A 120,246-nucleotide genomic window follows, 5' to 3' on the forward strand; every position below is an offset into this window, starting at 1 on the left:
ACGCTGTCCTCCCCGTGCGGACCACGCCGGGGTCATCGCTTTCCCCTCATCTGCTAGCGCGGAGTCACGCCCCAGATATTTCTTCTTCCTCCTGCGGGAGAGAAGCCCCCTGTTCCCCCAGCCCCCATCCGCCCGCCTCTCCCCTTCCCGCCCCAGGCAAGCACTCACACCAACCGAATGACCCAGGCCCAGGCTTGAAAGGAACCTGGGCCCCACGCCCCTCGGGCCTTCACCTCTCGAGGCCCTAGAGATCCCCCGGGATCTTAGCGCCCCAGCTCGGGATAGGTTCCTATTCTGTTGCCACCATCAGTACCCATAGCGCCCCCAGATTTTTTGGGTAATCTGTCCTTGAGGGGACCCCTTACAAGCCAGATCTCCAGAGAATCTCTCCAACTTCAGGCCCAGCCCCGGGCTGATTTATGTTTGTGCCCCCTCTGAGGAGGGCAAGGACCAGACTCCCAGGGTTGAGGGACACTTGGGCGGCAAGTGGAGTAAAAGGCCAGGGAAAAGGGTTCCTCTTGGAGAGATTCAGCCTCCATATAAAAAGGTGTTAGGGGTCCAGGTGCGGACAGATTTATTCACAGGTGGGGCAGTGGAGGGATGGGCTTGCAGGTTCATGGGTGGGGAAGAATGGCTAGTTATTTGCAAAGCTGTTGGAAGGCAGGGGGATGGTTGGGGCACCCGGATGGCGCAGGGAGTTAAGCATGGGACTCTCTTGGTTTGGGCTCAGGTTATGATCTCAGGATTGTGAGACTGAGCCCTGCCTTGAGTAAGACTCTCTCCCCCTCTCCCTCTGCCCCTACCCCCACTCTCTAAATTAAATAAGTAAAATTTAAGGCAGGGTGATGGAGAGGATTGGTTATCAAAAACCTTCTGTGAATCAGCTCCAACAACCTGTGATTTCTTTGAATTCCCACCACCACCTAGTTTACAAATCATAAAACAGCCTCACAAGGACAAGATGATTTACCCAAGGTCACACAGCTGGTCAAGAACAGATTAGGACTTTTAAGAACTCAAAGTTTATGAATATTTCTCCTAAATCCAGATACATCCCTTATTCCACGACTTTCCTAGGGTAGCAAGTGAATTGAGTTTTTAGTGGAAAAGACTGAAACCCAAGAAAAATTTTTTTACAGATTTATTTATTTTGGGGTGCCTGGGTGGCTCAGTCTTTGAGTGTCCGCCTTCCACTAGGGTCATGATCCCAGGGTCCTGGGATTGAGCCCCACATCCAGCTCCCTGCTGATTTATTAATTTTTTATGGGGGAGGTGACCAGAGGGAGAGAGACTCAAGCAGATTCCGCTTAGCTCAGAGCCCTACTCGGGGCTCAATCCCACAACCTTGAGATCATGACCTGAGCCAGATCAAGATTAACCAATTAAGCCAAATTAACCCACTGAGACACCCGGGAACACCCCCCCCCAACAAATTTTTTTTGAAGCAGGCTCTATGCACAGCATGGGGCTCAAACTCACAACCCTGAAATCAAGACTTGTATGTTCTGTGGACTGAGCCAGCCAGGTGCTCCAGAACCCAACAAATCTTGATTTGAATCCTAACTCTTTTACCTCCTTAACATGAGAAAACTAACTCACTTTATATCGCTAAACCACAGTTTCCCTAACTGTGAAAGAATTATAATCCAAATCTTTCAGGTATGTACTGAGCACAACAGTTACTTTATTTTATTTTTTGTTTTTTTCTTAAGATTTTATTTATTTATTCGACAGAGAGAGACACAGGGAGAGAGGAAACACAAGCACGGGGAGTGGAAGAGGGAGAAGCAGGCTTCCCACTGAGCAGGGAGCCCAATGTGGGACTTGATCCCGGGGCCCTGGGATCATGACCCAAGCCAAAGGCAGATACTTAACAACTGAGCCACCCATGTCCCCCTATTTTATTTTTTTAAAAAGATTTATTTATTTATTTGAGAGAGAGTGTGTGAGCTGGGGGAAGGGGCAGAGGGAGAGGGCGAGAATCCCCAAGCAGACTCCCTGCCAACTGTGGACCCCAACTCAGTGTTCAATCCCAGGACCTGGAGGACCACGACCAGAGCCGAAATCAAGAATCAGCTGTCCAACCAACTGAGCCACCCGGGCGTGCCTACATTCGTGTTAATCAGTAAACTTTTATGCCTACATATGACATGCCAGGCCCTCTTCCAAAGCATGTATAGTATCCCAGGACTGCTTCTAGATGTGGAGGATAGAGCGATGAACAAAACCAAGCCCCAGCTCTCCCAGAGTTGACGTTCAGTCTGGTGTGATTACAGAAATAATTACAGCCAACACACACCCAGCACTTACTCTGGACCAGGCACTGTTCTAAGTACTTCGCCTGTATAAACTCATTTAATCCTCACAGCATTATGAGGTGGGAGCTGTTACTCTCTCCAGTGAACAGAGGAGGAAACTGAGGACAGAGAAATTAGGAATCCCATTCTCTGGGTCTCTCCGAGGTTACACAGCTTGGAAAATGGTAGAGCTGAGACCACTCTGGCAGTGTGGGCCCAGATTTTGGTCTCTTGTTCACTCACTCTCCACGTCCCTGATGCGAAAGGGCGGGGGCTTGGACCAGAGGCAGTGGACATTATTAACCTCGGTGTTAGTGTCTTCCAGTTCAGTTGCCTGGAACCATTTGCAGCGTCCCGACCCCTGCTGCTCAGGGCTAGCTTTGTAATATGTAGACTGACTTACCCTAAAAAAAACTGTTGCTGTCTATCTGAAATTCAAATTTAACTGGGCATCCTGTGTTTTGATTTGCTAAATCTAGTGATCCTACTTGGGGTACAGAAGAGATGGCACGCAGGGGCCAAACATCTGATGGCAAGCCGGACGGAAGTGAGACAGGAAGAGGTCCCAGAGCATCAGGGCAAAAGACCAGGTGAGGAAGATGGGATAGACGGGCAGGAGTAGAGGAAGTGAGGGGAAAGCAGGAGCAATTTTGTCTTTAGTCTGCCCCTTTCCTGGGGCCCCTGGCCCTCTTCCTTTCGCTTCTTACAGGAAATGATTCCCTATCAAGTGCATCGTTTCCGCTTAAGGACTGAGTGGTGACTATGCTTTCCCACGAATAAGTTTCACTTCCTATGTCCCCTCTCCCAAAGGTACTGGAAAGGCCATGGTGGGTCATGCTGGAAAAAGGAAGCCCAGAGGACAGCCAGGCCTGGCCTGGGCAGTTTGGGCAGGTCAGCTTGCCTACCTATGGTGTAGTGACAGCAGTCACTCAACAGAGAGACATGGAGACCAAACCATCGCCTACAGGGCAGTGATCCTGCTATGGCCTCAGCTCACAATTTCCCCCGTTGCCCTCTAGTCTCCAGCCCCAACTCCTTCAGTTGCCTTGCTACAGGGCCTTTGAACACACTGCTCCTTGTACTTGAAACTATCTTCTCTCTTCCTCAAACCAGCGTATCTCCACAAATACTTCCTCCAGGACATATTCCTTTGCCTCCCTGTTATACACACTCGTAGCAATGGATACTTCTCACGGTTGTGCCTTTCCATGTGTTTATGTGATTATTTGATTAACACCTGGCTCTTCAATTAGGCAGTAAGCTCTGAGAGGGCAGGGGTCGCATCTTGGTTCTTCATGGTCTTCCTGGCACCTGACACACTGCCTGGCACATAGTAGGTGCTCAAAGAGGCTAAGTGATATTCCAGCGTCATCTAGGTATGAAATGGTAGTAAATCCAGGACTCAGACCCAGGCAGTCTAACCCCACACTCTGAGTAGTGGATAAATGCTAGCTATTATTATTAACAATAATAATAACGGTGTTAGAACAGGCTGTTCTGGGCGGTCACTTGAGGTGTTTGTTAAATGAATGACTCATAAAAGGGCTTTGCTGGACACAAATGAGGTTATTATTTTGTATCCTGTTCGAGAGATTTTTCTGGCATGGAGCAAGGGGACTGAACTGAGAGGGGCTGGGGGCTGGGTTTTGGGTCTCTCTAATGCAGCCTGGCCTTGTGCTTGCTATAATCAAGAGCAGAAGGCATTGCCTCAGGGAGACGGTCTGTCATTATTCTTTTTTAGCCTTTCGGTAGAGGAGGGTCTTGGCACTCGTGTCTCCTGGCAGCAGGTGGAGCACAATGAGAGGGATAATCATAACGGCAGTCCTCTTTGACAAGTGATTACAAGAGGCCCGAGCTTGGCTAAGTATTTAAATAATAATCACCAACTATGAGGGTTTATTGGGAGAGTACAATAGGGCCTGCTTGAAGCTGTTTAAAGCAAGAGCTCATCCAATTGTCCCAACACCACTATGAGATTGAAATCATTATCCCCATTTTTCAGATGAGAAAACTGAGGCACATAAAGGGACAGGACTGCCCATGGTCAGACAGCTGGTAAGTATTGCAGCTGGACTGAGCACCCAATTCTCTCAGACTCAAAGCCTCACTTCACTACATGGTCAGCCCAGAACGGGAGCGCAGGGGTCCCAGGGTGCAGACCACGGGTAGCAGTGAACAGGGGAGGGGGTAGAGTCTCTGGTCTGCTCCATCCAGGTCTAGGGGCTGGAGGTGCCATCACTCCCCTGCTTGAAACCCTCATGTGGCTCCTCCATCACATTTCAAACAAAATCCACAGATTTTGCTGGGCCTGCAAAGCCCCACAGGACCTGGCTCCCTGCTGCCTGGGGCATCTCCTCTCCTACAGCTTGCTCACTGCCTTCCTGCCACCAGGCTTCCTTCCTGCTCATTGACATGCAAGGTAGCTCCCACCTTGGGCTTTCTCTCCTGCTGTCCACTCCATGTGGAAGGTTCTCTCCCTTCATTTATACCTCTGCTCAAATGTCACCTCTTCAGAGAGAACTAGCCCAGTCTAAACCAGCTCCCCTGCAACGGCGTCACCTACGTTATCTTGTTTTCACGTCACGCCTCTCCACCAGCAGTAATCGCGCTGCCCATTTACCTGTTTGCTATTGTTCATTGCGCCCAGTAGAATAAAGTTCCACGAAGCAGGGCTTATCTGTTTTGTTTACCGTTGTATCCCAGGATACATCTGGCATATGGCAAACCCTCAAACACACTTATGAATGGAGCCGCACCAACCTGGGCTGTCATCCAGGCTCTGCCCCCTCCTAGCTCTGTGACTCGGAACATTTAGTTAAACTTGATTTCTGCATCTCTAAGCCCAGGGTGTCTTCATTAAGTTGGATGGGGCGATGAAATATCTGTGTGGTGCCTGGCACATGGTAGGTGCTCAAGAGAAACCATATAAACAACCATAGCCTTTCTCCCTTCCCCTCTAATTCTTCCCCCTGGAAAGGAAGGGAACGCAAGAGGCTGGCACTTGGAGAGTTCACTGGATGTGTTCTCCACTGGTGTGAGATGAAGATGTGAGAAGAGGCTTCGGTTTAAAGGCACTCCCATGACCGTGGTCACGAGGCAGGGAAAGAACGAGGCCAGAGATGGAGTCGTCAGAAAGGAAGAGGAGGAACAGGAGCGCGCAGGTGAGACGGTCTGCTGGAGAACTGGCTGGGCGCTCCCCCGCTGCCCTGGAGCCTGGGGGTGAGGCCGAAGCTTGCTGCTATTAGTTGGAAAGGATGAAAAAGGGATTGTAGTTCGAGGGACAAAAGAGGAAGCAGTGGGTCGTCTGTAGATACTCATCAGAAACCAACTATGTGCCGGGCACTGCTGTGGCCGCTGGGGATACAGCAGAGGAGGAGACGGAGAGGGTTCTCTGCCCTCTAGGATAGGATAGGGGTGAGCGAATTATGGCCCATGAGCCAAACCTGACCTACTATTTTTGCAAACCTGTGAGCTAAGAATGGTCTTTACCTTTTTAACTGATTGAAAAAAAAATCAAAAGAAGACTATTTCCTGACCCGTGAAATTTATATGAAATTCCAATTTCTGTATCCACAAATAAAGTTTTATTGGCACACAGCCAGGCTGCGTTTATGTGTGGTCTAGAGCTGCTTGGCACTACAACAACAGAGTCGAGTAGTTGCAACACAGACCATATGGCCTGGAAAGCCTGAAATGGCTTTTTTGTGTTTTTGGAGGGGAGGGGGGTAGTTTGTCAACCTCTGTTTTGGGACCTTTCATTCTCTCTGGAGAGACAGTTGAGGAAACAGTAAGTGGGTTTCAGGGGGTGTCTGGAGAGGGAGCCAGCTCCTGCCTCAGCCACCTACCCCTGGAAGGGAAGTGCTCCGTCCAGCTGGACTACATTACAGCCCAGAGGCGCTGGGGTCATTGTCATCAGCTCTCTGCCTCTGGGCCAAGAGGAGCGAGCCTTTTCCTGAAAAAAAAAAAAAAAAAAAAAAAAAAAGAGTCATACTCAGTCATCTGCAAAGTCCAGCACCCACTGGATCCCCTTCTCTCCCAGATCTTCAATGCAAGAACAGCTTACATATACGACCTCAAACGAACGTCCGCTTTGTCACCAAGGCCTGCCACCTACGAGTCTCCTCCCACACTACCTCATGGAGCCCTGACAAGGATTAGGCATGGGTTGGGATTATTGTTCCCATTTCACAGACGAGGAAACTGAGACTTAGAGAAATTACCTGAGTTACCCAGGGCCACACAGCTTGAAACAACTTGCAGATCCAGAATTAAAAAGTAGTGGAATGTCAGCTTTGAAAGGGCCTTCAGGATTGTCTTAGCGAGCCATGGAGAACTGGTGGCCTGGGGCTGAGGTGAATCAGGTAAGGGTGGTGGCAGGTCCTCCGTGTGCAAGACATAAGGCTTGCATTGTCTGTGGAGAACTTAAAAACATGAATGAAACTGGGTAGGTCTGCTTTTTATTATCACCCTGCCCTGGCACCTCCAGACAATGTTGGGGATAAAAATCCTCCCTCCTGAAGAGATCTTTCTGTTGGTCTAAGTTCTAAATCATGGCTGTGATTATGAAGAGTTTTAAGAATATAATATATATTAAAAAAAGAATATAATATATATGGAGGCTTCAAATTAGTACATTTATGGTACCTAACCTTTGATAAATAATATATGATACAATGGGAGCTAATTTGGAGAGCTCCCCCACCCCTACACAGTTGACCCCCAGCATGTGCCTTCAATTTGAGACTTCCTAGCAGCTCAGAAGCACTGGAGTCACTTCGAGAATGTTTAGGTCCCCCTGTCTCTGTATATAAGCAGATCTGAAATCAACAGTGATGGTACAGTGACTGTAAAAAATGAAGGAACAAAACTCGAGCTACTGCAATTCTTTCATTCTCTGTGCTGCTCATTCTCTGAACCCTGCCCTGTTGCCCCTTTTGGAGGCCCTTTTTCTTGTGTATATGTACATGTTCCTTTTTATAAAAAAATAATAATAATGTAACTAAAAAAATATTGGTCCATTACTTTTTTCTCTTTTGTGTTGTCTTTTTTATTTTTTTAATTTTGGTTGTCTGGGTGTGTATATGAAGTCAATAAAAGGAAATTTTTTTTAAAGATTTTATTTATTTATTTGACATACAGAGATCACAAGTAGGCAGAGAGGCAGGCAGAGAGAGAGAGAGGGGGAAGCAGTCTCCCCGTGGAGCAGAGAGCCCGATGCGGGGCTCCATCCCAGGACTCTGAGATCATGACCTGAACCGAAGGCAGAGGCCTTAACCCACTGAGCCACCCAGGTGCCCCTTGTTTCACAATTATTATTGGAGAAAATTCTGTCAGTTGTGGTTATGGTTGTGGTTAAATGATCCAATCTGGGGGTCAGATACACACTAGTTTTACTGTGGACCTGAAGACAGAAAAAGACCCACAGACAATGGCATTATCTTTTCAATCATGATCATCATTATTATTTTATTGAGTACCTACTTGGTACCAGGCCCTGTTCTAAGGTTTGACATCATCTCTCTCTCTATTTCTCTCTTTTTTTTTTTTTTTGGATATTCAGCAAATATTTATTAATATCCTACCCTGTGTGAGCACCATTGTAGGTGCTGGAAATATGGCAGTGAACAAAGTCAAGTGCTTTTTCTCTATTACCCTTGAACCACTGGACCTGGAGGTGTTTCCTTGTGTGTCATCTCACTTTAAAAGTGAAGACAGACTCCCACAGGGCTGGGATTAGGGTAAAGTGAGTGAGGCCAAGTCATGCAGTGCAAGTTCAGATCCTGTCTTTATTTAAAATATTGATAGTTTGTTCATCATAAATATTTATTGCAATATTTTTTACTTTTTAAAAAATTAACATATAATGTATTATTAGCCCAAGGGGTACAGGTCTGTGAATCACCAGGTTTACACACTTCACAGCACTCACCATAGCATATACTCTCCCCAATGTATTTTTGACTTTTTTAAAGCATTTATTTATTTGAGAGAAAGAAAGAGAGTGGGAGGAGGGGCAGAGGGAAAGAATCCCCAAGTGGACTCCCCACTGAATACAGAGTCTGACTTAGAGCTGTCCTATGACCCATGAGATCACGACCTGAGCTGAAACCAAGAGTTGGGCATTGAATCAACTGAACCACCCAGGCACCCCTACTTTTGACTTTTTTTTTATTTTTTAAAATTTATTTATTTATTTATTTTATTATTATTATTTTTTTAAAGATTTTATTTGTTTGAGAGAGAGAGGGAGCACAGGCGGGGCAGGGGGAGGGGCAGAGGGAGAGAGACAAGCAGACTCCCCTCTGAGCGTGGAGCCCAACATGGGACTTGATCCCAGGACCCTGTGATCATGACCTGAGCTGAAGTCAGATCCTTAACCCACCGATCCATCCAGGTGTCCCTACTTTTTAAAATATTACATTAATACATTAGTTATCTTGATTGTTGAGTTTTCTGGTGCCCCCTTAAATCTTACACCCAAGATGATTCCTCATTAACCTCATCTTTGCTCATCTAACCCTCGCAGCAACCTTGTGAAGCAAGTGCAGTAATTATCCCCATTTTACAGAAAAGAAAGTGAGGCACAGAGCGGCTAAATGATTTGTACGAGGACACACAGTCATTAAGTAGTAGAACTGGCACGTGAACATCTCTTACCTTAGAGCCCATGCTCTTAATAATACTTAACATTTGTTTGGTCCACACGGGCTGCTAAATAACCCAAATAACTTGCCATTGCTTTAATTTAAGTTAAAAATTAAATTTAAAATTTAAATTAAAAAATATAAAAACAATTTAAATAAAAATTAAATAATAAATCAAAATAAAAATAAATAATTAAATAATTACAATAAAAATTTTAAATTAAAAATATAAAAATAATTTAAATTAAAAATGCTTTCTTTCTTCCTTTCTTTCTTTTGTAGGCTCCATGTCCAGCTCGTGACCCTGAGATCAAGACCCTGAGATCAAGACCTGAGCTGAGATCAAGAGTAGGATGCCTAACCAACTTAGCCACTCAGGAACCCCTCTAGCTTCTTTAAAAGTCTGTCAACCTGGGCTCACATTCCTGTTTTGGAAGTATCAGCAGGATGAGTGGTAGCCCTTCTTAAATCAGGCAAGCTTGGGGTGCCTGGGTGGCTCAGTGGGCTTAGCCTCTGTCTTCGGCTCAGGTCATGATCTCAGGGTCCTGGGATAGAGCCTCGCATAGGCTCTCTGCTCGGCGGGGAGCCTGCTTCCTCCTCTCTCTCTGCCTGCCTCTCTACCTACTTGTGATCTCTCTCTCTGTCAAATAAGTAAATAAAATCTTAAAAAAAAAAAAAAAACTCAGGCAAGTTGATTAGGCAGCCACACCCCCCACCACCCCCTATTGTCTCAACTGTTTCACTATCTTGTTGCCTGACTGCTCCTGGGGGGCATCTGGATTTGGATCCCTAATCTGGCCATTTCACAAATGGAGAAATCCAGGCTCCATCCAGAAAAGAAGAGGCTTACCCAATGTACCTAGCACTTCTATGACAAAGCTGGGCTCCAAGCCAGGTCCCACACAGTCCCTCAGTCACAGGAGACAATTGTGAGTGACTTCACTTTTAAAGGAAGCTCAGAGAGGGAGCTCCTAGACGCAGAACCAGCTACCACTCGTTCCATGAGCACCTCCCAATGGCTGGCGCTGAGACGGGCATAACCCCTGTCCACACAAACAGCTCCCAGCAAGTCTGACAGGTCGACCTTGACAACCTCCATCTTACAGGTGAGAAGGTATGGCTTGGGAGGTCAAGTGACTTTCCTGGGATCTCACCGCAAGTTTGCGGCAAATCTGCCTAACTTTAGTTCACTAGCTCTTGACGTAAGACTGGAGGAAGCTACCTCCTGCTTCATTCCTGCAACCCCCTCTCTCACTCTTGCTTGGGTTTTCTGGGGCTGAGGCTGTAGTCGCCCCAGACTAAATTTACTCTCTTCCAGGAGGATATTGACACCGAGCAGCCTAAGAAGCGAGACTGAATTGTCAAAAATACCTGCTAGGGGGGCGCCTGGGTGGCTCAGTGGGTTAAAGCCTCTGCCTTCGGCTCAGGTCATGATCCCAGGGTCCTGGGATTGAGCCCCACATCGGGCTCTCTGCTCAGCAAGGAGCCTACTTTTGGGTAGTTAAATCACACTTAAATCACTTTTGGGGCACCTGGCTGACTTGGTAGGTAGAGCATATAACTCTTGATCTGCTTCCCCCCTGCTAGGGACACCTGGATGACACAGTCAGTTAAGTGTCCAACTCTCAGTTCTGGCTCATGTGATCTCAGGGTCCTGAGACGAAACCCATGTGGGGCTCCACACTCAGCAGGGGGCTGCTTGAGATTCTCTCCCTCCATTCCTGCCACTCAGGCACGTTCTCTCTCTCTCTCTCATTCTCTATAATAAATAAATCAATCTTGGGGCACCTGTGTGGCTCAGTGGGTTAAGTGTCTACCTTCAGCTCAGGTCGTGATCTCTAGGTCCTGGGATCGGGCCCCACTTTGGGTTCCGTGCTTACCCAGAGTCTGCTTGTCCCTCTCCTTCCCCCACAACTCCTCTCCTCCACTCCCATTCTCTCTCTCAAATAAATAAATAAAATCTTTTTAAAAATAATAAACAAACAAATAAATAAATCTATCTTAAGGAGAAATAGACCCTGCTCTATGGGGAAGCCTGGCTGGCTCAGTGGGTAGAGCGTGCAACTCTTGATCTAGGAGTCATGGCTTCAAGCCTCACCTTGGGCATAGGGTTTACTTAAAAAACATTTAAAAATAAAATCTTTAAAAACAAAATAGCTTCTTCTTTTTTTTTTTTTAAAGACTTTATTTATTTATTTGACAGAGAGAGAGATCACAAGTAGCTAGAGAGGCAGGCAGAGAGGGGGAGGCAGGCTCCCTGCTAAGCAGAGAGCCTGATGCGGGGCTTGATCCCAGGACTGTGGGATCATGACCTGAGCCGAAGGCAGAGGTTTAACCCACTGAGCCACCCAGGCGCCCCAAAAAATACCTTCTTTATGCCAGGTGTGTGTTAGATGCTTTTCACAAGGCTTATATTCCCTTCTTTGTGTTTACCTGGATCCTCTAAATTTTCCACAATGAATACGTTTTACTTCTGGTACAAGGAATTGCCTGATCACAGCCTGGAAATGAGTCTACTAAAGATTTGGGGAAGTTGGGGATCAGTATCCACAATTGGCAATCAAGGAAGCTGAGACTCAGAGGATTGCCCAAGGTCACACAGATGATAAGTGACGGAGTCAGGATGCTGCCTGCGTCCAAGGCCTGTGCTCCTTCCACTCCACGGCTCTGCCTGCCTTTTCTTTACATCTTGTTGCACAAAGGAGTTCAGGCAAATTCTAAACATACATAAGAGAAAGCAAGCATTTATCCTACTATAGTTCGGGAAGATCAAATAATGAATGAGGAATAGATCTTTACGTAAGAATTTCAACTAATGAATGCAAGAAAGAATGACAGAATTAGAAAATTACCTTTTGGGTTGCCTGACTGAGTCAGTCGATAGAGTATGTGACTCTAGATCTCTGGGTCATGAGTTCAAGCCCCATGTTGGGTGTAGAGATTACTTAAAAATAAATAAAAATTTGAGGCTCCTGGGTGTCTCAGTGGGTTAAGCCTCTGCCTTCAGCTCAGGTCATGATCCCAGGGTCCTGGGATGGAGCCCTGCATCGGGCTCTCTGCTCAGCAGGGAGCCTGCTTCCCCTCCCCCTCTCTCTGCCTGCCTCTCTGCCTACTTGTGATCTCTCTCTCTCTGTCAAATAAATAAATAAATAAAATCTTCAAAATAAATAAATAAATAGGTAGATAGATAAAAACTTGGGGTGCCTGGGTGGTACAGTCGGTTGGGTGTCTCATTCTTTGTTTGGGCTCTGGTTGTGATCTCCAGAAATGAGATTCACCCCACATCATGGGCAGTGGGGAGTCTGGTTAAGATTCTATCTCCTCTCCTTTTGCCCCTCTACTCATCTCTCTCAGGTGAATAAAAGAAAAAAAAAACTTTTAAAATAAATAAATAAAATATTTTTAAAAAAGAAAAAATTTTTGTAACATCTTTTTTTTTAAGATTTTATTTATTTATTTATTTGACAGAGATCACAAGTAGGCGGAGAGGAAGGCAGAGAGAGAGAGAGGAGGAAGCAGCCTCTCGGCTGAGCAGAGAGCCCGATGTGGGGCTTGATCCCAGGACCCCAGGATCATGACCTGAGCCAAAGGCAGAGGCTTTAACCCACTGAGCCACCCAGGTACCCCAATTTTTTGTAACATCTAATGAAATGATGGCTCATAGGTGGATGCTAAAATGAATAGATAAAACATTGATGGGGATTTCAATGAAGACAGCAGGCCAAGAGCCCTGACCAGCAGATCCATCAATAAAAATGTTTCAACTAAATATCATGTGCCTCCAGATGACCTAATAATAAGTATACAACACCATTGCCAAGAAGTTACTCTTGCCAAAATCGTTAAACCAAAACGAATCAAGCCACTAGATCTAACTTTCAGTTTACTGAAATGTAAATAACAGAAGAACAAGTTAAACTACACCATTAGGAAGCAATCAGCCAAAACTTCTGCGACTTGGGAAACTTCTCAGGACAATGCTCTGGTTTCTTTTACAAATAAATAGCATGATGGAAAAAAAAAAAGGAAGAAAGAAAGATGAAACTATTACACATTAAGTTACTTAAGAGGGGCATCTGGGTAGCTCAGTGGGTTAAGCCTCTGCCTTTGGCTCAGGTCATGGTCCTGGGGTCCTGGGATCGAGTCCCACATCGGGCTCTCTGCTCAGCGGGGAGCCTGCTTACCCCTCTTTCTCTCTGCCTACTTGTGATCTCTGTCTGTCAAAAAAAAAAAAAAAGTTACTTAAGAGACATAGCAACAAATGACATGTGTGAAACTTCTGAATCCTGATTGGAACAAGCCAACTATTAAAGAAATTTGAATATGAACCAGGCATTCAGTGATTTTAGGAAATTTTTAAAAAAGATTTTATTTATTTATTTGACAGGGAGAGAGGAAGTGAGAGAGCACAAGAAGGGGGAACAGCAGAGGGAGAGGGGTAAGCAGGCTCTCCGCCAAGCAGGAAGCCCGATGTGGGGCTTGAGCCCAGGACCTCAGGATGGTGACCTGAGCAGAAGGCAGACATTTAACTGACTGAGCCACCCAGGTGCCCCAGATTTTAAGGAATTTTTATTAATTTTGTTAGGTATGATAGTTATGTTTGAAACAGCCTTATCTGTTAAAGATATATGCTGAAATAATTTGGGTGAAATGATATGATGCCTGGGATTTGCTTTATAGGACTCCAGAGAGAGGCAAAAGTGGAGAGGTAATTAAAACAAGATTGGCAAAACACTGATAATTATTAAAGATAGGTGATAGGTACATGACAATTTATTCTATTGTCTCTACTTTCATGTATGTTTGAAGTGTTCCATAATAGAGAGGTTTGGGGGTTTCTTAAAAAAAAATCTTATTTATTTGAGAGAGAGAGAGAGAGAGGGAGCACAAGTGGGGGAGGGGAAAGAGCAGAGGGAGGGAGAGAAGCAGACTCCCTGATGAGCAGGGAGCCCAATGTGGGGCTTGATCCCAGGACCCTGAGATCATAACCTGAGCCTGAGGCAGATACTTAAGGGACTGAACAACCCAGATGCCCCAGTAGAGAGTTGTTTTTTTTTTTTTTAAGGATTAAAGTAAATAATTAAGAAAATTGGGACAAGCAGAAAATACAGATGAAGAAATAGAAATGTTCTGAGCCTCTTAGCAGCCAAAGCAAAAAGGGAAATAAGAATCATGGTAGCCAAATGTTATGAAAGGCAATCTCATGCTTGTAGTCTTTTGATCCCCACTCAGCTGCATAAGAATGTGTCCCAGGCCTGGGACACTTCCTGACCAAGAGACAAAGAGCCCACACAGCTTGTGCTGGGTTATCACCTTGTGTGGTATTATCTTTCCTTGTCTCAAGTGCAATGAGTATTCTTTTGTTTCTTCTTAGAGCATATGCATCATATGGCATCTGGCCAACCCCACTGCTCTATCTGTTCTCTAGAAGGGGACAAGGTCCTTCCACCACGGAATGAGAAGTGTGAGCATATAGGCAAATTGCCCCATGTCCACTACTGGGGGAGATCCACTGGCCATGGGGACCAGTGCCCAAGACTGAAGGTGATCTCACTCCGTTTCTTCTCTATGTGAGTAAAGCATCGTTCCACCCAATGCTTGACTGCATGTGTTTTCTTTGGCGACTCAAATACCAAGACAAGATGGGTTAGAAGGGTTTAGAGTTCTCCCCCGGGATTTGTAACAGGTGCACAGTACTCTGCTCTCTTGGGATTGATAACTGGTGCACGGTACTTCACTTGACACCAAGAGATATAGAAAGCCACCAAACCCACACAGTCTCTTATTTATTTTGTTTAAATGTTGTTAGTTAACATATAGTTCACATAAACCAACCAAAAAATTGGTTTCTGGAGTAGAATTCAGTGATTCATTACTTACATACAAAACCCAGTGCTCATCATAACAAGTGCCCATCTTAATATCCAACACCAATCTAGCCCATCTCCTACCCACCTCCCCCCCAACAACCCTCAGTTTGTTCTCTATCGTTAAGAGTCTCTTATGGTGGGGCACCTGGGTGGCTCAGTGGGTTAAAGCCTCTGCCTTTGGCCCAGATCATGATCCCAGGGTCCTGGGATCGAGCCCCACATCAGGCTCTCTGCTCAGCAGGGAGCCTGCTTCCTCCCCTCTCTCTCTCTCTGCCTGCCTCTCTGCCTACCTGTGATCTCTCTGTCAAATAAATAAACAAAATCTTAAAAAAAAAAAAGATTATTTATTTATTTATTTGCCAGAGAGAGAGAGAAGCAAGAGAGCACAAACAGGGGGAGCAGAAGAGGGAGAGGGATAAGCAGACTCCCCACTGACCAGGGAGCCCGGTGTGGGGCTTGATTCCAGGACCCTGGGATCATGACCTGAGCCGAAGGCTCTTTAACCAGCTGAGCCATCCAGGCACCCCCCAAAGCCCTTTTTTTAGAAAAGATTTTATTTATTTATTTGAGAAAGAGAGCACGCCTGTGCAGGAGAGCAGGGGGAGGGGCAGAGAGAGAGAGAGAGAGAATCTCAGGCAGACTCCCCACTGAGCAGGGAGCCTGAAGTGGGGCTCAATCCCAAGACCCTGAGATCATGACCTGGCCTGAACTATGAGTCATCTGCTTAACCGACTGAGCCCGAGACAGCTGCCCCAGAAAACAAAGTTCTGTGGAGGACACTGCACACTTCAAAATCTCCAAAAATTTTCTTCCTCAAAGTTCCACGCTATCAGAGTAGCTCCCCAAACCTCTTCTTTCTTTTTGTTTTTTCCAAATTCCTAGCCACCCAAATTCTGCCAGCTCACTCCCCTCGATCTCTCCATAGCAGCTTTTCCTGAGTGGGACTGGGAGCAAATTTCTCAGGTCGTTCCTCTCCTTTGCTCAGGTCTGTTTCTCTCTCTCTCTGCCCTCCTTACAAAGACTCCTTGGAACTAAATCTGGGAAGGAGGAAAAGCCATGAATATTTACATGTGAGTGTTTTTGTCCTGTTGCAAAAAAAAAAAAAAAAAAATCAGAAGGAAATACATCTGAATGTTAACAGTAAGAGACCAGCAAGCTTTGGAATCAGGTAAAGTTGGGCCCAGGTCCTGGCTCTGGCACTTTCTAGTTGTGTAACCTTGGGCAAGCCTCACAGGAGATACTTCTCTAACGCTCAGGCTGATGTTCCATAAATTACTTAGCATGTATCTGGCATACAATAATTTTTCTGTAAGGCGTAGCTTACAAAATAAAGGAGTTATCTCTACCTGGTAGGAATATGATGAACTTCATTTTGTCTTTATCACTATTTTTTGCCTTTATCGGTATTTTATTTGAAATTTTTTACATCAAGGCCTGCCAGGGAGTTTAGGTCAGTGGAGCCGGCAGATTCTTAGTTTCCGTTCAGGTCAAGATCTCAGGGTCTAGAGATCAAGCCCTACCTCCAGCTCTCCCACTCAGCAGGGAGTCTGCTTGAGATTCTCTCTCCCTCTCCCCCTGCTTACACACACTCTTACCCTGTCTCTCCAAAATAAATAAAATCTTTAAAAAATTAAAAAAAAATTTTCAATGAGCACATTTGCAATTTAAAGCAAAACACCGTAAGGATTCTTATAAACATAGGCATAAAGTGTTTATCAGTAGAGGGCTAAATGAATTATGGGGCACCCATATTCTGAAATACTACAAACTCATTAAAAAATGTCAGTAAGATGACATGGAACAAATGCCCACGGAATAATAAGTTGCAAAGCGGTATGTGTAGCATGACGCCTTTATGTATATTTTTACACACGTTAAGGATGTAAATACACCGAAAAGGTATAAGGCCGCTCAACACCATAGCTATCTCAGCAGTGAAGATGAGGGATTTCCTTTTTTTTAAATCTATGTTTTTGTAAGGTTTAATTTTTTAATAAAACTCATGAATTGCTTTTATATAAAAGAAAACATTTAAGGTGGGGGGGCGGGGCGTGGACAGGGTTTCCCTTGGTGTTTCTCAGGCCCAACAACAGAGCATGGCACAAAGCCAAGGACTCCAAGGGGATCCGCTCCGCAATCCTGTTACTGTGCACTCCGCTCCAGCCAGGTCCTCGGTGGGGAGGGAGGGGTTAACAGCCGCACCCTCGTCTTCAGCCCTCAAAGTCCACCTGAGCCAAAGTCCTCTTTTGCAAAGGCTGCAACAGAAAGGAGCTAGTTCAGGTTGCTCCCTTCTGGAGCCCCCCCACCAGGGACCCAAAGGCAGGGGGAAGAAAAGGCCCTGGGGGCTGGAGATCTTTCGAGGTGTGGCTTGTGGCCCCGAAGACTTCCGTCCTCCCCCAAGAAGAGGAAGGACCCTGGAGGGACTGCAGGGCCTCCCCAGGTTCTCAGGGTAGGGTCCGCCCCTCAAAGGTGTGCAGGGAGGGAGCCGCTAAGTCCTCGAACACTTGGGGGACAAGCCTGAGCAGTTCCTGGAATGCAGGGGAAATAAGTGTGATGACACACCGGAGGGCCCCTATCAGCGGTCTCTATAAAACCGTCGCCTCCAGATCTAGCCCCTAGATTGAGTCCCAGGATATCCTGGATGGTTCCGAGAACCCGGCCCGGAAGGTGGGCGGGGTTCCTGCCCCCTCCACGCCCCGCTCCGGCCCTTCTGGCCTGTGGGTCCCAAATCCCAGGCCAGCCCCGCGGCAGCCCATGCAGCTCCCAGGTTTACTCGTCCCCGAGCTCCCTCAAATCCCCCGCCCCACCCCCACCCCGTGCCCGCCCGGCCCTGGGCGGACCTCTGCCCCGCCCCCCAGCCCTGCGCCCTCCCCTCAACCCCGCGCCTCATTTCCGCATAGTTCCCGCTCCCGGCACCCCGCGCGCGCCTCGCGGACTCTGTGGCCCGCGGGAACCCGAGCCCGCGGACCCCGCCCCGGGCCCCGCCCCCTCCGAAGCCCCGCCCCTGCACGTGCCCGCGCGCGGTCCGTCCGGTTTTCTGGGCCTGCAAGGGTGTCCCTGTCTCTGTGAGTCCCCGGGGCCCCCGATTGGAGGGCTGGCAAGGAGGCTGTTCTGAGAAGCTCGGAGAAGATGCAGGCCCGGAGGCGGAAGCAGAGGATGGGAAGGTCCGGGGTCGGGGCAGTGAGGGCCGCAGAGCTCGAGTCCACGCCCACCTCCTTTCCTCCAGCCGGCGCAGTTGGGTCTCTCGGGCTCGGAGCCCGAGTTTGAGCCACGGTTCCCTCGGTACCCGCCAGGTGCGCTGCGCAGGATGGCAGCGAGGCGGGGCGGCCCCCGGAGCCCTGGTCCGGCTGGAGGGCGAGTCACGTGAGCTAGGGATGTCCGACCCAGGATCTGGAATCCAGGGGCCAACGGGAGGTATTGCGGTGAGCTCAGGCTCAGGGACTCCCTCACCATGGATGCCATGATCTGTGCTGGCAGCGGTGGGGAGCAGGGCCCAGGAGGCCCAACTGATGAGGCGCTGCCTCTCCAGCGCCGCCCACAGAAGAGGAGCTCGGCTCTGCGTCGCCACCGTGCGGCCGCAGGGAGCAGCGCCTACCTAGCACCCGGAGACCCCTCAGGGCTGGGGAAACAGACCTTAGCGACCAAGGGGCGGGCCGCGGTCGGGGAGATCGGCTTTTGAGATCCCGCTCCTCCCGAACCGGGTTCTGGAAATGGGGTCGAGGTTGTCGAGGGCAGTCGTTCTTTCACCGGCCACTATGAATCCTGCTCAGGACTGCGTGGGGCTTGGGTGCGGACGGTCCGCCTCCGCCCCCATGGTGCTCACCTAGTAGCTCCTGTGGATGAGAACGATCCCTCCCGAAGGCAGCAATCCCACCAACAACCAACCAGCTTGTCCTAAACGCCTGCTATGTGAAAAGACACAAAAATGAATAAAATAAGGAGAGAACGCGTTTCAATTCGTGGCTCCCCATTTTCATAAAAATAACAAGTAACATTTAAGGAAGGCTTACTGTATGCTATGCACTTACTAAGTACTTTTATCTGCATGACGATATTAAATTCTCAGCAGAGCCCTCTAAGGGCAGGCTATTTTACAGACGTTCCTATTTAACAGATGAGGAATTTGAGGTTCAGAGAGGTCAAGTAACTTGTCCAAAGTCACACAGCTAGCTAAGGATTGAATTTCTGAGCTTTTTAATTTTTTTTAAAAGAACAGTTTTTAGTTCACAGAAAATTGAGCAAAAGATGCAGAGCGTCTGTATAAGCACCCCACATACATTCATGCCCACTATCAACATCCAAATCAAGAGTAGGTGGCTTTACAGACTGAGCCACCCAGGTGCCTGGCAAGTTCCCAAAATTTAGTCAATGGAGTATCAACCTCATGAAGTTAGTCCTAAGCAATAATGGCCATGGAGTCATGGGTTTAATATGCAGGTTTTATTTTTTTGAATGCCAGCTGAAATAAATATGTCAGGCTAAAGAAAACTTCTTTATTTTTTAAGTGATCTCTACCCTCAAACATGGGCTCAAACTCAACCCCAAGAGTCGATGCTCTATGCACTGAGCCAGTCAGGCACCCCTAAAAATGTAACTATTTAAAAAATATTTGATCCTGGGGAGGCCAGTGGTTCCCACAAGTGTGGGAACCAAGGGACTCCCGTAGGACTGAGGCACATGTGATCACTTACAGCTTGTCGCCCTCTGAGGACTCAGTTAACGGCGTTCTTTCAGCCAGGGCCTCCCCACTGCCCTGCTCCGCTTGCGGGCCTGCATTTTTAACGTTGCGCCATTTGTAGCATTTTTTTTTTTTTTTAAGATTTTATTTATTTATTTGACAGAGAGAGCGATCACAAGTAGGTAGCAAGGCAGGCAGAGGCAGAGCGGGAAGCAGGCTCCCTGCCGAACAGAGAGCCCGATGCGGACCAGGACCCTGACACCATGACCCGAGCCGAAGGCAGAGGCTTAACCTACTGAGCCCAGGACCCTGACACCATGACCCGAGCCGAAGGCAGGGGCTTAACCTACTCAGGCACCCTCATTTGTAGCGTTTTATCTGGTCTGCACGTGGGGGACCCAGGAGTTTGAGAAATCCAACAGGAAGAATCCAGCTGCCTATAAAAAGGATAAATGAGCCGCCCTCATCTGGATAATGGTTTCCTGTATATGAAAGACCATTTTCTGGGAGAAAAGTCTACCTGGTGGTATCTTTTTTTTTTTTTTTAAGCTTTTATTTATTTGAAAGAGAGAGAGCACACCAGGTGGGGTGAGGGGCAGAGGCAGAGGCAGAAGCAGGCAGGAAGCCTGATGATGAAGGGCTCCATCCCAGGACTCTGGGATCATGACCTGAGCTAAAGGCAGACACTTAACTTACTGAGCCACCCAGGTGCCCCTACATTATAGTATCTTGAAGGCATTATAAACTTCTTATGGACCCAAAAATTTTTTTGCTCACACATCATTAAAATATTCCCTAGGACCCTTAGTGCTAGTCACACTCGGTTCTGTAAAACTACCGTAAGAAATTACTGGAGAAACCGTGGGGAGGTAGGATGAGGTCACTTTTTGTCAAGCAAGGGTCAACATGTCCCAAGGGGCTTGCTGCTTTTCATAATTCTGAATCTCAGACCTACCAGCATATCTGATCTTATCTTTCTCAGTTGGCTCTTCATTCTCTTCTGCCTAAGGAATAAATGCCTGGAAGGGCCTGGGTGGCTCAGTCAGTTGAGCATCTGACTCTTGATTTCTGCTCGGGTCATGATCTCAGAGTCATGAGATCGAGCCCCACGCCAGGCTCCATGCTCAGCAGGCAGTCTGCTTGAGATTCCCCCACTCCTTCTGCCCCTGCCCTTGCATGGCCTCTCTCTCTCTCTAAAGTAAATATACATACGTGATTTTTTTTTTTTAAGCAAATGGCTTAATAGGTCTACAAGGTCCTTTGGGATCCTGGTATAGTCAAACTGTGGCCCCATTAGGCTGATGAAGACAGGGATGGCAGGAGATGGGGAAGATCTCCTGGAGGAAATGACATTTGAACTGAAATCTAACCAATTTGTGGGAGAGAACTAGGTGATGGTGGTGAAGAGCTTTTCAGGTAGGAGGAACAGCATGTGCAAAGTTCCTGAGGCTGGAGGGACTCCTGTGCATGTGAGTACCTGAAGGACTCACGAGGAAGAGTCAGGGAGAGGAGTCTATAGGTGCCAGATCCTGCCTGTCGTTCCTGGAGGCATCACGAGCACTGTGATTTTTTTTTTTTAAGGTTTTATTTATTTATTTGAGAGAGAGAACATGAGCAGGAGGAGGGGCAGAGGGAGAAGCAGACTCCCTGCTGAGTGCAAAGCCCGACGTGGGCCTCCATGTGGGGCTCAATCCCAGGACCTCAAGATCATGATCTGAGCCAAAGACAGATGCCCAACTGACTGAGCCACCCAGGTGTCCCAACAAGCTCTGTGATCTCAATGCTGTGCCCTAAGGGGAGCCATTTTGAGTTTCAAGTAGGGTGAAGACTTCTATCTAATCATTAAATAACAAATATTTTTTGAGCTCGGGATTTTATAGTAACAAGATTCTCATGGTCCCATACCATCCAGAAACTTATATACTTTTTTATTTTATTTTTTTAAAATGCATTTTTAAAGTTTATTTAAGTAATCTCTATACTCAATGTGGGGCTCGAACTCACAACCCTGAGATCAAGAGTTGCACATTCAACAGACCGAGCCAGCAAGGTGCCCCTAAGATTCTTTCTTTCTTTTTACAGAATGGGAAGCTTCTTTTTTTTTTTTATTTTTTTTTAAGATTTTGTTTATTTATTTGACAGACAAAGATCACAAGTAGGCGGAGAGGCAGGCAGAGAGGGAGAGGAGGAAACAGGCTCCCTGCTGAGCAGAGAGCCCGATGCGGGACTCGATACCAGGACCTTTGGATCATTACCTGAGCCGAAGGCAGAGGCTTTCACCCACTGAGCCATCCAGGCGCCCCTGGGAAGCTTCTTTTTATTTTCGTTTTTTTATAAAGATTTTATTTATCTGTGTCAGACATAGAGATTGAGAGAGCGAGCACAGGAGCAGTGGGGAGGGGCAGGGGGAGAAACAGACTCCCCACTGAGCAGGGAGCCCAACTTAATCCCAGGACTCTGGGATCATGACCAGAGCCAAAAGCAGACACTTAACCAACTGAGCCATTCAGATGCCCCTAAGATTTTTTTTTAAGTGAAAGTTACACATACACATGGTTTAAAGAACTAACAAGTATTATAGGGTTTTCTATGGAAACCGAAGGCAGTCTGTCACCCTTTCCCCCCATTTCCAGTTTCCCAGAGGCACCTATTTTCAATTCTTTAAGCTGACTGTTTTTTGCGTTTATCTCTGTCATCTCTAAGTAGCCTGCTTGTTTGGCCATTTCTTGATGTTTCAGTTTTAAGCACAATCTCTTGATTTTCTACTGAGAAAGATAAAGTTTTAACTCTTTCCCCATCACCTGCCCCACTGTACACATAATCTTGCTTCCCCCAACCACCAACACAATTTTGGTTGGTTCAGTAGTCATTGCGCACATTATTACATGTAACCTATGTTTCCTTTCTCTCTCTCTCTCTTTTTTTTTTAGATTCATTTATTTATTTGAGAGAGGGTGCAAGTGGGAGGCGGAAGGGCAGAGGAAAAGGGAGAGAAACAGAAAGGAGCAGTCTCCCTGCTGAGGACAGAGCCGGAAGGAGGCAGGGAGGCTCAACCCCACAACCCCGAGATCATGACCTGGGTCGAAACCAAGAGTCAGATGCCCCACCGACTGAGCCACCCAGGGGCCCCTCTTTTTCCTTGTACAGCTATCTGTTTTCCCCAGACTTAATAATTGTCCTGTTTTGTCACTTGCTTAGTTTTTGTGAATTTCACTTTTTTTTTTTTTTTTTTTTAGATAACTCCAGCAGTTATCTAAATGTCTTCCCAAAACGTTCACACCCATCAGCTGGGTGAGGAAATGGGTGAAAGCAGGTTTGGGCAGAGGGAAAGGAACTTTGATGAGGGATTCATGTGCATGTGCAAAGCAGGGAGCTTTGGAGCAAGGATTGCCCATCAGTGTCCTGAGCCCAGCAGAAATCTCAGGTCCTTAGATCCTGCCTGGCTCAGTCACAGTGTGGGGGCTGCCCCAGGCAACAACGCTCTCTTGCGCAGTAGCTCTCCACCTGGGGCCGACCCAGAAGGAGCAGGAGTTTACACCTGGTGAACCGTTAGCATTCTGGGCAGGAAAGATCTGGATTTTGTAGGGTTTCAAGTGTTAAAGTGTATACAGTCTGGAGACCCTTTAAAAAAAAGAATACAAAATTAGGTATAATTTATAGATCAATAAGATAAACCAATAAATTCCTGGAGCTTCGAATCCCGTGGAGACTCAGGACCTTTTTTTCTGAGATCTCATCAGGCAGTCTAGCAGAAGTGCTTTCTGATTACAACTTGGCCTCTCCTGCCCACCTAGAGCCCTCTATAGCTCCCAGCGCTCACAGGGTCCCGTGGACGTGCAGGACCCCAGAGCTTAGGCTGTAGGAGCTTCTCGGGAAGTTTGCCACTGATCCCGGGATCTTCTTCAGTCTTCCTAGGGATTCCTCTGCGATCACACTTTTCTGGATTTACTCCATCCTTTCTGTGGAGCCCCTATTTCAAAAATTTCTTGGGGAAGAGAGTGTGGGAAGTGACATTTTGAGACTTTGCATGTCTGCAAATATCTTCATTCTGCTTTCACTCTTAATAATTTGGCTGGGTACAGAATATATTTTAAAAACTCCTAGAACAGTGCCTGGCATAGAGGGGCACCTGGGTGGTTCAGTTGGTTAAACATCTGCCTTTGGGTTAGGTCATGATCCTGGGGTCCTGGGATAGAGCCCCGCATCAGGCTTCTTGTTCAGCGGGAGCCTGCTTTTCCCTCTCCCTCTGCTGCTCCCCCTGCTTTTGCATGCGGTCTCTCTCTCTCTCTTTCTCTGTCAAATGAATAAAGTCTTTAAAATAAACAAATAAATAAAAATTAAAAAGAACAGTGCCTGGCATATTTTAAATACCACTGGAGTTTTGGTATCACTATTATAAAAAATTCTAGTTGGAAATTCTTTTCTTTTTTTTAACTTTCTATTTATTTTTTTATTTTCTTTTTTCTTTTTTTTTATTATGTTCAGTTAGCCAGCATATAAGTACATCATAAGTTTTTTTATTAACATATGATGTATTATTTGTTTCAGGGGTACAGGTCTATGAATCATCAGTCTTACACAATTCACACCACTCACCATAGCACATACCCTCCCCTATGTCCATCACCCAGCCCCCATATCCTTCCCACCCCATCCCCGCCCCCAGCAACCCTCAGTTTGTTTCCTGAGATTAAGAGTTTCTTATGGTTTGTCTCCCTCTCTGGTTTCACCTTGTGTCATTTTTCCCTCCCTTCCCTGATGATCCTCTGCGTTGTTTCTCAAATTCCTCCTATCAGTGAGATCATATGATAATTGTCTATCTCTGATTGACTTATTTTGCTTAACATAATACCCTCTAGTTCCATCCACATCATTGCAAATGGCAAGATTTCAGTTTTTGATGGCTGCACAGTATTTCATTGTATGTATATACCACATCTTTTTTTTTTAAAGATTTTATTTATTTGGGGCGCCTGGGTGGCTCAGTGGGTTAAAGCCTCTGCCTTCGGCTCAGGTCGTGATCCCAGAGTCCTGGGATCGAGCCCCACATCGGGCTCTCTGCTCAGCGGGGAGCCTGCTTCCCTCTCTCTCTGCCTGCCTCTCTGCCTACTTGTGATCTCTGTCTGTCAAATTTAAAAAAAAAAAATCTTAAAAAAATTTTATTTATTTATTTGACAAAGAGAAAGACTGCGAGAGAGAGAGAGAGAGAGACAGAGAGACAAAGACAGAGACAGAGACAGAGCACACAAGCAGGGGGAGTGGCAGAGGGAGAAGCAGGCTTCCTGCCAAGCAGCTAGCCTGACGTGGGGCTCTATCCCAGGACCCTGGGATCATGACCCAAGCCTAAGGCAGTTGCTTAACAACTGAGCCACCCAGGCGCCCCTATACCACATCTTTATCCATTCATCTGTTGATGGACATCTAGGCTCTTTCCATAGTTTGGCTATTATGAACTTGGAAATTATTTTCTTTTAGTGCTGTTACTGAGAAGTCCAAAGGCATCGTGATTCCTGGTGCTTTGTATGGGATGTCTTTTCCACTCTGGAAGGTGGAGAATCTTCTCTTTTTCTCTGGGGTTCTGACATTTCACGACAGCACCCTGATACTGGTCCATTTTCATCCATGCACTGAGCACTTTGGAGATAACTTTGAATACGGAAGCATCCATCCTTCAGACCTGGGAATTGTCTTCAATCTTTGACTGATATCTCCGCTCTTTTTTGTGTTTTCTCTTTCTGTAATTTTCTGTTATCCACGTGTCGAGAGTCCTGGACCAGCCCTCTAATTTTCTTTTTTTACTTTTCTCTTTCCATGTCTTTTTCTTTCTGTTTTAGTTTCTGGAAGGTTTCCTCAAATTTATTCCAACGCTTCCATTGAATTTTTGATTTGCAGGGGCTCGTTGTTGTTGATGTTGTTTGTTGCTCTTCTTCTTCTTTGGTGTTTGTTCTTTTTATTCTTATTTTATTTTATTTTAAAAATAAAAATTGTACTTTAAAGATTGCATTTATTTATTTGACAGAGAGAGACACAGCGAGAGAGGAAACACAGGCAGGGGCAGTAGGAGAGGGAAAAGCAGGCTTCCTGCCGAACAGGGAGCCCGATGCAGGGCTTGATCCCACGACCCCGGGATCATGACCTGAGCTGAAGGTAGACGCTAAATGACTGAGCCATCCAGGCGCCCCAGATGTTTGTTCTTTTTAAAATAACATCCTGCGGGCGCCTGGGTGGCTCAGTGGTTTGAGCCTCTGCCTTCGGCTCGGGTCATGGTCTCGGGGTCCTGGGATCGAGCCCCGCGTCCGGCTCTCTGCTCGGCGGGGAGCCTGCTTCCCCCTCTCTCTGCCTGCTTCTCTGCCTACTTGTGATCTCTCTCTCTGTGAAATAAATAAATAAAATCTTTAAAAGATAAAATAAAATAAAATAAAATAAAATAACATCCTGGGGGTGCCTATGTGGCTCAGTCGTTAAGCGTCTGCCTTCAGCTCAGGTCATGATCCCAGGGCTCTGGACTTGAGCCCCGCATGGGGCTCCCTGCTCAGTGAGAAGCCTGCTTCTCCCTCTCCCACTCCCCCTGCTTGTGTTCCCTCTCTCGCTGTGTCTCTCTCTGTCAAATAAATAAACAAAATCTTTTAAAAAATAATAAAATAAAATAACATCCCGCTCTTGCCTCATGGATGCAGGATGTTCTCTTACCTTTGTGACGATATCAACAGTAGGTCTTCTTGGGGCGCCTGGGTGGCTCAGTGGGTTAAGCCTCTGCCTTCGGTTCAGGTCATGGTCTCAGGGTCCTGGGATCGAGCCCCGCATTGGGCTCTCTGTTCAGCAGGGAGCCTGCTTCCTCCTCTCTCCCTGCCTGCCTCTCTGACTACTTGTAATTTCTGTCTATCAAATAAATAAATAAAATCTTAAAACAAAACACAACAAAAACAGTAGGTCTTCTTGGCCTGGTCAGATTACCTTTTGAGAAAACTTTTCTGATCCCCTGCCTGGAGCACAAAGCCCCAGCTGCCACCTTCCTGGGGGGCCAGCTGGGAAACAAGAGCAGTTGTGGGGGGTGGGGGTGGTCTCAGCATTCCCAGCGTGTATGTTCCAGCCACTGCCTGACTTGGGGAGGTTGCCCCTGCCCTCCCCTGCACCTGTGATTTTCCTGTTTCCCTGAACTCGGGTTATCCTTTCTAGAGAACAAACTTCCATCCAGTCTTCTGCTGAGATTGAGGAAGAAACCCTGATGTCAGGTCCCCAGGGAACCTGACAATTCTGATTTGAAACAGCTTCCAAACTCATCTTATTTCAGATGCCCCCATGTTTAAACAGATACCTGGACCTTTTGGGGGAGTCTGTGACCCTGGAACCCTTCTTCCCCACATGCAGCTTAGCCTTGGTTTTCTTTTTCTTTTTTTTTTTTAATATTTTATTTATGTATTTGACAGACAGAGATCACAAGTAGGCAGAGAGGCAGGCAGAGAAAGAGAGGGGGAAGCAGGCTCCCTACCGAGCAGAGAGCCCAATGCCGGGCTCGATCCCAGGACCCTGATGCGGGGCTCGATCCCAGGACTCTGGGATCAAGACCTGAGCTGAAGGCAGAGGCTTTAACCCACTGAGCCACCCAGGCGCCCCACAGCCTAGGTTTTCTTGTACTTACCACCCAACCGTCTGTGTTCCACCTTCCCGATGCTATGCTCTGATGTCTGCCCTCATTCTCCTCGTCTCAGTGGGTTTGTGCCTTAAACAAAATCTCTTTACTGTAGTTTTCTCGGGGTTGTAGGAGAAATGTGGAATTAGATACGTATGTTCAATCTGCCACAATTTTCAGAACTTCCATTCTTCCAAAATCAGTAAGCAGGTGAGTAATTAATTACAGGCTGTGAGAGTTATGGAGGGAAACAAACCCGGGGCCAAGATGAGCACAGCAGGCAGGACAGCTCAGACCTAAGAAACTCAGATTTCGTCTTTTTCTTTTTTAATGATTTATGTATTTACTTAAGAGAGAGAGAGTCCGCATGTACCAGTGTGAGTAGGGGGAGGGGTTGTCTTCCCAAGCAGACTACCCCACTGAGCCCAGAGCCTGAGGTGGGGCTCAATCCCACCACCCCGAGATCATGACCTGAGCCAAAGCCAAGAATTGGATGCTCAACCGACTGAGCTCCCCCAGGCACTCTATCAGATTTCTGTCTTTAACCGACACACGTCACTGCTGGGAAGAGAAGAGACCATCCAGGACCAGGTGTGGAGTCAGAGCTGCTAGGGAAGCCACCAGGAAGATCAAGGTCGGGGGAGGGGCGGTTTGCAAAGGTGACAGGCTCTAGAGCTGGAAGGAGCGGTTTAGGACAGGGGCCATGAAGGCAGGAGCCTCCCAGAGGGCATTGCACTCACCAAGTCTGTTTTGTCCCCTGCTGTATGCATATCCAGGGCTTACCAATGTCCCTCGCTACCAAAGACACTTTTTAAAATGTTTGTGAATGGACACAGTGAGGGTTGGGTGTGAGAAAGGGGGGAGGTGAAGACCATCTAGAGGCTTCTCCTGCTAGTGTGGACTTTGGAGGCCAACTAAGGGCTGTGGAGTGAGCAACCAAAGGGAGACACAGAAGGTGTGGGAGTTGGGGACTGACCAGGTGAAAGGGGGGGTCTCCCTGCACACAGGCCCAGCATCACCATGTCCTTCCTCTTCCAACCTGTCTTCTGTCACACCCTGTCCCCTCTGGCCACTCCTGCTGCAGCCTGACTCCTGCTGACACTTTGGCCCATGCCTGATGCCTCCTCCTCCCGGCCTCACCTCTCTCCCTCACCTCTCCTCACTCCTGTCCTGGCCAGGAGGCCACAGTCTGATTCTTCAACCATTTTCTTATTCTGCTGACACTGACCTCAATCTGCGATTGGATTCTTGTGTTTAACGTCAGATTCCCCCACAGAGGTGAGTTCCCAAGAGAGGGAGTCAGCCTGTTTCACTTGCCATTGCGTCCCTAGCAGCTAGGACTGGGCCTGGTGTGCAAAAGAGGGCTCAGTTAAAAAAAAAAAATTGTGATTTATTTATTTGAGAGAGAGAGAGCACAAGTGGGAGAGGCAGAGGGAGAGGGAGGTGAACGCCGAGCTGGTCACAGGGCTCAGTATCAGGACCCCGAGATCACGACCCAAGCCGAAACCAAGAGTGTGACACTTAAGCGACTGAGCCACCCAGGTGCCCATGGCTCAGTAAATTAAAAAAAAAACAAACACTGAATTTAGGTTTTATTGAGATATGATTGACATGTAACATCATATTCATTTTAAGTGTACAACATAATGATTTAATACTTACATATATTACGAAATGATCAGCACAATAAGTCTAGTTCACACACATCACCACTCATTGTTATAGTTTCGTTTTCTTTTTTTTTTCTCACGGTGATAACTTTTCATCTACTCTCTTGGCAACTTTCAAATATACGATATGGTGTTGGTAGCTCTCGTCACTTGCCAGACCAGTAATTGTTGCAAGAACCAGACGAAAGTAGGCGTCGTCTTGTGCAGACGGTGGATTGGAGAAGACGTTGAAGGGGAGACCGTGGACAAGGTATGTGATGTGGGAAGGAGAGGGGACAGCCTGAGCATAGGCGAGGGGCAGAAGTCCTGAGAGAGGAAGGGATAGGTCTCAGGACCTGGTGGATTTCAGTGGAGTGAAGCCGTCCCCAAGCCTTTGCTCAGTGCTCGGCCCTGGGCCCTGGGCCATGGGAACGTCTGTAACACAGGACTGGGTGAAATCAACAACGGACCAACTGTGCTATGGGCAGATCACACCTGGTGAGGGTGTCAGGAGGAGGAGGTTGCCCTGGAGATGGATTTTAAAGACTTTTTTTTTTTTTAATTTGATAGAGATCGCAAATAGGCAGAGAGGCAGGCAGAGAGAGAGAGGAAGGGAAGCAGGCTCCCTGCCGAGCAGAGAGCCCTATGTGGGGCTCAATCCCAGAACACTGGGATCATGACCTGAGCCGAAGGCAGAGGCTTTAACCCACTGAGCCACCCAGGCGCCCTGGAGATGGATTTTAAAAGCTGAGGGAGACACGGCCAGGATGGGGGGAGTGATTCCAAGGCCTCCAAGTTTCTAAGCCTGGCGAGCAGTTGACTAGTGGGGCCGCAGGCAGGGGCGGGGGACGTGGGTTTCAGAAACACCGACCAGTCCGGGACCTTGGAGGATGTGTAAGGAACTATGAGGGGCCAAGGTAAGAGGCGGGGGAGGGCACACACCTCAGGCTCAGCCCACCCTCTGCATGGCCTTGCTTTCTTCCTGGGTTTGACCTGACCCAGCCCTACTGCACCCCCATCCCTGTTGCGTACCCCAGCGTAGGTTCTAGGCCACTGACACTGGGTTGTGATGGCCCCATTCCCCACCTCACTCCCAGCCTCTCCCAGTTGGCCTGCCCTCTCTTCCACCCAGGAGCCTCTTCCCCTCCCTTCAGCTCCCCTGGAAGTCATCTAGGGAGTTTTGTGCTGGGAACTTTGGGAGATCTCTCTTTTACCCCCTTGCATTTGGTCATATACCCCACATTTTAAAGCTAGGAAAATTGGGACACCTGGCTGGCTCAGTCAGGAGAGCATGCGACTCTTGATCTTGGGGTTGTGGGTTCAAGCCCCATGTTGGGCCTTCAAGCCCCCAGTTGGATCAGTAGAACAGATCAGGGGGTTAAATTTGGGTCTGCTGACTCTGATGCTTAATCTCCTCACAGCACTCCAAAGGACAGGCAGACAAGAACCTGGGGATCAAGGCTACTTCTCACAGCCAAAGCTCTGGGTGCCCTGGGGGTGGGGGGTTCCTATTGTACTAAACAGGAGAGGTAGAAGCTTGAGGGACAATGCAGTGTTTAGAAGCATAGACCTAAAGGCCCTAAGGGCCGGAGTGCTCAGGTCCAAGCCAGCTCTGCTGCCTCCTATACCTCAATTTTCCCTTCTGCAAAATGGGATGAAAATAGTACTTGCCTTACTATGGGTATTGTAGGGATGAACTGAGATGCATAGAAAACACTGTGTGGGGGCACCTGGGTGGCTCAGTGGGTTAAAGCCTCTGCCTTCGGCTCGGGTCATGATCCCAGAGTCCTGGGATCGAGCCACGTCGAGCTCTCTGCTCGGCAGGGAGCCTGCCTCCTCCTCTCTCTCTGCCTTCCTCTCTGCCTACCTGTGATCTCTCTCTGTCAAATAAATAAATAAAATCTTTAAAAAAAAAAAAAAAAAGAAAACACTGTGTGTCATTATCTTTTTTCCTGGAGCCCCTCTGCCCGGTCAGGGACTCCCATTCCCCACTCTGGCCAGGGGTGTGCACCAGGGAGTTCGGGGTTCCTACCTGCTCTGGCCTGGGGACCAAGGACAGGAGGAGGTACCATTTCTTATCTCCGTTTTATTAACGAGGAAGCCAGGCCTCCGGGAAGAGAGATCACTTGCTGAAGATCACGGTCAGGGACAGAGTCGGAATGAGAAACCCCATGCCTGGGATCTGGCCATTGCACCACCTGCTCCCCCCGTGTGGTGTTGACCCTCTGTGGGCAGGATGGAAAGACCCAGAATCCCCTTTTTCCAGGTCTAAGTTAGGCAGAAAACCCCTTAGCTTCGGGAATGAGTCTCATCCCTTCTGCCATCGCCTGTCCTGGGCCAGACCCTAGCCCCACACTGTCGCTCAGGAGCCTGTGACCGAGCCGCCCTCTCCCCCGCCGGTGACCCCCGGGGATGTCCAGAGGTGGGCAGTCAGGGTGCAGAAGGCAGGCTGACACTGGTAAGGAGAGTGGACCATGGGTTCTGGAACCCAGTGGCCCTGGGTTCTTCAACCATGGCCAGCTGTGTCACTAGTTTACTAGATCACTCCATCTCCCTGAGCTGCATGTCATCCAGCCGTAAAATGACAGATGGAATAAAACGTCTCATTAGGACTCTTGCAAGGTGGTATCTTGAGGGTGGTGCCAGTTGGCAGCCGGTACCTGTCTGTCGAGGGGCCGCCCGACTGAGCAGCTACAGAGAAAAGGTTGGTTAGCCTGGGGCCTGGCGGGGCACCGGCGGCTTCTGGGGCACAGCTTCTCGGGGCCGGGCCCCACCGCTTACCAGATCTGACCTGCAGCCTCCTCTCCAGCCCTTCTGTGCTCTCTTTCCTGGGCCCTCAGGCTGCCACCCCGGGAGCTGCTGTGCTCCCCACCCGTGTTCGTGGGCAGCCAAGCCCACCCCCAGCTTCTGAACATGACCCTCACTGTCCCAGCTCCGGCCCTGCTTATGACCTCAGACCTAAGGCTTGTCTCTCGTCAACATTTCATATTCGCCCCCAACCTCAGTTCACCTATTCTCAGAACATGTACTGTTGGGTTCCTGCATAGGCCGCAGCCGGAGGGGCCGGGATGGACACGTTATAACACAGTCCCACGGTCCAGTCGTGGGAGACCCACGGTCGTACACAATGGTGGCACCTGCGGGTGGGCTCAGAGTGCTTGAGTTCAAATCCCAACTTGACCACTTACTTGCTCTGTGACTTTGGGGAAATTATCTAACTTTCCTCTCTCTCAGTTTCCTCATCTATAAAATGGGGTCATAATAGTATCTACCTTATCAGGTTATAAGAAGATAGCAACCTAGAATGGACGTTTGATAAAAGTGGGATTCTGGTCTGTTTTGTTCGGCGCGGTATCACTGGTGCCTGACACACAGAAGCTATTCAACAAATATTTGTTAAACGCGTCTGTGCCCTAGTGAGGTGATACATAGGAAATGGCGAAGAAGCACTAATAGAAATACATCACGAGCCACTTACAATTTTAAGATTTGTAGAAGCCATGTTTAGAAAAAGTAAAAAGAGAAAGGTAAGACTAGTTTTAATAATATATGTTTTAACATAATGGATCCAAAATATCATTGCAACATGATATCAATGTAAGAATTATTACTGAGGATTTTTTTATCTCTATGCCCAACGTGGGGCTCAAACTCACAACCCTGAGATCAAGAGTCACATGCTCTACTGACTGAGCCAGCCCAATGCCCCTGAGATATTTTCTGTTCTTTTTTTCCTACAAAGTCTTTGAAATCTGGTATGTATTTTACCCCATGACATCTTTCAGCTCTACAACAATAATACCGTAAGCGATGTCCTGCCAAAAACTAAAGTATATTTAACAAATATTTTTGTTTCAAAATTTAAAGTAATTAAAATTAAATTAAATTAAAAATTTGGTTCCTTTCTGGTACCAGCCACATCTCAAGGGCTCTGGAGTCTTGTGTGGCTCATGGTCACCAGGCTGGGATGGCACAGGTACAAAGTGCCCAGGGCTCGAGTTAGGTTCCCTGGGGAAGTTCAGCTGTGATTATTAGTGATCTGGAAGATGTCTGTGCTTTCGGTTGAGTGGAACAAGAAAGCCATTGCGCACCGTGCACAACATGATTTCACTTGTGCAAACAAAGAAAAACCGCACCCCCACACTATTTCTATTTGTTAAATATGTAACCCAGATGTAAACAGAAGCCTCCTCGCCTTGTAAGAGCTCCAGGCCCAATCCGTGAGAGCAGCAGGAGAACATGAAATGTGCCACAGATGTCTGCTCTGGAGAGTGGGCCCAGAACAATGGAGGGCTTTTGTGTTAGCGCCAAGAGGGGTTGACAGAGGCGCTGGGGGGCTGAATTGCTTGGGTTAGGAAGGGAGGAGAGTGTGAATTTCCCAAGGGTCAAGGTGGTGGAATGAATGGGGCAAAGAGCCAGGGAGCACCCCTCCCTGGGAATGGGGAGACCTGAGAGGGCATGAACCCATCACAGAGATGATACAATGGTTTGCCATGTGGGGTACAATGTGAACATTTCTGGGACGCCCGAAACCCTCTGGGAAGTCTGTTCGACTGACCGATGTCTGTGTGCGTGAGTTTTAGGGTAGAGTCCAGAAAGAAGCTGACCTTTCGTCTGGGTCAGGGAAAGGAGATGGCCAGGGCAGAAGTAAGAGCCAGAGACTGAGGAGACCAGACACATAAGGGTCTCCTTCTTTCTCCCAACACCATTCTTGGGACTCAAAGAGGTGACTGTCAACCTCTCATGATTCACGGGGGTGCGGGTAGGAGCCCCTCTCAGCATGTCCTCTATATCTCAGAGGCAAAGGGGGCCTCAGAACACATCTGGACTCGTCCATGTTTGTAAATAAATGCCCAGGAAAAACCCAGAAGTGTCCGTATCCACATGACGGGGGCTGCCTCTGGGAGGAGAGTGGGTTTGTAAAGGTGAAGATTTTCACGTTTGCCTTCGGTATGTCTGTATTGAGGTGTTTCAAAAAACGTTTTTATACTGAGCCAGCAATACTGTTATGTTCAGAAGGAAAAGAACACTGCCCTGCTCCTTCCTCCGGGCCCACCCAAGGAGCACATACATGGACAGTGTGGAAAACTCAGGATGTATGGGTAGGTAAGTAGGAGTAAGAAGCATGAGTCATTATAACTCACTGCCTAGCAGGCAGTGCTAACTCTCCCAACTGCTGCTGAAACTCTGGGGAAATGTCTGGCCTCTGGGCTGGCGCTCTGTAGCGCAGGCCTGAATACGCCTTGCCATTTTGCCCCAACCTCAGACAAGCCAAAGGTCAGAGTAGCCAAAAATGTTGCCTTAGGGCCCAGGGCTGTGAGGGGTCTCGGTCCTGTGCCTGGAGTGCCCTGGTGGAAAATGGGACCTTTGCTTTGGCATGGGGACTGCTGTGGGCCTTGGACATGTCTCTGTTCAATTTGGGAACTATGCAGGGAACTCGAGAGCCCCCCTGTAGCACTGAGGATACCGCCTTCTCATGACATAGAGGTCAGGAGTTTGGTCAACTTACTGGGACCAAGTTACTTAACCATTCCAGGCTTCAGTGTTCTTTTTTGTAAAACGTTGTGAAGGTTAAATGAGATAATGCCTGCCATACGATTGGCATAAGGTAACCTTAGAAAGAATAAGGATATTCTAAGAACAGTCTTTGCTCAGCTAAGCTCTCTAGCCCTCATGAAGGAGGTGAGAGGGGATGAATTTTTTTCTCCTAAGGGAGAAAAAAAGTGTTCTGTCCGGTTGGAGGGGGAAGAGTTGTGACTCCCTGTTTGGCACAGCGGCACCAGCAAGGAAGCTGGACACTTCCAAAGGTTCAGTGGTAGAACATGGTGGGTAGTGGGGTGGCAGTTCGCTGCTTTAAAGGGTGGCACCGATCCGGGGACTAGACCAGTGTGGAGGCAGGTATGGATTCTAGTCTCCACTCCGCCATCAGTGTGGCCCAGGAGGTGCCACTAGGCCTCAGAATAGTGTGGAGGTTTCTTATTTTTTTCTAAAGATTTATTTATTTTGGGGGCGCCGGGGTGGCTCAGTCGGTTAAGTGTGGAACTTTGGCTCAGGTCCTGGGTCTTGGGATCGAGTTCCGCATTGGGCTCCGGGCTCAGCTGGGAGCCTGCTTCTCCCTCTCCCTCTGCTGCTCCCCGTTTGTACTCTTCCTCTCTGTCAAATAAATAAATAAAAATCTTTAAATTAAAAAAATTGTTTATTTTAAAGAGAGAGAGAGAGAGCACTATGAGTGGGGGTAGGGGGCGGAGGGAGAGAATCCCAAGCAGACTCCCTGCAGAGCCCGACAGGGGTCTGGATCTCACCTCCCTGAGATCATCTGACCTGAGCCAAAATGAAGAGTCGGATGCTCAACTGATGGAGCCACCCAGGCGCCCCGTGTGGAAGCTTCTAGAGCCGCCTTCCTTCAGGCTCATTCCATCCAAGTCAGATCAGGTTTAGTCCCTCACCAGCTATGTAATTTGGGGCAAGTTACTTAACACTCCTAGTGCTTCAGTTGTCCCATCCGTAAAATGGGAAGCATGATGTTACTAGCTTGTTGTGAGAATTAAATGTGGCAAGTCCGGCACGTTCCGCAGAGGCTGGCAGGCTTCCGGCGAGGGCTCGCTAACCATGCGGACTCGTTGGCGTTGGCTGGCTGCAGCAGGATGTGCCGGGTGATCCTTGGGGTTCTTTCTGGTTTGGGAAGTCATCACCTTTCATGTCTGACCCAGCTTCTCCGAGGGCAATTTAAGAGCCGTCTCCTCCGGTTCCATCTTACCTGCAGCCCGGAAGAATGACAAAGCTCTCAGATAACTGAGAAAACCTTCTCTGCCCCCTGCATTGCTGTGGGAGGAGGAAGGGAATGTTTCTGCTCTGGCCAATCGTTAACGCTCCAACTTCTCGGTCCAGAGCCCAGTGCAGGCTCTGATCGTTTACGTTCCCATCTTCAAAGCCAGCTCACTCATTCCCATAGCAAATGCCCTTTAAGCATCTGCAGAACTGAGTCACGGGTCACAGAGTGGGTCCTGGAGCCAGATGGGCCTGAACTGGACTCACTGGCTGGATCCCACCAGGTCTCCCAGACACTGTTTCCTCACCTGTAAAATGGAGAAATTGTTTCCCACTTCTCACGTGAATGTGAGGATAAAATCAAACAATCTCTTGAATCCTTTGGGGCTGTTTTTAGCTGCAAGTGATGGGTTACCTGACAAACGAATCAAGGCATTTCATTCTCTCCCAGAAGGATCTGGATTTGGTAGCTCTGAAGCTGGTTGGGCAGCTGTCTCAGGCTCGCTCTTTTTGCTCTGCCATCCTTAGGGTAGGGTCTTGAATTTATGATCGCAGAGTGGTTGCTGCAACCCCACACTCCGTATCCTCATTCAACACATTCAAGCAAAAGGGCGCCTGGGTGGCTCAGCTGGTGAAGCATCTGCTTTTGGCTCAGGTCACGATCCCAGGGCTCTGGGATCGAGCCCTGGTCAGCAAGGAGCCTGCTTCGCCCTTTCCCTCAGCGGCTCCCCCTGCTTGTGCTCTCCTGCTCTCTCTCTCTCAAATAAATAAATAAAATCTTAAAAAAAAAAAAAAGAAAAAGAAGCTACACTCAAGCAGGAAGCCAGCGGGAGTAGGGGAGAGCAACAGCCCTTCTCCTCTAGAAACTCCTTTCTTTCCTTGAACAATCTTTCTCCAACTTTAGTAGGCACAAGACTCAGCCGAGCAGCTTGTCGAATCCCGGAGTCCCAGGCTCCTTCTCCAGAGATTCGGACTCCAGGGGTCTGGGGCAGGACTCAAGAACCATGTGCTAAGCTCCCAGGGATGCGGAGGCCCCAGAGTTCACCAGGGCTTGCATTGGGGAATGCATCTCTCCCTAGTACTAACTTTGGTCCTTAAGAAGGAAGAGGCTGGGCCATCTGGGTGGCTCAGTAGGTTGAGCGTCTGGCTCTTGATTTCGGCTCAGGTCATGATCTCGGGGTCCTGGGATTGAGCCTCATGTCTGGCTACCTTCTCAGCAGGGGGTCTGCTTCTCCCTCTCCCTCTGCCCCTTCCCCCTGCTCATGCTCTCTCTCAAATAAACAAAATCTTGAAGGAAGGAAGGAAAGAAAAAAAGAAAGAAAGGAAGAAAAAGAAAGAAAGAAGAGGCTGAGGAATGGGTCCAAGCACTGGTCCTTTATCAGGAAGGTGCAGACCCCGGGTGGGGGGGGGGGGGTGGGCCGGGTGGGGAGGAAGGAAGAGGCGAAGCAAGGAGTGGTCCAGGCTACTGCTTCCCAGCAAGCGCAGAGAGGCACTGCTGAGCACTGAGCAAATGTAATAATGAGGGGCACCTGGGTGGCTCAGTGGGTTAAAGCCTCTGCCTTCGGCCCAGGTCATGATCCCAGGGTCCTGGGATCAAGCCCCACATTGGGCTCTCTGCTCAGCAGGGAGCCTGCTTCCTTTCCTCTCTCTGCCTGCCTCTCTGCCTGCTTGTGATCTCTGTGTCAAATAAATAAATAAATAAATAAATTTTTAAAAACTGTAATAATGAGCACAGACCCTTTTCTGGAAAAGCTGAAGGGGGGAGTTTTGGAGAAAAGGAGGCAGTTAGCCCAGTTCCCTCCCTTTCCACCTACCATTTCCTCCTTTTCGACATTTGCCGCTGGGGAGCTAATGTCTCCACAGTTCTGGACTGAGTCACCTAGGCATTGGTGGCCTCTGAGGAAGTCGGATCTCATGGTCCCTTGGAGCGGTTTTTCATCCAAAACCAAAAATGGACGGGGGACTTGGTGCAGGGGGGGATCCAACAGGGAGCACTAACGAGGCAGCTGAGAAATCTGTGGGAAGCCACAGGCCTCGTGTCCACTGCAGGCGGGATCATGCAGACCGTGGCAACAAGTTGGGTCCAAAGCAGATTTAAGAAAATGGAGCCAATAGGATTTATTGATGGATTGATAATGGAGTGTGGGGGAGAGGGGAAACTTAAGGTTTTGGTGGATGATGGTGCTGTTTACTTAGATGGTGCTGTTTACCCAGTGCAGGGGGGCGGGGGGGGGAGTTACTTTGTGAGGAAAATGAATTTTCTGCCCGTGTTCAATGCGTGAAGCCTACTAAGTGATCTAAGCCTGGATCTGAGCGGGGAGGTTCTATTTGAGGATCAGAGTTTGCGTCCCTGTCACATCCATGGTATCTGAAGTCAGACTACTGGTCGTGGTCACTTAAGAAAAGGGGTTGTTTGAACAGAGGAGGGAGAGACGAGGCGGAAACTGTGACTTGGGCGAGCTGCATACACAGTGGCCTCTTTAACGGGTGGTGGGAGCAAAGGCCTCATCTGGGTGGGCTGAGGAGAGAATGGAGGGTTGGGAGTGGTGATAGGGATTATACTTCTTTGGGGAGCTCTGCCATAAAGGGGAGAAGAGAAATGGGGCAGGGGCTCAAGCGGGCCAAGGTAGGATGCTTTTGGTGTCTGCGGGTGGGAATGAGCCCGCAGGGAGAAGATGGATGATGCAAGAGGAAAAGGGGGATGACCGCCCGGATTGAGTCTCAGAGCTAAGAGGGATGGAACCAGACCACAAGTCAAGGGCTCGGCTGTAGAGAAGAGAGGGGATCCCCCCACAGTGGGGGATGAGAGGTGCGGGCACACCGCACTGCAGGCAGGGAGCAGAGGAAGGGGACGAAGAAGTCACTCCGTTCTGATTCCATCTCTTGTGACTGAAGTTTGAGTCACTGAAGTCATTGAAGAGGGTGCTGGAGATGGGAGAGGAGACACAGGTGAGAAGCAGGCTTTCCGGGCGAGAAAAGGTGACTATTTCAGGGAAATGTGGCAGGAGAGCTCGGCAGTGTCAGGGCCCGCTTGAAGTGCGGCCCTAATTATGAGGGGCATCGGGTGAGCGCGGTTGTCGGTTTGGCTGCTTGGGTGGAGGGAGCTGCCAGCGTGCAAGGGAGAGCCGGGCCGGAGTGGATGGAGTGTGCTTAGAGCTGGGAAGTGCACTCTGAGCCCAGGAAGGGAAGTGGAGGCAGGAGAGAAGAGGTGACGGGTGCAGAAAAGGTACAAAGAGGTCGGCTCAGTGGGCTGGAAATCTCAGTGAGGCTGGAAGAGGGGAAGGTTCTTCTAAAAGGCAGTAATAAAAAGTTAACCACGGGACAAAAACACACCTTTCAGAATACCAAAAACAAACGGCTAAAAGAAAAATGAAAAGAGGGGGCGCCTGGGTGGCTCCTTTGGTTAAGTGTCTGCTTTCGGCTCAGGTCATGATCCCAGGGTCCTGGGATGGAGCCTGGCGTTGGGCTCCCTGCTCAGCCTGCTTCTCCCTCTCCCTCTGCCACTACTCCCTGCTTGTGCTCTGTCAAATAAAGAAAAAATATATATATATTCTTCTTTACTTGAATATATTATATATGAAAATATGTATATATATATGAAATATATATATTATATATGAAAAATATATGTGTGTATATATTTTTTTAAATAAAAACGGGGGCACCTGGGTGGCTCAGTTGGTTAGACATCTGCCTTTGGCTCAGGCCATGATCTCGGGGTTCTGGGATTGAGCCCCGCATCCGGATCCCTGCTCAGTGGGGAGTCTGCTTCTCTCTCTCCCCTGACCCTCTCCCCTGCTTGTGCTCTTGCTCTCTCCCAAGTGAAAAAAAAAAAGTTAAAAAAAAGAAAAATGAAAGGAGGAAAAAATAGACAACAGAAGGACTATATATAAAAGACTTGGGATACATGTAAATATAACACAACACAGTATGATGGATCGAGGCCAAACATATTTACCATTTTGTGCTGCTGTAGGAGAATTGAGGAGCCTCTACAATGGATCTCTAGAATATATTGGCTTGTTTTTGTTTTTTTCTAAGATTTTATTTGAGGGAAAGAGAGAGCATGTGCAAACTGGGGGTGGGGCAGAGGGAGAGCAGCTCAAGCAGACTGTTGTGGAGCTCAGTCTCACACCCCAAGACAGTGACCTGAGCTGAAGTCAAGAGTCAGATGCTTAACTGACTGAGCCACCCAGGTGCCCCCGGGATATACTGTTAAGTGAACATGCAAGACGGAGAAATGTATGCTTTTTTTTTTTTTTAAGATTTATTTATTTGAGAGAGAGGGTGAGTGAATGTGGGGTGGGGTGGGGCGGAGGGGAGGAACAGAGGGAGGGAGAGTCTTTTATTTCTTTTTTTTAAAGATTTTATTTATTTACTTGACAGAGATCACAAGCAGGCAGAGAGGCAGGCAGAGAGAGAGGGGGAAGCAGGCTCCCCTCCGAGCAGAGAGCCCGATGCGGGGCTCGATGCGGGGCTCGATCCCAGGACCCTGAGATCATGACCCAGCCCGAAGGCAGAAGCTTAAACCACTGAGCCACCCAGGCACCCCTGGAGGGAGAGTCTTAAGTAGACGCCACAGGTGAGCCCCGTGGGGGGCTTGATCCCACCTCCCTCAGATCACAAGGTGGAATCCAAGAGTTGGGTGCCCAACTGACCACGCCCCCCAGGCACCCCTAGATGCTCACTTTATATAAGAAAGGGGAACAATAGGGGCGCCTGGGTGGCTCAGTGGGTTAAAGCCTCTGCCTTCAGCTCAGGTCATGATCCTAGGGTCCTGGGATCGAGCCCCGCATCGGGCTCTCTGCTCAGCAGGGAGCCTGCTTCCCTTCCTCTCTCTCTGCCCACCTCTCTGCCTACTTGTGATCTCTGCCTGTCAAATAAATAAATAAAATCTTTATAAAAAAAAAAAAGAAAGGGGAACAATAACATATTCATCTGTTTAAAAAAGATTGGAATAATTAAATCAAATAAAAAAGGTCACTAAATGGGAAGGGAGGGAATAAGGTGGAGGACATAGCAACAGAAATTAGACTTTGAAGAGATCTTGTTTTGTAGACTAAGACTTGGAACTATAAATATTTTATGTATTAAACTAGGAGAATTTTTTTTTAATTCTATAAGGAAATGCCAGTTGACATTTTCTCATGTCCGAGACACATAGAAAGGATGGATCTGCACGTACATTTCCACGTGTAACTCCACTTTGCTCACATGTCACAGACGGCTTTACAGAAATATTTTTATCGTGACATTTCATCATTTCCTTATTCAATACCGCACATTGTGCTTTGGTTCATCGTTCCCTCTGCGGTAACCCACTGAGCGCCGCACGGGGCACGAGCCCCTCCCGCATCTGCGTGGCATCCTCCCACGGCGCCTGTGCTAATCTTCTCTGGGTTGTTCCAATTCTAGTCTGTGTGCTGCCGAGGGCAGCCCGAGATTTTTTTTTTTTTTTAATTTTATTTATCCATTTGAGAGAGAGAGAGTGAGAGAGAGCACAAGAGGGGAGAAGGTCAGAGGGAGAAGCAGACTTCCTGTGGAGCTGGGAGCGCGATGCGGGACTCGATCCAGGGACTCATGACCTGAGCCGAAGGCAGTGGTTTAACCAACTGAGCCACCCAGGCGCCCCAACCCCAGAAATTCTTAAGAAATGGAAAAATACATAACACAGGTTAATGTAAATGCGCATCCAGTGAGTAGCAAGCCACACAGAGGAGCCACAGTAAACTGGAAACGCTGTGAACCCACTAGCTGTGTTGCAGGAAATATCCCCAAAACAAAGAACTACAAACAAAACCTTAAACTCCCTTTTGTTATTCTGATACTGTTGTGTGATATGGAATATAACAACTGAGTAATTGTGATTATCTATTTCATAATTCAGGGTACAAATGGGAATCGGGATTCTCAATGTTGGGGGAAAGTTCACAGATGGAAAATACAAGAGTTAAGAAAAGTCTCTTAAATCATGAACTTGAATGGAAAGTACGGATGTGTTTTATCTTAAGAAGAAATCATGTCAAAAAAAAAAAAAAGAAACGTGTCCTAACTTTGTCTACCAGAGGCCATAAATAATGACCAATAAAGCAGCAGACCTTCTAGAACCTTGATTTTGGTGTTGCAATGCCATTCACCACTAAATGGAACTAGGATTTTGGCTTTTTCCCGGAAATAGATGACCCCAGGTCTGGAGCAGGAAATGTTCAACCTAAATCTGGAATCGCCTATCATACTAGTTCGGAGGGGAGTTACCACACGCTACCATCAAGAGGGCTGTTACCAAAAGCACTCGGCAGTCACTTCAGGCCCCCCACTGGACAGAAAGAACAGTTTGAGCATCATTAAATGTAATTAAACTACAATGAGCTGAAACATATAAAATGTTTAATTCAGTGACCACGAAACTAACAACATTAAAAAACCACCCACTGGTCACTTTCGTTAGGAGGATGCTAGTAAACCCAACTCGTTATTTTGGAAACTGGCCAAAGATTTGGGCATTTATCCTTTTTCCGATACGAACTCTAATTCCAGCTAACCAAAGAGCAGATGAGTCCAAGTTTCTCTTCACACTGATATTTTGGGCATTATGTGACGAAGGGATGGTAGAATTAGAGGGTCCTCATTTTGCAACCCTTGATGAATTAATCAATCTAGGAACTGAGATTCAAGGGCCACAGTATCTGGAGACAACCAGGCGTGATGCATCTCCAGCACACGCCGCTGTGCGGTTTTCTTACCACTAAATCTGAATCCAATCACACATCCGGATTTACTCCTATTTAGCAGGAAATACAAAGGATAAAGAAACCTGTGAAATGACACCATGGAGACAGAAGAGCAAAATCCAGACTGGGAGAGAGATGGAGGGAACTTACAGGTGCCAAGAGATAAGAAATACGCCAGCCATTTGCAATACAGAGATGCTCAATTCAAACAAATAAATTACTAAGAAAAAAAGCAAAAAGACACCCAATTAGAAATTTGAGAATTTGAGGACTTCATAATATTAAGGAATTAATGTTATTTGGGTATGCTAATGGTATTATGTTTTCTACGAAGTCCCTATTTGTGGGTGGAATGGTGTGTCACATTATGGTAAGGGAGAGGAGCCAGTGGTACAAATTAATCAAACTTAGCTACGAGTTGATAATTGCTGAAACTATGTGATAGGTACATGGGGTCTTGCACATATTTGAGGGTTGGTTTTTTTTTCTTGGAAGATTTATTTTATTTTTTAAAGATTTTATTTATTTATTTACATCCCAAGTAGGCAGAGAAGCAGGCAGAGAGAGAGGAGGAAGCAGGCTCCCTGCTGAGCAGAGAGCCCAATACGGGGCTCGATCCCAGGACCCTGGGATCATGACCTGAGCTGAAGGCAGAAGCTTTAACCCCCTGAGCCACCCAGGCGCCCCTGGAAGATTTATTTTAAAGAGAGCGAGAGTGCACGTGGTGGGGATGGCAGAGGGAGAGAAGCAGACTCCCCACTGAGTGAGGAGCCTGACGCAGGGCTCCATCTCACCACCCTGAGATCATGACCTGAGCCGAAGAGTCAGACGCTTAAGTGACTGAGCCGCCCACAAGCCCCTAACTGAAATTTTCCATAACGCGAAAAACAAGAACTTCCAAAGTCAAGTCATCCTGATTTGGGCTGTCCCTGGAAACTTGTGATGATGGGGCGGAACGAAGGTATCTAGGCTATCTTTCAGGTTTCTTGCTTGAGGAATAGAACGGGTGCTGGTTTACTAAGTTCAGGAAAAGTAGGGAGGTCGGGTTGTGAAGCACAAGAGGAGTTCCACCCCGTCATGCTGCCTTGGGGTGCCTGTGGCCCATCAGGGTGGGACCGCACAGGAGCTTGGTGGAAATACTGAACTCGAGAGAGATGTGGGCAGGGGTGAAAACTGTGAGTCACTGGATGACGTCACAGGGACAAACTGCAGAGGAGGGACTTGAGACGAGGTCTACCAGACAAATAGTATCTTAGGAACTGGCGGGCCCCAGACAGGTCTAGAACAGTTTTTAAAAAGAGGGGAATACCAGGGGCGCCTGGGTGGCTCAGTGGGTTAAAGCCTCTGCCTTCGGCTCAGGTCATGATCTCAGGGTCCTGGGATCGAACCCCACATTGGGCTCTCTGCTCCGCGGGGAGCCTGCTTCCTCCTCTCTCTCTGCCTGCTTTTGCTCTCTGTCAAATAAATAAATAAAATCTTAAAAAAAAAAAAAGAGGGGAATACTTGAGCCTTACCTCACACTGTATATGAAAATTAACTTAAAATGTTTTAAAGACCTCAATTTAAGAGTTAAAATTATTCAGAACTCTTAGGAGACACCAGTATAAACCTTTATGACCCTGGACTGGGCAATGGATTTAGACAGGACACATAAAAAATAAGCAATAAAAAATTGAGTAAACTGGACTTCACCAAAACAAAAAACTGTTGTGTTTCACTTACTCTCAAGTAAGTGAAAAAAACCCAGAGAATGGGAGAAAACATCTGCCAATCATAAATCTGGTAAGAATCTACTATCTAGAATATATAAAGAATTCCCACACTGTACCAATAACAAGATAAATAACCCAATTAAAACATGAGCAAAAGGGGCGCCTGGCTGGCTCAGTCTCTGGTCTTCTCCAAGCTCAGAGTGTGGGCCTCTTGATCTTGGGGTTGGGAGTTCAAGCCCCATGTTAGGCGTAGTTTTCTTATCAAAAAAATAGGCAAAGGATTTGAATACTTAAAAAAAAAAAAAAGATATACAAAGGTTCATTAAACATGGGAAGATGCTCAACTAGGCGTCCTAGGACGAAGAAAATACAAATCAATACCACACTGAAAGATCACTGCATACCCACCCAGATGCCTGTAATAAAAAAAGAAACGGGAAAATGCGTGCTGATGAGATGTAGAGAAATCGAAACCCCCGTGCACGGGGGCTGCCGGGAGTGGAACCCGGTGCAGCTGCTGTCCCAACACGGCCCCGCAGCTCCTCGGGGAGTGGCGGAGCCTCAAGACCCCGCAATCCCACTCCAAGGTATAGGCCTGCAAGAGCTGAAAACGTCGCTCCATGCCAAGAGTGTGTTCAAAACAGCCCTGAAGTGGAAACAACCCAAATGCTCTCAACTGATCAATGAACAAACTCTGGTACAGGTCTGCCCCACTATCCGGAAGCAGAGCTCCCCCGTGAACTCACAGACCAAACAAATCCATATAAATGGACACATTTGAGTTTTCCTGGACCTCAGAAACAACACCTCTCAGGCTGGTCTGAGACCTGAGGACATGTTTGCTAACGTATATACAAAATAAATCAAGATACAGGATGGATGCTCACGCAGTTCAGATTATGAGACTGACGCGCTGCCTACTGCGCTAAGGCGGCACTATGCTCACACAGTTCAAGGGTGTTCTGGTGGTTTGGTCTGGAGTGTAGACTGTGGGGAGGGAACCTGGTGGGGCCACCCCCGCAGCTCAGGGGAGCACTGCCTGGAGAAGGACTCAGGAATGGCTCCGTGCTGCTCTTTTTTCACATTTTTTTTTTTAGGTCTTTTGTAAAAGCAAGGTGGCATAATGTGAACTTTCAAGAAGCGAAGAGTTTATCTGTAAAAGGGAGTATTTGACAAAAGGGATCGAGCACGCGCTAGAACACCGTGAACCTCCAGAACCTCGTGCTACGAAGCCAGTCACAAGCCTACACTTTATAGAATTGTCCAGAATAGGCCAATCTAGAGAGACAAAATAGATTCGCAGTTGCCTAGGCCAGAAGAGGGAATGGGGAATGACTGCTAAGTCTGGGGTTTCTTTTTTGAGTGATGGAACATTCTTCAATTATATAGTGTTGTTGCACAACCTTGTGAGTGTTCTAAAAACCACCGAATTGCATGCTTTAAAATGGTGAATTTCTAATGTAAATTCTAGTTCAACTTCGGGCTTCTGCTCAGCAAATGCTGCAGTGAGGCCAGTCCCAGGGAAGCCTGGAGACAGCGTGGGCCCTGAGCCCGGGCGGCGGCTGGCCACTCGTGGCACCTGTCCTCTTCTGTCATCTCTCCCCCGCCCCCCCCCCCCAGTTAATTCCAGCAGCTCTGGCCAATCCAAAGCAGAATCTGTGGTTTCATCCCTCTGGCCAGGATTGGTTTAGGGGCAGGCAGGTGGTCCAGGTCTGCCCAAAGAAACCCCGGTTGCTGAGAGGCTTCTGGGAAATCTTCAGGAGAAACCAGTCTTCTGCCTCTGGACACCAGAGTGTCGAGCTGAGGCCTGGAGCAGCTGACTTGGGGGAGGTGGGGTGGCTGGACAACATGCCAAGGCCAACAGGGCACAAAAATTGGAAAGAACCAGCTGGGTACTTAGAACTACCCGAGCTCAGGACTTCATTTAGGGAGATCGGTCTTCCTCCTTGTAAGCCGTTTTCTTTTACTTAGAGCCCAAAGCACCCATTCTATCTAGTCCAGGTTCTGGTGACTGCTCCCCAGAGATGGGATAAAATGGGCTTGGAGACAGGGACACGGCTGGCATGGAGCCTGATTACAGCTGGTTCAAACGGCCTCACCAGGTGTTCTCAAGATTGGGTTCCTGGTCTGTAAGCCCAGGTACTCTCATGGTCCAGGGCTAGTCCACTCAGCAAGTATTTCCCATGAAGGAAAAACGAAGTTCAAGCTCACCCTACTCATCCTAATTCCTAAGGAACAGGAATAGAGGGTTACTACTGGGTTTAATGTCAGCCAGTCACTTTGCATTTTAACTGGAAAATGGGGCTAAATACTGAATTTTTGACACAAAAATTAAGAGGCTTGGGCTGAGGTCCTAGCATGGTCCACAGCTGAACACATCTGACTGAATCTGGAGTCCCACAAACACTGATTAAAGTAACTCCAGCTGTGGCTTCCTCCAACTCTGCAACTTCTGCTCCAACACCAAGCTGCTGTCTCCCTGACAGCAGTAACGTCCCCTCCACAGAGGACACCTCCCTCGGAGTAAAAACTAAGTGTACAACCTAGAACGATTTCAGCAACAGAGAAAGCAAGTGGCTGCAAGTTGCCTAAGAGATTATTTTTGAATAAAGCTGGGAGTCTGAACCCTGACTTTACTACTCACTCTTGTACACAGGACCCTGAACCAGTTTCTTCATCTGAGCTCATTTCCTCACTCATAAAAAGGGCGTTAACACTTGTGTTACACAACTGTCCCAAAACCGAAGACTAGAGATAATGCACCAGAAAAAGATCAAGAAAGTGCTTCATAGAATAGTGCTACCTTTCCAAGGGGATAAACAAAGCAATGTAAGGTTTTTTTTTTTTTTCATTTCCACTTTGCTTTATTTCTCCCGAACGATAGAGATGACTTGTGAAAGCACATTCCAATTGCGAGCATCGATTTATTACAAGTTCTATTTCCCAAGAGCTAACTTTTTGCGCCTTCCTCTGGAGGAAAGGGGGGTTCACTGCAGGGTCTCTAAACGGAAGCAATCAGAGTCCCCATCAACAGCTCTGGTTTGCAGTTAGAGCAGTTCACAAGCAAGGACAAGAATGTAATCAATTCACAGAAGACTTGCACGTCTGTTTTAAGAACAGAGTGCCTGTCGGTCTTACATGTCTACGGCCGATTGTATAGACACAGAAGCACTTTTTCCTGACACAAGGACTATAGTTGGACCTACTAATTTTCTAGTTTTAGGGAGATTTTAAATGTGAATGAAGTGGAAAGGCTCTTCTGCTGTCCACTACCAGGCCAAAACCTCAGACCTACCCAAACTCTGCCTTGAGAAATACACTTCAGGTAACGCTGCCCAACCAAGTACAGAAATCGCTCCTCTGCTCCCGGCCTCCACCAGCAGTCCACTCCAGGGATCTTTCCTAGCTGCACCTAGCACTGTGTTCTACAGACGGACTTGAGACCAGAACGGCTGGACCGGAAAACTGCTACACCTCACACCAGAATGCGTCCTGTCCCAAGAGACCTGGAGAAACCAGGCTCCCCCACTCCTGGGAAAAGATTAGAGGCAGCATTCCAAGCCAAACTGTATCCAGCTTTATTAAAGATACTTTTCATAAACAATCATGGTATTTCAGGCAGGACATGGGCAGACAATCGTTAACAGTATACAACAACTTTCAAACTCCCTTCTTCAATGGACTACCAAAATCAGAAAGCCACTATAAAACCCAATGCAGTCTTCATGTGATGCTCGGAGCAGGGAAGTTTAGAGTGAGGGCGGACAGTTCACATTTAGCATGTTGTTTAACAACTTTTCACAAGCCGACCCTGACTTTCAGGAAATGAAATGAAAATGGCAGGATTATCCATCTGAAGATCCACGAGCTAAAAAAGGAACTCTTTTGAGGGACGCCATCTCAGTGGTGACACTTTGTCAAGTCCAGATTGCCTGACATACTGGGAACCATGTCTTGGGGGTCAGGTTCCAACAGGTCTCTGGGTTTAAGGGAGTCAAGTCTATGTTGAAGGCAGAGAGGGAGAAGAGGACATAAAAACTGAATTTTAGTTTTTTCCACACCACCAAGGGATTTGTGCCCAGGCGGCTCATGTGTGTCAACGTCAAGGAACCCCTCCTCCTGGGAGCCAAGAGGAAGTTTCTCAAAACTAGGAGGGAAAGGTGTTTTTTCCCCTTGTGTCAATCTAGCTTCAGAGATATTCTATTAGTGACATATGCCCTTCCTCCAAAACAACAATGAAGTGTTCTGTGTGCTAACAACATAGCTTAAAAAAAAAAAAAAAAGGTAAAACAAAATTCTGCATTTTTATAAAACTTGATAAAAAATAGTATTTCAAACTGTACAGTCACCAGAAGTACACAGTTATCAAAAATGCACACCCTTCACTTGGCATCTCCAGCACCTTCAGCTTTCTGTGCCTAGAAGAAGAAGAAGATCAATACAATGTCACCACCTACAGATTTGACACGATTTTCATTCACATCCCATCCCTAGCACTACAGCTGCGCCCACACCCAAGTTCAGATTTTAGATCATTCCAGACTCAGTCCTTGTTTTGAGGAGAGCTTGGTAACCTTCCCTCTGGACCTCACTGGACAATTGGGGAAGGGGGCACATTTGCATCAGAAGAGGAGTTTATCCTTAGCTTGAAAACACTATGGTGTATCGTGAGCTCAGAACACGGAGCTCACACTGCAGTGCCCATTACTGGACAGCAGAGATTTTAGGAATCCAGAATGTAAGCTAACGGAAAAACCATAAACAAATTCTGGGCTGAAAATCACACTTGGGGTGATACAGGTGCAGGAGAAAGATAATAGAAGCTTCTGGGATTGGTAACTGACTCAGAGCCGGCTTCACAAAAAGTCGGACAGCAGTTGTACCTGGTCTGTTTTGGCATCTCCGTTTTCTGCAGGGTTATTCCCATCCTTGCTGGCATCAGCTTTCCCCTTTTTCCCTTTGGGTACCTTCTCTCCCTTCTAAAAAGGAGAAGGGAGAAAGAAAAAAAAAAAAAAAAAAGAGCAGTTTCCTCAAATTTCGCCCGAGCAGGGTATGGTCTGCAAAGTTCTGTACGACACAGGTTTATCAAAGATAACACACCCACAGACTATAAACCCTCCCCCATTGATAAGAAGGGATCAAAACAAGACCAAATTATCATTTGCTGTGGTCTTCAGTATACAAGTTTTTATTTGAGTGTAAAAAATAGAAGAAACAGTGCCTTGAGTACTCGGGTTTAAGATGTACAATCTCTTGTAAACTGTGGACTCCCCCGCCCAGAACCCTGTTGCCCAATTATTTTTATCCTGATAGAGTTCTTGATTAGAAAACCAGTACTACAAAATGTAAGGAATAAACAAGGCAAGCTATCAAAACAAGTTAGAATGTCCATTAACGGGGTCATCAGTCTGCTGAATTAGGACACTGAAGGACAGGCCTCATCCTGCGAAAATGACTAATTCCAACATAATTTTTAAGGCCCAGTTCAAATAACTTTCTCATATCAAGTCTGTGTCAATGGATGAAACTGTCAGACAGCAGAACTGCCAGCAATGTGGGAAGCCGCAGCAACTCCGAGGAGCATCCTGGTCTCTCAGTTCCACTCACCTTTGCTGGGGCCTTTTTAGGCTTGGGCTCTGGCTTTGGAGGAGCAGGTTTCTTTTATTTCAGGAAAAGAAGAAGAGAACATTAGTATGATGGGCCAAAGAAACAATCTACCACCAAACCACAGTACCACCGGCACAAAAGTTTCTCTTATTTCCTAAAGCCTCTGGGGTTGGCTTTCCGTTAGGAGTTTCCAATCTCCAGGAACCCATTTAAGTAACATGCCAAGGTGTCCCACTTTGGCCACAAGCCACCTGAATTTCAGAACCAGCAAATATCAATCGGGTGAGAGCCCACAAGAGAATAGATCATTCAAAAGCTGCCGCTAACCATAACCCACGGGAAACAAAGGGAATTTTTAATTTTTTTTAGTTTCAGGGATAAACATAATTTAACAGCAGATACTTACAGCAGATAACCTTGCAGATCTTCTCTGTGGCTATTAAAAGAAAAATGATAATTAGGAACAGGACAGTTAAGAAAAACCAAAAGGTAAAAAATTTTGTTATCAGTTTGGTCTAGACTACAGGAAGTGCAGAGAACATAGGGAAATTCCGGACTAGAGGTGTGATTAATTACCAGCAAAGGAGTCCCAAAGCTGTTTAAGACTCACCTCGTCCTTCACCTTGGCTTTATCTCCTTTAGCATCCCCCTCAGCCTGTAAAAGACAGACAAAACCTAAGAAAGTTGTAGCTTCGAAGGCAATTCTTATGGACTCACTAAGCGTAACAGTCCTAAGGAAAAAAACTGAAGGGTGAAGTCTTGCACACAACTTTTCCAAGACATACAAATCTTCCGGTTTTAGCATCCCCAGCTCCTATGAAAATGCCCTGAATGCTCAACAATCTGACTGCTCCTCTGTGCAAGCATCACGCCCGAGATGGCCCAAAGCGCGCAGGAAAAACGGGTGTCCGAGCCCCAGCCGGCCTGGAGCCACCGCCAAGCCGCCCCCGGCAGCGCGCGCTAAACTGGAGTCGGAGGAGCGCAGTCCGCGCCGCGGCGCCAAGCAGAAGCAACAGCTGCAGATGGTGCAAACAAACCCCTCCGGAGGCGGGGCCCGGGCGCCGTTACCATGGCAGCCGTCGAGGGCGGGAGACTGGAGGCGCGCGCAGCCGGGGGAACTCGTGGGCGGCAGCAGCGCGCACCGGCGCGAGTCTCGTGCGCCGGGGCCGTGGGCGGAGGCGGGGCCACACAGCGAAGCCCCGCCCCAAGGGACACGGGCCCCGCCCCCTCACGGCGGCGGTTTTTTGGCGGCAGCGCGCTCCCCCGCCCGCCAAGCCAGAGCGCCGCCTTCCCGCCCTTTCGGGTTTGAATTGCCCGCCCGCGGGGAGGGGAGGGGGCATGGCGATGGGGGAGGGGGCGCGGGGCGGGCACGGCGAACCCGAGGGGAGCGGGATAAACAGCCGCCAACATGGCTCCTCCCGCCGCGGCCGCCGCTCCTCCAATATGGCCTCTGGCGCCCGCGGGCAGCCGAGCCGCGCAGGGTTACCCCGGGGCAGCCTGACACCGTCTCGAGCTCCTGTGCAGGGCGTCCGAGCCTGCTCCAGCCCGGCGCCGATTCTCGCGCCCCGAAGCCGGGGAAGCGGCGGCGGCGGCGGCAGCAGCGGCGGCCCAGCGCCTGGGGCCCTCGCGCCACGTACCTTTCTCTTGGGCATGGTGGCGACGGCGGCGGGACGTAAGCGCTGGACGCGGGGATGCAGCGGCGCGCGGGCTTTGGCCGGTCCGGGGGTCGTTCTCGCCTCTTCTTCTTCACACTGCTCGGGCTCCGGGGGGTTTATAAAGTTTTTATAGCGCTGGGAGCCCCGGACCGGTTAGAACCGGATTTCACCTCCCGCCGCCGCTCATTGGCCCAGCTGGGGTCACGTGGGCGGGGTTTAAACTCACCTCCTCTGGAGGGAGTGAGGAGGGGGGTACAGGGGGGAGGCGCGCGAGACGGCGGCGCGCCTAGGGGGTGGGGGCGCAGTGGGGGAGGCGCGCGTCGATGGCAGTAAACGAGGAGGGGGTGTGCGATTCGGCGGGCTCTGCGTTACAGCTCCCGCCAAGCGCTGGCTTTTGCAAACTACCAAGTTCCTTCCACCTTATGCAACCCAGCTACCCACTTCTCCAAGCCATGCGACACTTAGGGCGCATCTCGGCCGCTTTCCTTCCTGTTCCCGCTGGGGGCCCCAGAAGAAGGGTTTGCGAGGCCTGGCCGCACCGCCCTTCTCCGCCGGAGGCGGGAGGGAGCGCGCGGCTAGGAGGCACAGGCTCCAATTCCCAGGGCCAAGGCTGACGCTGAAGTGGGGAAAGAGCGGGGAAGCCAGCTTGGCGCAGCCGGACGTGCATCCTTCCAAGCTGCCACTCCGAGGAATCCTTTCGTGCTCTTCACCTGGAAGGCGGTCCGCTCGAGGTGGGGTGGGGGCTCGAGGGGGGAGACTTTACACGCAGAGGTCCCCTTCGGGTAATGTGGGGCAGGTAGGAGCTGTCCTTTCAGCACCCGTTTCCCAGCCGCCTCCCCAAATGCCAACGAAGCCCCCCCCACCCCAAAGCCTGTCGAGTGGTTCCCTTAGGTCCCCGTATTCCCGGACCTCGGAACCCCGCCACAGAATGATGGAGAGCAGCCGCCTAGGCCTACTAGCACTCCCCTCCCCCTACGCTCCACCCGCTCTGGAGACATCAAGCTCAGCTGCCCCCACCCGACGCGGCCACCAAGCCTGGGCGCTGCAAACGCAGCTGGCGAAATCCCTCCTTTCCACACTGGCAGGCTGGCTTCCTCTCACTTGCGGGAGGGCAAGGAGGGTGGACGACAGCGACCGGGGATTAGGAAACAAGTAAAGGAACAGGTGTTGCAATGGCAAAAGGGCTCTTCCACTGGCTCCCCCACCTCGCACGCCCCCCAAAGCTGGGGATCCTGGAGGTAGCCAAGCGCACCTGAGGGCGGGCAGACAATTGCAGCGGCAAAACCAGGTGTTCTTCTGTTGTACTGTCTGTAGACAAGTTTTACATCTAAGAAAGAATTTTTAAAATTCTATTTGAAACCCAGGAGAACACAAGAACACAATAAATATCCTCAAGTGGGGGACTAGCTCACAGGTGAGAGGACATTTACATAGGTCCCACCTACTTTCTTGAGGCAAGGGTTGAGCTGGTTTGTACAATTCCTGCGGGTAGGAAGCAATCACAATGAGTTCCTATCTACAGCTTCTGCACCTCGGCAGTAGTGGTCCCTCAGCCTGTGCCCGTCCCACTCTGTGTACCTTATCCCCAGAATACAGGACCTAAACCCAGAGACATCAGCTTCATTCATCATTTCTGCTGTACCCCAGTCATATTAGGGAAAGTCAGACACAGAACGGAGACAGGACTCAATAGTCAGGCTCACTGGGCAGATTCCGTTTGTTGCCTCTAGCCCCTCATTCCCGCCTTAATTGTAGGGCTCTGCATTATAGCCGCATAATTCATGCCTCCCTAATTAAGGCTGTCAACAGCCCCATTGTAAAGCTGGAAAATGTACAGCACCTGCTCTCTGGGAGCCCTGTGCCAGGGATTGGTTGTGGGGAATGCCAGGTGTGTGTAGGGGGCTTGCCAAAGGGTGCATTGATTGGCTTCTCAGTCGCAGTGTCTAGCATTTCTGCCTGCTTCTGGGAGCAGGGATGATGGCCAAGGGTCTCTTGTGCCAGGTATCCTGGCACAGGAAGGGGAAGAGAAGACTGGAATATAGGGAAGTTAGGTGTTTCAAGACTGCTAGGAGCACTGCTTGCAAGACCCCACCGCTCCCCTAGAGGGAGGTGCTGGGGAAACAGTCTGCAGAAAGTAAAACGGGGAAACTGAACAGAGCGGTGGTGTTTGGCTGGTGTGAAAGGCTGGTGCTTGCTGCTCCGGGCACCTGAAACAGAGCTGCTCAGGCAGACAGCTCTTCAAAGGCACTAATCCTCTCAGCAGCTCTGCAGCAAGGCCTGGCCGGGAGACGTAAGGGACAGGACACAGCCCTCGACTTGGCCCTCCTCTCCCTGCTGGACAGCGTTGGCCCTGACAAGGTGAGACTCCGCCACGCTGAGAATAAATCTTCTCAGGGACTACTTAGGGGGCCGGGTCAACAACAGAGAAGCCTCAGAGACTGAGGCGGCAGGAGGCAGAGTCTGGGATGGTGAGGACAGCAGTCAGTTGGGAGAAGTGCTTGTTTCTATGCTCTGGGTCCCGTGACGTGTTCCAGGGAAGGAGGCCTGTGGTGGATCAGACTCACCAGGGCCTATGGGCCCTTCTGTTACCCTGTAGTCATGGATGGGGCGGTCTCTCAGGGGCGTGGAGCCTGGCCCCATGCCCCGCAAGAGGAGGAGAAAAGCTTGTGTGGGCTGAGTCGACAATAGGTAATTGGATTGTAATCACCCGCCTGGCTTCCGCGCGCCATTGGGGGCGCTGAGCCTTTCAGTGAGCAATCAGCACTGTGCGGTGGGAGGGGGGTAGAGATTCAATAGCAAATCCCAGGTGGAGAGCCCAGGGGGAGGAGCAGCAGATGGGCAAATTTTCTTTCTGTCTCTCCCTCCCCTTCCTTGCCCAAATAACGCTGGCTGCCTATTAGCTATTTACCAGCGGATCCAAGGTGGAGCCAAATCTTTTGTGAAAGTCGGGTAGAAGATTAAGATGGATTGGTAAAGGGCTAGGGTTTTGGGGAGACCTCTGCCCTGAAATTCTGTGTGTTGAAGGATGTGCTGGTGAAAAAAATAAAGTGCATTTGGAGCACACGTAGAGGTGGCAGAAGCAGCAGAGGCGGAAGGATCAGGCAGTGAAGACCTGGGGCTCCCTGCTCTCCATACCTACTGGTGACCGGAGCTGGCTTTAGTGTACTTGTGGAGACTCTCACCTCAACCCTCCCCAGGGGCCACTGGGCCAGGCGGTCCAAAAGGTGTATCTATGGCCAGCAGACTGGGCCTCTGGGGCTCCCTTGCCAAGCAAAGGAAACACAATTCATCATTAGGAGGGAGGGGCCTTTCACCAAGAAAAGAAAGGGGAGTGGGGCCCTGGAGGCAGAGGGCAGGGCAAAGTGGCAGGAGGCCAGCCTCACTCAGGCTGATGCAGTGCCCAGACGTGCCAGCCAGTCAGCCCGCTTGAGTTCCAAGGCCTGCAGGAAGCCCTGGACCCGCTCTTCCCGTCTGGCTGTGAGTTTGTGCAAGCGCGTCCGTCGGAGCTGGGCGTCCCCACTGGCCTGGAGCCCCTCGCGCAGCAGCTGCTCTGTCACTGCAGCCTGGTCCCTCTCCAGCTGCTGCCTCTTCCGCTCTTCCGCATACATGTCTCGGGCCTTCTGCTAGAGAAAAGTGGGGATTGGGTGGGGAGATCATTTTTAGGTGTGAGTGCAACTGGGATGGAGGCGGTAGAGGGGTGGGGCACCCAGTGGGCCAAGCTAAGTGGAACAATGATGAGTTTGTACCAGATCAGGAAGAGCTGGGGAGTCGGTGTGCACGGGTGGCACCCAGGAGGCAAGGGCCCCAGCCCTGGCAGCTCTGGGTCCATCGTGGTTTGTTTGGGGTGGGAGCCCCTGTCTTTCATGAAATTCTTCTCAGGCCCACACTTGGAAGGGAACCAGGCGAACGTGGGTCTGACTTCTGGTTCCCCCACCAGCTAGCTTTGTGGCTTTGGGCAAATCCTCTCCTAACCTCATTTCTTCATCTGTAAAGTGGGGGTTGTGTCTACCTTGAAGAGTGGTTTTAAGGATTAGAGATAATATATGCAAAACCCTCTCCCGCATATTAGCAGGCTCTCACACGGAAACAGCAATTTCACAAGTTACTGTCTATTCTCTGCCGCAGGGAAGGTCCTATTCCTGCCTGGGGCACAGCCACTGGGTCATCTCCTTTGGCTTCCAGGGTCACTCTACGGGTGCCATTGTCCCAACCCCCTCAACTGTTTTTTCAGGTTTGGCTCCAGACTTGCCTCCTCTAGGGAGACCAACCTGACTCTTCCAGCAAAGGATCCTCATAGCAACATGGTAAGAAAGAGCTTCGGCTCTCTTAAGCCACTTACTGCATTCTACCGAGTAGAACAGGTGTTAGTGTCCACAGTCCACTTTTCTGTTAGAAAATAAAGCACATGAAGGCTTGCCCAAGCGCCCAGGGCTCCTGGAACCAGCTCTGACACCAGGGAAGGGATCGTGCTCGCTGGCCACACTTCTCATTTGCCTGTGTATCTTCAGACAAACCATCAACTCCAGGAGGCAGAGACCATGTGGCTTTTCCTCTCTGGCACTTGGGCACCCGGTACATGTGAAATACTCAACTGACCAGGTGACCTTAGGAAGGCGGGGAGGAAGCTCCTGGAGAGGGGAAAATCCCCCTGGACCGGGACCAAGGCCTTGCTGTGCCTCCCTGACGTGCTGCCACCCTGACTGGCCATGGAGCCTTGGCACCAGAGCTCCTCCTCCAAACCCATTCCACGTGTAAGAAACCACACTCTGCCGATAACTTGGCATTCTACACCGATGACCCTTACCACATGCTACCTTCTAGTACAGTACTTGTGTACCTGTCTTTGTCCTGCTCAGTCTGTAAACCTGGATTGTTCTGTCCTCCCCCTTTAAAGACTATCTTACATATGCACAAGCACTTGACCCTCTCAGTGGAGCTACTTTTTATCTGTTGGAGACAGACATAGAAGGTCAGAGTAGGGAAGTGATTTGCTAGGGTCTCAGCAATAAAGGTTTACTGCAAGGAAAGATGACAAATGGAAATTCTGGAAAATCCCTCCCTAGGCTCCTGTACAAACCCAGGCATTCAAGGGCACTCTTCTGCTAGGGTGATGAGCTTACACATGGAGCTACGAAGACCAGAAGGGTTTGAGAAGTTGCTGTGAAGGCCCTCCATCTTGCTGGAAGGGCTTCTTCCTGGCCTCGGTTGCGAGGAACCCTGGGTTTTGCGTATAGGACCTTACTAGGCTATGATGTACAGGATACCGTCTCAGCAATCCATGTGTTTGTGGGCCAATTAGGACACGGATCTAAACACAAAGTCCCATAATACAAGGCAGAGAGGCAAGAGAAAAGGTCAAGTAGCTCAGAGAAGAGACCCTGTTGCTAATGAAGGTCAAGGAACAGTGACGCCTCATGGACAGGCAGAATATGAGCTGGGCTTTAACCAACGGGGAGGATTTGGATAAAGGTGGGGTGTATGGGGGGAGGAGAGTATCAGGTAGTGGGAATAATGGTAAAGACACACGGAACTGACTGAAGAGCTTGACCAGGCCAGAGTTGAGTCCTCTGCACAATGGGTGGCTTAAGGAAAAATGAGAAAATGGGAGCCAACGTGGCGGCTGGCTAGTCATGGTCAGCTGCTCTTCTCTCACCGCTGCTTGTGGCCAGAGCTAAGTAGGTAAGTTCTGGTAGGACAGAAAGGAGGGGAGCACCAAGCCACAGAGGGAGGAAACATGGAGCTGCTTAGTCACTGTGTGAGGCTCAGGCTTCTGATGGCATCCCCAGACTGAGTGCCGGACAGGAAGGCTGCAGTCAAGGAAGAGCGCGGCCCCTGATTGCCAGGAATCAGATTCACTGTTAGGATGACAGAGCCAGGGGAGCTCCTCGAGACCCTCTGCCCAGCTCCCCATTGTACAGACAAGGATGCTGAGGCTGGGGTGGGGAGGGACATGGCCTAGGTCACAGCAGGCTGAAGTTCCACTGGTTTCTCCACTAAGGCAGCTTCTTGAGAGATCGTTGGGCAATGTGTCTCTGGAGAAGCTGCACTGGGTAGGGGCGGTGTGGGGCATCAGTGCATATAAATGCTGTCTGTCTGGCCTCCACATAGTCTGGATCTACTGCCACGTTTCAGACGTGTTCAAAGTCTTCTCAGGCACTCCGCCTCAGACAATCCAGGCTCAAGGAAGTCCTAGCAGTCAATCTCTCTCTCCCTGACCATACTGTCTACTGTCCCTGTGTAACACCCAATCAGGTGTGGGGGTATTAATAATTTCCTTAGAGACTTTTTGTACAGACCTTACGCCATCCTGGTGCAAGGGCTCCATGGAGCTTGCTTGCTTGGAGAAATGGGGCTCTGACCTATTCATCCAGACCTCTCCTGAGCATTAAGGCTCTCTGCTCTTTTTTTTTTTAAATTGTATTCTTTTTTTTTTTAAAGATCTTTATTTATTTATTTGACAGACAGAGATCACAAGTAGGCAGAGAGGAAGGCAGAGAGAGAGGAGGAAGCAGGCTCCCCGTGGAGCAGAGAGCCCAATGCGAGGCTCGATCCCAGGACCCCGGGATCACGACCCGAGCTGAAGGCAGAGGCTTCAACCCACTGAGCCACTCAGGCGCCCCAAGGCTCTCTGCTCTTATTCTCTCCTCAGCAGAATTAGGGAGGAAGATGTAACAGCCCCTCCAGAACATAAATCCTCCAGTCCTCCGCTACACTGTCTGGGCCTGCAGAGAGGCTGTGGGCACTTGGTCACAAAACATTCATGAGCCAGGGACAAGTCCTCCCAGAAGTCCCCATTTGCCGCAGCCAGCGTGCCAGGGATAGGGGATGCATTTTGGAGGGCTGCCTAGACAGCTACCCCTGCCAGAAACACCATGTACTGAAGCACCCAGGGTCTCCCTACCTAAGGAACTGTACCGGGACAGGACGAGAAGGGTGCTCTGAGCCTACGGCTTTTCTGGAGCCAGGAGAACTCTGATGAAGAGCTCAGAGACACAGATGGGAAACGCTACTGGTCACCATTCTCTTAAGACAGACTCTGTTCCAGCAGGGCTCTCGGAACTTTTGCTATATCAGCTTACCGCATCCTAGCACAAACCTGAGGCAGGCCTTCTTTTTTTTTAAAGTAGGCTCCATGCCCAGCGCAGAGCCCAGTGCGGGGCTTGAACTCACGACCCTGAGGTCAAGACCTGGGCCGAAATCAAGAGTCGAACCCTGAACCCATGGAGCCACCCAGACGCCCCAAACAGGCATTCTTACTGACACCACTCCTCTCATTTTACAGATGAGGAAAATGATACTGTGCCAGGTGAAGTCATTGCCAGTCAGCCCCAGAATGAGCAGGATTAGCAGGCAGCGCCATGATGCAAAGTCAGGGATGTCTGAGACAACAGTTCAAGCTTTTAACTTTTCCTAAGGAGAAGACAGCAACTACCTGAAGAAATAAAGTAGAAATAAAACAGTCGACTGATCCAGCCCCATGTTTAATCTCTGACAAATGCATCAAAGGAAATGTGGTGGGAACACTTATTTTCTGTAACACCACTCTTACAGATGAGGTGGACCAAACACTTCCTATTCACATCTGTCTGTGACCCCTCAAGGACCTTCCAACCCCGCAGCTTGTAACCAAGGCTCAGTGGCTCTGCACTGCCACCCATCCCTCCCCTGCCGATGTTCCCTCTGTCCTACTGCATCTGAGTCAAGACTTCCTCCTTTTACCAGCCCCCATTTTCCACAGCTGATGGGTGATCACCTGAAGACTGTCAAGGTCCCTTCAGATACCAAGGTCCAGGCCCAAACAACTTGTGGCTGAGTCCCTGCTTCGCTTAGCCTGCACCAGGGATGATCATCCCAATGAGCTACTCTAGGTCTAATAGTCACCTCCCTGGCCTCTGCCCTGGCTTCCTGTAGGAACAGAGACACACTGTGCAGGGCTTAGAGATAGAGCAGCTCAGATTTTAACAACGGGAAGTTGGGAAGTGGGTTGGGAACACAGATGTGGAGGTTGGAAACTGAAAAGCAGGATCCCAAACAAGGAACCACAAAGAGTCTAGTTTGGTCATGAGACAGGGTACATAAAAGGGAGACCCTGGAAAGACCAGCTCTCTGGTCTGAGGCCAGACTGGTGAGGATGTTGTTAGTCTGGAATCTACCTTAATGCTTCTGCTGAGGTGCTGAGATTTCTAGAAACAGAGCTTTGAGGACTCCTGGGTAGATAGAGCCTGGCCAGGATCCCCAAGGGGCCCCCTGAGAAAGCGTTCAGGATGGTCAACATCTCTGTTTTAACTTTGGTTTCCTCACTTTAAAAATGGTGGCAATAACCATGGTATTGACCTTCTAGCACTATAAAGAATCTATGTAAAGGATGCCTGACATGTGGTAAGAACTCAGTAAATGTCTGCAATTAGGGTTCCCACGTACAGGATGGGACTCAACACTTGTCCTCAAACATGTCCCCCCTCACCCCAGGAAATAGCAGAACCATCCTCCCAGCCATCTAGGCCAAAACCTACATGTCTGGATTCCTAGTAACATTAATATTTGTACTCACTTTGTTTTATCCTCCAAGATCCATGAGTTTCAAAATTACATCATCAACATTACCACTAACAAAAACCTCTTAAAAGTAATGGTTAAGTTTCCTTTCAGTTTGTATTCTAGTCTATCTCACTAAAGATATATAGTCCGAGAACTATGTTCAGATAACCTGAATTAACTCTTTTCTCTAGGGGTTATATTATTAACTTTCATTTGTTTCTGTTTTAACAACTGTTTTTCCCCATCTCGGTCCACTCAGCCTTCCCCCTCCCTACAACCCTCCCCTCGACCTCGAGGCACATCCTTTCACCTGGACCACTGTAGGAGTTTGGTCCCACTGACTGCTGCCCCCTGCGCAAAAATCCTGAATGACTGTTGCAAAATAAATCAGATCTGTCATTCCTCTGATCAAAATTCTTCAGCTGTGTCACCATGGCTCATAAGGTCCTATACTACCAGAGGCCTAACTCACACCCAGCCTCATCTACACCCTTCTTCGTACACGAAGGCCTCTTTGCATGTTCTTCCAAGATCCAGACTTGATAACCTCAGTGTCCTTGCACTGCTGCTCCTCTTGTAGAGAATAATTCTTTATTGCCAGATTTTCACACATCTGGCTGCTTCTCATCTTTTGTATCATGGCTTAAAAACCACCTCCGAGGAAAGGCCTTCCGTGACTGCTCTGTTTAGTACCTCTTGGTTCCTTCATTACTTCCTAGCATATCATTCTGTTTCCTTCACTGCCTTATTACAGTCTGAAATTATCTTATATACTTGTTTATTATCTATACCAAGGAAGACAATAAGCTCCACGAAGGTAGGAATCTTACGCTTAATATAGTCCTTGACTCATAGTTGGTATTGTTCGTGCAACGAATGAAAGTAAGTCCTCTGACAGCCATGTAGGAAAGCATCAGAGAAACCTGAAATGAGGGGCGCCTGGGTGGCTCAGTGGGTTAAAGCCTCTGTCTTCGGCTCAGCTCATGATCCCAGGGTCCTGGGATCGAACCCCACATCGGGCTCTCGGCTCAGCAGGGCCTGCTTCCCTCTCTCTCTGCTTGCCTCTCCGCCTACTTGAGATCTGTCTGTCAAATAAATAAATAAAATCTTAAAAAGAAAAAAAAAGAAAAAAAGATACCTGAAATGACTATAAAGGCCTTCTGAGCAGCCAAATCCGAGATAAGAGTATCCATGCACCAAAGCTCACACACCAACATCCTCTGGGCTTCAGAGCCAGTTTATTCTCACTTTACAGACCTCTTTCTAGCAAGCCCGACTGACTGGTTTCCTTGCCTATAGCCGATTTAAAACAATAAATAGGAAGAGGAGGAGGGATGCTGTCAAAATTAGCCATTGACGGTGGTAGAAAATGCGACAGAGGATGTACGGAAATATACACGAAATCCCAAAGCCAAGTATTTGGGGGCCATCTAGCTTTGGGCAAATAGTCCCACCCTCCACGGGCATCACTGTCCAGTGAAGAGCTTTAAGATGGCAGTTGCCATCGTCATTATTGGCAAGTGCCTGGTATATACCAGGTGTCGATGATTATGTACAAGATACATTTCAGAAAGTTTTCCAGCAAAAAGGGAAAGAAGAAAAGCTCTGGTTCTTAAAGGAGCTTTGGTCATGTGGAAAAATAAATTCATTCCTCACTGATGGTGGATAATTGAGACTCTGCTGTTTTTCCTTTCACTTGAACAAAACTCCCTCTTTCATTTCTTCATATTCTACTGACCAAGCACAGGACCAAAGCTTCATGATTTGACTGACTTATTCCAGGAGTTCTGGACTTGGGATTAATGGACAGATTCCAGGGGTTACGTAAACCCCTGACATCTGTTTCGGTGATGAGTACAATTCTATGCAAAATGCCGTGTGTTAGAATGATCTGTGTAATTTTTCTAGGGAGATGGTCTATGGTTTCCACCAGATTCGCCAAGGGGATTAAGAAGCCCTGAGTTAAATCATTATTTCCTCCTGGTCATTGTCTTTCTAGACTCAAGAAACAGCAGCAGCAGCATTGGGTTTAAAAGCCTGTGGCATTGAGACAGTGATTCCGCCCCTCTGTTTCCAGATTTGGAAAATGCAGATACCAAACCTGTGAGATTGCTGGAAGGGTTAAGTACGGAAATATACCGGAATACATCTAACGCACTAACGACCACGCACACTACCCTTATTATCAAGAATTCTAATCAGATGCAGGTGACTCTGCCTCCTATTAAAACCTGTTTCCAGATGTGGTGATCAAAACTGAAAGAACTTCAAATGTTGGCAGAACATATTTATATAATAGAAAGACAGTGCTACTTTGTTCTTAATCCCTTCTGGAAGAGGCTTGAATTTTGCACACTTTCACTTCTACAATCTTTTACTAGCTTAATACCGTGAGGGAATAGCCAGTCTCTGAGAAGTCTCCTGTGTTTCTGTGCAAAGAGATTAGAGACATATAACTTGAATCCCAGTTCTGTCTCTTATTGGTTATACATCCTTAACGAAAGAATTTTGCTGTACTCACTGAAACAAGTGGGGCGGATGATACCTAGCCCATTTGGGATCCTGGGAGCATTAAATGAGATAGTACCTATAAAATGTTCACAGTGTCTGACATATAGTAGACAAGGAGTAGCTACTATATTCATTTACATGCCTATTGGCAAGTGCCTCGTGTAAGCAGTAGGTGGTCAGTCGATGCTAACCTCTTCTTCCATCACAGCCAGTCAGACCAGCCCTGAACTCTTTCTTACCTGGAGCTTGCTGTGGTTCATCTGGTACTGCAGGATGGCCTCACAGAGGTTCCAGAATGTATATTCTGGCCACAGAACGGGTTGGAACACCAAGCAGGAGTGGGAAGTCTGGGAAAGCAGGGGGAAGGAAGACAAGATAGTTTAGTAGCATGTTGCTGGAACATACTCCTGGTTCAGGCTTCCAAAGAAGGAGCAGGCTGAGCATGACCCAGGGGCCCAGAGCTGAAAGGGCCCATGCTCCCTGAGCTGCAGCTACCGCTGTTGCCAGCCCCAAAGTGCCTTGCTCATGGGGAGGGGTCATCTGAGGCACCTGTGTGCAGCAAGGCAGAACTACAACAAGACTAGATCAACATTCCCACCAGGATTTTTCTAAGAGCCAATTTTAGGACTATGAAATAACATCTGGATTATGTTATTGGCTCTTGGCCCTTAGAGGTCATCTGGGAGACATGTTGTCTGATAAAAGTCAGCAATGAACAAATGGTAGCCAGGGCTGTTATTTTTAAGGAGCAGAGCAGGGCACAGTGGTGAAGAGCTTGGGCTCTGGGGCCAGACTACCTGCCTTGGATCCTGGCTCCACCATTTATCATCCATGTGACCTGAGGCAAGTTACTTAACCTCTCTGGGTCTCGGTCTCCTCAACTGTAAAACTGGCTGACAGGAGTACCTGGTTTTTAAGGTATGATGAAAATTACACAAGATAATGTACACAAAGCAGTCAGACTACAGAGCTGGGTGAACCCTAATAATAATCACTAATGTAAGAGTTCCTTCTGGAACATTCTTGACAGCCACCGCTTGATACCTTCAGTAGTGAGGAATTCAGTGCCTCAAGAGGGCTGACTTTAGTTGTCTGATAGTTTGTTCTGCTAAACCAATGACACCTTCCCTGAACTTCTTCCAAAGTCTCAGGCCTTTTCTCTGGAACAGGTCTGTTTCTTCTTCAAAGTGACATTCTTTCAAATATTTGAAGGCAAGATTAGAGCTGCCTATTATTTGTCCCCAAGGTTGTCATGACTTGTTCAGTTTGCCTTTGGCTACAAATGATACATTTTAAGGCAGTAGGGATTATCTCTGACTTGGTCATTGCCATATGCCCAACACACAAAGGAGGAACTCAGTATTTCTTTCTCAGAGAATGAACTGTCACCATGCCTCCCTTTTTCAGACCATTATCCTTCACTCATTCCTTACATGGCATGAGTTCCAGATTCCTTGCTATCCAGGTTGGCAACTTCTGCTAAGTCCTCCAGTTTGCCAATGCAGTCTTTTAAAACTCAGTGCCCGGGGGTACCTGGGTGGCTCAGGGGGTTAAAGCCTCTACCTTCGGCTCAGGTCATGGTCCCGGGGTCCTGGGATCGAGCCCCACATCGGGCTCTCTGCTCAGCGGGGAGCCTGCTTCCTCCTCTCTCTCTGCCTGCCTCTCTGCCTACTTGAGATCTCTGTCAAATAAATAAATAAAATCTTTAAAAAAAAAAAAATAAAACTCAGTGCCCGGAAGTAAACTTTCCGGACATGATCTGACCCACAGAACAGGCCACCGAACCATAACCTGCACATTATTTCTTTCAATATAGCCAAATACCAAAAGTATCTTCAGTAGCTAAATCTTTTAAGACTATGGTCCACCAAAATTTCTGGAACTTGCTACAAAGTGGAGTCTCTCCAACCTCTCCTTGAATGGTCATTTGCTTCTTAGGGGCCAAGTTAACAGATGATGGGAGATTTTCAAGCAAAAGCAAACTGATCTGGCTATGAGCTTTCGGGGGACCACAGGGGTAACTGAGCTAAAAGGCAGCAGCAGGCCCCTAAGAAAGAGTCTACTTACAGTTTCTATCCCTTGTGGACTGTGCTTGCATAGACACGGCTGCTTTCTCTAAAGGAAACAGACCTATGACTGCAAGGCCAGGTTCTAGCCCAGAGGGGCTGGAGTAGCAGCTGGCAGATTACCAGGGCAGCAGCTTAGGCTCAGGAACACAAGACAGAAGTCCAGTGCTTTGAACAGGGGCCCAAGTGAAGTTTTCACCATAGCTCGATAGCCTTGATTTTCCTCTAGGCACGTCGGAGAGCAAGAACACCCAGGCTGGCAGAGCCAGGGACAGAAGAGGAAGGGACAGCAAATGTGACCAGGCACAGCCAGATTTCTCCAGATTCCCGCCCCCCCCCACCCCCACCCGTCCCAGTTCTCTGGAGCCAGCGTGGCTGTGAGTGGGGAGGAGCCCTGCTACATCCATCCTGCAGGTGTGATCACAGTTTTCACACAAACATCACAAACACAACCGTGGTTGCAAACTGCTTACCTGCCAGAGCAAGAAGTCGCTGAGCCTCACTTCCCCAGAAGTCCGTATCAAGATGTCAGGGTGCGGAGAGTGGTTGGTATAGAGGCACTTATCAAGCAGAGACTCAGAGACATCACTAAGGCGAGTGGGGAAGAGACAAGGGTAAGCACACATCTCTTTTCGGATTATTCTCATGGTGAACGCCTACGTCAGGCTTCCCAGTTCTTAGAACACCATTAGCCAATATAGGCGGAGACCCTAAACATTCAAATGAATGTATGATTTTAGTCCTCACAACTACATAAAGTATTTCGAGCCTCATTTTATACATAAGGAAACAGGCTCAGAGGAGATAAATAACTTGCCCAAAGTCATTTCACTGCAGGCCTAAAACCAGATGCACCCACTAGAACGTGTCCTCCACTTAAAACACCTTATTTTCTAAGATGCATACATCCGGGGCATGTGGGAGGCTCAGTCAGTTAAGAGTCTAACTTCAGCTCAGGCCACGATTTCAGGGTTCTCCGATGGAGCCCCAAGTTGGGCTCTGCGCTCAGTAAGGAGTCTGCTTCCCCCACTCCCTTTCCCTCTGCCCCTCCCCTGCTCATCTGCATATATACACATCTTTCTCAAATAAATAAAATCTTAAAATAAGTAGAATAAAATGCACACATCTGACCCTGCAATTTGATATAATACTAATGCAACTATTTCAATAAAGATAAATCTAAATGCAATAAAGATAAATCTAAATGCACTGAATGAGGAAGATCAGAGCTAATACTAAATGAAAAAACAAGCTTCAAAAAATATACAGAGGCGCCTGGGTGGCTCAGTCAGTTAAGCATCCAACTCTTGATTTTGGCTCAGGTCATGATCTCAGGGTCATGAAATCAAGTCCCATTTGGGGCTCCACAATGGGCATGGTTAAGCCTGCTTAAGATTCTCTCTCACCTTCTTCCTCTGCCCAACAACTCCCTCTTCTTTAAAAAAAAAAAAAGGAAAAAGAAGAGACAGAGTACCGGGGCATCTGGGTGGCTCAGTTGGTTAAACACTTGCCTTTGGCTCAGGTAATGATCCCAGGGTCCTGGGATGGAGCCCTACATTGGGCTCGCTGCTCAGTGGGGAGTCGCTTCTCCCTCTGCCCTTCCCCTCATGTGCATGCTCCCTCTCTCTCTTCCAAAAATAAGTAAATAAATAGAAATTTTAAAAATAAAATGAAAAATAAAGAAAGAGCAAAGTTTAGAAAGACATAAACACCACACTCTCAATGGTGATTACTTTTGGAAGGCTAAATAAAGGAAAGACTATCACATTTTTACTTTACGTACTTCTGTTATTGTTTAAATGTATTATAAAGAACATTTTTTAGGAGCACCTGGGTGGCTCAGTTGAATAAGCATCTGCCTTCAACTCAGGTCATGATCCCAGTGTCCCGGACTCAAGTTCTGCATCAGGCTCCCTGCTCTGCAGGAAGCCTGCTTCTCCCTCTGCCTCTCTCTCTCTCTCTCTGTTTCTCATGAATAAATAAATAAAATAATTTTTTAAAAATAACATTTTAAAAAAAGATTTATTATTTGAGAGACAGAGGGAGTGAGAGTGTGTGTATGCGCAGGGTGGGGGGGGTAGCAGGAAAGGGGGAGAGAGAATCTCAAGCCGACTCCCTGGTGAGCGCAGAGCTTGACCCAGGGCTCCATCCCAGGACCCCAAGATCATGACCTGAGCGAAATCAAGAGTCAGCTTCTTTTTTTTTTTTTTTAAAGATTTTATTTATTTATTTGACAGACAGAGATCACAGGTAGGCAGAGAGGCAGCCAGAGAGAGAGGAAGGGAAGCAGGCTCCCTGCTGAGCAGAGAGCCCGATGTGGGGCTCGATCCCAGGACCCCGGGATCATGACCTGAGCTGAAGGCAGAGGCTTTAACCCACTGAGCCACCCAGGCGCCCAAGAGTCAGCTTCTTAACTGACTGAGCCATCCAGGTGCCCCTGAACAGCACTTTTAAAAACTTCTGAGTCATATGGATCTTGAAACACTGCCAAAAATCCATGTCACTTAGGATTTTAAAAAAGAGCAAAATGATCAGCCCTCCCCTGTCTGCTAAGAGCTACTTTCCCAAATAGATGGACATTTAGAAAGGAGATGGAATGGAGGAAGAATGGGGACTGCTACCGTTTATTGGAACTAAAACACTCCTGTCCGTGGAAAGAAGGTGTCTGCAAGGCTGGTTGTCTGCTGGTTCTAAGAACACTGTTTACCTGTCCTACCAAGCACCAAGAGGCAGAATTTGGAATCTGTAAGGGTAAGACTTATATCTTGGGAGAGATCTAGAAGATAAAATTTCTTGGTGGAAACATTCTTAAAGGAGCACAGTTTAAAAAGCAGAGATCTGGGCTGTCTTTTTCCCACCCCCCCCAACCCCCCACCCCGGTAAGATTTATTTATTATTTGAGAGACAGAAGAGAGAGAGGGAGCAGAAGCTGGGGGAGGGGCACAGAGAGAGGGAGAGAATCTCAAGCAGACTCCCTGCTGAGCACAGAGCCCAGCTTGGGGCTCGATCTCACAACCCTGAGATCACGATCTGAGCTGAAATCAAGAGTTGGACACTCAACTGGCTGAGCCACCCAGGCAGCCCTGGGCTGAGTGTTTAAGATGAGACTACATTTACCATCTGTGTGCCTTTGGGTCCTCTTTCTGCAAATGACAGAGGGAGTTTTATTTTTTGTACCATCACAAGGGAAACAGTTTTCACTTATGAACTGCAAGAAGAATTTCCCTGAAAATCAGATTTCCCTGAAAATCTGATAGTCTCGTCTTAGCAGCATGGTCTTAATTCTCTAAGAAATCTGAGGCCCTGTATAATACATCTAATTTCTCAGTTCTCTTTTCTTTGAAATGGGAACATTTGTCCTATCTACTTAGAGGTTATTGTGAGGGTCAAATCAAATAACAGGGGCACCTGGGTGGCTCAGCTGATTAAGTATCCAACTCTTGGGGCACCTGGGTGGCTCAGTTGGTTAAGCATCTGCCTTCAGCTCAGGTCATGATCCTAGGGTCCTAGGATCGAGTCCCGCATTGGGTTCCCTGCTCAGTGGAGAGCCTGCTTCTCCCTCTCCCTCTGCCTGCTACTCTGCTTATTTGTACACTCTTTCTCTGTGTCAAATAAATAAAACCTTAAAAAAAAAAGTATCCAACTCTTGATTTCAGCTCAGGTCATAATCTCAGGGTTGTGAACTTGGCCCTGTGTTAGGCTCCCTGCTGGCGTGGAGATCTCTCTCTCCCTCTGCCCCCAACCCTAAAAAACAAAAACAAAAACAAGTGAAATAACAGATCTGAGTGTACTTCAGGAAGTAACTATAAACTATTATGTAAATAAAGAAGAAATGTTATTTCCAGTCCCACTTTACTGTGTGACTTCAGATCCCCACTTAATCTCTCTGAGTTTCAAATGTGTCTGCAAAAGGTTTGCTCCATCTACTTTAAGCAGTGGGCAGAATTCTTACCGAAAATGAGGTAACTCTAAGGGGGTAGGAGGAGATAAAATCAACAAAATGAAAATAGAACATCTGTGCTATGGCCAACAAAAACTCATCATTACATGGCATTAGCTGTCTACATGAAGACTTTAAAGAAATAATGTTCTTCTTCTTTTTTTTTTTTTTTTTTTAAAGTAATCTCTACACCCAATCTGGGGCTGAAACCCACAACCCCAAGATCAAGAGTTTCATGCTCTACCGACTCAGCCAGTCAGGTGCCCCAAGAAGTAATTTCTATTAAATAAAGTAAAATACCAGCTTTCACCTACAAAACTAGAGTAGTTTACAATTCTGTTTGGCAAGAATAAGATGAAATGGACACATCCAGATCCTGAGGTAACAAAGCAAAATGCTGATAAGAGTTAAGTTTATAGGGCGCCTGGGTGGCTCAGTGGGTTAAGCCTCTGCCTTCGGCTCGGGTCATGATCTCAGGGTTCTGGGATCGAGGCCCACATGGGGCCTCTGCTCAGCAGGGAGCCTGCTTCCCTTCCTCCTTCTCTCTGCCTACTTGTGATCTCTGTCTGTCAAATAAGTAAATAAAATCTTTTTTAAAAAAAGTTAAGTTTATAGACTTCCTTGTAGCATTATTTGTAATAATGACAAATGAGAAACAGCCTAAATAACCAACAACTTGAATGATTAAGTCAATTAAAGTAAGATACATTCTGCAGCCATTAGAAATAATGATAAGACAAATGATTAAAAACATGAGGCATAGAAAAGTGCTCATATTACAACATCGAGTGAATAAAAGCATGATGCAGGTCGTAATGTGTTCACAGTGTGATTTCTTTTGTTATAAATACTTATGTCATCATTGGGATTTGTGTTTAAAAAGATGACTCTGGGGGCGCCTGGGTGGCTCAGTCGATTAAGTGGCTGCCTTTGGCTCAGGTCATGATCCCAAGTGTCCTGGGATCGAGCCCCACATCAGGCTCCTTGCTCAGCAGGGAGCCTGCTTCTCCCTTGCCTGCCGTTCCCCCTGCTTGTGCTTGCTCTCTCTGTGTCAAAAATAAATAAAATCTTAAAAAATAAATAAAACAAAACAAAATAAAATAAAAAGATGACTGGCTGAACTTTGAACCACAACTGATCACACACATTAGTGTGACGCAGCAGCACGGGTGACTTATGTGTGTACATGAACCAGACTGGGAGCTGTCCGAGGGCAAACCCCATGAAACATTCAGCTCTGTGTTCCTGCCCTTCTAGCATGGCAACTTCTTGGGACAGAGAAAGACTTGATACATGTTTGAATAAATGAGTGAATGAATCACTGAAAACTGATCTTAGAAATAAATACGTATTGGTTTTCTGAATGTGAGGAGCTTACAGGCTAAAAAAGTTTCTGACAATGTACTTGCAAACAACCTAGAACGTAAACACAGGTAACAGACATTGTCATAACTTGATGGGAAAAATCAACTCAGTTGATTAAACTCACACACACATATCTAAGCAAAAAGTAAGACCTACAAAGACATCCTAAAAATCAAAGTGTTACCAGGAGTGTTGCTGATCCTGGAAGACCTAAATTTTTCATCTTTCTATATCCAGTAGTTTGTAAATCCTCTCTGATGAACATGTATGACCTTTATAAAAGTATGTCCATATTGGGGCTCCGATTAGCCCAGTCCAAGTAGAACACTAACCTTTCTAAGCTTGCAGCCTCCTTCCCTGGCAACCCTGACCCACCCACACCATATCTGTCTGCTTGATTAATCCCACGTAGGCAGGTTCCTAAGCCACGCAAGACAAAGAAAATTAATATGGGAAAACTTCCTGGGCAAGAAAGACGAGATCAAGGTCAGTGGTTGTCGCTGTGGTATGAGTATCAAGAACACAGAACTAAGAGGCATGATCAGAGTTCTAGTCCCAGGCAAGAATACACACAAATCTACTAGCCAAAACCTTTCTTTCTTTCCAGCATAAACATGTGTCTCTTTAAATGAAACATTAACCAGAAAGCACAATAATACTGTGAACAACTATGAAATCAGCCCACGGGTCAAGAATCAGAAAATCACAGTAACCTGCATCTACTCATACAACCCTGTTCTTCGTCTCTCGTCTTCCTGCCCGCCCCCCACTGACTTAACCAGCATCTTAATTTCTTCCCCAACAGTTCACTTTCAATCCATAGCTTAATTGACCTCTCTACAGCATTCGACACTGTTGCTCCCACCAATGCCCCCTTCCTCCCAACCTGCACCAGCAAAGTCCCTCTTCTCTTGGCTTCTGTAATACCGACTGCCTGGTTTTCTTCCTGCCTTTCTGGTTGTTCATCCTCTTTTCCCCCTAAGGCTCCTTCTCCTCCACCCAGCCAGCACAACTCAGAGTTTCTCAAAACTCCATCCTTGGCCCTCTCCCCCTCTCATTCTAGACTCTCCTTGATGTCCTCATGCTCTCTTTGCTTTGGTTACCAACGACTCACAGGTGACCTCCATGCCGTTACGTCCAGTCCCCACCTCTCCTTGCAAACTGTAGACCTGACATCTACGTTCAACATCTACAGTTTATCCCAAATCAAACTGCTGACCTTCTTTCTCAAACTGGATCCTCCTTCAGAGATCCCTAGACAGGGAAGGGCACCGCTATGTACTGTTTCGGAAGTCAAAAACCCTGGAGTCTCACATAACACATCTTTTTCCCAGACCTGGCCCACGAAGGCCTCTCAATTTCATCTACTTCATAACACTCGATGCAGTCTACTTGACTTCCTCCTCCACTACCACCATGCAAGCTCCATTCCAGGTAATCCCTACCTGAATTATCCCAACAGCCTTTCTGTAACTGACAACCTCCTCACACTACTACTGCCTCTTCCCTGGGTTACTGCTTTTCCTTCCTTCTCTGGCCACTTATCGTTTCCCTGGCAAAGCCTTCCCTACCAGGTCTATTCCTCTTACTCTAAATTCTTGTTGTACCATGCACTGATGCTTTTATAGCATTGGTCACCATTATAATTGTATGTCAATGTGTATATATTGATTATGGTCTGTTTCCTTTACCAGAGCTCCCTGAGCACAGGAAATACATACTTTTATTTTTGCCACTGTACCCGCTCTGTACAACAACGTGCTTGGCCTATATTTCTGTGGCATTTCGTTGAGTGAATAAATGACTGATTGAATGAATGAGCTATGTGGCACAGAAAACCACCCAGCTGTTGGAGGGGAAAAGGATTTACAGAATAGCCTTAAAAACAGTCTCCTTTTCTGTTTCTGTGGCATTTCGTTGAGTGAATAAATGACTGATTGAATGAATGAGCTATGTGGCACAGAAAACCACCCAGCTGTTGGAGGGGAAAAGGATTTACAGAATAGCCTTAAAAACAGTCTCCTTTTCTGCTTATCTAATTCCATTCTCACTGAGCAACTTTCTGATCGTTAATTTAGTTTTGCAGATAAATCTAATTATACCCAAGAAAGGAATCAGACAAATTCCTGAGTCCCAAGGTCCAGGTGACAGAGGAAAAGGACAGGCACTCTGGAATCGGACAGCTCTAGAGATGAGTCAGCTCTGGCGCTCACTAGTAGAATGGCCTGGGGAAAGCCATTCAATGCTCAGCTCAGTTTTCTCATCTATAAAATGGAGAAAACACCTGAACCTCTCACACATGAGATCAAGGACTAAGTAAAATACAGAACATAACACATCGCCTGTATTATTTTTGCTGTTATTTTACTCTTGCTATTATTAGCTGATTAAAATATTACTAAATGTTACACTAACAATAACATGAAGGGACTGAGAGGCTAGATGGCTTCCAAAATCTCTCAAGCTCTAATAGTTAGGATTCCACAAGCTGCTTGGAATGAATAATTGTCTTTTTGGAAAATACCTGAATTTTGCATGAAACTGTACAATGAGAGACCTAAAGGACTATACCCGGCACGAGCTGCATTCCTGAAAAATCATTCGAGGGTAAACACTGCCAAAGGCAGAAAAAAAAAGAAAGACATCTTTTTTTTTTTTCTTTTAAGATTTTATTTAGTTTTTAAAAGATTTTGCTTTTAAAGTAATCCCTACACCCAATGTGGGGCTTAAACTCACGACCTCTGAGATCAAGAGCCCCATGCCCCATGGAGGACTTTTTTTTTTTTTTTTTTAAAGATTTTATTTGAGAGAGGCAGAGATAGTACACATGAGCAAGAGGGAGAGAGGGAGAAGCAGACTCCCTGCTGAGCAGGGAGCCCGATATGGGGCTTCATCCCAGGACCCCAAGATCATGACCTAAGACAAAGTCAGACACTCAACCTACTGAGCCACCCAAGTGCCCTGGAGGCCACCTTTTTAAAAAAATTTGTGAAGGCATCTGGGTGGCTCAGTTGGTGAGGCATCTGCCTTCGGCTTAGGTCGTGATCTGGCGGTCCTGGGAAGAGGCCCGGCGTTGGGCTCCTTCCTCAGTTGGGGGGTCTGCCTCTCCTTCTCCCTCTGCCCCTCCCTCCTGCTCATTCTCTATCTCAAATGAATAATTTTTAAAAATCTTTAAAAAAAAAAAATTAATTCCAGAGGCACCTGGCTGGCTCGGTCAGTGGAGCATGAGACTCTTGATCTCGGGGTCATGACTCCAAGCCCCACGTTAAGTGCAGACTTACTTAAAAATAAAATCTTAAAAAAAAAAATTAATTCCAATATAGTTAACATGAGTGTTATATCAGTTTCAGGTGTAAGGACATCATTTTTTAGTGAATGCCACAGCTTTGCTCCCTGCTATGCCGTTTTTCTGGCGCTTCCTGGGTTATGGTGAACACAGAAATTCTGAAGTAGGCTACGGTAAGCCTATCCTAAGCTCTGTGTGGGGAGGATCATGCCCCTCACTCTGTCTACATGCATCCCTCATTTGACTTCCAGCCCAAGGACATGGCTTAGGGGGGGCAAGCCTGGCTTCCCTGTCGGTTACCGTGTTAAACGAGTAGGGATACCTGGGATCCAGCAGGCCTTGCTCCACTCCCCAGGCCATCTCTCTCACAGCATTACTGATCTCGTGACGGGATGTGTAAGCAAAGCAGACATTCAGGAAACACCTGAGAAGGGAAGAAGAGAATAATTTACCAGAGGAAGGGACGAAGTCACTGTCTGTAGAGTACTGCTTCCCCAGAAGAACACACACACACACCCCAAAGGTGAATCGTGGATATCTCTGAAAGGTGAGATCATGAATTCTTTGCGTTTTCCAACTTTTCTTAGAATAGACATGTTATTAATTTTGTAATAAGATGAACACTAAATGACCCTTTTACCCCTAACCCTCTCTCCTACTGCCAACCAGCTTTCAGAGGACGTGAATTCACTGTGATACTAGTACAAGCGAAGTAGAACAGGAAGGAAACTTGATGCAATCCAGTCCACTGCCAAATACGTATTATATTCCAAAGGCACACCTCATGAAATACATGTATTATATTCCAAAGGCACACCTCATGATATTTGATTACTGAACTCTGGTCACCTCTGCATCTGCATGACCTCCCAATGTCAGCCTCACCATGGGTTAAAGGAGTGGGACAGAGAAAGATTTTCTTGAAGGATCTGCCTTCAGAGACAGAGATATACTGTAGACGGAAACAGAATATATTATAATGTGGGGTATCAGACAGGTCCTAGAGAACTCTGATCCAGAGCTCAAGGCCACATCCATAGCTTATCCACCCTATAATGCTCATTTCCACCCTAGCCCGTCAAATAAAATACTAATAATAATGATTATTACACATATGTGCATATGCAACCTATGTATATGTATGTATCATGGAGGGTAGGCGCACAGTGGAGGAAGAGGATGAAACACTGTCTGTGTATATTCGCACACATTTGATGAGGTAGTAAGAACCATCTCTGGCCTGCCCTGCAGACAGAAGAGGTCTCTAAGCAGCCCCAACCCCTCCTGGCCTCTTGTACCAAATGCGTACCGAGAAAAAGCTAGCAGGGAGTCAGAGACCACTCTGGGATGCTCCAGGGAAATGGGAACACTTACTTGTTATAGTTCTTGGTGGCCTGCACCGCCTGTGCAATCAGCTCCTGGAGATCCAAGGGCAACAAATGCAGATCGCCCAGGACCCGGATACACACCCCGTGCTTCTGCAGTTTCTCCCTGATCGGGAAAAGGAGGCAGGGTTGGGACAGAGAGCCCGAGGACCTGGAGAACTGCTTACACTCAACTCCCAGTTCCTAAGTGCTGCCCTGTGTGTCGGGCACTGTCCCGGGTGCACTGTGTCACCGCATCCCCTCAGTGACTCTGATCCGAGTCTGCCACATTCCCCATTCTCCTGCAGGAGATGGACACTCAGACAGGCAGGCAGACACGGCCCAAGGTCAGCTGGCCATTAAGGGACAGTATCAGAACCGAAAGCCAGGTCTGCCTGATTTAAGAACCCGAACCCCGAATTCTTTACCACACGTCACACTGCTTCATGTGTCCTTCTCGGCAAGTTACGTTTTATATATCCTGTCCCGTTCTGACAAGGGAATAAACTCAAGGGCTAGAGCTATACTGTTCGTTGCTTCTGTACCTTCTGGTAAAATATGTTAATAACAGCAACATCTCAGATTAATTTTATTTTATTTTATTATTTTTTTAAGATTTTATTTATCCACCCAACAGAGAGAGAGAGAGATCACAAGTAGGCAGAGCAGCAGAGAGAGAGAGGGAAGCAGGCTCCCCGCTGAGCAGAGAGAGGGCCCGATCCCAGGACGCTGAGACCACAGCAGGACCAGGACCCTGAGCCAAAGGCAGAGGCCCAATGCACTGAGCCACCCAGGCGCCCCCTCAGATTAATTTTATGTTTACTAAGTGCCAGACACTGGTCTAAGTGCTTTACACACATCAGTACGTTCTATCCTTACACCAACCTTTAAGGCAGACAACATTATCATTCCTCTTTTACAGACGAGGAAACTGAGGCACAGGGAGGCTAGGTAATTTACTCAACATCAGACAGGTGGTGAGTGGAAAGCTGAACGTGAACCTAGGGAGCCTGGTTCCAGGGCCTGTCCTCTTAGATCATGGCATCTTGCTGCCTCCACACAGTCATTCCCCAACTCTGCACAGTGGGCATGAATTATTACCCAACCAGGTACCCTCACCTGGGAACACTATGGAAAAACTGAATGACAAGTGTTTGTTAAATGGGAACTTAATAACAAGAAGATTCCGTAGGGCGGGCAGGTCCCTGAGATCCCTGGTCCAGAGTGCAAGGCCGCATCCACAGCGGGTCCACTCCATAACCTGCATCACTCTGTTTCCAGAGTGAAGCAAGATCTAGCCACCTGTTTTCGAGAATCCACCAAAGCTGCTACAGTAGACAAACGAATACTCGGATCAAGGCAAAACCAGAATGAAAAGAGCTAGATTCAAATCCCAGAGGCAGTACTTACTGGATGACCTTCTATAACACTTAACCTCTCTCAGCCTCAGTTTCCCATACCCTGTGAACTGGGGGTAATAACCATCCCTGTCATATTCTCCACACTGGCCTGTGTTGAGGGAGAGAAAGTACCTCAAAGTGCTTTTTCTCAGACAACAACTTAAGTGAGGTCTACAGGGAAGGAGAGGCAAAAGCCCTGGCAAGGAGCCAGGAGATCTGGGTTCCCAACCTGGTTCTACCATGAGCTCGATGTGTGTCCATGGGCATGACTTGTGCTTCTGTCTACTAGGGTTGTCTCCAAACTGATGAAACTGAACTAGTACCGTGGTTTTCCAACCTTCCTTTAGCCAAGAACTCATTCTTTAAGTCACACATTAAACAGAAGCCCAGGGGCGCCTGGGTGGCTCAGCTGGTTAAGTGTCTGCCTTCAGCTCAGGTCATGATCCCAGTGCCCTGGGATTGAGCCCCGCACAGGGCTCCCTGCTCAGCCGAGAGCCTGCTTCTCCCTCTTCCTCTGCCTGCCACTCCCCCTGCTTGTGTTCTTTCTTGTTCTGTCAAATAAATAAAGGAAATCTTAAAAAAAAAACAAAAAACAAAAAACCAGAAGCCTAATATATAAAATAGGTAAACGCCAACCAGCACCCCGTGCCCCCTTCCCTCTGGCTTCTTTCCACACCCACTCCCCAGAACTCTGAGGTTCTACTGCACATTGTTGGAAAACCACTGATAACATTTCTTCTTGTTCTGTCCAGGACTTTAGAACTTAAGACCAATTGACTGATTAGAGCAATCTCAGAGGCACCTCTAAGGCCATGCATTTGGATCTCTCAGGAACTGTAGGATTACCTCCTGTCTTTCTTACCAGTGTAGCAGACAACAGCTCCGCTCTAGAGTTAGAAAGGTCTTGTCTGTCTTGCCTCTGCCTGATAGCTGTGTGACCCAGGAGACACATCTAAACTTCTCTGGTTTTCACTTCCCTCCTCTCTACAACTGGGGTAGTAATAATCTCTTTCTCACAGGATAATGTGAATATTAAATGAAAATACATGCCAGGCTTAGGGCCTGGCACACAGTATAAGCACTTTAAAAAGGTCAGATCAGAATTTCTGTACATGTGACGTATAGAAGAATTTGAATACCTGGGAAGTGCCCCCAATGCCTCCAAACCCAGTCCTTGGGTGGGAACTCTGAGCCACACGGGCTCTGTTGGGGACCAGGAAGCTAGGTCTGTGGCCAAGTCTTGTTATCCTATTATGGACAGAGAAAACCCTGGTTACCCTCCCCAACCCAAAACCCACCCTGGAACAGAAATGACAAAATTGGGCCACCTGGGTGGCTCAGTGGGTTAAGCCTCTGCCTTCGGCTCAGGTCATGATCTCAGGATCCTGGGATCGAGCCCCACATCTGGCTCTCTACTCAGCAGGGAGCCTGCCTCCCCCTCTCCCTCTGTCTCTCTGCCTACTTGTGATCTCTCTCTCTCTGTCTCTGTCAAATAAATAAATAAAATAAAAATCTTAAAAAAAAAAAAAAGAAAAGAAAAGAAATGACAAAATTGTCCTAGGCCCAGCTCCACGGATGCCCTAGGCTCTCTCTTCCCTCATCCCCCTGGGTCCTGGTACAGGGAAGAGCTGGGCAGAAAAGGGTTGTAATGAAATTTGGAGCAGTCCTGGCTGGGGAGGTTTCCACGCTTTGAAGCAAATCATCTCCATCAAACTTCCTCTTTGTCCCTTTCCAGCCTTGCTCCCTAAGTTAGTTTAAGTTAGTGACAGCTAAGAACAGTACTGAGTCTTCCTCATAAAGGCCTCAGACACATCATCCTGTCCCTTCCAAGAGAATATATAGGGCAGCATAGTAATGTTTTAGGATGATTACATGGCAGAAAAGGACTTTTCCAACATTTCTCTGATGCTACTCCCCTGATCATAGTTTATTGGTTGCGGGATAGAAATCTAAAGTGGGTTATTAAGGGCTTTAGTTCATTCTGGGCTGTTCTCTTGAAGCAGTGAAAGGTGGAGTACAGGGAGTAGGAAGAGGCCCTATCTAATGGATTTCAATTCCTGGTTTCAGTTTTGCTTGAGGCTGGTTATACTTGTCCTTGAATTCTGTGAAATACCTCTATATCATCAGATAAATGCCTACTTTAAAAAAAAAAAAGAGGAAGGAAAAACTAGCTTGCATTGATGCCATCAGAGATCTGACTAACATTAAAAGGGTTTAGAGTTCCTTAAATAAGCCTGCGATAAGAGGGGTGAGGGTTATGGTATCTGAGCACACTCCCCACTCGGATAAAATCTTACTGTTCTTCCATCAAGCGGCCGAACTTCTGCCGGGCCAGATCCATTAGCCCGTCTACCTCACTCTTGGAGCGTTTGAAGTTCTCAATGCTGAATGCGTAGACCGTCACCTCTAGGATGCCCAGGTTCAAACACCAGCGCAGGGTCTGAGAGGGAGAAGGCAAGGAGCTAGGGTACGAGCAAGAGCAGGGAGACAAATAAGGGATGCCTCCGCTCCCACTCGGTCCGCGCTGGAGGCGAGAGGCAGACTTTTCTCCTCCCCAAACCAGGTAAAGCTAGGATAACCCCAGTGTTTCTGTCAGAATAACAAACCAAGTAAGCAGAAAGCCACCACTTGAGAAACTGAAAAATGTGAACTTAATGAGTAAATTGTGGTTTACTAGAAAGAACTCTTTACCGACAGAGTCAAGATCTGGGTTCCAGTCCCCAACTCCAACGTGCACTTCTATGTGACGGTAGGCAAATCATTTAACCTCTATGGGCCTAACTCTCCTTATCTGTAAAACAGGAGCACCATCCATCACTCGCAAGGTGGCTGAAGGACAATATAAAACACAAGGTATTAGGGGCACCTGGGTGGCTCAGTCAGTTAAGCATCTGACCTCAGCTCAGGTCATGATTTTAGAGTCCTGGGAATGAGCCCCACGTCAGGCACCACCCTCAGTGAGGAGTCTGCTTGTCCCTCTCCCTCTGCTCCCTGCCCCCCGATCATTCTCCCCCTCTCTCTAATAAATAAATAAAATCTCAAAAAAAAAAAAAAAACCCAACCCACACACAAGGCATAAGTTCTCTCGGCATAAGTTCATTTCTCCTGTTAGATTGAGAGGCTGATGAGTTATAAGAATCAAGGCATCGAGTACACAGCTGTGAGGCATTAAATCTAGAAAGGGTTTTTTTTGTTGTTTTTTTTTTTTAGAAAGGGTTTTCACATATATTATTTCATTCGATTCTCTGAAAAACCTCTTGAGAATGGCGCTGCTGACTTCATGTCTACTTTACAGAGGAGAAAAACTGAGGCTCAGACAGTGGAAGAAACGTGTCAGATGGCTACAACTCCACTGTATGAATCCATTATATAAGGTTCTAGAACAGCAAAAACTAACCTCTAGTGATAGAAATCAGAATAGTGGTTGCCTCAAGAGGGGAAGAGGAGGTGGGACAGGGTTTGACTGGGAGAGGAAGGGCACAAGGGAACTTTCTGGAGAGATGGAAATGTTCTATATCTTGACAGGGGTATGGATTAGACAGGTAAATGCAATGGTCAAAACAAAATGCACAAAAATGTGCATTTCACCATATGAAATTATACCTCATTGAAAAGAAAAGTGAAACTCATATTTAAACCCAGTCCTTGGGGCACCTGGGTGGCTCAGTGGGTTACAGCCTCTGTCTTCGGCTCGGGTCATGATCCCAGGTGGCTCAGTGGGTTACAGCCTCTGTCTTCGGCTTGGGTCATGATCCCAGGGTCCTGGAATCAAGCCCTGCATCGGGCTCTCTGCCCAGCAGGGAGCCTGCTTTCCTCCTCTCTCTCTGCCTGCCTCTCTGCCTACTTGTGATCTCTGTCTGTCAAATAAATAAATAAAATCTTTTCAATAAATAAATAAACAAACAAACCCAGTCCTTTGGGGGTGCTCTAACCCAGAACCACTAAAGGCAGAGAACTAACTACAGCTGAGACTAACAGTGTTGAGACAGGGAGCCTGGAGGTTAAGGGTAAGGAACAGAAGACATTCAATCAGAACTGAACCTAAAGAAACAAGGCTGAAGCGAGCTGCCTTTCTAATCCCTTAACAGACATACACACAACCCAGTTCATTGCCACCTGGGGAAAACTACCAGTGAGAACCTGACTCTTGAACAGACTCAGGCTCCACAGAGGATGGGGAAGTCACCTTTTGGCTGGCACAGCTGGGGCGGAACCTACCACCGACCAGTCATTATAGCGGCGAATGGTAACAACGCCAACTTTTTGAGCACTTTATGCCAAAACCGTTCCACACACTCTTCATCGTGCCATCTTTTTTTTTCTTTTTATTTTTCCTTTTTTTTTTCATCGTGCCATCTTATTTCATCCTTACATAATTTCTGAAAGTAGAGATTATTATTGTCCTCATTTTACTGAAGAAGAAACGGAGGCAAAGGGAAGCTGTCTAACTTGCTGCAGGTCACAGAGTTGGGAACTGGTAGAGCAGGGGTGCCCACAAGTTCTGAGTGATTCCAGAGCTTAAGTTCCCAAGGACTGGGCAAAACTGCCTTTTACTTAGTCACAAAAGAGAAGCTGGGGTCAACAAACCTAAAGACCTCCTCAGGGTGTTCAACTGAGTCCCACATCCACTCACTCAAGGCAAAAAAGTATCACTGCCCTGGCACCAGGCCATGTTCTTGTGCTGGGAAGCTGAGGGCTGTCCAGACCGAATTCCCATCCTTCTTAAAGTTAGCTTCACAACGACAGACCACATTCTGTTCTTATTGTTAAATTTAATGTTTTCCAATTTGCAACATGCATTAAAAGCATAAAATCCTCTTGGCCTTTGCTTCCAGTGATGACCCAGGCTGTCTGGCACTCTTCCCAGTTTAAGCACTAAAAGGCCTCAGTCAAACCAGGATAGGCAGTCACCCTACCTTTGCTCCAGAAATGTTACATCCAAGAATTTATTCTAAAATGGAACTATTTATAAGATCGGATAATAGTGGAGCAGCTAAACAAATTATGTCAGGTCCTGGTAATAAAATATTCTACAGGCATTAAAATATATAGTTAGAAAAGCTACATATCAACCTTGGAAAAAGACTTGCCAAAATACCCCGTAAGATAATGTTACTAAAAATACATGTGTAATTTCACAAATATTAAGTCATGTTAGAACATATTACAAGGACTGGGGTGATGCATAGAAAACTATAAACTGCTGGTTTACTGAGGTGGTAAGAGAAGTCAATTTTGTTCTTATTTCTAATTTTCTGTGATGATTCACTACATAACTTAATTTCTGTTTATGCTGATATGAGACCTAAGCAGGCAAGCAAATAACAGACAAACAGCTATTTAAAAAAAAATACTCTCCATAGTAAACTCAGGGCCTGATTCTGTAGCTATTGTCCAATTCTCCACACACTGTTCCCGCTAGGTTCTGCCGCCCACACTCACCTCCGCCAGCTTGTTGAAGCCCTGTGAGTGGCCTTCCTGCCGCTCTACCTGGCACTTCCTGGCATAGCGACGGTTTCCATCCATTATAAAGGCAATGTGTTTGGGCATTGGGCCCGCCTGTGAAATAAGAAGACAAATGATGCACTCAGGGAGACACTAAACCCCTGGCTGAAAGGCTTGACTTAGATGATAAGAGCCCCCATGAGGAAGGAACTGGGTATATTTTGAGCTGCTGGCTCAATAAATTGGTATTAAGCACTTTAACCTATCTATATAAATTCATTTATATTGAGCACTTCCTACATGCCAAGTATTATACGAGGCTTTTTATACTTCATCTCAGTTTTTCCTTCATATAAACCTATAAAGTAAAAAGTATTAGCTTCATTTCATAGGTGAAAAAATAGGCCCAGAGAGGTCAAGTGACTTGCACAAGTCACACAGCTAAGAAAAGTCAAAGTGTTATTCAAACTGAGGTCTGTATGCTTCCAGAGTTCATCTTTTAACCATATGCGCTTGACCACCACTTTGGTTTCATGTCTCCAACTGGAAGGCACAGGAACGATATTGACGGCTACGATCCAGTGGTAAGGGTATCCTCCACAGACAAGAGAAATCTACTCTATCCGACAGCAAAAAAGGGCTCAATGTTGTTGCTCCCCTAATTACACATGAGAAGCTGAACACTGGATTTTCATCAAAATGTAAATGTCAGGAGCCATTTCAAAGCAAACAAATAAGACAGTTTGGGGACCCAATAAAATGTGTTTTTTTTTAAATTTTATTTTTTATTTTATTATTATTTGACAGACAGAGATCACAAGTAGGCAGAGAGGCAGGCAGAGAGAGGGGGGGAAGCAGGCTCCCTGCCGAGCAGAGAGCCCGATGTGGGGCTCCATCCCAAGACCCCGGGATCATGACCTGAGCCGAAGGCAGAGGCTTTAACTCATTGAGCCACCCAGGCGCCCCCCAATAAAACGTTTTATCTGGCTTAGAGCAACCTTTTGTTGTCCATCATAGCAAAAATATACTCCTTAGCCTAATTTCCCTCACTGAAGGGCCTCATCACTGACTACTTCCCCCACACCTCTCCAACATTTTCAGCTTTTGTCCTCCACGTCTTTTTTTTTTTAAAGATTTATTTATTTGTTTATTTGACAGAGAGAGAGAGAGGGATCACAAGTAGGCAGAGGCAGGCGCAGAGAGAGAGGGGGAAGCAGGCTCCCCGCTAAGCAGAGAGCCCGATATGGGGCTCGATCCCAGGTCCCTGAGATCATGACCTGAACCGAAGGCAGAGGCTTAACCCTCTGAGTCACCCAGGCGCCCCTCTCCACGTGTAGTCTTAAAAAAAGAAAAATTCCAGCCAAGTCATGTAGCTTATTCTTCCTAACATGTGACTGCAGTGGTTCCCCAGGAAGATCCTTTCTATTTCCTGGCCGGCCAGAGATCACTTGGCATTTGTGTATGAATGTGCGGTGGGGGGATGGGGTACAAGGCTTTCTGACTCATAAGTTCACTGTTACACACTGCCTGACAGATTGCTGAAAGACAAAACCAGGCTGACTGGCTTCAATCTCAAACCTGTTATATGCAAAAAATATAACATTGTTGTGATCCCCAGAGAAAAGCGGAGGCAAAATTTGGGGAAGGGGTGTAGGAAATAGAATGACCGTAGTCTTCAAACAGCTGAAATTAAACAGTAACAGCAGTAATTAAAATAACAGCAGTAATTAAAAACAATAACAGCAGTAATTAAAAACCGCTAGATACTGTGCTGTTTTTGGACTATGTTTTATCTCATCCTCAAAACAACCATATGAAGTCACAAGGTTAGTATATGATTGACTAAGACTTCCATTCTGTTTGTCTCTAGAGTCCAAACTCCTAAAAGTTATGCTCTACTGCAACATCAAGGAATGATTATTCTATCTAAATCCAGAGAACAGTGCAAGGAAAAGCAGATTAAAGTTCCAAGCTAACAAATTTCAGCTCCCTATAAGGAAGACCTAATGGTCTAGGTTACTCAATGATATTGGGAGGTCCTGGGGTTCCTAAAAGTGTGAACGTTACGACAATAATCTGCCAGAAATGTAGACCTGGAAGTTACCTTGCAATTCAAACACTCACTGGTTCTGTTATTAAATTCCACTTAACATCATGTGTTACTCAATTTTAATAACAGGTTTTGACACAAGATTACCCAACTAACCAGGAGGCCAAGTGGTACTCACCTTTATGATGTTGGCACAGAACCGTTCCCAAAGTGACAGCTCTCCTTCCTTGATCCATGACATAGCTCCTGCCCTGGCAGATGAGCCCAGAACAAGAAGACACCAGACAGGTAAGCCTGGATAAACAAGAAAGAGAATAAATCACCAGAGCTTGCAAACTGCTTCGGATGACTTTGCAGAAATTTATCTGGACTGAGGAAAGTGGCTAGGTTTAGGATCCAAAGACACTGGTCTGTAATTCTTCACCACCCAGAGTTTATAAGCCAATGAGACCTTTGGGGCAGAGGCCTTTCCTTGGTTTTGGCTTGGTGGACCTTGCTGCTGCTATCCCCTTTTCCTCGGCATCTGCACTGACTGTTCCTGAACATCCAAGTCCGCTTCCTGCCACATCGTAGTGCCTACATCCTGATCCTTCCCCGGTTTCTTTCTTCTGCATCTTCCCCGAGACCGTTTCCCATTCTGCGCACCAACACACTAATCCTTTCAGGTGTCGCCTCCGTCACCTCCAATCTCAGTATTCTCCAAATTATTTATTCCCTCACTCATCTCTTCCACTGTCCCCTCTGTTTCTCCCACAGCCGCCTCCCCGCCCAACAGACTCCCCTCTCGCCCACGGCTTGAACCCAGCACCTGCTCCGATCTGCCCGGCGCCTTCCAACTGCTCCACTTCCTCACGACGTGGCGCTGGAAGACCACGTCATCGTTGGGCGCTGGAACACGCCCCCTCTGTCAACCAATGGGCGGGGCTCTGCCCTGCGCCTGCGGGCTGGGAGGAGGGGCGGTGCTAGCGTAGCGGGCGAAATTCGCACTCCCGGGATCCGAGAAAGGAGGATGGAGAGAGGTGGAGAGGTGCAGACCAAGCGAAAGCCCGAGCGCCGCGCTCACGTGACCGAGGGGGCGGGAGGGCGGGCTCCGGGCCAAGTGGCGGGGACCCGGCCGGGAAAGGCGGGGTCCAGATCACCTGGGGGAGCAGGGAGGTCTGTAGAACCAGATCAGAGGCTTCCGGCAGGCTGCCCCACAGGGCAAGAATTCGGGGATCCCCATGCTAGAAGGGCAAGGGCTCATCCGCAGCTGGTGGCAGGACTGTTAAGAAATGGGGCTGCTTGCTGGAAGTCCTGGAGAAGTGGGCGTTGGAGTCCTGGTTCAAGTCTTAAATTCTGTATTTACATGTTGCAGTTTTATTTAGTGGATTTAATCGTTTGGTAACTTCCTAGCCCTAGTCTGTCTCGCAGACGCACTTACTATCAATGCATCTTGTGATTTAAAGCACTTATATTTTAGGCTTTTCAGATTCAGGACCTGCCCAGAGCACCTCCTGCCCAGAGCAACTCAAAATGGGGTTGAGGCTGGAAGAGCTCTAAGAATGACCAACGAAAGGCCATCAATTAACCCTGATCGAAAAATCAAAGGCATTAAGCTCTGTAACCTTTAAGGAAAACTGTTGCAGGAACTTGAGGGACTCACAAAAGAAACTGAAGAGTTCCATTTTCTCAAAATTTAAAACAAAACAAAAAAAGCTTTTCAATTTCTAAAGAACCTTCTTGTAGTTTCTCACTTTGTAGTCTCATCAAGGAAACAAGGTCAGGAAGAGTTCTTGCACTGGTAGCTCCCAGTTCATCATGTCACGTGAAAGAGTTACTTTTAACACACGTGATCAAAGAAAGCCCTAGAGAAGAGTAACCCACCAATGAATAGTCTTAAGCTTTTCCGTGCTTCCTGCTTTGCATCCTGAGAATTAAGTTTCGGCCTAGCTGATTAGACCAATTTTGCAGGAAGACCATTTACTGAAACCCTGCAGTTTGCTTTCAGCTGCTTCCGTGGTCAGTTTTGACTTGGTATGAAGTTTCTGGAATGCATGTATGAAACTTCTTACCCTTGTCTTGCCATTTCTGTGCACTTTGTGTACTAGATGGCATGCCTCCAATCAATTTTTTTAAAAATCCCCTCCCTTGTTGGGGAAGGGGGTGGGGTGGGACTAGATGTTTTAAAATACAATGTTCATTAGAAAGCTAGCACACTTGGCCTCAAAGAAAATGTTAACGTTTTTGTATAGCTCATCAGTGTTACTTCCTCTGGCCTCAATTTCCCTGGTTTCCCGAATTTCCCTCCCTGGGGTGCTGCAGGGGGCTAATTAATTAAGATTTGTAAAAGGCTTTGAGGAGCAGGGGAGAAAGTATTAGGGTCTCATGCCCCAAGCCATGGCCCCATCCTTTCATCCCAGCCAGTGGCACAGGCAACCCCATTCTTATGCATGCCATGCTCCTAATCCCCTCTTGAATGTGGCAGCTTCCAAGGAACAGGACAAGAGGCCTTAACTAGAAACAAAACTCCACTGTAATGAGGTGCTAAGAGGACTGAATTTTCAAGATTCATTTTTAACAAAATGGCTGAACAGGAAATGTAATGGTTCTTCCCTGACTTCTGAGTCCCAGTCCAAGAAAGTAGGAATTATAGAAGAAAAAACAGCCTAAAGACCCAACAAGAGGACAGTTTCAGTACCAATAAGTTTTTATTTATTCATTGTATTTTCCCAGGGTAAAGAGAGAAGGGAGAAGGGTCAGCATGTGTGTTACAAAACAATAGCAAGTGGGAAAGGAATTACCTGGCACAGCAAAATCAACCATCAAACACTCCCCAGAGATGGAGTCACTAAAGCCCCAGGGGGCTCAGTCTCCCGCAGTTCAGAAAAGAGGGGAAGGGATCAGGGAAAGAACAGATAGGTACAGCTTTCCTACCACCCCCCCCCCAATAAATTCAAAATTCAAGATTTCACACAAAGCTTTGGTTTCTAGCAGTAAACATGGAGTTACATTCGTCCGTCTCCTATTAAACAATCTTGCGGCCGCTTTGACATTAGTTTCTTGCACCTGCATAAAAGTTCCTGAGTGACTTGGATATACATTCATCTTCCCTTTCGTGGTCTCCCAACCCTACTTTCTACATGGAAGGCCCCCACCCTTCATTGCTTCTGCTGCTCTCTACCCTAAGACTGGAGATTCAAGTAGATTTAATTCCAACCAAATACAAGCATATTAATATGAATCACATCAAGGAATGGTTTTGGCACAGGAGATTGGGGACAAGGGAGGAAGTGTCACCTTCACTTCTACCGGATGGAAATGTGTCTGTGTGGGGGCTTCTGGGGGGGAGGGGAGATAAATGAGGGGTAGGGTCAGAGTCAGGTTTTTAGGACAGAAGATGTGGCCCAAAATAGGAAATAGGGGAAGGGAACACAAAAGAAAGGCTGGTTTAAGACCGCCACGCTTCCAGAGGGTCACCAAGCAATGTTCCAGCTACTTTTCCTGGTGCAGAACTTTTGTCAAAGACGCTTTGGCTATTTTTCTCAATACAAAGAGAAGTTTGTAAACAATAAAACCCCAAAAGAACATGGAGAAGACCAACACATTCTATTTACACAAACCAGGCCACCTAGCAATCACCCAATCTGCTATTAGTGAAGTCCTACGAAACCCAGACAAATAAGGTAACTAGGGAGGGCAACGAGCAGGGGAGACAAGAACCCGGGATCAGACACACATCACCCAATGCGTTCTATTGCATTTGCCCCGTTTCAACAGTGACGTAGGTTTGTGGTGATCTCACAGCATGTAAATAAAACCTTTTCTCCTTTAGCTACCACGACACTAATCACTGCTACAGCAGGGCATGGCACTGGCTCTGGGCACCTCGAAGAAGCCATGGCTTATGGACTCTCTGGAAGCCAACAAGAAAAGCCCAGAATTTATAAAGGTTAAGAAATTTAGCCTTTGCTTCATACACCCATCCCTGGGCAGCTCAAGATGGGTCCAGAGTTATTATTCTTAAACCCAACCTTACCAACTAATTTTAAATCACACACGTGCACACACACACACTCACACACATACACCCTGTTGTGCATGGTAGGCCTAGCCCCAATCCAATGGAGGATGGATCTGGTATGTAAAGTGAGTCCTGTGCCCTGGGATTAGAAATCTGGAACAGGAACCCGTTATTACACGTATAGACAACTAATCTGGGCTTCCCCTCGGCACCTTTCAGCCGCTGCAGCCTCTCCTAATACTACTTCCTGTACCATCTTTTCCTGTTCAGACCAATTTCCAATCTTCCAGCAGGAGGTCAAGTCATGGGGAAACGGAGTTAAAACCTAGTCTCCCACGGATCACTGAAGGTAGAGGGGTTTCAAGAGAACGCTATGGCAGAAAAGCCAGCTCTAATTGCCAAAACTGAGGTAGTTCAATAGGCTATGCACTCCAACTAGATGTTCGCCCTGGTGCTCAAACAGCAAACATTCCTGCTGTGTAGACCCGGAGCTGCTGCCGACTTATCCCTGAGATCGCTCATGTACCTGAGAACACAGTGCAGGAATGAGGGCCTTAAGATTAAAATACACAAAAATACAAAACCAGAATATTTATATTACGAAAACAAAGTTAAAATGCACAAGATACGTCATTCGCACACAGCTAGTGCAGTTGGCATCCTGGAGAAAGTGGGGCCCAAGGTGCGTTTATCCACGGGAGCAAATAAATAAAATTCTATTGGCCCAGAATGGGGTGGGAGTCAGCTTAGGAACAGTAGGTCTGTGGCCGTTCCCCCAACCATCCTGTGGCTACTGTCACAACCCACTGCTTGAGACAGTCCTCGGCACCCTATATCCCAACAGTGGGTTACGAGACAAGATGTGGAAAAACCCTGCCTTACCCCCGAGAGACTCCTGCCCACAGAATGTAGTGGTTCGTGGGTTGGGCCCATCAATCTGGTCTCATGCTTAATCTCTACATTGTGGCATGGGAAAAATTACTATTACATCTCCTTCTTCAAAAGGAAAACCATTTCCCTCTCCAGGCCACGTTCCAAAGCTGGAGATCCGGGGGTGGACACTCAGATAAAGCACACAGGGAGGGATTTTCTCCAAAACCCTCGAGAGCATCTGGATAGAGCACGGTTGGAGTTCATTGGCCTCACCCCTTCCCCCCTACCCTGCGCCAAGAGGGAAGAGGGGGTGATGCTGTGGACCCCGGCCTGAGATGCACGGCAGAGCCAGCTGCCCCCTACCCGCCCTGCCCCCACTTTCTCCACTCTGCCGATTGCTGCCTCCTCCTCAAAACTTCCTGATCACAAAAGAATTGCCCCCACCCACTGTAGCTCAATTCTGGGCCTCTGGGAGCAGGGCAGGGCTATGGATCTCTTCTTCTTCTTCCTCCCGAAAGTAGGCAGGCTTTCCCTGTGAGCTGGGGGCCTGCTGGGCCTTCAGGGGACACGAGGCCACCATATGGCTGATGCTTTGGCAGAAGTGGCACTTCTTGGGCTGGGGTGGCAGCTTGCATTCCTTGGCATGGTGGTCTAGCCCTCCACAGTTGTAGCACCTGGTACAGAGCAGGACGGGAAAGTTGAGAAAGGAGCTAGAGCACAAATCTACCTCTGAGTGAGGACACCTGGGCTCTGGTCAATTACTTTATCACTCCCCTTCCTGGAAACTCATTTCCCCACTTAGAAAAGCAAGAATATGACCATGACTGCTACCTCAAAGTTCTTCCCAAATCTGTAATTGTCTAGATGGTATCTTCAGATTCAGGTCAACCTGAAAATACTGAAATATCAATGGAAATCATGGACCCCAATTAGGAACTGCAATTTGGGAGATAGGTAAGATGTTACCTACTGTACTCTTAAGAAACGGTACCTGTCCTTCACTAAAAATAGAGATAATTAAAGGAGTCAGGGGCACCTGGGTGGCTCAGTTGGTTAAGCAACTGCCTTCAGCTCAGGTCATGATCCTGGAGTCCCAGGATCAAGTCCCACATCAGGCCCTCTGCTCATCAGGGAGCCAGCTTCTCCCTCTGCCTCTCACCCCTTTCATGCTCTCTCTCTCTCTCTCTCTCAAATAAATAAAATCTTTAAAAAAAAAAAAAAGGAGTCAGACTATATGGTCTGCTCCAGGACACAGGGAAGACAAAAGAAACCAGCCACTTGGGAGAGACCTAGTGAAGAAGCAACAGGGACATACACCAGTTTGTCCCCAGCACTTAGACTTTCACGTTCGTGGTCTCCTTTGCTTCTAAAATAATCACATGAGGCCAGCATCACTACCCCTAATTAGCCATGGAGGCAAGAGCTCCCAGAACACAATTACTTGTCAAGTCAAAGAGCTAGGTCATCAAGTGCCCTTCTCACCTAAAGCCCTCTCCCCACCTCCACATCCTAAGGCAGAAACCCAACACCGGATTGTCGCTTCATCTTGTTCTTTGGTGTCCTGGTCCGAGAAAGGGCTGGCATACCTGTCTCCGCCTTCATACCTGTCTCCCTTGGATCTGCGCTTCTGCATGTTCTTCCCCTTGGGCCGCCTCTCACTCCCAATACAAAACACCCCACCAGGGCCGGTGACCCTGATGGATTCTAGGCCCTTAGCAGACTTCTTAAAGGTGAACTCCACTGCCTCACCCTCCTTCAGGCTCCGGAAGCCCTCCATGTGCAGCTTGCTCTGGGGAAGGGAAACGTGATAGATTTTAATGTTAGTCCCCATTCTTACACCAAAAAACTGCAAACACACGTTTTTGTATAAGTTATGAAGAACAAGTGTAATATTTCCATGTTTTCAGTAAAGAAAACGCCAACCCAAAGAGCCACCACAGTTAAGAACAAGGGATCTAAGTTACATGAGCAAAGAACAATCATTACATAAACAGAAGCCGTAATATTTTGGGTAGGGTAGTTATTCTCATTTAAACTAAAATAGAACAGATGGGAAGTTCTTAAACTTAGCATTCATAAGAAATCAACAAATAGGGGCGCCTGGCTGGCTCAGTAGGTGGACTGTGTGGCTGTTGATCTTGGGGTCATAAGTTCAAGCCCCATGATGGGCTTAGAGATGGAAGGAAGGAAAGGAGGGAGGCAGAGAGGGAGGGAGGGAGGGTGGGAGGGAGAGAGGGAGGGAGGGAAGGAGGGAGAGAGGAAGGGAAAATCAACAAATATAAAATTGTAAAATGTAACAGCCTTGTACACTTTAAAAATATTGAGGTGTGAAAAACAAAGTTTGAGTAAGTTTAGAAACTGAACAATTAAGTGGGATGCATGCTCCTGGACTGGGTCCTGAAACAGGGCAAAAAAACCATTAGGACAACTCACAAAATTTACATATGGAATACAGGTAAGTGTTTCAATATTAAATGTCCAGGTTTTTTTTTATCTTTGTACTGAGATTGTGAAAGGGAATGACCCTAGTTTCCAAGATACACACTGAAATATTTAGCAATAAAGGTGCCTGATGTATCTTATGATTAAGGAGCCAAAAAGACAAACCTTAAGAGACTCTTAGTCTCACAAAACAAACAGGGTTGGGGGTGGGGGGAGAGGGTGGTGGGGTTATGGACATTGGGGAAGGTATGTGCTATGGTGAGTGCTATGAAGTGTGTAAACCTGGCAATTCACAGACCTGTACCCCTGGGGCTAATAATACATTATACGTTAATTAAAAAAAAAAAAAAGAAGCCAAAAAAGTGTGTCTGTACATGAAGAATGACAAGGCAAATGGGACAGAATATTAAGACTTGCTTAATCCGGGTAAAGGTCCTATGGGGAGTTCTTAGTATTATTCTTGCAACCTTCTTCCAAGTCTGAAATTCTATCAAAGTAATGTTCCTGCAAGGTCAAGGGAAAAGACAGTATGACCCAAGCAGATGGATCAATAAGTTTAGTCCAAGAGATCCAAGGGTATATAGAGAAATCAACAGGTGAAGAAAACAGTTCAAAACTGTTGAGAAAATTACCCATTTTGGATATTGAGCCAAACTTCTTCATTGTCTATCACATTTATGCAAAATATATTCCAGAGGGTTTAAAATCAAAATGTTAAAAAAAAAAAAAACACCTTGTGAAAGTCAAGAGATAGACTGATAAAACTTGCTATGAACCAAGAGGTAAATAAATCTGATTTGACTTGGAAAGATACCAGATACTACTGGGTGAAGGAAAAAAAGATCCAGAATGTTTGAAACAACCCCATTAAAACACCATGTTTATACCATCATTTGAAAATACTGACACTTTGCCCAGCAGCCTTCCCCCCAAAAAGGGAGTTCTCACATAGCTAGCAGAGAGACAAAAACAGGGTCAGGAAAAACCCAGGGTTCCCCATTTAAAGCTCACAGTCTTGCCACTTAATACATCAACATCTCCACCTCCACCAGGAGGTGACCCCCTCTTCCATACCCTCCCCAGGACAGACTTCATGATAGCTTACTCCATTACAGTCAAACATCCAAAGAGTGTATCTAATGTCAACAAAGTGCAGTCATCGAAAATAGGGTTCAGAGAAGCAAAAAGATCACTGTACCCAGTCTTGGCTTGCGGGAGCTTGAATAAGTAACATTATGTTACGCAGGTGGTGGTTGGTAGGAGGAATATTTCAAACTGGGACTTGGGCCTTAGGGGCAACATGCTCTCTAGCCAGATGGGATCCCCAATTTATCCATCATTTAAATTGTTTTAATTCAGATGGCATTTCTGAAGACAAAGGTCCCACTGGGATCACCGGCGAAAAGCCTAAGCTTGAGTGCTAGACACCGTAGTTCCTGAAATGTTGGTTTTACCAACTGTTGGCTGCATGACCTTAGTCAATCACCTTTGGTCCTCAGTTCCTTCAGAGACTGGGGTAATAGGTAAGTTACCCAACGAAGTTTCTAATGAAGATTATGTGGGTATGGAAACATCGAGAACGTGCTCAGCTAATATTTCATGTATTATTATCTGTAGCTTTTGTCCCCCCAGTTCCATCTTAGGGATAGCCTCTCCCTTCTTTTCCTTCCCACAGGAACAGCCTGGAACAGGAGGATGCTCCCCGCCCCCAAGGCTGAAGTGAGGGAAGGGGCAGAAGAGTCAAAGCAGGAAATAAAAACAATGCAGAAAGGCGAAGGGCTTTCCCCTTGGCTGTTGCACAGAAACAACCCTGATATGAAGTTACATTTGACTTGTTTCTTACTCAGCCAGGACAAGCCAATCTGCCAGGAGGTACAAGCCCAGGTCCTCCCGTTTGCTAAGTGGGCTCCGAGGCTGGGATTCCAGCTGTGATGGTGGGGCAGATAAGTGATTAACAACAAGGGTTTGGAGTCTGAGGGCCTGTTGTTCCCTTTCTGTGCTGACCTATAAAATGGAGCAAAAAGTAATTTTATGGAGGAGCTCTGAGGTTTTGTGCATGAAGAGTAGTTAACACGGAGCCTGTACACACAAATCCTCAGTGAATGGAAATTATCGTCAACCCCTTCGGACTGGACCAGGGCAGGGTCACAGTGAGAACCAAGTATCAGGAGTCTCAAAATTTTAACTCTGGTTTTTATAACTATGGAAACTCGGGGGAAAAAAATCTATTTACACCTCCTAGGTTTACTGGGAGAACAAGACAATACCAGTGGGGGCAATGTGAAACTGACTGGTCCTCTCAGGTCATCCACTCCCCAGGACTGGAGGATCTGAGGTCTATGAGACTCTCAAAAGTTCAAAAAACAAAACAAAACAAATAACCCCGCAGGCACCTTACCAGAGCCGGTCAAGATTTAGACTGGTGGTCTCCAGGGGTGGCTCCCTGCCCCCCCACCCCGCCCCTTTCTACAACACATAGTTTGAATTCCTCTCTTATCAGATAGGTAATCACCGTGCTGCCCCACTGAGCTGGCCTCACAGGGCCTGCATCAGAAAGGAGCCTGAAATTCTTGCTACCACCCCCACCCCACCCCCAACCACACACAAAGCAGGGCCCCGCCCCTCTCCCCATCCCCTCCAAAAAAAGAAAAGGCCTGGGGGGGGGAGGGGCAAGGCTTGAGCTCCCCCAATAGAGCCCAGCCCCAGGAAACAAAGAGTTGACACTGGTTGGTTCTGGTGGTCAGATTCCTGGAGTTCCTGAGGCTGCAGCTTCCCCCCCACCCCCCCCACCCCACATTCACCACATTCACCACATTCATCAGTTCCTTCCTCTCCACATTGGGGTTATGGTCGCGAAGAGAAATGGAGAGACACCTTTCTTCCCCAGTCAAGTCTGCTGGGTCTGCCAAAGTCACCACCAGTAGCCATCCTTCCTTCTTCCTGACCTGCCGTCCCAGCCTTGCCGGGACAGAACTACACAGGACCCCCGCCCCCCAACCTTTGCCTCTGATCAAATTCTTTATGCAGGAACCTGAATAAGGGTTATTTATTCTGATCAATTATTTCAAAGGTTGGGAGCAGGGGAGACAGGCTTCCTTCCTTGCCATCTTCCTTACTTAGTTTGTTCAACGCAGGAGGGTGGGCAGTTCCCAGGGGACCCACTGCACTGGGGAGAATGGCATTTCTTTTGGGTGGCAGGGAAGGGCTCAGGCCAATTCAACATTTAGACCCTCTGTTTCCTTCTTAATACCTCACCACTGTCTCCACTAACCTTCCACTCTTCAAACACTCCAGCCCAGCATCAATCTGGGGCTTCGGCAGTTCACATAAAAGGAGTGACATTCTCTGTCATTCTGAGAATGGGGTGGAGTAAAAAGGACACTTGAGTTTCCTTGGAACTTGCTCCCTGAAGGTCGGACACACGTGGGTTTTTTTTAACCATTTGTAAAAGCAAGGCCATCCCCTTCATCACCAGCTCCAGCAATGCCCATATTTAGTCACATTGCTCCCTTCTACAGAAGCAGCAGGCAGAATTTCAAGGAAACTTGCTTTGGTTTCAGGGAGGCAAGCATGAGTTCCTGGTTTTTCTGCAACTCTCAGGGCCATTCCAACAAAAGACTGTCTAGTGTGCTGTCTATTCCCTCAGTGCTAAGCACCTAGCAGTACACAAACGTTTGGGGAATAACCCAAGTTCCCCACTATCCAAAGTCGCTGATATTTACCCATCCTTACTAGAAGCTAAGGAGAGCTCTAAGCACTTAACCCCTTATACCAAGCCTGCCAAGTAGGCCTCATTAACACCCCATGTTACCGCTGAGATCAGGGAAGCAGAGAAGGGAAGCATCTCGTCCAAATTCAGTGAGCCACAGAGGTGCTCTGATGCCAACTAGCCTGACCCTCCAGCCAGTGCTATGCAGTATAATGCAAATCACATATACACATTCTAGAACTTTCTGAACCAGAAGTAAAGGAAGCCGATAAAAGAAAGGACTCAGTCCTGAGGTGTCATCATAGTCCTCCTACCTGAGCTTCATTCCTGAGGGTAGGGCTTGGTAGGGGCTAGGAAACCAACCGGTTCTACCTGAAACAGCTTGTCTGATGTGTCTGGGAGGGTTGAGGAAAGAGATCTGTCCAGAACCAGAGGCTGCCGACACACGGACAGCCCCCACATGGCACCTCCGCTCAGATGCAGCCGGGACCCCAGCTCCCGCGTTCTCCACCAGATGGCGCTGTTCAGCAGCCTGTCTGCACTGAAAGCCAGAGCAGGAGACTGAAGGAACAGCCAGATTGGGAACTGCGAAGCCTTATCTCCCCAACTCCTGGGGCAGTAATCTTCTGTCCTCAGGAAGGAGTTTCAAGGGGATCACACTTTCAAGGATAGGGAACTGACTTCTCAGCAGGCTCCCATCCACCCAAGGGGTGCAGTAGAAAGGGTCCTGGAGTTTTCAGCCAGAAACCCAGTAGTTCACTTCTTGGAATTTGAGTTCCTGCTTGAATTAAGTAACTCCAAGCTGAGATCATTTGAAATGGGTTTGTACACACGAGGTACTATCCCTGAAAATTTTCTCCTCCTCCCCCACACCACCTGACCCCAGACTTCATAGAGATAGTAACTGTTACTCATGCCTGCAGGAAGAAGGGAGGGTAGAGGCTTTCCCTAGAGCAGCTCCCGCCCCCGCCCCCCAAAAACAGGCAATTCTAGTAGGGTGGTTTGATTAGGAATGTTCAAGAAACAACCTTGCCCTGGGGAAAGTCACTAAAAACCACTTACCAGCTGAAAGGTGACAAGTTTCTCAGATTGAAAGCTCACTCAGGATCGTGGCACAGCCTTTCCCTGGGACACTGTCTAGAAAGCATGTCTCTTCAGAAAGAGAGAGACCCGAGAAGATCCCATAATGCTCAAACTAACCTCTACCAACTTCCTGAAAATTAGGGTGATTCACTTACTTTTTAAAAATCTGATTTGTCTGGTTAAGATGAAGAACTAAGGAATGACCAAACCTGTGGGTTCCAGTCCACAAGCAGAAACTAAAGGATCCCTTCTGGGTCTCAACACTGTGACATTCAAGCCACCAACTTTCCCGGTGCACCTCAGAGCCCAGCCCTATTTCAGACCTCAGTCCGGAAAGAGCAGTTATCAGCATAACATTCCCTCCCTTATCTCCAATCGTTTTCTCTGGAGGAAGATCTCTGCTGACAGGGACCCCAAACTGCTAATGTCCTCCTGATTCAGGAGCTCCTTATTTCTTCATGGGCATTCCTTCTGCCCACCAAGCCCGTACTAGCATACTAGGAAGAAACTAACCAGACAGCTAGCTAGTCCCACTCTTTAGAAGAGCTTACAGGTTAGTTAGAGGAGAGATAAGATAAGCACATCATTAACTAGATATGAGGTGAGTAATCAGAGGCACCAGTAAAGTTATAAACCAGGTGGGAAATATCTCTTTACATTCTCCCCTCCCTGACAGCAGCACCCAGGAGTCCTAATCCAGACCCTGCCTGAGGTAGCTCTCCCACTCAGCCTTTGCAGAAAAAGCAAGCCACGTGGCTTCAGTATTGAAATTTTTTTCTCCTAACCCAAACTTGGTCCCTTAGTCAGCTTAGTCAGTCTTTTGCCTCGAGGCCTTCTAATGCCGCTTTTTAGCTAGAAAGCCATCTTAGACATAGTTGGGATCTGAAGAGCTGCAGAGTAAGCAGGAAGCCTTTTCTTGTGCTCCAATTTCTACAAATCTTGGGGGTTTGGGAGTTGAGCCACAGGAAACATGAGTTAAGCCAAAACTCTTACAATGGCTATGAAGATCTCAAAATTCTTGGTGAATCTTAGACAAACAATTTCGTGGCTTCTTGCTCCTGCTTTCCCTGTGTAACTATTTCTCAGCTGAGGAAGGATTCTGCCTCTGGGATGGCATGGTCTGGAGATGTTTTTAGTTGTCACAACCAAGGGATACTCTGAGCAAAGGGTTATCTTTCTCAAGATATGTCAATTGCGGTTGAGAAACCTTGATTTAAGGGCTGGCCATCTGCCAATACTATGATTCTTAAATTCTCCTAAGCACAGGGTTAAGCAGAGGTTCTGGATCTAAAGATGTGTCTGAACAGAAGTGTTGTTTAGAGAAATATCTTTTACTTTTTTTTTTTTTTTTTTTAAGGCTAAGGTTCGGTTTTCTTTCCTACTCATCAACTCCTGGGGAGGCCTGAAGTGTTTTGAGAGGGAGCACAAGAACAGTCGTGAATAGTGCTAGGAACCAAAAAAGCCCAACCTTGGAAAGGAAAAGAAAATATTAAATTGCTTTCCCTCCTTTTCCTTTCTTAGAAAGGGGTTTCCTGACCCTCTCCCCTGGCAGACATTTCACGAGACAATTATCCTTCTCATCATCTCGGGCTCCAGGATACCCACCACCAGCAGCCAAAGAAGGGGAGGTTTTCTTCCTAAAGAGAGCAGCCTTACCCCCTTCTTAGCTGCCCCCCCCAACACCCAGACTTTGGGAACATGGGAACACATTATTCCTTCCATAGAACAATCTTCAGGGACCGTCCTCAATCTACTCTACATTAGATCCCCAAAGAAATAGTTCAGGTTTCAAGTGCAGGGACGATAATCACCAGTCTACTGCTATCGTAGGGTTTGAGGATCAACCCAAGCACGGACAGCATGCTATCCTACCAGGTAAGGTTCAGGGAATTTCCATTCATTGTCCTCTGTGACTATTGGTAGAGGGCATTTAGGAGACAAATTCTTGATTCCTTCTCCCTGCTCAACTCCCTCTTGATAGCTTACTCAACAGTGGCATGTCCCTGGACATTCCAAGACCCTGAAGTCCAGATTATCTCCCAACTGACCCATTTGAAGGAGCTTGATGCAGATTCCACTCCCCAAACCTGAAGACCCCGGCTTTCCTCTAGAAAATCCAGTATTTTCCAACTGCTTTTGATCCCAATGTTAAGTGAATCGGGGCACAGATTCTTCTGTTCAGGGACACCTTCCTTGGGACTGGGACAGCACTAACGAACCCCAGATGAGGGGCTACATTCCTTCCAGCCCCTATCTGGCAGCCTTTGGAAGGGACGCAAGAAAATGTTGGGTCTCTTTAATTCCAAGCCTCCCAAAATTGGGGAAGCTGTCCAGTGCGTCTCCAGACCAAGAGATTTTAATCTCTTTGTGATCAGATAAATGGGAAAGTGGGAGAGCTGGCTACCCCGCTGAGGAGGGCCATTCAAAGCTGGTTCCTGTAATAAAGTGATTTAATAGATCTAAAGAGGCCAATTCCCTTCATTCTCCCGCAATTACTTCCTGTGGGTTATCATTCACATATGTAAATGAGACAGGGAGTTGGGGGCAAAGCTTGAACTAGTTGTCTGGTGGTTGGGGGTGGGGGTTAAGGGTGGGAGGAGATACAGGACGCGGCAAGGAGGTGGGTAAGTAAGCTGCAGAGTACCCACCCTGCAGGGCAGATGTTCCAGTAGCCCAGTGACCCCCCTCCCCGCCAAGTACCCCAACATGAACTGGCTCCCGGCACTCCCCATCTCCCCACTCCGTGTCCTCGCGTGGAAGACCATGCTCGGGAGACTTACCCGCAGCCTCCCACCAGTCCACCCAGGATCTCCCTTCTCCACCCCTCCCCCTCCAGAATACCATCCCTGAGGCTCCAACCCTTAATCCCCACATCCTCCTTTCCCCTCCCCCCAGGCTCCTAAAGCCAACCTCTCCGAAGTAACCCCTCCCTGCCCGGTCTGGGTGTCAACCTACTGGACCCGAGATGATCAATTTCTCTCTTCCACGTCCCACACCAAACCTCCAAAGGTGGACGGGACCCAAACAGCAACTTCCTTTCCGTGGTTGTTATGGGTGGCTGGTGTCCCAGGACCACCGGAACACTTCTAAGATATACAGGAGGGGGTGAAAGGAAGAGGAAGCCGGGGAGGAGGGGAACCTGAAGTCTCTGGCTCCTTGTTCGAGGCTGGAATGTTAGGACAGCAATCAATGGCCGTCTGGGGCCATAAATGCCAAGCAGAGAATAGGTCCAGAGGCTAGACTCCCTCCACCCCCTGCCCTGCGACACTGAATTTCACCCCCACTGGGCTGCCTTGCTTTAACTGAGAACTTGGGGTTGTGACCTAACTCCCTCCCAGCCTGGACTAGGAATCTAAGGCCTGGACTCCTGTTTTCCTTCCTGGTAGAACTCCACAGCCAAAGCCCAGTAGGTTAATTATGTGCCTGAGATGGGTATGCTGGAAGAGGTTTCAGGTCCCCAGAGTCTTCAAGGATCTGCCAAACTCATTCAGGCCCCAGGGCTTGAATTCTGGGTGACCACCTGGGTGAGGAGACCCAGCTGACTTCTCAGCTTTACCCCTGCTTGATCCCAGAGGTTTGCCTGCCTCTCTCCCGCCAGGGAGCTCCATTCACACGTTAGTTAAAGACGCTGGGCGCTCAAGGCCCTGCTCTAAACGGGGCATGTGCTTCCCTGGCCGGCCTGCTCGCCCTCCCCCCACCGGCAAGCACAATACAACCTTAGTTTCTGCCACATGGGGTCACCTCCCTGCCCCCTGCCCCCTTCCCAAGGGAAAGAGGTAACAGACACGTGGTAAGCCAGAGGGGTTCCGGGAAAGGTTGGGGGTGCTGTTCATAGAGTCAGCACCCCCCGTCCCGTTGCGGTTAATGGGGACTCAGAACTGGGGTGCCACGACACAGATGGGAGCGCACAATGAGGGCCCACGATCTCCCTCAATCCAACAGCGAGTCGGTCCGCCCAACCTTGAATATGCGCGCCAACATCCCCTTCCCCCGGCGAAGTTCGCAATGTCTGTCTCACCTGGTGCACAAAGACATCCACCGGGGGGTCAAGCGCGACCCCGGCGCGGGCGGTCATGGACAGGAAGCCGAACCCCATGCGCACGTTGAACCACTTACAGATGCCGGCACCGTGCAGCAGCTGCGGCTCCTCCGCCGCCCGGGCGGCGTCCTCCTGCGACTCCTCCGGCGCCTTGGCGCAGCCACCTGGAGGTTGGGAGGACGCTCAACTGGGGGGCCACGGAATCAGAGGGTGCTCTCGAGACCCAGCAGGGAGACCCGAGTGTCCAGCCCGCGGATGGGCACCCAGGTGGCTGCAGCTACCAACCAGCTGGCGAGGAAAGACATGTCCTGGCTGCCTCCCGCGCTCCCCAAGCTTACACTGAAGCCAGTGTTGCCCCAAAAGTTTTGCTCCTCTTCCCACAACACGTTGCCCGGGGATAGATGGCCGGACAGGCCCCTCCTCTTCTCTCCCTCCGCCCCCGTAGCCTCGGCGAGCACGCCACTGGGACACCAGGGTTCCTTGGTCCAGAAATGGCCCCTGAAGCAGGAGGCCGCACAGACTTAGGGTCCTTCGGCCAGTCTGGGGGACATTTCCCCACCTCCCTTTTATGTGGCTCCTGGGCGCCCCTGAAGCCTAAGGTGTCCCCAGTAAGTCCCAAGCTCGAACCTGCAAACTGCTGATTTGACACAGAGCCCATGGTAGTCGGCTGAGCCCGCGGCCCCGGGCCCCTGGTCGGGTGGCTGCTGGCCCCAGAGAAGTCCGGAGGCAAAGGGGTGGCTCGGAGAAGAGGCCGCTACATCTTCCCCAGCACAATAGCGGTGGGAGGGCCCACGGCTTTTCAAAGGCTCCCAAATTCTAAAAGACAATGACCCAACCCCCCGCGGGCAGCCCCCTCCCCTCCCCTCCCTCTTCTTTCCCCTCCCTTTCCCTCTGGCTCCAGCTCCGGCCCTCCCCCATCGTTGTGGTCTCTGACACCTCTGGGGTGTCTCTTCTCAGAACCTTGAGGTTTGACACCCCCTCCCCACACACACATCTGGAGATGGGGGCCGTCAGCCCTAGAAGTCTTGAGTACCCCGGAATTTGGAATCCTGCACTTTAACGACTTAGTGGGGGCCCCCCAAAGCAGCATACAGGTGGGGGGCTTATGGAGGGGGGTAGTTCTAAAACCATGTGACTGCTCCCACACACACTCACACACCACCCCCACCCCCCGCGCAGATAATTATACATTCCAGAGAGTTGGGGGAGGGAGGTGTGAGCCTGGCAGCGCTGGCCAATCAGAGACTCAAACCACCTGTCAAGGGAGAAATGGATGAGCCCTCCCCCTCCCCCAGCTCTTGAGCGCCCCTCCCCCTCCCTTCCCCTTCAGGCCTCCGAGCTGACCCGGCTGCTTGGCGCTGACCCGCTCTCACCCCCCACCCCCGTGTGCTTAGATAGACCTGGAGTTCAGGACATTAGGAAGCCTGGGATGGGGAAGCGGGGGGGAGGCTGGAGACGCAGCAGGGCTGATCTCCAGTCCTGACCAAGGCGCTGCCTCGCAAGGGGCTGTCTCTGACTCACTGAATGTCTCTGCCTCCCTGAGTTTCGACTGTTTCTCTAGATCTCTCAAAGTGCTCCTAATTGATTCTGTGTAAAAAATCCTTTCCTTCCAAATCTGTGTCTAAAACTGACTCCACGTGGTGCTTCCTGGGCGAGCAGGAGGAATCCAAAAAGTGTTCCTCCCTCCTCCAGTTGTCCTCATCCTGTCTCCATCCCAAACGCGTCCCTATCCCTTGCTGGGAGAGGGACTAGGTGGGTAGCTGGATGCAGGCATTTCTTCCAGTACTCCGGACACTCTTGGGTTCCCAGACCCTCCTCTTTTCAGAGTCCCACCTTAAAGTGCGCTTCCCTCCCCAAGGAGTGGAGTTGGTGGGGGAACTGAAGTATAGGATCTCCTTACTTGAAGAGGTAGCCTCCCTTTCTAAGAGATAAAGAGGGTTGGTCAAGGGGGTGGCTAGTGCCCTGGTCGGAGATGGACAATGGCCGGGGGCTCAGTGCACGGCCCTGGCCCTGCCCCTTCACTTCCGGTGCTCAGTTCAAACTGGACAATGCCAGCTCCGGCCAGTTCCCCTCCCCCACTGCTACAACCCATTTAAAGAGACAGAGCCTTCTTTCGGGGGCATCCGCTTGCTCGGAATTCAGTCTTCTCCACCAAGTGTGCAGAACCTCTCGCGCTTCCCACCCTGAGCCTGTGTGTGTGTGTGCGTGTTTGTGTGTGTGTGTGTGTGTGCGCGCGCGTGCGCCCCCACATGTGTATTTGAGAAAGAGAGAAAGGGAATGAGTGGGGGTAGGGAAAGGAAAGAGAAGAGCAAGGGGCTGTGGAGAGATTATTTTTTCTCTTTTCTACATGGAATGCTCTTCAAGAGACTAAAACTTGAGTGTAAGGGATGGTGAATTGGACTTTGGGTGATAAAGAGGACAACCGCGGCCCTTTGCTACTCCGCCTAAAAAATACATATCATTAACAAATGTCATTAGCAGTGCCCCACTTCCAACTGAGAACCTTACATCAACCAAAGCCATTTGTATTTATATAATCCTTCCCACCTCAGAATCTTATCTCCCCTCGTTACTAGCGCCTTTAAAATATAATGCACTCCCTGCATCTCTGTCCTTAAGATTCAAGAGCAGGTGACTGAGGTCTGGCCGAAAAGATGGAAAAAGGAGTTTGGCGGTTTGGTTTCACTTGGTCCGCTCACTAATGAGAGTTGTTCCCTCGGCAAACGTGACCAGCCTCTCTGTCCAAGGTCCTGAGAGTGCCAGAAGCCCTGTCCACGGTGCTGAATAAGGCCAAGCTTCTCCTAGCTCCCAGTTCCCAGCTTTGAGAATGCCTTCTTGACTTCCCACCTCTAAGTCCTTCCCAGAAAACCTAATTCTTCTCAACCTTTCAGTGATGCTGACACACTTGAAACAAGTGAAGGGATTCTCTTGAATGCCAAAAAGAGGGCATTTCCAGCAGTATGACTCTGTGAGAGCAGAGCAAGTATCTCAAGCTCCCTTTCAGAAAAATGGATATAACTATTCATTTGGCCACAGAGGATGTGGAAAGAGGAGATGATATTTTCTGATTCAAAGGAAACCAGAGTAGGGGCACCTGGCTGGCTCGGTCAGTAAAGCATCCGACTGTTTATCTCCATGTTGTGGGTACCAGGCCCCCATTGGGTGTAGAGATAACGTAAAAATAAAAGATATTTTAAAAAAATAAAATCTCTGGGGCGCTTGGGTACCTCAATCATTAAATGTCTGCCTTTGGCTCAGGTCATGATCCCAGGGTCCTGGGATCGAGCCCCATGTCAAGACGCGCATGGGGCTCCCTGCTCGGCGGGAGGCCTGTTTCTCCCTCTTCCACTCCCCTTGCCTGTGTTCCCTTTCTTGTTGTGTCTCTCTGTCAAATAAATAAATAAAATCTTTTTTTAAAATGATGTCTTAAAAATAAAATAAAATAAAAAAATTTTTAAATTTTATTTATTTATTTGACAGAAAGAGAGATCACAAGTAGGCAGAGAGGCAGGCAGGGGGGAAGCAGGCTCCTCGCTGAGCAGAGAGCCCGATGTGGGGCTCGATCCCAGGACCCTGAGATCATGACCTGAGCCAAAGGCAGAGGCTTAACCCACTGAGCCACCCAGGCGCCCCCAATAAAAAATTTTTTTAACAAGTCTTTTTTTTTTTAAGATTTTATTTATTCATTTGACAGACAGAGATCACAGGTAGGCAGAGAGGCAGGCAGAGAGAGAGGAAGGGAAGCAGGCTCCCCACTGAAGCAAAGAGCCTGATATGGGGCTCGATCCCAGGACCCTGAGAGCATGACCTGAGCCGAAGGCAGAGGTTTAACCCACTGAGCCACCCAGGCACCCTAAAATAAAATATTTTTTAAAAAATAAACTAGAGCAAAAAAAACAAAGAAAACCAGAGTAGAAGAGAGACTAATCTTTGTTTTCAATTTATTTTCCTAATTAATAAGAAAATAGGAGCACAGGTGTTGGAATCAGCTTGCCCATGTTTGAATGTCAAGTCTATTTTCACAACTCTATGAAGTGGGGCAAATTCTTTAACCTCTCTATGCCTCAGTTTCCCTCTCTGTCCGATGGAGATAATGAGAATATTTAACTCTTACAGTTATTGTGAGGATAAAGTTAAATCATACATGTAAAGCTTTTAAAATGTCTGGGGCACCTGGGTGGCTCAGTGGGTTAAAGCCTCTGCCTTTGGCTCAGGTCATGATCCCAGGGTCCTGGGATTGAGCCCCGCATCGGGCTCTCTGCTTCAGCGGGGACCTGCTTCCTCGCCCCACCCCCTCACGCCTGCCTCTCTACCTACTTGAGATCTCTGTCCATCAAATAAATAAACAAATAAAAATCTAAATAAAAATAAATAAAAATAAAATAGTGTCTGGGATGGCTTTTTTTACACTTGATCTTAGCCAAAAGGCCGAGAAGCGATATGTGATGGCTTTTTTAAAAGATTTTATTTATTTATTTGACAGACAGAGATCACAAGTAGGCAGAGAGACAGGCAGAGAGAGGGGGAGGCAGGCTCCCCACTGAGCAGAGAGCCCGATGTGGGGCTCGATCCCAGGACCCTGGGATCATGACCTCAGCCGAAGGCAGAGGCTTTAATCCACTGAGCCACCCAGGCACCCCTGTGATGGTTTTTAATAATATAAACTATGACTATTATTGTAGCTATTGTGCATATGATTGTCTCTATGAGCCGGAACCTGTTGGATCAATTGCTTCTTAGGACTAGGGCCATTCATGTGTTCTTTCTCTCTGCATTGTCTCCCACATCCTTACCAGTACCCAGCACAGTGCCTGGCTCATAGAATACTCTCAAGAAGAGTCTCCTGAATAAGCTTTAATTGATATAGTAAACATTGTTATAATACTCCTAATATTTATTCCCCTGGACTTATTTATTCTCTCTCAAGTCTAAACCATGCAGCACAGGAGGTGCTCAGGACCTCATAAAGTTGCATATGTAGAGGCAGAGGATGCTTTAGGAAGGGACATATGGCTCTCAACATAATTGGCTCTTCATCCTCAGTGGGTTGATTCTATGTGGAGATGGGAACTCCTGACCAAAGCCTTCTTCTCTTGGGTCCTTATCTCAGTGAAAATTTGTTAGATATCTACTGTGATCCAGTCAAAGTGTTAACTCACAAGTTCGGTGGAAGAATCAGATAAGTAATATGCACTAAGTAATATGATGAACAAAAATTTACCCCCAAAAAGTAAACCAGAAACATGCCCACAACCCCCGGCTGTTTCAGTTGGTAGAGCATGTGGCTCTTGAGCTTGGGATCCTGAGTTCAAGCTCCTCGTTGGGGGTAGAGTTTATTTTAAAAGAAGAAGGAGGAGGAGGAGGAGGAGAAGAAGAGGGAGGGAGGGGGAAGGGGAGGAGGAGGAGGAGAGGGAGGGGAAAGGGGAGGAGGAGGGGGAGATGAAAGAAAGAAAGAAAGAAAGAAAGAAAGAAAGAAAGAAAGAAAGAAAGAAAGATTTTCTGTTTTCCAAGTTACAGTCTGATTAGGGAGACAAGACTTCATATAGCTAAGTATTACAAGTTTCTTGTGTTTTTCTGGGAATGATAATATCTAGGCAGGAAGAAAAAGGGCTCTTTATTTATTTATTTATTTTATTTATTTATTTGAGAGAGAGAGCGTACAGAGGGAGAGAGGGAGAAGCAGGCTCCCCACTGAGCAGAGAGCCGGATGCGGGGCTCAATCCCAGGACCCTGGGAGCCTGACCTGAACCAAAGGCAGATACTCAACCAACTGAGCCACCCAGGTGCCCCAAAAGGGCTTTTTGGACAAATGTATTATAGCAACACAAAGAACGCCTAAAGTATTTTGTCAAGTTTCTCTTGTGTAAGTTCATATCTTCATAAAGGGAAGCGCTGAAATTGGTAATAACCTCACTGAACATTTAAAAAATATTTATTGAGCACTCCCATGTGGCAGGCATTGTTCTAAGTGTTGAGAATACATCAATAAACAATAGGAACAAAAATGCCGCCTTTGTGGAGCTTATATTCTGACAGGCAGTAATAACAACTATTATTTATCAAGAATAAAGGGGGGTACCTGGGTACCTCGGTGGGTTAAAGCCTCTGCTTTTGGCTCAGGTCATGATCTCGGGGTCCTGGGATCAAGCCCCACATTGGGCTCTCTGCTCAGCAGGGGGCCTACTTCCCCCTCCATCTCTGCCTGCTTGCGATCTCTCTCTCTCTGTCAGATAAATAAATAAAATATTTTTTAAAAAAAGAATACAGGCACATTTCTTTACAATATTGCACATCTGAAACTCACATAACATTGTATGCTAACTAAATGGAATTAAAATAAAAAATTAAAAAGCCAAAAAAAAAAAGAAGAAGAAGAAATGCACATTTCTTATCTCATTGAAGCCTGTCAATAACTCTGAGTAATAGGTATTAATATTCTCATTTTGTAGGAGAGGAAACTGAAACTCAATGAATCAATATAACCTGCCTAATGTAGTTCAGCTAATATGGCAGAAGCAAATTTAAACTCACATGTTTGACTCCAAAGCTCATATTCTTTCCATAGTCCTAGCAAGGTGTAACTGGTGTTGTCTCCATTTTATCAATAAGGAACAAGATATGTACAAGAAAAAGCACGTGGAGCAAGACTATATATTCAATATGATTAATAAATATGACCCAATTGTGATTCCTTTTCCCTGAGCCACAGCTCCTCTGTCATTTTTATTTAGCAACATCCCCAAAAGTCCTTGGCTTTGTAAATCAAAGATCTGGCCAGAGCCAAAGCAGGTCTTTTTTGGGCAATCATCTACATCCAACTCCCATTTCTGAAGTGTTCTGAGAACTCTGTGGTAAGGTCCAGGGTGGTGGTTTGGAGTTAAAGCCCTGACCATCTGCTAACATGTGTGCATTTGAGAAAAGCATTTCCCTCAATGTGTCCATCAGGAAACTAGTTCCATGGGATGATTATTTGGAAAGATGAAATATTTGGAAGATGGTATGTTAACTAGATTTCCTATGCAGGACTTTTCAAAGCCTTTAGTGTGACTCATCGGAAAGGGAATATGATGTATGCAGTGTTCCCGTTCATCTACTCAACCACCTAACAAATATTTATTGAGCATCTATTATTTGCCAGGTGGCACTGTTTAAAGTGCTGATATGTCAGTGAATAAAACAGATGAAATTCCTACCCTCATTGAGCTTAGATTCTAGAGGAGAGGGACAGACAATAAGGAAGTAATTAAGTAAAATGTATAGTATATAGAGTTCAAACCTGTTAATTTGCTCTATTACCTCAAGAGAGACACCCTGTTGTACCCTTTAAGGGTAAAATGAGGGAGTGGATTAGTTATTAGACAAATGTTTCTTCTAGTTCTGACCTTTTAAAGTGTTATTTGCACGGTGTGTGTGTGTGTGAGAGAGAGAGACAGGGACAGAGAGATTGAGAGAGAGACCCCATTCCTAATTACAGAGAGAAGCAATCTGTTTTCACTCCTGCTGTCATCTTCGTCCCACTCTAGGGACTAGGGCTTCCTACATCAAGTGGGATTGTGTACCTCTCACCTCCTACGCCTGTTGAATTGGCAGAAGGAGGATGAGCCAAGGGAGTCCCCTTCCTTCTTTCAGTCCTGCTCCCCATGCGGGCCTTGCTTCACAGAGCAGGACGCCAGGCACTTGCTTTCACCAATAATGGCTTCATTACATTGAAAGGAGACGAGAGTGACCTCAGTGAAATAGACTTCCTGACCCCAGCTGACCTCTGACCCTCACCCTGACAGCCTCTAAATCTTTTCCTTCTGACACATCCCCCACAAGGTACAAGCAAGAGGAGGAAATGATGAGCCTGCTTTAGCTCCCTGTGCAGTGACTGTAACTCACCAGATATCCTGTTGCATGGAACTTGCCATGGCCGACCATAATTTACTCCATGGCTGCTGATCCTTTCAGTGATCTTCACTGTGACTCTAGTCTGGCCCGTGGGTCACAACTCATACAACTGTCATTCACCTGGTATCCATTTATATGTGCCCAATGATTGTCATGTATCATGGAGGCAGGAGGCAGGGTATCTAACCAAATGCTGTCATTTTCTAATACTGCTTCAGCCTCAGCCTTTAACCTACCCTTTCCTGACTCTGAAGGTACTGTTTATTGAGAGCTGATTATATGCCAGGCATGCACTAAGTGCTTTGCGTGTATTGTCTCTTTCTGTCCTCAACCATCCTAATCTGACCCCCCATTTCCCTGGAGAGGAAACTTAGACTTAGTGAGTAGAGCTAGGTGATTTGCCTTGACTCACAAATCACAAAGGGTGCACCCCAAATCTATCTTACTCCAATAGTCCTCTTCCACACGTTTTTAAAAAACAGTTAAAATAATGTACGTGGTTTAAAAAATCAATTAGTATTGAAAGAATTATCATGAAAAACAATAATCCCCAGACTACCCTGCCCCTTCTGCTCCCATAAAGCAACCACTCTTTGAGTCCTTTTTTTTCTGGAGGATATTTCCATATCTCTAAATAATACGCCTGCCCTTCTATTCCTTGATTTATCGATTTTAGATATTATGGATTTCCTATTATAGTAGATGAGGATTTACCTCTCTTATAAGACTTGCCTCCCCTTTCCCTTCTTCCTAGTACAGTTAAATCACTACTTTCTTTTTTTTTAAGATTTTATTTATTTATTTGACAGAGAGAGGGAGAGAGATCACAAGTAGACAGAGAGTCAGGCAGAGAGAGAGGAGGAAGCAGGCTCCCCACCGAGCAGACAGCCCGATGTGGGGCTCGATCCCAGGACCCTGAGATCATGACCTGAGCTGAAAGCAGAGACTTAACCCACAGAACCACCCAGGCACCCCTAAATCACAACTTTCAACCAAACTGATAACCAATGTTTATATTGTTATGATTATGGATGGAAATGTTCACCATATTGCTAAGTTGTATACTAAGTAGGACAAAATTTCTTTTCTTTATCACATTTTATTTTTCCTAGGCTCTGTAATCACCTTTCTTTCTTTCTTGCAATAGTTGTTACCAAAATATCCTCAATTATTTTCAAGGGATCCATCACATTATCTTTTCCACTTAGCCCTCATTTTTCCCAGAGCCTCTCTCTTGAGGCCTTCCTTCCTGGTTGTTCTCTGGGCATGCTTCTCTGGACAGACTGTCACTCTGACACCTTCCCACAGTGGTTAGAGCCACTGATTGCTGGTCCCCGTGTCAATCTCTTTCTTGGTCACACTTAAGGAACACATTCTCAAGTAACTGCCTATGAAAAGGTCCATGGGAGGGAAATCTTCTGGACCTTGCAAGTCTAAGTGTGCTGTTTTTTTTTTTTTTTTTTACCCTTGCCTTTTAAAAAAATATATATTTTTTAAGATTTCATTTATTTATTTGACAGACAGATCACAAGTAGGCAGTGAGTCCGGCAGAGAGAGGAGGCGGAAGCAGGCTCCCTGTGGAGCAGAGAGCCCAATGCAGGGCTTGATCCCAGGACCCTGAGATCAAGGCAGAGGCTTAACCCACTGAGCCACCCAGGTGCCCTATCTTTACCTTTTTGATGTTAACAAAGCCATACCTTTGCCTCTCTGCTATGCTGACCCTTAGCAAAATGAGAAAGATACTTGGCTTGCTTTGAGGACATTGAATTTGGAGATGACTTTTCTAGATTCTGAGGTTGTGAACCCAGTTATCAGTGGAATAAAAATTATAATAGTTAATGCTAATTTTGAAGGTTCACCATGTGCCAAACAAGTGATGAGTGGTTTACGTAAATTATCTCATTTAACCCTCTCACCAAAGTCAGAAGATAGGTATGGTTATTGTTCACATTTAAAGATGAAGCTGAGCACAGAAGGGTTAAAGTAACTGGTGACACTCATGGAGTAAGTGACAGACTCAGAATTCAAACCCTGGTAGATAGGTTGACTCTGGAATCCACGTTCAGATTCAGTAATTTACATTAGAAGAAGCTTAAAAATTAGTATCTTCAGACTTTATCTTCCTCCCACCCATTTTGTCAATGTGGAAAAAAGACCTAAATTTTAGTGACTTGTTCAAGGTCTCATTGCTGGTTAATAACAAGAACTAGAGGGTGCCTGGGTGGCTGAGTGGGTTAAAGCCTCTGCCTTCGGCTCAGGTCATTATCTCAGGGTCCTGGGATGGAGCCCCGTGTTGGGCTGTCTGGGCTCTCTGCTCCGTGGGAGGCATGCTTCCCTTCCTTTCTCTCTGCCTGCTTCTCTGCCTACTTGTGATCTCGGTCTGTCATATAAATAAATAAAATCTTTTAAAAAAATAAAATAACAAGAACTAGAAACTCGGGTTTCCCAGTATCACCTTTTTCAATCAGGGAATGGCAGCGGTGGGTGGGGTGGGTTCAAATTCAGGATTCATTTCTGAAATTTGGTTTCCCTGTCTGTTTAGTGGGGGAAAAAAAAACCTATATCTATATCTATAAAAGATTTATGTCCCATCAGATTGTGGCTGGGACATATAACAGAAGCATGCATGACGCACTGTGGAAACAGTGAAAGCTAACTCATAGGATATGTTATGGAAGTCTTCACAGGGAAGGTGTCATTGTACTAGACCTTTTACAGGACTTTGAAACCCAAGGAGGGCAGGGCATTCCAGAGGAAAGGCACAGCAGAAATGAAAGCCAGGACGATTGAAAGTGAACAGCTTTTTTGAGCAATCATCGCAAAGTTTGGTTCCCACATTGGCAAGTCCTCTGTGTTCCTGTGAAGACATACAGATACAGAGAGACACGTCCTCCTTTCATTCAACCTTCAATGACACATTCATTCAACATCTGTCCGTAAGAGAGATAGAAAGGTACAGTAAGGACGTTCCGGGTTCTAGTCTTAGCTCTATCACTAATTTACCAAGTGATCTTGAGGAACTCTCTGGGCCGTAGTTCCCTCATAGATCAAATAGGAAGAGTAGACGTATGGTCGCTAAGATCTCTTCCTGCCTTTGTGATAATTGGAGAGTGAGAATAGGGCAAAAGATAGCTAAGCGTCGTTGACTCCCCTCCTTTGGAGTAAGGAGGAAAAGAACCTTTGTTAGTTTCTGCTAAGTGCTGGGCATGGCCCCCTCCAACCACCCTGTGAGAGAGGTGTTATCTCCCCATTTCACAGAAGAGAAGACTGGAACTCAGACTATTTGAAGAATTTCCTCAAATTCTCCCAGCAAGTAACAAGAAAAAATAAGAGCTAAAATGTTTACCATGTGCTAGACACTCTTCTGTCAAGTCCTACATTCACTCATATAATCCTCCAACAACCTCATGATGCGGGAGTTATTGTCTCCATTTTCAAGATGAGGAAAAAGAGATTCAGAAATTAAACAATTTGTTTGGGATATCTCTGACAGTAAGTGACCCAACTGGGTCTACCTAATGCCACAATCTCTGCTTCTAATTATTAGGTTATACAGCATCCCAGTGAAGACATCTGAGTCTGCACCACACTGCTTATAAGACACTACAAAATCAAGGCTTCCAGATGACAAGGGACTGGCCCTTTCCTCTCCTTACCACTGGGCACTTGTGATTTGGCCATGGTGGAGGAAAAATGACAGAAGGACAGATGCATAGAAGCTGTCCTTTCTCGGGCACCTGGCTGGCTCGGTGGTAGAGCCTGCAACTCTTGATCTCAGGGTTGTGAGTTCAAGCCCCATGCTGGGAGTAGGCATTATTTAAAGATAAAATCTTAAAACAAACAAACAAACAAACAAAACCCCCAACCTGTCTTTTTCCCCTGTCTGGCCTCTTCTGAATGCAAGCAGCCCATTGAGGTTCTGAGAAGAGGTGCCCCCACTGTAGTCCAATTAAAGGAGAGAGTATAGAGTGAAGAGAATGGAGACCCAGGATCCTTGATTCCAAGATTCTCAGGCCAAAATGGACCTTGCAGATTGGCCAATGCTCTCCCAGACCCAGAATTTGACACTTTGACACCAGCCATTTTCTACACGCAGATTGCAAACCTCCAGCAACAGGGAGTTTATAGCTTCTGGAAACCTTGCCCATCCCCTTATAGTTTGGATTGTTAGAAAGTTCTTTCTTCCATTGAATTGAAGCTGATCTGTACAGCTTTTAACCAACTTGTCTTTAGAACAAGGCCCCTCCCTCTTCTGCAAAGACTCTAGGACCGAGTTTTCTGTTCAAACCCCAGTACCGCCCTTCCCCAGTTGTGTGACCTTGGGCAAATTTGTTAGGGGCTCAATGCCTTAATTTTGGTTGATATCCCCACTGTTCCTCTGGAAGCTAGCCTGAAGCCAGATTTGCCCAGCTTGATCCTCAGCCGCTTTCCATTGTCTGTATTACTCTGTACAATGCTTTTGCCACCACAAAGTGTTTTCCCATGCATTATCTCACCAGATGCTGGAAAACAGGACTGCTGCAAAAGGAGGGAGGAAGGACGGGCGTGTGATTATCTCAGTTTTGCAGATGACGCGGGTCTCTACTCCCAAATACCAGACTTACCTCCAAACCTTCACTCCTGACTCCCACCAGTGAGACTTCGGGGGCCTCCATACCCTTGTTCTCCCTTTCTTCCTAGTGTTTTTACATGCTTACCCCTCTGCTCAAAGCACCATTTCCCTTGCTTCACTTTTCCTTTACTTAGTCATTCTTTAGGCTCCAATATAGATATTACTTTGTTCAGGGATCTCTTTGCCTCTACCCACTCACTAACCTTCCACCCCTCTCACTTGTTCTTATAGTACCCTATACTTCTTCTTCTTCTTTTTTTTTAAGATTTTATTTATTTATTTGACAGAGAGAACACAAGCAGGAGGAACAGCAGGCAGAGGGAGAGGGAGAAGCAGGCGCCCCCCTCCGAGCAGAGAGCCCGAGGACTACATGGCACCTCAATCCCAAGACTCAATCATGACCTGAGCCAAAGGCAGGCACTTAACCGACTGAACCACCCAGGTGCCCCAGTTCCCTATACTTCTACAACAGAATATTTTCCCCACTTTGTTATAGTTGGCTATTTGTCTTTCTTTCCCATTGACTACCGTAATGTAACACCATGAAGTCAGGGACTATGTCTGTCTTGTTCATTGTGTGCCCAGAATACAGCACAAAGCTTGGAAAAGAGGGACCCCTGGGTGGCTCAGCAGGGAGCTTGCTTCTCCCTCCCTCTGCCTGCTGTTTGCCCTGCTTGTGCGCTTGCACTCTCTGGCAAATAAATAAATAAATAAAATCTTAAAAAAAAAAAAAGCTGGAAAAGAGTAATTGTTTACTAAACGTTTGTTAAATGAATAATGAAGGGTTTGCTCAGGATTCTATGGCTAATCATGGCCAAGAGTAGAATCCAGGTTTTATTTCTAAGTCCAGAATTCTTTTTACCATCTTTTGAACCTAACTTAATTCCTACTCTTAACCCCCACTCTCAGGCCCTGTCCCCACTTAATTCCTTAGAATCTTAGATTGTTTATCTGGAAGAAATGTTAGCGCTCATCTGATTCAACCCCTTTATTTTATATATAAGAAAACCATTTAAAAAAAAAAGAGGGGCGCCTGGGTGACTCAGAGGGTTAAGACTCTGCCTTCAGCTCAGGTCATGATCTCAGGGTCCTGGGATCGAGCCCCGCATAGGGCTCTCTGCTCAGCAGGGAGCCTACTTCCTCCTCTCTCTCTGCTTGCTTCTCTGCCTACTTGTGATCTCTGTCAAACAAATAAATAAAATTAAAAAAAAAAAAGAAAAAACAAAACAAAACATAACGGTTAAGAGGTTTGCCCAAGGCCACACAGCAAATTGCAGTGGTCCTTCCTGACCGCCAGAGCGACTTTTCCAGACCTCACCAATGAGTTCATGGACTCCCAGGGCTTTGTCTGGGGGGTGGGAGTACTTGCAAATAATTCCGTCAGAGTCCCTGCTTTTATGCTCTTTAGCTGTTCAAAAGTTCAGATACCAAGAGTTTTTTCTGAGACATCTCACAGGCAGAAGTTTCAGGCAAGACAGGATGGAGGGGGCACATATGTGTTGTGGGGAGGAGTGGGTCATGGGGAGCCAAGGATGCAGACATGAAAACCAGGCTGTGCAGCACAGCCCCACGTTGTGGGGTCCCTCGAGGCCCCCACTGTGGCAACACCACTCCCTCTGCCCCTGATGCTGACCTTTGGGGCCAGAGATCAATAACCTGGGACTTTGGCTTCAACCCCCTTTAGCCCTCCAGTGACCAGAGGCTGCTCAAAAGAGCGAGCAGGACTCAGGGTCATTAAGCAACTGTCACTCTTGCCCCAGCCCCACTTGGGGCACTGCTAGGGGAGGGGCCAGGAATGGGAACCATTATGGAGAGACACAGGTATGGTTGCTTTTCTTCCCCACCAGCGGAGTGACTTCTATCTCTTCTATCTTGACCACTACCCTTTCCCTGAGATTAACTCCTGCTGTCTCTGTCCCATCCCCCATATTCTCAGCACTGAGGCTCCACTCCCCTCACGGAACCCCCAACCTCTCTTCAAGCCTCCATCCTGTTTGCTGAGCCCCATGCCTTTCTCGCCAATACCCTGTATTTCTCTTAGCCTAACCTCCTATGACTCCTCCACCACACACAGACTGCTGTATAATCTGGAGATGTTTTACTGTTTTTCAGTCAAGGCAGCAGACAGGAATCCCTCAACCATCATTGGTTAAATATCTCAGGTGTCTTCTCCTCTGCCTCTCCCCAAGAGCATATTCACTCTTCTGGCCCTAACACTAACAGGATCATGTTTCAGAAACACACTCACCCACCCCAGTCCCATCCCCCCCAACTTTCCATGATCCCTGCCCACCATTCCTTCCCCACATCCACCCTAATGCCCCAGCCAATCACTCCTGATTGATTGATTAAGGAGTAGGAGAAAAGAGGATCGATGGAGAAATCTGGGACTATTCTTATTCAAAACTAAAGGTCCAGGGGGGAGGATATTAATTGTGGGGAGGATCAGAGATCGGCACTATGGACCGGGGAGAAGGGTGAGGTGGTTCCCGTTGTGGGGAGGATGGGTATAGGGCTCGGGCTATTCCCTGGAGGTTGGGAGCAGAGTTGAGGTGGAACTCACAGAAGTTAGAAGGCATAAACCAGCAGGAGTCATAAATGAGGTTAGAGTCCCCAGGACTACTCCTCTGATGAGAAATTTACCACCCTCATTCTTCCCCAAAGGAGTCCTGGGTCCCTGCTACGCTGGTGTCCAGCAGGGGGCGCTCTGCCTTAACATTTCCCCTCTGTTCGCCCACCAGAACCAAGCTCCTTTGTTCATTCATTCATTCAAAAATACTAAGCCCCCACCGTGTACCAGGCACTGTACACCAGACGCTGTGCCACTAGACGGCAAAAATGCAAGCACGAAGAGACAGACAGACAAACAAGGTCCCAGACTTTGTGGTGCTAGCAGAATAGAATTACAGTGAATAAATAATTATAGTGATTTAATTTAAGGGAAAGGAGATCAGGAAAGCTTTCCTGCGAAACTGACTTTTAAACTGAGACTTAACAAATGCCTAAATCTTGACCAGGTGACAATGTGGAAAAGAGGGTTAGATGGAGTGTGTAGGGGGTGCGTTTCAGGCAGAGAGAACAATGTGCAAAGACCCTGAGGCAGGAAAGATCAGGACCCCTTCAGAGGGAAGGAAAGAGGCCGGCATGGTGGCTGCATTCAGCTTTGGTCGGAGGTTTAACCCTTTGTATTGTGGAACACACACAGCTGGAGCCCTCAGCTTTCCAAGGCTCAATTTTCTTGATAATTGCCTTTTTTTTTTTTTGAGAAAGGGAGGAGGGAGAACCAGCAGGTCTCTAGGGCCTTTCTAGAGTAACCAAGTTGGAAGAGAGAATTTCTGTTCATCCCCTTCCTAAGCTCAAAACTTTTTGTCTAGAAGGAGCGGAGAAGAAGCAGATTTAGTTTTAGTAGATTTAGTAGATCTGGAAGTAAATTGAAGCTCGGGGCCCCTCCCACAGCTTTGGGGAAGCCACGTTACATGCTCGTGTATTTTTATAAAATGTGCACAAATGAGTGGCACCTGGGTGGCTCAGTCGGTTGAGCATCTGCCTTCAGTGGGGGTCGTGGTCCCAGAGTCCCATGGCAGGCTCTCTGCTTGACAGGGAGCCTGCTTCTCCGTCTCCCTCTGCCTGCCGGTGTGCCTACTTCTGCTCTCTTTCTCTCTCTCAATTAATTAAAAATCTTTACAAATTAAAAAAAAGTACATAAATGAGATATTTTAATCACAGTTGGGAATTTGAAATATGACATACCATCAGCTACTCTGTTAAAAAGTGGTATAGAAGTGTGCCACGCAGTTAAAATGTACAAATATTTTATGGCATTTGTGGTATTTTTCAGCTTTTAAAAGATGTGATTTATCATGACTTCTTTTTTTTTAAAGATTTTATTTATTTATTTGTCAGAGAGAGAGCAGAAGCATGGAGAGCTGCAGGCAGAGCAGGCAGAGCAGGCAGAGGGAGAAGCAGGCTCCCCGCTGAGCAAGGAGCCTGATGCAGGACTCGATCCCAGAACCCTGGGATCATGACCTGAGTCAAAAACAGATGCCCAACCAAATGAGCCACCCAGGCGTCCCTTATCATGACTTCTTTTCTCATTCTAAATAAATATTAGCTAGGGGCATCTTGTTTTCCTTTGTTTAAAGAGGACCTACTAAACTGTAAAAGCTCCCAGCCCAGTAGACCTGGATCTGCCCGAATAGGACTCCAGAGCCCCGTCTTCTGGCTCCCCCATCTTAACTAGCCCCTGAACCCCCCCCCCCTTTGCTCAGTCTCTCCTACCCCTGTGGTCTACACCCCCTGCGGGGATGGCTCGTGGATAATGAAAATGCCAAGGGAATAGAGCAGCCCTTTGGTTCCCAGGGAGAAGCACGTGGAGGGGTACACAGTGTTGGACTGCCCCTCGCCAGCCCCTCCTGAGCTGGTCCCCAGAAGAGGAGCCATCTCATACTATCCAAGGTCTTTAGGCTGAAATGAGAGACTGTGGGAGTGCTGCTCTCCATCCCCTCATTAGTTCCTTCCCTCATCCTATTGACCCATCCAGCAGCTCAAAGAGGCCTCGTTGGCTTTGACATCCGCTTTACAGGTGTGTGTTAGTCCTGAGTCAGAGGTGTCTCAGACAGACCTATTTCCAGGTTGTGCTGCAGACAAAGAGGGCCGAGTCTACTCACTGGAGTCCTGTAGGTATTTTGAGATGGGGAGAGGGGAGGTGAGAATGGTTTGAATGATGTGATTTCTTAGGATCTGAGCAAGGAGTGCATCCCCATCGGGCACTGGGGGATACTGATCCTTCAGACCCACATGGAAGAGCCTTGGGCCTGAAGCTTGGAGATCTGGGTTCGAATCCACCACTAACGTAGCAACCTGTGGAAGTACCCTCATTTCTCTAAACCCTTGGACCTACATTTGCAAAATCAGGATGTGGTAAGACCTTCTTTTTCAACTTCTACCTGAAGAGCCAACGAGATCATTGAGGGTCAAATGTTTCAACTTTTTATTCTGAGAGCATTCCAGATTTACAGAAAATCCACAAGAAGAATAAAAGAAGTCCTGTCTCCCCTTTACTCAGATTCTCCAAATATTAAAAATCGACCTCGAGGCACCGGGGTTGCTCAGTCATTAGGTGTCTACGTTCGGTTTGGGTCATGATCCTGGGGTCCTGGGATTGAGCCTGGCGGGGAGCCTGCTTCTCCCTCTCCCACTCCCCCTGTTGTGCTCCCTTTCTCGCTGTCAAATAAATAAATAAAATCTTTTTAAAAATAAAAATAAATAAATAAAAGTCTGCCTCATTTGATATTTCCTCTCCTCTTCCACTTCCTCTACACTCAACTATTTCAGACTAAAATGCTGACCTCATGCCCTTTGTCCCTAAATACTTCAGAGCGCTTTTCCTAAAAATGCAGGGACATTCACAAAGGTAATCATAATACAATTATCAGAGTCAAGGTGCTATCATGCAATCTACAGACCTTACTCGAGTTTTTTTTTTCAATTTTCCTACCAAGATTCCTACCAATGTTTCCTACCATTTCTAACAATGCCATTTCTTGTCTAAAAGCAATCCAGAATTTAATTTCCATTCAATTCTCACACCTCTATCCCTTTGATCTGGAATAATTCTTCGTATTTTTTTGGTTTCTCATGACCTGGCATTTTAAGGTTTATTTTTCCACCCTGGGTGGGGATCGAATTCACTGAGCCTGAGAGATCGAGAGTCGTGTTCTCCACTGACTGGGCCAGTCAGGTGTCCCTCACGACCTGACACTTTAAAAGATAATAATTCAGTTATTTTGCTGAATAACTACCCTTCAGTTTGGGTTTGTCTGATGTCCCTTCATGATTAGATTCAAATTTTGCCATTTGGCAGGCATAGCTCAGAAAAGATACCCCTCTCTCAGTACACTGCATCAGGAAGGAAATGCGATTTATTTGAACCATTACATGTTGAGTTAGAATTGCTTGGTTGAGGTGTCAGATTTCTCTACTGTAAAGTGCCTATTTTTTCCCTCTAATAATTGTGTAGGGACATATGCCACATAAATATCTCGTTTCTCACAAACTTTTACCCAGTAGTTTCAGGCATCAGTTGGATGCTGAACTGTTTTTTTGTTTTGTTTTGTTTTGTTTGTTTTTTTGTGATGGATGCCAAATGGTGATTTTCTTTCTTTCTTTCTTTTTTTTTTTTTTAAGATTTTATTTATTTATTTGAAGAGAGAGGGAACACAAGCAGGGGGAGTGGAAGAGGGAGAAGCAGGCTTCCCACCGAGCAGGGAACCTGACGTGGGGGCTCGATCCCAGGCACCTGACGTGGGGGCTCGATCCCATGACTTGAGCGGAAGGCAGAGGCTCAACGACTGAGCCACCCAGGTGCCCCAAATGGTGATCTTCTAATTGCGTTATATCTGCATTTACTAGGAGAGGTTTGCTTTCTCCCTTTGTTTGCTCACTTATTTATATCAGAATAGATTCAGGGATTCCGTTTTTCAATCGCCTATAATCCATTCCTATCATTTATTCTGATGCTTAAATTGTCCTCAGTTGGGCCAGTAGGAACTGGTGCCTGGGTCCTGGGTCCCCATCTTTCTTGGAGCACTTCCTTGCTTTCTGGCCCTTCAAGCCTTTCCAGGCTTACCTACACTTTCCCAGCCTGGTGCTGAGATCAGCTATCTCTTCAAGGAGCCAAGTGTTTAATAAGCTGAAAGTGATTGGCAGGAGCTGTGTTTCTACTCATTTAGGACATTAAATTTATAGGACTCAACATCTCAAATTTCTTAAAAAGCCTCTGACCTTAGAAAAGGGCTGAATTTTCTTTTTTTTAAGATTTTATTTATTTATTTGTCAGAGAGAGAGAGAGCACAAGCAGGGGGAGCAGCAGGCAGAGAGAGAAGCAGACTCCCTGCTGAGCAAGGAGATTCCCATTGAGCAGGGAATCCTATGCCCGACTCCATCGACTCCATCGCAGGACCCTGGGATCACGACCGGAGCTGAAGGCTGACATTTAACCCACTGAGCCACCCAGGCATCCCAGAAAAGAGCTGAGTTTAAATGTCAAGTTTGCTTACTGGCTTTATGAGCCTAGGTCATATGAAACAGGAGGAATAATGCCGAGCCCCCAGAGTTGTTGCGAGGATGTCAACTCCAAGAGGGTAGGGATCATAGTCTGCTTTTGACTGTAGTGTCTCCAGCACCTAGCCAGGGCCGGTGTGCACAAGGAGCTTGAAGGGATGAGCTGAGATGACAGGTGCAGAGTGTTAGCGTCGTGCCTGGTGCTCAGCCAGCCTACAGGCAAGGGTAGCTACTTTGGTGTTTACTGGGCATGGTCTGCTTTATGGACTGTTTGTCCATGCCCGGAGTTAGAGCTGATGGTCAGGAGAGCACTGGTTGCCTGGAGGCCTCTGCTCCTTTCAGCCTGAGTGTGCTAGGAAGAAGGCAGGAAGACGGCCCATGCAGTCCAGGGGAGGCTGCCGGTAGCAATTAGCCGGCAGAACTTCCAGAACTGGAAGCCGTGTGGCAGAGCTGGACCCGTAGCAGAGGACAGGGTGGAGGGCACTGAGAGAGGCAGACTTCTGGGAGATGGGAAGGAGCTTTGCACTAGTGTTGGGGAAATATGTGGGCAAGGCTGCATTTTGGAGACCCCGTATTAAACTCCAGATTTAATGCATGACACAGAGCCCCCCCTGGGGGACCTCCTCATCTCGAAGGCAGGCCAGGACATGACAGTCTAAGAACTCCTGGTTGGATGGGGGAGACACAGACCCCACTCTTGGGGATCTCACACCCCGATCTTGTCACCACTAACCTTGCCCCCTCCTCCTCATTCCGCCTCCTGACCCCCCTCCAAATCTGATTGGACCTTCAGGCTCTCGTCTTGTCCCCTATCTGTCCAGGAGGCCTTACAATCTTGCACCAGACAACATTTCTTAAAAACAGCCTCCTTCACTTAGCTTCTGGGGGTTTCCTGGAAACGGGGTGGTGCTGAGTCGGCTTCAAAGTGGCCAGGGGTTGTTTTGGAAGGTGACACCTTCCCCCTGTCTACCACAGCTCCCTTCCAAAGCCTCTGCTAGACCTTCCAGCACCCACAGCTGCTCTGACAGCGGGGACCACAAGTGCAGAAGCTGAATCGGTTTGCTCAAGAAGGCCACAGGTGGGGGGGGGGGAGCTAGGTCTCTGCTTGGCATGTGCTAGTGGGCACAAGATCAGAGAGCAGGACCAGCAGGCTCTGATGCTACAAAAGTAGTCACACGGTCATAGAGTTCTCTGCCCAGGAGTCTGTCTCTACCGGACGATGAACAGCAGATCCCCAGAGACAGGCATGAGCCTCTCTTCTTTGCACCCATTTTAAGGTATGGAAACTAAAGAAATGACTTGAAGAAGCTCCTGGAGCAAGTCAGTGACA

The 120,246-nt window shown here is 47.5% G+C and overlaps 3 protein-coding genes and 1 long non-coding RNA gene across 7 annotated transcripts; 1 reads left to right on the forward strand and 3 right to left on the reverse strand.

Moving 5' to 3' along the window:
* Positions 1 to 47,535: 47,535 nt before the first annotated feature.
* Positions 47,536 to 52,568, reverse strand: HMGN2 (high mobility group nucleosomal binding domain 2). Of its 2 annotated transcripts, none has more exons than XM_080800611.1 (7): positions 51,224 to 51,434; positions 50,197 to 50,241; positions 49,993 to 50,022; positions 49,587 to 49,637; positions 48,863 to 48,958; positions 48,359 to 48,397; positions 47,536 to 47,979 (listed from the first exon to the last, which is right to left on the reverse strand). In XM_080800611.1, exons 1-6 carry the CDS (start codon positions 51,236 to 51,238, stop codon positions 48,362 to 48,364), a joined length of 273 nt encoding a protein of 90 aa, XP_080656737.1. In that variant the 5' UTR covers positions 51,239 to 51,434; the 3' UTR covers positions 47,536 to 47,979; positions 48,359 to 48,361. The 2 variants fall into 2 exon arrangements, with proteins under 2 accessions (XP_080656737.1, XP_080656736.1); XM_080800610.1 differs by lacking the exon at positions 47,536 to 47,979 and adding an exon at positions 52,494 to 52,568 and having other exon boundaries at positions 48,265 to 48,397; positions 51,224 to 52,341.
* Positions 52,322 to 58,715, forward strand: LOC308341022. Its single transcript, XR_013966668.1, has 3 exons — positions 52,322 to 53,599; positions 55,473 to 55,545; positions 58,524 to 58,715. It is a non-coding gene; the product is annotated as an uncharacterized lncRNA (long non-coding RNA).
* DHDDS (dehydrodolichyl diphosphate synthase subunit) lies at positions 52,576 to 84,058 on the reverse strand. Of its 3 annotated transcripts, none has more exons than XM_080800609.1 (9): positions 84,015 to 84,058; positions 83,385 to 83,500; positions 81,154 to 81,270; positions 78,009 to 78,151; positions 74,322 to 74,438; positions 73,270 to 73,371; positions 64,830 to 64,944; positions 62,530 to 62,637; positions 52,576 to 54,861 (listed from the first exon to the last, which is right to left on the reverse strand). In XM_080800609.1, the coding sequence occupies exons 2-9, from the start codon at positions 83,445 to 83,447 to the stop codon at positions 54,625 to 54,627; spliced, it is 1,002 nt and encodes a 333-aa protein (XP_080656735.1). In that variant the 5' UTR covers positions 83,448 to 83,500; positions 84,015 to 84,058; the 3' UTR covers positions 52,576 to 54,624. The 3 variants fall into 3 exon arrangements, with proteins under 3 accessions (XP_080656735.1, XP_080656733.1, XP_080656734.1); XM_080800607.1 differs by having other exon boundaries at positions 52,577 to 54,864; XM_080800608.1 differs by lacking the exon at positions 84,015 to 84,058 and adding an exon at positions 83,852 to 83,890 and having other exon boundaries at positions 52,937 to 54,864.
* Positions 84,059 to 88,533: 4,475 nt separating this feature from the next.
* Positions 88,534 to 100,010, reverse strand: LIN28A (lin-28 homolog A; the record flags this gene model as incomplete). Its single annotated transcript, XM_080800754.1, has 4 exons — positions 88,534 to 88,753; positions 89,684 to 89,868; positions 99,332 to 99,516; positions 99,980 to 100,010. 4 exons carry the CDS (start codon positions 100,008 to 100,010, stop codon positions 88,534 to 88,536), a joined length of 621 nt encoding a protein of 206 aa, XP_080656880.1.
* Between the last annotated feature and the right edge of the window lie 20,236 nt (positions 100,011 to 120,246).

The sequence above is a fragment of the Martes martes genome, assembly GCF_963455335.1.
Source record: "Martes martes genome assembly, chromosome: 4".
Classification (NCBI taxonomy): Eukaryota; Metazoa; Chordata; class Mammalia; order Carnivora; family Mustelidae; genus Martes; species Martes martes.

Bases quoted from the DNA above. Each gene is read 5' to 3' on its own strand.
- HMGN2 (XM_080800611.1), bottom strand. The intron at 48,959-49,586 runs GTGAGTGGAACT...TCTCCTTTTTAG, and splicing joins CTAAAAAGGCCCCAGCAAAG to AAGGGAGAGAAGGTACCCAA. The intron at 48,398-48,862 runs GTACAACTGCTG...TTCTTCTTCTAG, and splicing joins GAGATGCCAAAACAGACCAG to GCACAGAAAGCTGAAGGTGC.
- DHDDS (XM_080800607.1), bottom strand. From the start codon at position 83,447: ATGTCATGGATCAAGGAAGGAGAGCTGTCACTTTGGGAACGGTTCTGT. The intron at 81,271-83,384 runs GTGAGTACCACT...CTTATTTCACAG, and splicing joins TCTGTGCCAACATCATAAAG to GCGGGCCCAATGCCCAAACA. The intron at 78,152-81,153 runs GTGAGTGTGGGC...TCTCCCTCTCAG, and splicing joins GCTTCAACAAGCTGGCGGAG to ACCCTGCGCTGGTGTTTGAA.